General features: G+C 34.8%; 5 protein-coding genes and 2 long non-coding RNA genes across 8 annotated transcripts; 5 read left to right on the top strand and 2 right to left on the bottom strand.

Annotated features, from left to right (window-relative positions):
- Nucleotides 1-15,630: 15,630 nt before the first annotated feature.
- On the top strand, nucleotides 15,631-17,152 carry LOC127852627 (loricrin-like). The gene is made up of 2 exons (XM_052386579.1): nucleotides 15,631-15,933; nucleotides 16,022-17,152. The coding sequence occupies exons 1-2, from the start codon at nucleotides 15,631-15,633 to the stop codon at nucleotides 17,150-17,152; spliced, it is 1,434 nt and encodes a 477-aa protein (XP_052242539.1).
- A 115-nt stretch (nucleotides 17,153-17,267) lies between these two features.
- On the top strand, nucleotides 17,268-17,715 carry LOC127852626 (dermokine-like). Its single transcript, XM_052386578.1, has 2 exons — nucleotides 17,268-17,374; nucleotides 17,466-17,715. Exons 1-2 carry the CDS (start codon nucleotides 17,268-17,270, stop codon nucleotides 17,713-17,715), a joined length of 357 nt encoding a protein of 118 aa, XP_052242538.1.
- Nucleotides 17,716-47,067: 29,352 nt separating this feature from the next.
- LOC127852625 (uncharacterized) lies at nucleotides 47,068-48,074 on the top strand. Its single transcript, XM_052386577.1, has 2 exons — nucleotides 47,068-47,494; nucleotides 47,752-48,074. Exons 1-2 carry the CDS (start codon nucleotides 47,137-47,139, stop codon nucleotides 48,072-48,074), a joined length of 681 nt encoding a protein of 226 aa, XP_052242537.1. The 5' UTR covers nucleotides 47,068-47,136.
- Nucleotides 48,075-67,501: 19,427 nt separating this feature from the next.
- LOC127853576 (uncharacterized) lies at nucleotides 67,502-103,674 on the top strand. The gene is made up of 4 exons (XR_008036668.1): nucleotides 67,502-67,586; nucleotides 85,916-85,989; nucleotides 102,673-102,802; nucleotides 103,508-103,674. It is a non-coding gene; the product is annotated as an uncharacterized LOC127853576 (long non-coding RNA).
- LOC127853575 (uncharacterized) lies at nucleotides 69,298-70,424 on the top strand. Its single transcript, XR_008036667.1, has 2 exons — nucleotides 69,298-69,696; nucleotides 69,956-70,424. It is a non-coding gene; the product is annotated as an uncharacterized LOC127853575 (long non-coding RNA).
- Nucleotides 72,754-95,320, bottom strand: LOC127853573 (RNA-binding protein 28-like). The gene is made up of 19 exons (XM_052388225.1): nucleotides 95,135-95,320; nucleotides 93,036-93,081; nucleotides 91,926-92,164; nucleotides 91,609-91,723; nucleotides 90,686-90,804; nucleotides 88,776-88,879; nucleotides 88,338-88,413; nucleotides 87,253-87,345; nucleotides 86,724-86,789; nucleotides 85,626-85,980; nucleotides 84,248-84,357; nucleotides 83,640-83,837; nucleotides 82,865-82,929; nucleotides 81,824-81,979; nucleotides 81,209-81,358; nucleotides 77,423-77,497; nucleotides 75,732-75,879; nucleotides 74,391-74,524; nucleotides 72,754-73,542 (listed from the first exon to the last, which is right to left on the bottom strand). The coding sequence occupies exons 1-19, from the start codon at nucleotides 95,256-95,258 to the stop codon at nucleotides 73,426-73,428; spliced, it is 2,490 nt and encodes an 829-aa protein (XP_052244185.1). The 5' UTR covers nucleotides 95,259-95,320; the 3' UTR covers nucleotides 72,754-73,425.
- On the bottom strand, nucleotides 103,354-122,746 carry LOC127853574 (uncharacterized). 2 transcript variants are annotated; one of them, XM_052388227.1, is made up of 3 exons: nucleotides 122,639-122,746; nucleotides 108,873-109,067; nucleotides 103,354-105,819 (listed from the first exon to the last, which is right to left on the bottom strand). In XM_052388227.1, exons 2-3 carry the CDS (start codon nucleotides 109,044-109,046, stop codon nucleotides 104,299-104,301), a joined length of 1,695 nt encoding a protein of 564 aa, XP_052244187.1. In that variant the 5' UTR covers nucleotides 109,047-109,067; nucleotides 122,639-122,746; the 3' UTR covers nucleotides 103,354-104,298. The 2 variants fall into 2 exon arrangements, with proteins under 2 accessions (XP_052244187.1, XP_052244186.1); XM_052388226.1 differs by lacking the exon at nucleotides 122,639-122,746 and adding an exon at nucleotides 112,289-112,405.
- Nucleotides 122,747-144,179: the final 21,433 nt, after the last annotated feature.

Here is a 144,179-nt window from a genome sequence, read left to right as displayed (position 1 = left end):
TTCTTTTTTGACAAGCGTGGATTGTGAAATATTTCACGATATACTCACAATACGTTCCACAAAGTTATCTACTGAAAACGCATGCCTTAGCAATGGATTGTTAATTATTCTCTATTTGGACTGATTAAGAAGGTCCTGTTTAAGTTTCATTTCGTTATCGCAACTCTCTTCAAATGGATTCATTAATCGTCGTCAATGTAAATAAATGCTAAAAGCATTTTAACACATGTGGAGTTTTGAATATATTTACGAAATACCTACACAATGTCCAAAAAGCGTCCTGCTGCGAATGCATTCCTTACAAATATGCTGTGTATGTGTCTCCATTTGAACTTAAATAGGTTCGTGTTTAGTTTCATTTCAATTTTTTTCAAATGGATTTTATCCCATGTAAGTCCTGACAACATCACTGACACCTCTGTTGCAAACAGAACACCTCTTCGTTTCATATGCACAGGCGATACACATCAAGTGATGGGCGCAAGGCAGGAACAGAGCGTTCGAATCGTTGATTTTGCATTTTGAGCATTTCACAATACTCTTCAAACGTTGGCTTTCTTCGTATAGCGATTCTAAAGAAGAATATTGTTACGTTAACATTATTTCAGCACGTTTGTTTTATACAACAATGGCCATAATGATATTTGTAGTTTTTTTGGTTAGATTTCCTTAGTTTTAACTTTAAGTTATAAAAGTTTACACAAAATTGATCTTTTATTAGCAAAGTGTTCGTGATTGGGGAAATTTTCTCTGAATAGGGCTCAATCTAGTTCGATATTTATGTCACGTAATCGTTCATAGTTCATGGACGACACATAGTTACTAACAATGTTCAATCTCTTAAATTACCAGTGTGTAGCCTATCATTCGATATCTCGTCATGCGCATAATGCCAAGATGACGAGTTTTGCATTAACTACCATTTTCTCGTACCGCGCATGGGACAAGTCGGTCCCTCTCTATTTATGTTAATTTCTCTACATAATATAGGATAAAATATTCAACAACACCACATATCAGTTTCTAGTCCAATTTAATGTCTAACATACTTAATATTTTCAGTTATACAATACGTTGTGATTGCTACATGATTGTGTCTTTCTCGATCCGTACGTCTCCAAGTCTAAACGCTAACTCCTTGTTTCCCTCTAACATCTGGCCCGTGAAACTCAGTTATGAATCCCATTGGTCAGTGTTCTATACGTGCTTGTTCCTGATTGGCTGAATTTCAACCTACTGGAGAAGTCACTATTCAAGTATGCACACGTTAATGAGCGTTGTGGTACAAATACTAAATAATGCAAATACAGCCTAAGGCTTGTGTCAACAGCATTGTAACCCCTTTGTTGTTAAACATACACCAGATCCAAATATTTAATCTTTTGACCGTCATGCATACTCGCCACTGATATACTTGTCAATATTTCGTACATAAAGAAAACCCAAATATTTCACCCAATTTCTCATCATTATTTGACATTTATAACGCTAAAGAACACTTTAAATTTATACTTATATCGAATACATATAGGAAAGGAATAGCACGGTACTTCCTTGGCAACGTTGTAGATACGATTATCACACTTCTCGGAACGAAATATCTGCTAAAATGCAAACCCACTACATATGTCATAATAAAAATCTTTGACTAGGTTGATCGATGATCTGAGCAATTTTCGGTGCTGCGTGTGGAATTTCTGCATTGGAACGGTCATTAAATGGCAATTTAGATCGATTCAAAAGTACTAACACATCGTTTCTAAACAGTATTTGACCTTATTCACATATGCTAATATTATAAACATGCACTCTCCTTTTACTTACGAATCTTTTTTATTATTATATTAACTGCGGAATAAATGTCATGTTCATAAACAGAAAAATCTTCTGAACGGTGTCTCTATATATAAACATTAGCAAAACTGTTTAATGTTTGGTTAGACATTTCCTTTTGCGCATAGAAAATATATTACCTTATTGTTTAGCTGATGTATATTGAACGGCTGTTTCCTTTTGTATCTGATCAATACGGTTAATGATGTCCTCAATATTTGGATGGCGATAAGCTGTCAAGAGACAAAAACATTAATCAAATTAACAATGAGGTCCCATTAGTGTATGTTTAAGCGAAGTTAACTAAATTGCTCAAGGGTATTGTACAAACTATCAAGCTGTAAGTGATAAACTGCTTCGTCAAAGATCGCCGCTGTGAATCCCGTTTCGTCCATGCATATGGCCTTCATCGTCCCAAGATCCATATCAAGATCAAGGTCGTTATAGTGATGAACTTCTGCCGAAGGGTTGACAGTTGCGTCATTCTGTGTGCAATATATGCACATTGTGAAGCTAGAATAGCGCAACTCATTGAATACATGTTACTTATTTTATAAAGCTAATCGACCAGTTGAACATAGCGTTACTTCGATTAAAGAATACAATTCACAAAATTTGCACTTCTGCACTTTATGGATTTGTGTATTTACTGTATCACTTTATTATTAATCTAATGTGATTGATGAAGATATATTTGTTTGTAATGGAACATGTCATTACCAACATAGTTGTCGGCGCATTTGCACTGCGTTGTATTTGTTCAATGAATGCATCTCCTTTTGTTCCCCTTGCAAATTTACATTCGGGAAACCACTTGCAATGCTCTATCCACGGGTCATCATGTTCCACCCAGTTCCTTAAACCTCCGTTACACGAAAAACATCGAACTTCGTCTCCCACACCTGGTAAAAGTTGTAAAAAGCTTTTCCTAAAGAAATTATTACGCTTCCAATCGGCACAAAATGTTGTGTGGGGACGAATTTATTATAGCAAATTATCCTTCAAAATAAAGATATTTCCTAATGTCAAACACAGCAATCAATGAACTCCAGGAGCATTTCAGAAAGTATTACTCTTATTTGCTACGCGTATGACAGAACATAAACTATAAACGTAAAATGATCTAAAATGGGATCTCCTTATTGAAACGTTAAAGCAAAGAATTCGATTTTCAAGACACAGTTTCGTTTCGAATATAATTTCTAGTACAGAATGAATATCATACTTATTCCTTACAAATGTACAATACAATAACTAAGTGTTTTTAAAATTCCTTTTTGTGAAGCTTAAGTGTTAAACGATATACATTTTTCTTTGCTTTACTATTTTATCTATTATCATGTAAAAGACTAGTCGAACCTGTGTAGAAGAACCCTGCTTCAGTTAACTCTTCAGGACTTTTTGTGCTTCGAAAGTTATCACTCTCGTAACTTAAAATGCGAGATTCGATTATCGAATATTGAGGACTTCTGGAAGTATGGTGGCTTGCTGAAAAGTTATAAAACAGATTAACGTAACTTAAACAGGCCTCTAAAATGCAATAATAAGTACAAGTGAATTCCATGTATTGAATGATGTATGCACTAAAAGAGTTATGATGCATACATGTTGCCCCAAGGTTCCTCTGAAAATCCGTATACTGTCTTTAACGAATGTTCTCTGGGTTAGATTGATCCAGTTCTTTCTAAAAATAATGTTATGTGCAAACACTAGACGATTCTTAAGATATTGATTTCAAAATGTGTACGGCCGTGTTGGTTTAAATTTTGAGTCACATTTTTGTACCTACATACATAATGAAATTAAAATTCAAGTTCATCAATATTGTATAACTTAACTAATTACACAATCTCAACGCAAGCCTAAGTAAATACAACATGATAATACAACCATTTAACCACTGTTTAGTCAATCCTTCGAGACCAAACATAGCTTTCAAGTAAAGACATGATTCGGAACTCCGTATGTGCTCTGACATTGGATCGTCTTCGGGACTGAAATCCTTAAGACCAATGCCGCATTGGAAACATCTGATTAGATCTAATTCACCTGAAATAAAACGTGTTAAGTATTTAAAAAGAATAGTATTCATCAATTCTATTGTGTGTATGCTCATGTGGTGTTAAAGAAAATTAATCCTACAGAAATTTATTTTATTAACAATTTTATTTACAAAAAAATATGTATACCTGTATAAAAGAATCCAGCAATAACACATTTAATAACACATTCTTTTTCAGTCGGGATTTCATGAGACCAGTTGAAATATGACTGATGTCTGGATGATTCTTTAGCATAGCGAGGATATCGCGGCAAAGTTTTGCGCCGCTTAAATGGTATCTGTTCTGCTAAGATGCCTCGTTAATAGCAACAGCTGAAGCCAATCTAGAAACGTTATTAGCGACGGAGTTTTCAGTTGAAATTACTCCTTGTACCATTACATCCTCAGCATTACTGCACCTGTGTGATGATTTCTCTACTGCGTTTTGAAAAGGTGTTGACGCATTGTCGGAGGTATGAACATACTTTGAATGGGCGCTGATAGCCCCGTGTTTTGTGTTTGTAAACATTGCGTCAGATGGAGCCAGTTCCGCGTTATGTGTAGCTAATAATTCAAACGTTCAATTGAGAGAACTTAATAATTGCGTATTGATATTGATCAAGTGGACAAATGGTGTAGTTTTGCAACGATATGACTGGAGCATTCAGTTTTCTCCTAACAAACAGTTTAATGAGTTTCTCGTACCGCACATTTCTGTTGCTGTAAAGCAAATTGTTTTGTAACAAATCAGTGAACAAGAATTCGTTGTTACTTGATTTCATAACTATTAAAAACGCGTCTTTGTTACATTCCAATACAATGAACTCCGAACTTGGTATGCATTCAACATACGTTTTCTCTTCGAAACTTCCTCTGTATTTCATCGTTTTTACTAGTGTAGGTATTTCTGGTAACAAGAACACTTCCAATGTTTCATTGTTTCGAAAGTACATTCAACAATCTGGAAATATTGCCAAAAGAGTCTTTATAACACCGGTAATGTATATACAATCGCACCGGTCTACCGCCAATTGTACAAGGATTACACTTGAGTCGTCATCTTTGATATCATTATCAAGTGAATGTTACGGTTGTTTTCTTATTTGGTTTGTCCTAATTAACTTCCTTTTGATGCTTCTTTTTTCCAGTTTAATGTTTTTATTAATGACGCGCCTTGTTAATTCCATGGCCTTGGCGTGTGTAAACATCTTTAATGTTAATCAACACGCATTCAAGCGTTTACACTGGGCTAATTTTAATCTCTAACTAAAAATGTTTAATGTATGACGCAAGTTTACTCTGGTTTATAGTTGTTATATGACTTTTCTAAAAATAGATTTCTGAGCGAAGTTAACCTTTTTTATGATTGGTTGATTTGTAAACTCGAGCGCACGGGTTTTTTAAGATTGTTTCTTGATCGGAAGTTGTGTTAAATTGGAGGAACATTTCGAGACAGGAATCTTTTGTCAAGTAGAGATTTCTGACATCCTCATTTACCTAATTGTACAGTATAAAATGGACTTAAAAATCGTTTAAATCATGTAACTATCAAATAGATCGTGAAGTACGCACTGTGACTTTATTCATTGTGTAAATAATCGATTATGTTTTATAAATGTGTGTGTTTTTAAATAATGAACAATTGAGAAATGTATACAATGCGAATCGACATCGAACCTAGAACATTGCATGGTGCGGATACGACGTCCGGTTAAACTACTTTGTGGTGTGATGGGAAAATAAACCCGAAACCAAAGACGTTAAAAAGCTCGTATTGGGAATAAAGATGAGTAATCGTTCAAAGAGGGACACAAAAACGATCGACTATAAGAAATTTAACACTTCTGGGTTGGCGGACACGGGCGAACAAAGGTTAAAAATAGAAAAGTCGACCGAAGTAACCGAATTAGAGGCTACAGCAGCAGAAGTAAACAAACATGACGTCCTCCAGTTGCTAGAGGACGATGACATAGATGAAGATGAGCTTTCTTCCATGAAGGAAGAAATTAAAAACCTCAAGAAACAAGAAGAAAAACTACGCAAACAACAGGATTTCCATGAAACCTAAAAGCAATTGGAATAAAAGAAGGCGAAGATCGAATCCCTAAAGGGTAAAGTAGAAGTACTTTCTAACGATAAAACTAGCATGAAAACTAAAAGTAAAAGTAGTAAAAAGAGTGATCATGGAAATACAATTATAATTGATGACTTGAGAAAAGATAAATTGCTTAGAAATAAAGTTAAAAAGCAAATTTCAAAGCTGGGTTTAATAGATGAATCTGATCTATTAATAACTATTCAGAACTATTCAGAACAAGAGTCTGTGTATTCTGATTAAGATTCTAGCTCTAATTCAGACATATCTCTTATAAGTTCAAAACGATCAGTCAAGAAAGTTAAAAGTAAAAAGTCAGGCATTGCAATTACATCTAACGATAAAGTTAAACATTCTCAAAGATACCCACACACATATCTAAGATATGAATTTGTGAGCAAAAACATGACATTTGAAAGTTTAGATTTAAATGTATTTATAGCAGGAGAATTAGACATTATATCTGACTCTAGTACCAAATCAACAGAACGAAATGGTAGATTGGAATTGCTCAAACGCATAATGTACCTAAGTATGACATATGAGCTTGAAGGGCTGAAATGCTATTATGCAGCAGTACTAAGAGAGATTGAACTTGGGAAGAAAACATGGAATGATGAATTTCAATATTTAAAAATTGCCATTTTAAACATATTCCAAATCAAACAGTCAGGCAATATCAATGCATCAATTTCACAAACATTCAAAAGCAAGAAATCAGATTCTCTGACTGCGAGTAAAGAAGAGTCAAATGTGTGGTTTTGTTCACTTTACCAACAAACAAATGTCAACACAAGAATGATCATACAACAGTGGTTAAAGGAAAGATGCGGTACGCCCTACACATTTGTGCCACATGTTGGCAAAAAATGACAAGAAACATCAACATCCAGAGTGTAAACAAGAATGCCCCAATCGACAGATGTAACTGAACATCATTTCAAACAAATTTGAAAAAGAAGATGTGCTTATAGACAAATTTCTTCCTGTATACTGTTTTAAATCAGAATCAGATCATTTAAACTATAATTTAAGTAAACATATGCGTTCACATTCAAAATCAAGTAAACTTTGTTCAGGTACAAATAATTCACATAATGATAAACAGGAGATGTTAGGAATTCATGAACAAGTTAAAGCTTCGGCACAACTTAATTTTGTTGGTTGTAAAATCCCAGTAAATAATAGAACCAATACAGAATTTATGAAGACAATGCTTTATGATTATAATGATAAGGTAGTCTGTGAATTGTTAAAGTATGGGTTTCCTATTGGAGTAGTAGAATATAAGGATACATTAGAAACCATGCTTCCAGTGTGGAAATATTATAATCATAGAGGAGCTAATGAATATCCAGAAGCAATGTTAAATTATTTGTTGAAAGAAAAGAGTTACAATGCAGTGTTAGGTCCTTTTAAATCTAATCCTTTTACTAGTAAGTTAAAAAATCTCCCCGTTAAACTCTGTGCCAAAAAAGGATGTCACAGATAGGAGAATTATTTTGGACCTGTGGAGCAACTCATTTTTAATAATAGTACTTCAAATCAGTGCCAATTAAAAGCAAGGTGCATGTCAGAATTTGAATGGATTAAACGTTTGCAATCAGCTTACCCACTTGGATTAAATGATAATATTCTAAATGTTGGAACAATTTCTAAAAATAAATCGATTAATTCATTTTCTCTGTTTAGTAAACGTCTAAGAAATAAACGTTCACATGGCATTAGGAAAAATGGCAACTTAAGGCGTTAATTTAAACGTCTGCTTTCTTTAAATGATTGCTACACATTATTACAAAATGGGGGTAAACATAAATTACTAAGTGCGCTTATTGATAAGGAATGTAAACTTATTTTACTTCAATCTGACCCTCTATATGAATGTGCTTGTATTATTGAATGTTTCACTGACTACTATCTTAAACCTTTTATTGAAAATGTACTTAACAAAACTAGAAATCGTATCAAAATTGAGTTTTGTAACAAAGGTCTTGATTTAATTGACCTTCCTAAAATATTGAATGATAAAAATGTACGTCGGTTGATTCCCCCTTATTTCCGCAATACTGAATCACCACTTATTTGCTACAAATATAGTAAACCTTTAAGAAGTATCGTTTTTAATTATAATTCTATTTCCACAGATATAAATGTAATAAGAAATTGTCCTACATTATGTGACTGTACTAGTTCTAAATATATATATGGTCCAGTTGGACATGTTATTACTGGGGACCTTAATTTCATTCAAAATAAAACCTTTGAAATTAACTACGCAGAGGCCCTAAGTAAAGACTGCCTATTCCTGTTGATTTTGATGACTGCATGAAGAATATCGTAACATCCTTACATGATTATTGCACTAAATGGTGCAGGAAGGAAAATGCTGAAATTACTGCACTCAATGATTGGTAAACAAAAATATTTAGTATGGCCATAAATAAAATATGTTTTTATGATACACATCCTTTTGTCCTACAACATTCACCTAAATTTAATAAACAAAATCTCTGTAAATTGCTTGAAGACTTAAAATCTAAATTCGTCTTAGTTCCTGCTGATAAGGCTGCTAATAATGTTATAAAAATATGACGAGTGTTTTATGTTTAAACTATTTCACAAGAACTTTCACAAACTACATCATATTGTGAGTACAATAAGCAACCTAATGAAATTATTACCGACCATATTGCCCAATGCATAAAATTAAATGTAATAGTCAATATTACTGACAAGAAATTGCCATCATTTTACTGGATACCTAAATTACATAAGACGCCATATAAAAGTCGTTTTATCGCTAATTCAGTGGCTTGTACCACCAAACAATTATCAGTGTATCTTACATCTGCATTGAGTGCTATTAGATATCATATAGCTAATTTTTGTAATAAAGTTTATGAAAATAGTAATATTAACCTATTTTGGTCAATAAAAAACACCTTAGAAGTTATTGATAAAATTGAAAATAAAAAATATAAGGTGTCACAGGTAAGTTCTTATGATTTTTCTACACTATATACAACGCTTCCTCACGCTTTAATAAAATCCAAACTTGTTTCTTTGATTGAAAAAAACTTTTGCTAGAGAGAAGTGTTTGTATCTAGATTTAAACACTAAAACAGCTTTTTTTACTAATCATATATTAGATAATTAGATCATTTGGACTGGTCTTGACTTTTGTGCAGCACTTACTTTTCTTCTGGATAACTTGTTTGCTGAATTTAACAGTAAAATATTTAAACAAATTATTGGCGTTCCTATGGGTACAAATTGTGCGCCACTTATAGCTGTTTCTAGAAAGCTATGTCATCAAGTTAAACAAGCTTTACCCATATCTCCAGAACTTTTGCTAAAAATGTATGCGGTGCTAGATAATTCTGACATAAATTCATCAGTTTTCTGGTGTTTATTTGTTTTTGCTTTTTTTCTATTAGCTAGAAAATCTAATTTAGTTCCAACAACGTTACAAGATCTAAAAGATCCTAAATTCTTATTGATGGGTGATGTTTTGATTGAACAGCATAAGCTACTGGTTAAAATGAAATGGACTAAAACTATACAATTTGGACAATGTGTACTAAGCAGTCCATAAGTAAGAGTTAAAAGTTCACCATTATGTCCAATGGCATCCTTTAAGGATATGATAAGTAAAATTCCTGCTGGACCTGGATCTCCTCTATTTGTATTGAAGTCGGGAAAACCAGTCACATATAACATGTACTTAAAAAAAGTTGCGTGAAATTCTATCAAAATGTGATGTAGATCCAAATTCTTATTCTACTCACTCGTTTAGAAGGGGCTTTGCTTCCTTTGCATTCAGATTAAATGTATCAGCTGATAAAATGCAGCTGTTAGGTGACTGGTCTTCAGACGCTTATAAGAAATATTTGCATATGTCTTTAGAAGACAAAGTGGACATTGCTAATTTCATATCGGAAAATATATAATAAATTGTTGATAGTGTATCTATGTAAATAATTGTATTGTTTTTCACAGAAATTAGAATGGACTGATTCATTGTGCAGTGATATAAAGGCAGTAGGTAAGAAATTGCATGTTGTCATTGTTTGATTATTTATGATCATCTCTATATATTGTTTGTTATTGTTGCTTTAATTAGCACGCTTTTGCTTATTTCAGTATATGTCGCTATTACTTAATTGTGTTGCTTTTCTTGTATTGTTTGTTTTTGTGTGCTTGGCATTTTGTTGGCGTTTGCATGAATATTCTATGAATTATTAATGTGAATTATATTTGTCTTAAATGAAATTGTATGTATGATCAATTTATCTATTTGATTTACATTACTTCTTGTTCGATTTGGTAATTCAATTATGATATTATTTGAATTAATTTCGATGTGTTACAAGGCCAAATAAAATTTGACTATCATTGGAATTGTTATTTATTGTATTTATTACTATATATATAATTTATCAACGATTAAAACTTAAGGAAAGAAATTGGCTAATTTTAATCTCGAATTTAAATGTTTAATGTATGACGTAAGTTAACTCTGGTTTATAGTTGTTACATGACTTTTCTAAAAATAGATTTCTTAGCGAAGTTAACCTTTTTTATGATTGGTTGATTTGTAAACTCGAGCGCACGGGTTTTTTAAGATTGTTTCATACATGTTTTATGTAAGCGTTTAACACACAGCGTTACAAAATTTGAATTTCCTAGTCCCACCCTCCCAATTAAAAGTAGTTTTGCGTAAATCATTTTATAGAATAGGTCATTGTGAGATAAGAGAAATGATAATTTGTTATTGCTTACTAATTTGCTTTGTATATTTGTTTGTGTAGTGCTTTGCATTTATGAAATTGTCTGTTTATTTACATATTTAATATTTGTTTTCAGCTTGAATTGTTATTAACATATTGTATAATGTTTAATGCAAGGAATGCTAGAATTATGATTTGAATGTGTTTGCATGAATATTCTATGAATAAGTACATGTGAATTATATTTGTCTTAAATGAAATAGTATGTATGATCAATTTATCTATTTGATTTACATTACTTCTTGTTCGATTTGGTAATTCAATTATGATATTATTTGAATTAATTTCGCTGTGTTACAAGGCCAAATAAAATTTGACTATCATTGGAATTGTTATTTATTGTATTTATTACTATATACATAATTTATCAACGATTAAAACTTAAGGAAAGAAATTTTATTTGATATATGTTATCTAGTCGTGCGTTAAATCACAACGTTTAAGGCGGATACAACTTGTTTGACCTACTTTATTAAATACTCATTGTTAAGTCTTTGAAACGAATGCATAACGCTGACGCGTTTAGTTATCAATGAAACATAATCCATTGTTGAAGTAACCAATAAGAGATTAAAAAACGAAGTAGTGCAATCAAACTTATACGTATTTTTCAAATTGCGTAACCACTTAGAAACACGCTGCACTTTAATCAAAGGAAAGCGAAACGTGAGTCTTAATCCATTTACATCCGTGATTCATGTGGTGATGATCCACATTCAATATCGTTGCACTACAGTGCACAGTATATTGCAAACTACGCACATAATATTAAATCAATCACATGACCCAGTTTTCTCATAGTCCTCTCATAACCAAAACCTCTTTATGTGTTATTTTATCTCATATCTTCTCGCCAACAAACGTTCAACCACTTAAAGTGTTTGCAAAGTCAAATATGCTTTTGAAGGTCGTTATGTTAAAGCGAAGTATAATTATCGATCCGCGCATAAAACTGGGACGAAGTTGCTCTCGCTTCTATTTAAAATTCGAAACTGATACTTCAATGTTTTATTTAATCCACTAATGAATGCAAAATCACTTAACTATACTATATGCAATGCAGATTGCACATATTAAGTTACTCATTTAATATCCCTCATATTATTGCACAGTTACATTCAGCCAGTAATTGAAACGAACTTTTAAACAAACACAATGAGATAACAATGTGTGCTCTATATACTTCGTTCATAAGTAGTTGTATAACTGTGCATACTGCGGAAAAAATAGATTTGTTAGTTACCGGTTAGATAAAATATATAAAACGGTTTGTGTTAGTATTGTGTTTCCTTCAAGCAAGTAATTGCGTTAGTTGCAACATGATTTTGAGCGTATTACATATCGGCATTACGTAAATTAGAGTGAATATTAGCGATCAAAATGTTATATTCCACTGCAATTGACTTAAAAATTTCCAAACACTTGAGGCATGTAATATACCTTATGAACATATCATTCATTCAAAACATACGAACCATTTCGTAAGCAAATAGACAAGACCCATGCCACGAGGTACATTTGTTCTGGATAGCATAGATACCAAGAGTGTATGGTCATATTTCATATCAGATGTTTATCTCACACATAACAGTTAAATTATTGTGTCAGTTATCATTTGAGTGTGTAGTTGCCATATAGCAATATGCATTCAGTACAATACTAAGTATCGAGTAAACTCGCTACGCATTTATTCGTACAAAAATTCATTTGCCTTCGGTTGTTTATGTATTAACAACACTACAATATGCCATGGTATCAAATTTATTTACGAGTATGTGTTATTAATAACCGCGTCAGCCAGCCGGGACAGCAGAGCCAGCCGGGACAGCAGAGCCAGCCGGGACAAAATATCATGTATACCTCGCATAGGCCGATAGATATTATTTGGTGACTATAGCTGTTTGTATACATTTAAAGATTTTAGAAATCACCTTGACTTATTTTTGTTCTCAAAAGATTTATATTCTTTTAAATATCGTGTAAATGTAGATAAAACACGAAATATAAAGAAAGCTGTAAGCATGCACCCAAACGTTTTATCACCTAAATGAACTGACGAGCAAATACTGTCGGAGTGTGGGCGGAAGTCTGGAAAAGCGATGTCTCTTATGCTGTACGAATTCACTTGAAGTGCAGTCCAACCGGTTCAAGAATAAGGTCAACGTCTGTTGGAACGTTTAAATTTAATAAGAATACCGTTAATACATTTAAAATCCACTTCAAAAGTAAAAGAAATGCCTTATGCTTGAAAGCTTTAAAACATATTGCTTTTAAAAGAGAATACAAATGCTTATATCCTTCATACAATTTCAGACGTTCCGGCTATGCAATAAGCTAATTTACTATGTTTAAGTTTCTTTAAAAGTGTTGCTCTTCCAATCGGTCTGATTGAAAGAGGAGCGGACTATAAATATGTAGTTGAAAAGACCATAACGACCGGGCAATAGTCGGTGGCGGGAAGTGAGGGGACTGAATGGGATCAGTGTTGACTGTAGTAGGAGGTCAGATTTGAAGGGTGAAGTAACCATACTCTCTCGTGTTAACCTTAACCTCTTCGTTGAGTCTGGATCAGACTTTGTAAATGCAAGCGCCCTGCCTGGATACATTGTGTGAATTTTTTTAACATAGAAAGTTATTTCGCTCAAATAATATTTTTTTGTCTTTATAAATTGTCAGCATCATGACTGAAATCCTGGTCTAGAAACAATTACTATAAAACTAATCATTTAAATCTGTATTCAAGTCAATATCTTGCTTTGTAAACATTTAAGGGTACACGTTAATGGTATTGTTCACTTGAAAGATCAAAAGCTCAATTTGTAGACATATGTAGAATAACCAAGACAATTAAATAGGTCTATAACTGTTTGACAAAAAAATGTGTTTGATTACTCCTACTAAGTTGACAATTTTCAAATATTAATTTTTTTTCAAAGATGAGTAAGAATGTCCTATACAAAGTTGTATGCTTAAATATTAATATTGAGATAAGCAACGTCAGTTTCGACATTGACTAATTCTGTATTGTCGGCTTATAAAGCTGCAGCGGCATATCTTGTCATGGTATCAATAAGTAGTCAAATAGTTTTTATATGGCCTCATAAATCAGTAATGATATAAAAATAATTATTTTAATGTCTTGCATTTTTATAGATATATTTTATAATCGCAAAATACATTCAAATCTTGAAAAAATGTCATTAATTGATGTTTAAACACATTGTTTGCCATAATTTAATAAAGACTGGTGTACCGGTATTTTTATTGGTTTAGAACTAATAACATAATTGAAAAGTACATTCATGTGAATATTTTGAGGTGAAATGGTGTTTAAAATGTTGAAATAGAACAATGGAACAATTTTAATAATTTGGTTGCAATAGTAGCAAATGTACTACACAACACAAATAGTGTATATTTTCATACGTTATTTATTTATGTGTACATGTAAATGCATTTAAAAATTTAAAAATTACACAAATTACATTTACTTATAATAAATAAGGCATCATAACTCATCAGAATATTTCCTGACAAAAAAAGTAATTAAATATTAGAAAACAAATCACATGATCGCTTTTCACAATTTGAGATACAATAAAGAGAGCATTGCAAGTTTTCGGGCCTTATTTTTGACAATAGCTTAATCTCATAAATTCTATTTTGTGGTTAAAATCAAGCATGTAAAGCTTTCACTGACATAAATTTAAAAAAAATCAATCTGTGAACAAGTCCCTTAATGTTAACACCTGTAAGATGTCAGCATATTCATTTTATTCTGATTTTGATTACAACAGAACACACTTAGTTAAGGTATTTAAATAAGTCCAACATTCAACTACGTCTTTGGTTTTAGTTCACCACAATTCATTAAAAAAACATATCAAGTGCAGTTAACGTCTCGCAAAAACACGTTAAGTGTCAAATAGCGTCGACCTCAGTTGAAAGGATTTCTGCTTTACATCTTTTATTTAAAAAAGGATAAAAAAATATTATGAGTAATCTTTGACTGTTTTTTCTTGTCGACTAGGTTGCGTTGTGTTGATCGTATATAATCTGACACATGGCCAAATTATAATGTAACGTCTTTTCAAAACTTCATTTGAAGAAAGCAGACTTGTTAAACGTTCGTAAGATTTGTAAGATTTCTTAAGTTTGCGAACGCGTGTATGAAACGTTCGTATGAATTGGCGTAAGAACATTCGTTCGTAAGAATCGCAGAATTCTTTTTTTTTTAAGAACTTTTTATGAATCGGGCCCAATATGCATTCAAACTCTATATACATATTTAAAATTAAATTAAACAAAGTGGAAACACATCTCCAGGTGCAAGTATATTATACTCACCGCGACGATAACCAGAATTGAAAGCCTGCACAATTACATAACAATACGTACGCTCAATAAACACACATTTTTTGTTAAGAGAATAAACATGTAAAGATATGCATATGTCTGTTAGTGTGAAATTTTGCTCAACGTATTTTTATGTTGATATAGTCACGAAAATGACGTTACATTGTATTTGACGGGATCTTCTATGATATCCTTGCAAAAAAGCACGATTTGCTGGCTGAGCACTGTGTATGCATCACGTTCATACGTATACGAAATTATCACGAAGAATTCACTTGAAGAACGTGTCAAAGCTTGAGTTTACCCGTTATATGTTAATATATGGAGTGCAAAACAAACAACATCACTGCATAATCGAATTACTGCAAGATTTGAAACAAAAACTGCCCATATTAATAAAGACGTGACAAGAATTAATGATTGATATTTTTAGATAGTTTTACTTAAACGCAACACATTGTATCGGCAGTAGTTGTATCGGCAGTGCTGGTAGCGGCAGAGTGGTATCGGCAGTAATGGTATCGGCAGTAGTTGTATCGGCGGTACTTGTAGCGACAGTAGTGGTAGCGGCAGTTCTGGTTACGGCAGTAGTAATTGTGGCAGAAGTAATATCGGCAGTGGTTGTATCGGCAGTACTGGCAGCGGTAGCAGGGGTATCGGCAGTATTGGTAGCGGCAATAGTAATGGTGGCAGTAGTGGTATCGGCAGTAGTGGTATCGGCAGTACTGGTAGCGGCAGTAGTGATGGTGGCAGTAGTGGAAGCGGCAGTAGTGGTAGCGGCAATACTGGTAGCGGCAGTAGTCGTATCGGCAGTACTGGTAGCGGCAGTAGTGGTATCGGCAGTACTAGTTGCAGCAGTGGTGGTAGCGGCAGTGATGGTAGCGGTAATGGTGGTGGCGGCAGTAGTGGTATCGGATAACTTGTAGCGGCAGTAGTTATGGTGGCAGTAGTTGGGGCGGCAGTAATGATATCGGCAGTACTGGTGGCGGCAGTAGTGATGGTGGAAGTAGTGGTATCGGCAGTAGTGGTATCGGCAGTACTGGAAGCGGCAGTAGTGGTTTCGACAGTACTGGTAGCGGCAGAAGGGGTATCGGCAGTAGTGGTATCGGCAGTAGTGGTATCGGAAGTACTGGTAGCGGCAGTAGTGATTGTGGCAGTAGTGGTATCGGCAGTAGTGGTAGCGGCAGTACTGGTAGCGGCAGTAATGGTATCGGCAATACTGGTAGCGGCAGTAGTGGTATCGGCAGTACTGGTAGCGGCAGTAGTGGTATCGGCATTACTAGTAGCAGCAGTAGTGGTAGCGGAAGTGGTGGTAGTGGTAGTGGTGGTAGCGGTAATGGTGGTATCGGCAGTAGTGGTATCGGCAGAACCGGTAGCGGCAGTAGTGATGGTGGCAGTAGTTGGGGCGGCAGTAGTGGTATCGGCAGTACTGGTGGCGGCAGTAGTGATGGTGGAAGTAGTGGTATCGGCAGTAGTGGTATAGGCAGTACTGGAAGCGGCAGTAGTGGTTTCGACAGTTCTGGTATCGGCAGAAGTGGTATCGGCAGTAGTGGTATCGGCAGTTGTGGTATCGGCAGTACTGGTAGCGGCAGTAGTGGTATCGGCAGTACTGGTAGCGGCAGTAGTGATGGTGGCAGTAGTTGGGGCGGCAGTAGTGGTATCGGCAGTACTGGTAGCGGCAGTAGTGATATTGGCAGTAGTGGTATCTGCAGTTGTGGTATCGGCAGTACTGGTAACGGCAGTAGTGGTATCGGCAGTACTGGTAGCGGCAGTAGTGGTATCGGCAGTACTGGTAGCGGCAGTAGTGGTATCGGCAGTACTGGTAGCGGCAGTAGTGGTATCGGCAGTACTGGTAGCAGCAGTAGTGGTAGCGGCAGTGGTGGTAGCGGTAGTGATGGTAACTGCAGTGGTGATGGCGGAAGAAGTGGTGTCGGCACTACTTGTAGCGGCAGTAGTGGTATCGGCAGAACTAGTAGCAGCAGTAGTGGTAGCGGCAATTGTAATAGCGGTAGTGGAGGTAGCTGCAGTAGTGATTGAGGCAGTAGTGGTGGTGGCAGTAGTTTGGGCGGCAGCAGTGGTGGCGGCAGTAAAGTAGGCAGAAGTAGTGGTTAAGGCAGTATTGGTGGCTGCAGAACTGGTTGCAGAAGTAGTGATGGCTGCAGAAGTGGTGGTTGCAGATGTGTTGGCGGCAGTGTTGGTGGCGGCAGTAGTGATGGCGTTAAAGCGGTGGCGGCAATACTGGTGGCGACAGTATCTACGGTAACGGCAGTAGTGATGGCGGCAGTAGTAACGGTGGCGGCATTGGTCCATGCTGCAGTAGTGGTGAAGGCAGTATTGGTGGCTGTTATAGTGGTGGCGGCAATAGTGATGGCTGCAGTAGTGGTGGTGGTAGTAGTGATGGCGGCGGTATCAGTGGCGGCAATACTGGTTGCGCTAGTAGTAACGGTGGCGGCAGTAGTGATGGCGGCAGTAGTAACGGTTGCGGCAGTAGTAATGGCAGCATCAGTAACGGTGGTAGCAGTAGTGGTGGCGGCAGTTGTAACGGTGGCTACATTCGTTATGGTGGCAGTGGAAGTAGGGTTGATTTTGGTTGTCGTTGACGGTTAAGTTGTTGGTTGATTTGGAGGTGACGCCGAAGTGCATGGGCCTATGAAGTTAAATATATTATCCTATCCTATATGTGACCTGTCTAAAATCGCTTTGCCCTTCCGGAGATGCGACCCCTGTTTGTATCTCCTACAACTCTAATCTCTGTTCGCCCTTATCGGACCAATGTTTAACACACTTATGTCCCATGTTAAGGTTCATGTAGAGGCTTCAGTTTGAAAAATGTGGGACCCCTAGCATTGAACTCAAATTTGACTTAACGAAGAGTGCCACATTGAAAATGTATATATATTTGCTTAAAAGGATGGTTTTCCTTCAAACTGCTACCAATTTTGTGCAGCAACGTCTCATACCATCGACATAACCAATCAAAATACAAAGCGATTTTAACAAAAAAATAGACATTATTTTCAAAAATCTGAATGATGTTTATTCAACGTATTTCGGTGGAAAATTATATAACTAGTAAATAATATCGACATTGATGAGGGCAAGTTACGCTTAAATAGTCAAAAAAGTTTACATATCTAGAAATATAAAAACTCGAACACATGTCATTTCATGACGATGGGCGCAGCAATTTTTTAATTCATAAAATCGAAAGAAACATTCTAAAAACTCACTAATCGCCTAATTGACATTCCAAACGGTTGACGATGACAAATGCATTGAATTGTAATCTTTTCGTTGATGTGTGCAAACTGCATGATCAGACCTCATAAACACTCCAAAAAAAAATTGTAAGAAGCATTTTACCAATGTTTACAATTGTTGTCGAATCACATGCACTTGTATTACTGCGCACAAAATAGTACGCTTACAGATTGACAGAAAGATCGATACGAAACTCCGTTCAATTCATCACGGTATACTATTTTATTGATAATATATAATAATAATTCGCTTCAACAACCTAAATGTAAAAATAATTCTTTTAAATGGAGATATTTATAACGAAAGTAAAAACAACGGAAGTCGGATGGATATTCTGTGAGATGCACTTCGGCTCCAGAAAAACAATACAAATACACTGAAAAAGACGTGTGGGGGGGGGAATTTTCAGCTGGAAAATATTTGAAATGGGGTAAGTGATTATATCTCTGTGTGATCATTTCTGTTATTAAGCGCGATCTCTTCTGATTAATGTTAACAGTTGTTTTACTAGTCGCGACCCAACTGTCAAAAAAATGATGTGTTTTCTCAGGTATGTGTTTACAAATACCACGTTTTCTTACTACTTCACGTGATTTTGACCGATTTGTCATTCACGTTTTTCTACGGAGCACAGCGAGTGCCACGCTTTCAAAATGGCTAGACGGAATCGATATACAAATGTAAAGAAAGAGTCGGTTTGCCAAAAGGAACACATTTTTCAAAACGGTACAAGGACAATAGTTGTTCAGGAAGGAAGAAAGAAAAAACAATGATACCTAGATGTGTAGTTCTATGTAAAACTGTGCTTTCTAGAGTCGTCTGCACAAATCTCATAAAATCTTGTTATTGATGAGCAATATCTCCTTTTATCACAATGATTTCTACCCAGCCAAACCTATTTCTTTATATTTATTTACAATTTTATATGTCGTCTGCAATTTCTTTCAATTTGAGATGGTTTAAAATTCTCCATTTGGTTATAGCAAAATTATTAAGCCCTTGAAATAGAATGGTGACTCTTATAATCCACCATACCTGGATTTTTAAAAAGTAGTTCAGTTTAGTTATTTTTAGAACTTTGTTTAGGAAAATTATCCAAAAAATGCAGTTGAATAATAACTCATTTGTTGTTTTCCGACAATAATTTTCTGTGAAATGTTGCTAACTTGACCTCGTATATGTATATAGCTTTGTATTTATTCAACTTACGGTCGTGCATATCCTTCCTAGCTTTAGATTGAGATTTTGTAAATTAGTGTAAAAACGTATTGGTTTTAAACAAAAATGTCAATAATGTGTTTATGTTATTCTATCCGTCTTTACCTTTAAAATGATATATAGTTTGACCATATTGTACCACATTGAATGAAGAAAAGCCAAAGCAAAGTTTTAATGAATTTTATCCCACATGAACCTTAAACTCATGTTTTATTCAATTTTGGACCCATACAGAATCGATTTGTACTTCAGGAGGCTGGACAACTATTTCTATCTCATGTTTTCCCATAATGGATAATTGATGAGCCGATTTGTGCCCCATGTTGGTTGGGCCCATGTTGTAGCCTTTTAGAAACCCATATAAGTCGTATCGCACTTCCGGCTTTTGGACCATCATCGGAAGCCAAAATGAGTCACATATGTGGACACGTAAGAGACGTATATGTAAACTATGCTTGCTTTTAACGTGTTGTCGTAGTCGTCGACTTACTAGGTACACACTCCGGCGTATAGTTCCAGTTCCCGTTCAAACAAAGCATTGTGTTCTGACCGGTTCTGACCGGTTTTCTCACAGTACCCAGGGTTGCATCGGACCATTCGCCGTAAGTTAAGTTCGAAACTGTTCCCAAGTATGACACCGTTATTAACAGGCTCCACTGGTGGGCATTCTGAATTACGAATAAGTGTGCGATTCATTGTTTAAATAATACCAAAACATCGTAAGACATATTTAAGTTTTGAATCAATTGTTAAAGAAGTATACTATCTCAGCACCAGCCAACATAATAAGTTTTTTGCATTAATGTTATTCCTTTCCTTTCAACCATTAACGTGACCTTTATTTTAAGAACACAAAAGCAATACATGTTCATTTGTTGTGAACTTAAATTCCATCTTAACTTACATTGTTCGTAAGATCTTTAATAAGACAGGGCACTGATGCGTAGGAAGTTAACGGCCATGATGTTATACAAAATTGATTCATAGTCTGGATTCCGAGCGAAAAAGAGCTGTTTAATAACAGATGAAAAACGATAAATTCGAGCAATTGTTAGATTTGAACTTAATATAACAAATAGTTCGCAATTGAAATGAGATCTCTGTTTTGCAATACTGTACTCAGGTACTAAGCGTCTTTCCGAGTTGCTATGACTATTTTCACACCGAAAATACTAGTCTAGCCTGTTCATGTAGAGAATAAACGAAATGTTAAACCGTCGAATACACTGATATTTTTACTAAGAAACCGCTCTTTAGAAAGTGGTTTCGTTTCGCTTTTATTTTGATTAAAATAAATTTACCTCATTTCTCACACTGATTCGATTTGCGATTATATCGTTCATCCTTTGCGCACTTGCTCACCCCCTGTTAATACATGCAATCAATTATTTAGAACAAAAGTGTAGTTATTCGGCTTATGACAAAACCGGATATTCTGTGTGCGTGATTTAAGACTCTAAGGATAAAGCATATGCCATGTAATCCATGCAAAACATTTCTCTGCTAATAATGTCTTGTTAAAGTAAGCAATATTTAATTATATGAAAGAAACACTTTAATAAACAAGTACATACCATAATAATATATCTAGTTATACTAATAACAATTGATTGATTGAGTCGGAATCGTACAAAGGAGTAGTATATATACAGCTTCATTATAAATTATCATAAACTGATAAACAGACGTCTTAAATCTTGAAATTGTTTTAATATTTGCTTACATATTGCACACTAAAAACTCAAATATTTATTTGTATATTTTGCATACTAATTTTTTAATTTGTTCCATATTTTGTTTTCAACATGTATTTATAATTAATTGCATAATTATTTCTAATTTGGTTTGGGAAAAGTACTAATAAAAGCATGTATTCATGCACGGCAATGACAAGTCGATGATAGTACGTGTGTCTGCCTTATTATCTATCATGACATTCCCATTTGCAAATACTTTACAAGCGTCTGGGACTTTAACTGTTTTTTTTAATAAATATATATTAATATATTTGTTTACTTTCTCAGATTACAGATAACGAATGTCCTCTTCAGGTTTAACTATTTCAATTCTAAGGAGGGTGCAAAATTAATTTAAAAAATGAGCTATGAGAAATGTTTTGAAAGCGTCCGCAATTTTCTTTTATATTATAATCTCAATTGGCAAGATTTTGTCAATTATTTGTAACGTGTTTACCTCAACTGCGCTGATGTCGCTTTTCCTGATAAAGTTGCATCGTCGATCATCGCTGTTATTCGATTTCACCTCGTCCACATCAAATATTTCTCAGCATTTAAAACCCGGGCTATACCCGGCCCCTTTGCACAAAGCCCGCGCGGCGCATTCGTATGCGCACTGTCTTGTGTACGGTCAAAAAGTAGGTGTATTCTCAAACTTGCCAAGGGGCATTGGTTAAATCGGAACGCGTTGATGTCCGCTTCTTCTAAACCCTTGCATTCCACTTCAGTCGTATTTAAGACCGTTGCTATGAAAATCGCTGTCAAAACCCTCATCATTATGTTCCTTTTGGTTTTAAAGGCAATTGAATTTTCCAATAATATTGTAGTACTTGTCACTGTTTACTAAATCCAAGAAATTATTAAACAATAAACATATCCGCGTCAATTTCGAATGTTATATTCCAATAACTGCTCAGTTTTAATAATCGCGCTCAGTTACCCAATATTATCTGAGAACAACTGAATGAATGAATGACATACGTTTGTACCTTTTAAAGCTGCATTTAAGCTTTTGACAGATAATCAAAGCCCCAAAGTGCATGCATATATATATGAAATATCGAGTACTAATACTAGTTGGGTATACACCAACTTATTATAGTGATGTTCTTGTTATATGTTATATCGTATGAATGATCACACACATATATACAATTAAGTGTGTTTGTGTTCATGGGAAAGCAATATATATTAATTAACTATCGCGACAGTTTCCCATTCGATAGATAATGGTAACTGTATAACCAAAAATATAACTTCGTTAAGCTATTAAGCATGTTTTTGCAATTATTACAATTCTGTAATCTTCCAGCACGGTTGTGTTGATAACGAAAGATCTACCTTCTCACTCCTTTCCTCTTGAAAGTTCACAAACCAATTCATACATGTGTACTTTTGGATGGAAGGTATACATACTTTGTTCTATTTCATGGAAGATATGAATAATGTCTCTACAGGCATGGAGGCATGGAAACTAATTAAAACATGGAATTGAATACAACCTTGCGATGCTATATACAAATTGTATAGCATAATAAGGAAGTTGGTTTAACTTTTGATAGACGAGCATTGTGTATATTATATATGAGCAAACATCTTGATGAATGTTCTAAAATGGAACCAAAATTTAAAATATCTCCATTTTATAAGTTATATTCGGACTCTGTTTCAGCTAGGTTAGCAAAAGAACAATTTTTTATTGATTTATATAAGCCCCTGTTAAATTTATTGTTATAAGTTGACGTTTGACGTCATAATATAAGTAATGTGATCTGACGTTGTTACTTTGACAATTTGACGTTATTGTTGTATATTTTATATGCCCTGATGAGCTGTGCGAAACCGGTCGGCATATATTAATACAATTTTGTATACCCATGCGACGTGTGTTTATTTTTTCAATATTTATATATATATATATATATATATATATATATATATATATATTATATAGAATTCGCATGTTTAGAAAACAATGTGTCAGTGAATAAGTAAGACTTTATAAACACATTATTTCAGTTCAACTTTGAACTAAAGAAATAGCAGTATAAACAAAGAATTTTTTTTTAAGTTTGCCCCAAAAGTGTCTACATGCATGAGAGTGGCGCAAGGAAACCCACAGTAGAGCAATACACTAGATTTCTGAGCAGAACAGATATAAAAAAAAATGCCCGAACAGTTGTTGCATGTTAATGATCAGACAAGAAACAATGGACTACCGAAAATACATTTTCACTGTGTTTTCAGACCAGTAACATTAAATGATGAACCAGACAATGTTTAATGTGTTAATATCAGATTATTTACATTAATTAATATGTTGTCTGCCATAGAAATGTAATATGTTACCATTCAGACCAGAATAGTATTCTACCTGCAAAGAAACTTTAAAATGGCTTCACTATCTGGACCCGGTTGCTCAAAATTGTAACGGACTGTAACGCTTACAGCCTGTAACTGTTAGAGGAAAGTAAAATTAATATGACAAGCTTATTGAGCCCTTGTTCGCAGATGTATTGACCCATGCGTGCGTTGAATGTAGAATAAATATTATTTAGAATATCATTCGTCTATGTGTCGTACTTTGATCTTTCAAACCGCATAACCGAAATCATTAATAAATTAAACATCATATTTGTTAATTTTATTAGCGAGGCTGTTTTCGGAGAAAACCTGAGCTATTGTCATAACCAGCTCGTCGTCCGCCGTCCGCCGTAGGCGTCGTGCTAAAACCTTAACATTGGCCATAACTTTTGCAATATTGAAGATAGCAACTTGATAAATGACATGCATGTGTATCTCATGGAGCTGCACATTTTGAGTGGTAAAATTCCAAGGTGAACATCATCCTTCAAGGTCCAGGGTGAAAAAAACAAAGTAAAGGGAAGTTATAAGCTTTAAATGGACATATTTATCTGACCTGCCCACGTATATATTTTTGTTAAATAAATCAAAGCGGCGCAGTAGGCGGCATTGTGTTTCTGACACACACATTTTGGTAAAAGGTCAAGGTCAAGGGCATTCTTTACGGTCTACGATAAAAATACAGATTTAAGGGAAGTAATAAGCTTTAAAAAGGGAGAAAATTATTCAATATTGAACATAGCCACTTTATATATTTGGCATGCATGTGTGTCTCATGGAGCTGCACATTTTGAGTGGTGAATCTACAATCACGGCAGTGGCTTTTAATTATTTGCTACTAAAAATAGAGATTTGTTACAGACAATTATTTTCAAGGGAAGTAATTTATAAAATTATAAATCTCATATTATATATTTCCTTACCAAGAATTGAAGTTCTTTTCACAGTTACTGTACAGATTTATTATTTTGATTATTTATAACCGTAATGATTGATTTGTCAAAGTTTTTTTTAATGATATAATAATAATTTCTTTGATATTCATTACATATCTTTATGGAAATGATATAATAATAATTTCTTTGATATTCATTACATATCTTTATGGAAAAGAAAAAAAACTCTGGCTATGATCTCTTTTCAACCACAGGCATTGGTTGTCAGTGATGTCTGACACGGTCATAATTGACTGTGAGACCCTCCCCACGCCACCCTCCCCCCAGTTGGATTGGACAAAATGTATAAGGGAAGTAATTTTATTTTATTTCAATGCGGCGCAGTAGGGGGGGAGGCATTGTGTTATGACAAACACAGTTCTTGTTGGGTCACTTGATCAAATGTCAAGGTCACTGTGACCTCTAAAAAAAATCTGACAAGCTTTCGCAGCCGAGCGTAGCACCCGTTATGCGGTGCTCTTGTCATAAAATGCAATATTAACGTTGCGGTTAAATTTTACTTTTCTGTTCGATTAATGAAGGTAAATTATGTGTTCATATTTCGATGTAGATGTGGTTGGTTAATGTGAAAAGCAGTTCAATTGTATCATAATTGAAGATTTTTCAAGAAAAACACCTAGAGCATTAACCATGACCATTCTATTAATGAAAGCTTACTCGGTATTTAAAACGTTAAGGCACTAACTTATATGTAACAATATAAACACTAGTAGGTAACAAATAAATTGTAACGAGAGAGATAAAAGCAAATAATTCATTTCCATTTGACACAGTAATAAGTGTTTGTTTTGTATTCATGACCACATATGCAAATGTAAATGCCTGCGTACGGCGATTATAGGTAGCCGCCAATCTCCACGCAGAGTTGTCGTTCCTTGCTCTCACATACAACTCTGCAAAATGCTCAGCTTGCCATTTTGCCTATAAAATAGGTAAAACCGAACAAACGCATTCAATGTATATTTGATTGGATATTTAAGATCGCATGCATTAAATTAAGAAATATGACTTTTAAATGTACGATAAATCGTGCAAAATCTTGCGAGTTTTAATGCAACTCTTTGGAACTATTTCATTGCCCATTTACGCAGATGGAATCATTCCACGCACTTCACTAATGTAAACAATTGAACATATTTTTTATTGAATGACGTAAGGAATTGCTTCGACTTGTGTATGAATGTTGGTTTCTTAACATCAAAAAAACATATCAATTTTATAATAATGAATTAAGACTAATATAAGATATCATGGAATGAGATGGTTTTCTTTAATGCAGTGAATGCAATGTAACCGTCGTGCATGAGATTGTTTAGTATACTGTAACCTCAATGATGAACGCTTGGAAGGATCATGACATGAATGAGACGCTTTCATAACAATAGTCCGTTCTGAGCCCAACACAGAGGTGAATATAATGTTACCGTCATGCAAGAGATTGAGTAGCCGCGGCGTAGTGGATATGGTGTCTGGTTAGTGACTGGGAGTGCGTTTCACTAAGCTGCGTACGCAAATAATTTCCGTAAATATTTGCGTACGCAAATCTTGTTCTCAAAAACGCGTTTCACAAAACAGCGTAAATTAACGCAGTGCGTAAATTCTGTCGTAAAACACCAGATATGTACTTCGCGTAAATCAGAAAAATTGGCATAACGCCGATCTGTCTTGGTTGCCGTTGCTGAAGCGTTAGCAGTACGCGAGATTCGTCCTCAAATATTCCGAGCACGAATCGACCCCTTAAGTTATCTAATGCCCCATTAAAAAATAATCCGGCGTTTTTTCCGATTTTCCCATCGGGCTGGCGCAGGCCGATAATCGCACGCACATCGGGTCATTTTGTAGCATCGGGCGGCGTCCGAATTAATTTTTATATCACAGTTTGTTTTTACCCGACATCGGGTCCGGGAAGGAATCGAGTTGAGATCGAAAAAAGATCGGACGAGCAACGAACGGTTATTGCCCGTCGTGCGCTCGACATCGGATTCATTGTACGTGTATCAGAACGAGCATCGCCTGGCGTCTGTCGGGCATCGTGCGGAGGCAATCCGGCAATCAGACGGTCGCCGGCCGATGTATATGCCTCTGGAAAATACCTTTACCTTTGCCGATACACGTTCAATGAATCCGATGTCGGGCGATCGCCGGGCAATACCCGTGCGTTGATCGTCCGATCTTGTTTCGATCTCAACTCCATTCCTTCCCGGGCCCGACGTCGGGTAAAATTTTTTGTGAGACTTAAAATTAATCCGGACGCCGCCCGATGCTACAAATTGGTCCGGTTTTCGTGCGATCATCGGCCGGTCGCAAGCACGATGAGCGGAAAAATACGTCGGTCGCTGATCGGACGGTGATCGGTGTCAATTTGTGACTGGGTATAAGCGAAAAGGAAATCGTTGAAAGGTATCGTCGTGTGTGTATGTGTATTTGCGATTTATTTACAGGTCGTCCGGCTTCTTCGCGACTACAGATGTATCGACCTGCCCCTGTGACCCTTCAGGGGAGAAAATAAGGTCATATTATACATCAGAGCACGATGGCCAATGAGACCTTTATGTGACTAGATTTTATTTTTTTATTATTTTTTTTACTGGATTATGTAGTGGTTTGCCTTTTATCGAAACGGTTTTTGCAGTATTCCTATAATCTCTAGATTAGCATTATCCTTATTGGCATTAATGTTTATTCCTTATAGTTTGTGTGTGGTTTTTGTGCTCTCCGCCCCAAGAGGTGTTAGTGGGGGTTCGAGCGGGATACAGAGGGCGCCCCGATTCCAGAGGCGCCCCTGGTTCGGAAAAGCACACAGACAACATTCTTCCACGCAGGATCGAAAGACGCAGTAAGTGCGCACGTGGGGTAAATATTGTTGTAATTAAATGTGATGAGTAAACTTTTTTATCCCATCATCAGACGTGCATTGTCAAAATAAACCACTGTGGAATAAATTTTCCTCTATTTCGGCAGTGCTGAAATATAGCTGTCACGCGCGGTAGAGAATGGTATATTACTCGGAATCAACTATAAAGTAATCATTTTTAGTAAAATCGAATCGGATTCAACAAAACAAACAATTTGATACCAAGATGTAATATATTTTTAACAAAGAAAGCAACTCAAAAAGCAAAAAAAAAACATTATTTACAAATATTAAGTGCGCGTACCCGTGACGTGATTATTAACATGTCATACGACACAATGCATGTTCTTTCACGCTCAAGCTGCAGTTATTTAGTGTGTGTTTTTTCATTATTTCTTAAAAATCGGGGACGTAGAGGTATGATAAACAGAAAAACAGGTTAGTTACTGATCTTTTTGTAATGTATTAGGCTCGGCACGATTAAAATAATGAAACAATGTTTGCTTAAAATAACTTTGGGATTTTCCATGTAGTTCAATTTTCCTATTCTATTTTTAAAGAAATAATTTACGACTAAGAAAATTGATGGGATAAATCGAATACTATGTCGGTGCCGAATACTATGTCGGTGCACGAAAATCTGAACCACTCGCCAAGGCGCGTGGTTCAGATTTTCTAAGCTTCGCAAAATAAACTTTGCTTTATTCGGCACCGACCTAGTATTCTTAATTTTTCCCATATGTACAAAACTTAAACATGTTGAGTAGAGCGTGTCGGCTGGGCTAGAGGGCGCGCCTGAAGAAATATCTCTCGCCCGTGCACTCTGGCTCCGTTGACATGACATAACCAACATGACAAAAATAAAAAGAGAATGGTGACGGTATTTGTTGTTGTTGTTTCCCCTACTGTAGCGTAGGTGATGTTTTCTTGTAGTGTAGTGTAAGTTTTTTCCTTGCATGCCTGTGCCTGTGCCTTGGTAACGAAAGGTATCGTCTGTGTGTATTTCAGAGTTTATTTACAGGTCCTACTGGCCTCTTCACGAGGTTATGGTAGCCCGACCTGCCCCTGTGACCTTTCAGGGGAGAAAGATTAATTTAAAGCAAAAGTAGGTCAAATTTACCCCGGCTTCCCGGGTATTCGCCAAAGAAATAATTTAGATCCAAATAGACCAGTGCACGGTGGCCAATGAGACCTTAATGTGCACTGGTAGTTAGACAATCTCAAAAGACAAATTCATGTCTGAACGCAGCACCGCTGCAGCACACAGCTCCGCATTTATGGCCCACTTGTTGTCATCAGCCGTCGTCTTCATCCCCGAGACGGTTTCCCCAGCGCGTTGAGCGCACTAGGTACCGCCGCCCCGGGGTCCCTCTTTAAAGCCACCCCCTCGATGTTCTTGGGTTCCCCCCGCGCAAAGCACAGACCCAGGTCCGTCCCGTATGTCCCCCACACTGGTGGTCTTGCTGTCCCGCCGTCCCCGGCCCTGTTCAGACGGGACCTCTGGCAGGTCCGGGCCGGCGAACTCTCGAAGATAAACAGCGGGTGACAAGTCCGCTGCATCTTGGAGAAGACAGCAATCCCAGCAGTGTGGAAGACGTTCGGCTCGAGGGTGACGGACTCTGCTGGATTAGCAGAGCCACCCGCAGAAGTTTCCCTCTATAAGGAAATATGTACAGGTGAGAAAATCTTCTGCGGGCGACTCTCGCCTTGGTCGCGACGCGCACGCTCCAGAAGCTGACCGAGAAAGGTATCGTCTGTCGCCGGAGGGTATAATATAGGAGATTTTGGCGTGACGTCACAAGAGGGGTTCTCCGTTACTAAAAATAGATTGGCCATCACACCTCTCGGTCGCGGCCATTTACATATTATCAGAGGAAAGGTCGTCGGTAGACTAAATACTGACAATATTTCACAAAACACAACTATAAATACCCGTTTTGTTTCTAAAAGTAAGACTTTAATAAATGATATTTCAAAAATTATAAAACATATAACAATTTGATTATAATTATAAGTGGTGTGGATGCGATAGTGTTATTTTTTTCAGCGATCAAAATTTAGTGTAAGAGGTGCATTAAATCAGTTATAAAACAAAGCCCTAAAAAAGCGCAATACAATAAATCTTCAAATATAGTTTTTATTGTATTTTACATTGAATGAATTTTCGTTTCGTTTACATTGAATGAAAATAATAATAAATTTGAACATTCAAATAAAAAAACGTGCATCCGGGACCTGCATATTTTGCAAATTGAACTGTCTTTGCATGTACATGAATATTGGAAACTCTTTACTAGTGATAATGATCGTTACAAATCTAGCATTTTATGATACCATAAATCTATACATTTAATTTATTTTACGCAAGTATTTTATATCCCTATTATGATCAAACGTGATTGCTTGTTTTCATGATGATGTTTCAAAACTGCAGTATACAGAATTGTATTGATACGCAGATTTTTGAGTTGCAAATATATGTTCACTAAAAAATGCAATATCAGTCTAGCAAAAATTCATCACATGTTATACTTTTACCACCAGCACCAGTTATAAGCTCCGAAAATGAAAAAATACAAACGATAAAGAATAAATACATGCTTTCAGATTTAACACTGTAACTCAAATTTAGCAATGACACTACATGCTTAAATTGTATCATTTTTATTTCAAAAAGTGGCTTCAGAAAAATTGATCGATCATCAGTTACTAAAAAGTTAATATATAAATTATTGTCTGAATTTTCTTTTGTGTCTTGATTTTTTGTGTTGATATGATTAATTCTGAGGCTTTGCATGTTCAGCCACTTACGTGTTTATTCCATAACGCTTTGCCAGGCTTTTCGTTTGTCCGAGCCAGTGAGGGAAACGGACAGATCACCCTCGAGCACGACAAACTTGTTTTAATACTCGGAAACGAGCGTTTCAAACTCGTTTTTTGACCAATTCGTTTTCTTTTTCTTCGTTGTCACGTCCATTATAACGATTGTTTACAGCGAGTTTATACGATCTTGTCAAATATTTATTTATTAATTTAAAATGTGTAAAAAAACTTATTAAACATTATTATATAAATTAAAATAAAAGTAGAAGAAATAGAAGAACATATGTCGAAAAATGCTAAATAAACCCAGAGACGTAGATAACATGTTATCTACGTCTCTGATAAACCTGATATTTAATAATAATAGTAATAATAAAACCAGATAATTAATAATAAATCGAAAAAGGCTGTACAAACGAATTCGCCAGAATGTAAATCATGCATGTACGATGTGAATCTAAATTTAGTTTAACGGTTTATTTTAAATTATTGCAACGATATCTTTACATACAACACACGGAAACTAACTAAAAAGACGAATGCTTCGGTTATTATATATGTACGAAATACATCCGTCACAATCGGCTCGGGGCGCTAATTTGTCTTTGCTGCATGTTATGAAATTCGTCTTCAATGTATAATTTTTATTGCCTATGTTGTGTTATTGTGACATATTTTATCAATATATCACAATTCAACACATGTAAAAATCGTATAATCTCGCTTTACAGTAGATACTATTGCAGACGATTATTTTCTTAAGCGTCCGCGCGCACCTGACAGTCTAAACAACACTTACACGCAGCGTAAATTTTGCGCACATTTTAGTGAAACGGCGTACGCATTAATTTACGTTCGGCGTAAATTCTGTGCTTAAACATTAAGTTGCGTAAATATACGCTATGTTAGTGAAACGCACTCTGGGAGGTCACGGGTTCGATCCCAAATGTGGAAGCATTCTTAAGAACGGATTTGAGAGCGTTGCAAATAAGCCTAACGCTCTCTATGCAATCGAGCTAAAATAATTAGGTTTAAACTAACCAAGACATGCTATATTCATACACGATAAATGAAAATGTTTACATAAAACAAACTTACCTGCACGCTTACCTGGTCATTTGGAAAACTGCCTCATCGCTACTGTCGCATGGATGAATAAGAACCCCAAATACTACCATTTCCTTATTAAGGATTTTCTCTTACTCCGCATTTCGAGCAAATATAATTTTCGCAATATACTTGTCCTTTTTGCGCTGTTTTTTTCTACCGGTAAATTCGTTCAATTTAATTTCTTGTTCTTTTTAACTTCATTTTGTTTATGGATATGTTCTAGACTTACGTTACATAAAATAAAGACATTTTTCATACGTTCTCTAGTGTGTTTATATCTATGAGCAACTTTAGGTTATACTGCTTTTTTCAATGCGTCTAGCTTATACGTAAGCTCAATGTAGAGAGCACTAATGTCTGCCTCACAATCTGCTATAATCTCAGCAAAATACGAGTGTTTAAGCTCACCTGAGCACAACGTGCTCATGGTGAGCTTTTGTAATCGCCTTTTGTCCGTCGTCCGTCTTTCGTCGTGCTTTGTGCGTTGTGCGGCGTCAACATTTGCCTTGTTAACTCTCTAGAGGCCACATTTATTGTCCAATCTACATGAAATTTGGTCAGATGATTGGTCTACATGATATCTTGGATGAGATCGAAAATGCTTAAGTTTGCTGGAAAAACATGGCTGCCAAGGGGCGGGGCTTTTTTCCTTATATGTCCATATCATCCCAATAATATCTTGGACGAGTTCGAAAATGATGCGGGTTGGTTGAAAAATATGGCCGCCAGTGTTGTAAAGCCTTGTTAACACTCCAGAGGTCACATTAATTTTCCGATCTTCATGAAACTTGCTCAGAAGATTTGTCCCAATGATATCTTGGATGAGTTCAAAAATGGTAACCTTTCGTTGAAAAACATGGCTGTTAAAAGGCGGGGCATTTGACCTTATATGGCTATATATGGCTATAGCAAAATCTTGTTAACACTCTAGAGGCCACATTTATTGTCCAATCTTCATGAAACTTGGTCAGAAGATTCATCCTAATAATATCTTGGACGCGTTCGAAAATTATGCCGTTTGGTTGAAAAACATAGCCGCCAGGGGGCGGGGCATTTTTTCTTATATGGCTAAAGTAAAACCTTGTTAACCATCTAGAGGTCACATTTATTGTCCGATCTTCATGAAACTTGGTTAGAAGATTTTTCCCAACGATATCTTGGATGAGTTTGAAAATGGTAACCTTTGCTTGAAAAACAGTTTTCCTTATATGACTATATATGGATAAAGCAAAATCGTGTTAACACTCTAGAGACCACATTTATTGTCCAATCTTCATAAAGCTTGGTCAAAAGATTCATCCCAATAATATCTTGGATGAGTTTGAAAAAGATGCCGGTTGATTGAAAAACATTGCCATCACGGGGGCGGGGCATTTCTCCTTATATGGCTATAGAAAAACCTTGTTAACACTCTAGATGTCGCATTCATTTTCCGATCATCATGGAACTTGGTCAGAAGATTTGTCCCAACGATATCTTGGATGAGTTTGATAATGGTTTTGGTTGCTTTTAAAACATGGCCACCAGGGGCGGGGCATTTTCCCTTATTTGGCTATATATGGCTTTAGTAAAACTTTGTTAACACTGTAGAGACCACGTGTATAGTCCAAACTTCATGAAATTTGGTCAGAAGATTGATCTTAATGATATTTTGGATGAGTTCGAAAATAATTATGTTTGCTTAAAAAACATGGCTTCCAAGGGGCGGGACATTTTTCCTTATGTGGCTTTTGTAAAATCTTGTTAACACTATAGAGGCCACATTTACTGTCCGATCTTCATGAAACTTGGTCAGAAGATTCATCCCAATAATATCTTGGGTGAGTTTTAAATTGATGCCGGTTGGTTGAAAAACATGGCTGCCAGGGGGCGGGGCATTTTTCCTTATATAGCTATAGTAAAACCGTGTTAACACTCTAGAGGCCACATTTATTTTCCGATCTTCATGAAACTTGGTCAGAAAATTTTTCCCAATAATATCTTGTTATCTCAGGTAAGCGACTGTGGGCCTTTTAGGCCCTCTTGTTTTGTTATCTATTCGCAGAAGCGATTTTACGTGTTTTTAGTTCTATTTCGTTTAATTTTAAGACATCCAAGTTGACTCTGTCGGGATGGTAGCTTACAGTGCTTAAATAAATTACGGAACCGGTGCACGTTGTGTGTTCTAAGGCAGAAAGCAAACACAAATGCATGCATTTTGTTGCTAATAGTATATCTTTATGCCATGTAGATGTAACTCAATTGCTCTTTAATGTCATAATGAGCGATTTCTCCTCTGTATTTTTTGAAGGATGTATGATTGCGTATAATTCAGATATTTCTAAACACGTGTTCGTTTGTGTGATTTTTAAATCATGTCTCCCACATGCTATAGTCATTGATTTCGCTGTTACCCAAAAGTTGTATTCTTTAATCGGTGAAGCTATGTCTCACCACGGTTTAGCTGAACGATATTAATGTTGTAGCTAAATACAAAAGTCATAACCGTGAAACTCAATATGCATGATAATTGGTTCATGTTTTATGTATATAATCTTATGTAAAGTAAACATATGAAGGTTCAAACTACTTGTCTCATAAAAGAATACGGTACTTTTGACCGTACATATGCTCTGTCCAAGACCAAATACGTTCAGTGTTAGGAGAACCTTACCCATCAAACAACCTACTATAATCAGTGTTACGAAGACGTTAACAGCGAGTGAACGTATGTTAAGCCATCAATGGTCCACAACTGTTTTACCAACAACAAACAGAGCAAGCATCCGTCATTTTCGATAACTATAAATGTTACATGAGTTGGCACTCATTGGTCAACGTAAAAAATTAGTCGTTCCACTCAGTCAATGAAAAATGTTCATTTGCTCGTTTCAAGCGGTAATAGTGCTATGTTTATGTTTATTAAACAATACATTCAGAAGGCCAAAAGCCAAAGTGGACACAGCGAGCATACAGTGTTTATAAATAACAAAGTTTACGATTATGAAAAAAAAAAGTTATTTACAGTAGTAAAAGGTTTTATTACAATAATGCGTACATGTATTTTTATATACTGTACTAGTATATCAATAATTATCGAAAGTATATAGGTAATTAAATGTGTCTAAATGACGTAAAATTGTAGTGTGGTTAATTAACTTAAATAACAGCAATATACCAAATATACTGTAATGTACATTTATATGACATCTTCATATGGCAGGTGTAATAATAATAATAATAGTTTGTACTAACCCCGAGTAACAAAAGTCGTTTAATGAGGAACATTCTAATGATATCATTATTATATCATTTTAAGGGCCTGGATGTAGTTTGATTCTAATGTGTATAACCTAATACGATAATTCGCTTTTTTGACCTAAACTTAAGTGGTCTTACGAAGTCTAGATTTGAAATACATGTACAGCTTTCAAAGAAGCATTGCTTCAAATCAATACTACAAAAATGTGTAAATTCTTACTGTGATAGTGTTCCTGTTTTGTTCCATTTATCCAATTTAAAAGATGTAACGGGAACAATATGGGCAAGATGTGTAACGCTTGGTTAAACGTAAAGATTTGGAACGAAACATACGTCAAACCGGTTATCACAACCTTTAAATTTCAGTTTATGTTAAATTGCAATAGCGTCATTATAAAAACGTTTTATCTCCAAATACATGGGATGGAATCATTGATCAAGTTCAAACGAAATGGGACTTAATATGTTTCTTATCGTTTATATTTATAAACAGAGTCAATTCGATCGTCAAATGTTGAGGTTATAAAGAGGTAGACAATAGCTTCATCCAAAAAATCAACACATTTATTTCAATCTTGCACAATTGGAGCTGAACTTGAAAAGGAACTTAAAGCAGAAAAAGAAGGTAGAAATAATTCAGAACTTCAGTTTCTTGACAGACAAAGATAGGAAAACAAGTTTTTCCTCTACTTCATAAGAAGGTCATTAAATTACCACACGCTTGACGTATTCTTAAGCCTAATGTATGTGTTGCTTAATTATTGAATTTGAAAATAAATTATACGTTAATTCACTTATTCAAACACAAATGTACAAATATACGCGCGACACATACGCAATCGGGTTATATAAACGTGTGTATTATGAGGATGCGAATAAGGCCAGAAAAAAACGCAACAACTTATAAATTCGAAATCGTATTAGGATGGGAAACTGTCTCAGAGATACGTTATCAAAACTTAACATATTGTTTAAGTAGATTCAGAAAAGTCTTGCATATTTCAATCTTTACATATTACGGTACCCTGCTGTATTCAGTACCTGTCTGATTACCCCGAGTCCACAAATGGGACATCGCCACTCTGTTTTGTTCTTCCTGGTCATAATTTATGTATATATATATATATATATATATATATATATATATATATATATATATATATATTTATTTATATATATATATATATATATATATATATATATATATATATATATATATATATATATATATATATATATATATATATATATATATATATATGTCTATCTACGTTTCCCACACTAATGAACTACACAGAACGGCGGAATTCTGACGTCTTGGACTCAATGTGAGTTAACACGTGCCGCTATGAGCATCCCGGGCGGGGTATCGCATGCATGGCTGCTGAAAAAACATGTTTTCATGGTGTTTCGTGTTCGAAATTGTTCAGTTCCAGCAACTGATTAGAACAAAATACTCTCACACAAATAGCTTACTTGACAAGAGAGCCTTACACGACGTTTGGCGCAGGAAAAAGGATGACAAAAAAGGTCACCGTGAACACTTCGTGCCCAGTTGAGCTAAAACGAATCTGCATAATTGTAATCCAATTTTTTACATCTGTAGAAATACCCACTCATCCGAAGGCTGACATCGTGTTTGTGTAATTGTATTTTGTATTTCTGATCCAATAATACGGGTGCTTTTGTTTTTATTGTGGTGTTATTGGTTCTGGCTGGAAATGAACGAATGCATTTACGATCGGTACGTTTGAATCTATAGCTTAATATATTTAAACTGCAATTTAAGTGCCTGTGTGAATGAACTTAACTGAGCTGTACACAATTATTTGACGTCTGGCATGGAACCAAATTCTGTCCTTGTGTAATTCTGTACCACATTTATCTTAACATTATGTAAGTTTTGCTGTTTCTCATGTGACAGTGTATCTGATTATTATTGTATTAAAGGCACGAAGAAACAGAAGCATGTTTGATTATTTTTTTATAAAACTGAATTGCTTTGATGTTGTCTCAATTAATAATTAACTCAAAAGGGCGGTATCAAACATAATGGAAGATTTTACTAGTTGCATTAACTATCTAGATCAAAGCATGATAGTTTATTAATTGTAACCGTCCTTTGTAAATCTCCGGTGTAAAAAACTACATCAATTCACACGGTTTATATGAAACACTTAAATTGGGGAATGGGCAGAAAAAAACACATGCAGTAATAGTACTTAAAACAAGAGATGTGTTCGTCAGAAACACAATGCCCCTATTGCGCCGCTTTGAAAATATTTTGTTGACCTTTGACCTTGAAGGATGACCTTGACCTTAAACTTCCACCACTCAAAATGTGCAGCTTTATGAGAACGCCGCTTTAAATTATTTTTTTTTTGGGGGGGGGTTTACCTTTGATCTTAAAGGATGACCTTGACCCCAAAGGATGACCTTGACCTTGAACTTCCACCACTCAAAATGTGCAGCTTCATGATAATGCCGCTTTGAAATTTTTATTTTTATTATCTTTGACCTTGAAGAATGACCTTGACATTGAAAGATGCCCTTGACCTTGAACTTCCACCACTATAAATGTGCAGCTTCATGATAATGCCGCTTTGAAACTATTTTTTGTATTACCTTTGACCTTGAAGGATGACCTTGATCTTGAAGGTGACCTTGACCTTAAATTTCCACCACTCAAAATGTGCAGCTTAATGATAATGCCGCTTTGAAACTATTTTTTGTATTACCTTTGACCTTGAAGGATGACCTTGACCTTGAAGGATGACCTTGACCTTGAACTTCCACCACTCAAAATGTGCAGCTTCATGAGAACGCCGCTTTGAATTTAAAAAAAAATACCTTTGATCTTGAAGGTGACCTTGACCTTAAATTTCCACCACTCAAAATGTGCAGCTTCATGAGATACACATGCATGCCAAATATCAAGTTGCTATCTTTAATATTAAAAAAGTTATGGCCAATGTAAAAGATTTCGGACGGACAGACGCCATATATTTGACATTTGACCTTGAAGGATAACCTTGACCTTCACCTTTCACCACGCAAAATGTTCAGCTCCATGAGATACACATGCATGCCAAATATCAAGTTGCTATCTTCAATATTGAAAAAGTTATGGCCAATGTTAAAGTTTTCGGACGGACAGACGCCATGAATTTGATATTTGACCTTGAATGATGACCTTTATCTTGACCTTTCACCACTCAAAATGTGCAGCCCCATGAGATACACATGCATTCCAAATATCAAGTTGCTATCTTCAATAGTGAAAAGTTATGACCAATGTTAAAGTTTTTTTCGGACGGCCGGACAGACTGACTGACATACTGACATACTGACACACTGACACACTAACACTGACATACTGACATACTGACGGACAGTTCAACTGCTATATGCCACCCTACCGGGGGCATAATAAGACACAAGACATATTATCATGTAAGAAACTATCGTTATGTAACCTGATATACTTTTATGAAAGGCAGAATTCAAATGGCATAAAAATTACTGAACAATCCATGCATACACCATAACACTTAACATACACACTGGACACTTGTTAATCATTGTGTCAAGAGTAGTACGAATTATGCATGTATCACGAATGTTTAAATAGCAAACATGTTCGTGATAGCATTTTGAACGTTTTATTTCTACAGTTCATTTGTTTTAACAATCAACATTTAAATGAATATGGTACAAGTTGTCACTTCATTAAAAATAAAATATTAAAACTCTTCAAGGAAATTCGTAAGCTAAAGATTTCCTGAACATGGTTGTTTCAATGAATAGTGATATTTAGTGTTGAATGCGTTTATATTTAATATATCAGTGTCATTCTTTAAATAAAAATAGGGTTATGACCATCACCTGAAGTACATTTAAAGTTTTATTTAATTTCTGTAGCCTATAGTCGGATTTATTTACTGTCTATGCTCAGTTTTTTGTGATAGCATTTACATTCATACTGTTTGATTTATTGTTGTCTTAATAAAATAAATCAGTTGTAGTTATTATGCTTAATTTACATCTGAAATAATGTTCATATCATTATTTGTTTTGTAAGTTATTACAAACACAATTAAATAACTTCTTTTTCCAATAATTGAAACTCAAATTACCATAGATTAGTTAGGTATTTAAAAATGCTAATTTCTGTGGAATTTCTTTACGGTATGGATCTTTTTCTAATTTTGATTCGATCACTTATGTTTTGACAAAGTATAATATTCTTGAGGACATGAATATGAACATAAGAATCACTTAAGCAGGTTTACACAAAGGAAAATATACGTAACACAACAATTAGATACACATCATTTAAACAAAAAGAAACACATAAACTTGAAACTGAAACCATCAAAACCATTGAAACACTTGAAAAACAATTGCATCATACAAACACAAATGATACCACCGACATTGAAAATGAAATAACATTTAAAAAAAACAAATATTAGATGGAATCTATCATACACAACTCAATGGAATACTACTAAGAGCGCGTGTACAGCATGTTGAACACAATGAAAAAAACACAAAATACTTCGCAAACATTGAAAAACGTAGAAGTGAACAAAAAACTGTACACAAATTAGTAGTCAATGGCAAAGATATAACAAACAGAACTGAACTACTAGAAGAACAACGTTTATTTTTCGAAACCCTCTATAAACGAAAAAATGTTGAAAATAACACCCTTTTTAAAAATACACAACACGCTTTTAATCAAGAAGAAAAACTATTGTGTGACGGATTACTAAATGAATATGAATGTGGATTAGCACTAAAAGAAATGCAAAATAACAAAAGTCCAGGTTCTGATGGTATCACCATTGAGTTTTATAAAATATTTTGGAATGATATCAAAACACATTTAATTAATTCACTAAACTATTCATATAATAATGAAAACTTAACTACGCTTCAAAAACAAGGTATAATATCACTCATTCCAAAACCTGGAAAAAACTTAGAATCCTTATCGAACTGGCGCCCAATTAGTTTACTAAACAATGATTATAAAATTGCAACTAAAAGTATAGCAAACAGAGTTTAAAAAATATTACCATCAATCATTTCAAAATCTCAATCTGGTTTCATAAAAGGACGTTACATTGGTGAAAACGTTCGTCTTATCCAAGAATGCATAAACTATTTCAACAATTCAAATAATCCTGGTCTAATATTCTTTGCAGACTTTGAAAAGGCATTCGATTCGCTTGATCACTCATTTATGTTCTCTTGCTTAGAAAATATGAACTTTGGTGAAAGTCTCATTCAATGGGTCAAACTATTCTATACCGATATTAACAGTATAATCATTAACAATGGCTTCTTTTCAAACAGTTTTAACATCGAACGAGGGGTTCGACAAGGATGTCCACTCTCATCATCGCTATTTATTATTTGCATCGAGTATCTATCACATCACATTCAATCAAATAAAAACATAAAAGGCATATCACTAGAACCTGACGAAGAAATCAAACAGTCCCTATTTGCTGACGATGCAACTTATTTTTTAAACGACAATTACGATTCTTTCCATAACCTAATAGAGTCGCTAACCCTTTACGGAATGACATCAGGTCTTAAACTAAACAAAAGTAAATGTACTGTGCTACGAGTAGGTAAATTAAAACAAAGTAATGTCCAATATAAAAAAGAAATGAAATTTAATTGGACATCCGATGAAGCCACAACGTTAGGAATTACTTTCACAAATAATGAAAAGGATACAGTTCTTAAAAACATACTTCCAAAATTACAGAATTTTAAAAACTGCTTAAAATCATGGCATCACCGTAAACTTACACTAATCGGAAAAAACACAGTATTAAAAACGTTTGCACTTCCTAAATTAATTTATGTATTAACAGTTCTCCCAAATCCACCAAATGAGGTTATTAACGATATAAAATCAGCAATATTTAATTTCATATGGGACGGTAAGCCTGACAAAATAAAACGAACTCAGTTAATTCAATCCGTAGAAAATGGAGGTATCCAATTAACGAACATTGACACATTCTTGAAGGCAATCAAATGCAGCTGGGTCAAAAGATACCTAGATAATACCAATACGAGTAAATGGAAATTATTCTACCAGAAAATCCTAAAAAATATGGTGACTCCTTACTCTTTGAATGTAACATCAGCAATACTATCTTACATGAAATTGCAAACGAAAACATATTTCTGTCTGATGTTCTATCAGCATGGAGTGATGTCACTCATAACCTAGAAACCAAAACCAGCAGTAAAACTATTTTATGGAACAATAAAGACATAACTTCAAACAATAAGACGTTTTTCTATAAAGATTGGTTTGAACGAAGCATTAAATATGTCGACCAATTATATGACTTCAGAATTAAGGATTTTTACTCATTTGATGATATATGCTACATATACGGAATACCTTCAAATAATTTCCTGAAGTATTACACACTAATCAAAAGCATACCCATACATATTAAATCTGAAATCAATACAAATAATACACCATGTACCCAAACAAAATTCGTAGAAAACATACTTGGAAGAAAAAACAAAAATAAAATATTTTACACACTACAAATTAAAAACCCTACAGAAAACTCCAAAACCCAAAATAAATGGCAAGTCATTTTCGGAGAACATGAACTTAATTGGAAACACATATTTACCATGCCATATAAAGCAACTGTTGAAAGCACACTGAGAAATTTTCAATATAAATACATCCATAGAATTATAGCTACAAATAAATATCTCTTTAAATGCAAATTATCTAATTCAAATCTGTGTGACTTCTGCAGTGAAAACATCGAAACTATAGAACATCTTTTTTGGGAGTGCAAACACATCCAGCCTATTTGGAATCAATTAGCAATTTTTCTTGAACAACAGCAACTAAACGTTAAACTATCTTTCTTAAATGTAAGTTTCGGAATTAACTCATTGAAATCAATAGACTGTAATAATATTGTTAATTTTATTCTTATAATGATGAAATATTTTATCTTTATTATGAAGTACAAAAAACAAGTACCAAATTTTAATTGTTTTGTCCGTAGTCTTAAACTAAAAATCCAGATTGAGAAAGAAATAGCCCTCAGTAATGACAGATTACAAATCTTTGAACAAAAATGGAATCGGATTAAATTCTCATAATGTTTGTCCACTTATATACATTTCACTCTTATGTTAGTTTATCTTTCTAATATATATATATATATATATATATATATATATATATATATATATATATATATATATATATATATATATATATATATTTCAATCTTATAAGATCATTGTGAATGTACAACAAAACACACAAGTCCAGTATGCTTTCTTCCGACTTTATACAACTCATCATTTTTCATAACTATTCTTCTGTTGTTCTTTCATTTTCTCTTTGAAAAAAATATATTCATATTAGCATATCTTGTATAACATGTCTGAATTTATTGCTTTGTACAATCACTATACTATGCTGTATGATCATATACATGTATACATTGTATGTATTATATTGAATAAAAAAAAAAAAAAGGTTTACACAAGTCTTTAAAAGGTCAAATTTTGAAATTTGTACATGGATATCTTTGGACATGCTAGGTACATACGCCTAGCTGGAAGTCTTCCACCCTTTATTACTACTCAATGAGAGATGAATACGACGATTATCAAGTTGAGCAGATTTTGTGTCGTAAACCAGCGTTGCAGTATGAAAGTTTTTCGCGTACACAAGAACCCGATAATTTGATTCGAAATCATGCATCGAAATCGCGTTAGTAACATTAGATTCTCTCATTCTTATCTCTCAAAATAGATCTCGAGATTGTGAACTAAGCTCATGCGCAATTGCGCAACATGATGCGTGAAAACTACAGAAATCGCCAAATCTGTCAATGTATTATCGAAATCTCGCATCGAGTTTGGAGGCTTTTAAACACGACATGAGCGCCCGATAAAACGACGCGAGATCACGAGATTAATTTCACAATTTGCATCGTCTTTTTGCATTCATTTGTTACCATAAACAAACAGATACTACATATATATTGAATCAATTTATTATTTTTCAGATAATTGTTTTGACGGTTGCGCTTTTACCCCTTGTCAACAAACCGCTACGAACGAAAATTTACGCCAGGAACAAACAGTTGTATATGAACATGTCATCACCAACGTAGGCAATTGGTATAATCCAAATAACGGACAGTTTACAGCACCAATGAACGATGATTTCGCGTTCCACGTTACGCTGGTTACTGAGTTGCGGGTGCAAAAAAATCGATATACAGAAATACGGCTGATATGAGGCTCCTTCAATTGAACAAAGGGTCAAAGGTGTGGATTCGAACGTCTTCGGCTGGATACTGTATCCATTGGAACTGTAACGCAATGTTCTCCGGCTGTTGCTTGTTCGACACGTAATGATGAGTAGTGCGTAAGCTAAAGGAACTTGTTAAACGACTCTGTCATCCTTACAGCATATATGTTCACCTTTTAGGATTAATATGTAGACACCAAACTGCATAACATGATATTAATTTTAACAATAAATGTGTACAAATTAATTTTTAATTACAAACGCCATTAAATACTCTTTGTCAATCTGGTGAATATTGTGAACGAATGTAAATATTATTTTATTGTGAGTAAACAATAAAGACTCCTTTAACCTAATGTATTGAATGCTTGTTTTTGCATTTCCTGCGAAGAGGTGGCAATAAATCCGTTACCTGAATACACGTACCTAGTCATGTAATTCATTTGAATTTATGAATCTGAGTACTTTACTGCATAGACACAGTTTTTGCCATAAAAATAAGCAACTTATAAACACATTTGTACCTAAGCTTAGATGCATAATATTTTAGTATTTATTTCAGTCAAAATATCTATAGATATGTCGTTACACAGTCGAACTACCAATGTTCTTAAAAATATTAACAACCTCACTATTTTAACAAACGTCCTTAATATTTCATAAAACTTCTCAATAATAATTACCAATTGATGTAAGAAACACTAAATGAATTCGTAGAAAAAGGTGCCAACATCAATGCCATGTCAACACGTCGACGTTATTGAACAGAGCTTTTACGTTTGAAAAGAATATTGTGACATTAATGGAGTCAGTTTTATTTAAAGGGGCCTTTTCACAGATTTTGGCATTGTTTAACTTATTCATTAAATGCTTTATAACGATAAATGTAAACATTGGATCGTAAAGGCTCCGGTAAAAAATCAAGAATAAAATTAAAAAAAGGAAAAGAACATTGCCCGGACCAGGTTTCGAACCAGTGACCCCTGGAGTCCTGCCAGAGTCCTGAAGTAAAAACGCTTTATCCTGCTGAGCTATTCCGCCGTGTACACATACTGAGCGTATTTTATACCTTATATAAGCAATCTTCGTAGTTTCACAAAATTTAACGACAAAAACAGAACTCTCCAAATTATTCAATCGTTTCGCGTTGCAACGCTTTATAATTTTTAGGTTTTCAAATCGTCAAAAGATGCATATAATGGCTATATTAGACCATGGTAAATGTTCATTATTACTGTTTCCTCACAAATATCATAACTAAAACGAAAATTTGCGAATCTGAAACAACTTTTTTCAATTTTGTCAATTTACCAAAGCGTGAAAAGATCCCTTTTATTTAATGTATTCCATGTATTTATTAACAAATTATGACATTTTATATTACTCATCAAATCTTACATTAAACGACCAGTGAATTAAAATCGTAAAACATTCCTTAATGTAAAATTAGTTGAACAAATTCTTACTTTGTTCGTTTACACAAACATTTAACTGAATCGTTTACTTAAATAGTAACATATTTTAATCGGGATTTCGGATGTTTACCGACAAATATGTTGACATGTTAAAGGTTAATATTACACATAATAATCATAAAGCATTTACTGTATTAAAAGGCAATTATGGACCGTCTGTCGAATGATAATAACACTTTAGTGAAGACGCGTCTGTCGCCCCGTGAATCCTATGTCGAGCCGCTTGCAGGGTGTGAAATTGAAGGAGTACGAAAATGACCTTGATATCACTCATTTGTTACTTGTAATTTCCAAGCATGCTAACGACTTGTAATTGAAGCTCGTCTTCGACTTTTAAATAATCGATTAATAAACTAAGAATGCACAACCCGGTCACAACGCGCATTGAAATAGCTTTTAAGGGTCAGCACGAGTAATCTGTTTACCCAATACGTTTCGCAATCGTTAAAAGGCTCGGTTAAACGTGGGAGCTTGATTTGAAGCCCTCCTGTCGAACGCGCGATACTTGACAGGTCTGTATAATTTGCGAGTGAATGTCTTTAGGCCTATTGAATGATTCTGAAGAAAGTCTTAACCCCACGTCCGTTTGTCTGATATAATATAAACCCAATACTAGTTTTCCTATACTAAGCAATTCTATATCCATTGGTAAATTTGACATCTAAAAATAAGATAAGGCATATGTTTATTCATATTGGCTTTCTTATAGACTGTCAGTCCATTTACTATTTATGCATGCAGATACGACGGCTTTGATACTTATTGTATGCATAAAATAAGTAGAACGTGTATTTGAATTTCAAACTATTCGTATAATTTACGAGCATGAAAGGTAACAAATAAATACTAACAGTCTTTAAGCATTCTCACATAACAAGTCGGGGAAACTGATTATGCACGTCAGTTAAGAAACGGCACATTTTGAAATGGAATCGTTTGTGCATTTCCAGGAGGCATTTAATCTAGAAGGTTTTGTCAAAATAATCTATGACTAACACTAACAGGCCCTATAAAGGTGACAAATCCAATTATTATGCATATAAACTAGTATAATTTTTACCGGATTTCCGTTACTCTTGCATAAAAAATTATTATAACACAGCTTAGGTGCAACGTTGTGAAGAATTATGGAAGATATACCCGTTTCATAATTTGAAGAAATGTTTACAACTTTGTAACTAACGTGATGTGTAGCCTCAAGGCGGTGACGTATGCTAAAAATAACCGAAAGAAAATTCAATTTTAATTCTATTTTAAACAACTTTTTATCAGCAGAAAGTAACTTATTAGATCACTACAAACATTTTAACCATTTTGAAGAGACCTACTTTGTGAGTGATACCGGAAAACGTTGAAAATCAACGATATATTTTTGGTGACCAGAGTCACTTTCACTTTCTCCTTCCCAAGTAAACAGCGATGTAAATAAACTGATAGTTTGTAAACACAATTGACTTGGAGGACACTGTATTTTGAGCTTAAAACAAGTTGTATTGCTCATTTTTGTATGGTTATGTCCAATAGCATATATATATTGTTTTTTGATAACCTATATAAATAAAATATGAAAAAAAATATTTAAAAATCGGTATATAATTACGGATCGTCACCTTTATAGAGCCTTTAAAATTGGGAACACTTGTAACATACGTTTCTTTATTTTAAGTATTTCCCTCATGTGTTCAAGTCTGTCCTACAAGTGAGGTCGGCATTCACCGCTTTTCTTTATGGGTTGATTGACCCTCTTTATAATCGTTGTCGTTATAATAATTTATGGTTACGTTATTGTTTAAGATGATGGCCAATCGGCCCACAAATATTTGTATTACAAATCGTGAGGCACACTTGGAGAAACAGAACATATAACAGGCTAACAGTTAGTTCTAAAAGATTCTTGCAAAATCTGACACTAAGTATTTCACCTATTTGATGTAGTTCATAAAATAGTTTATATCAAAGGATTAATGGGATCTTTTCACGGTTTGGTAAATTGACAAAATTGAAAAAAGTTGTTTCAGATTCGCAAATTTTCGTTTTAGTTACGATATTTGTGAGGAAACAGTATTACTGAACATTTACCATAGTCCAATATAGCCATTATATGTATCTTTTGACGATTTGAAAACCTAAAAATTATAAAGCGTTGCAACGCGAAACGATTGAATGATTTGGAGAGTTCTGTTGTTGTCGTTTAAATTTACGAAACTACGAAGATTGCTTATATAAGGTATAAAATACTTCAACTGTGTATACCCGGCGGAATAGCCGAGAGGGCCAATGCGTTTTTACTTCAGACTAACTCCAGGACTCCGGGGGTCACTGGTTCGAGCCCGGGTACCGGCTTTTTTTTCCTTTTATAAATTATATTCTTCATTTTTTACTGGAGCTTTTAATATCCAATGTTTACATTTATCAATATAAAGCATTTAATGACAAACTTCAAAATATGCCAAATCTGTGAAAAGGCCCCTTTAAAGATTACAGTTTAAGTGTTTAAATTTTGAAACTTTCCTTCAACTGGTTGCTAGATTTTATTCCAAATGTGTACTGACCTAACCTTGTTATCAGCCTATTGTTAAGACCGAAGTCAAGATAACGCAAGTCATTGCTGAAAACACTCTTGATGACAACAACTTTTTAAACATGAAGACGCATGCTGTCATTATACTGTTACTTACGCTGCTATGTGCCATCGCCGTGCGATCCACCGTGGATGTTGAAAGTAAACTAGCTGATCTGGATGCCAAAATGTTACAGTTTGAAGCTAAAACTGTACAGCTTGAGGACAAGAATACAAAGCTTGATTCCAAAAATGTCCAGCTTGAGGCGACAATTGGGAAGCTTGCGGCAAAAATTGAACAGCTTGAAAAAGAACGTAATGCAGACAAAGAAATAAGAAAGGAGAAAGATGTGACATCTGCATTACGGCTTAACAATCATAACGGGACAGGTGCTATGCAGAAAATTCCATTTGGCTTCATTAAGTCACCGCACACAAGAGGTAAAGCCCCATTTCTTTACTCATTTAACATGATGTTCGAAGAGTCTTTCCATGACCAAATCATCATACAATATCCGTTGTAAAACTTCTTAGAAACAAAATAATAATAATATGTCCCGATCTGAATTGATTACTCAATACCATTTAAACAATAGTTAACATCGAAATGATTCTGATCTGTGATCGGCTAAATATAACCTTTGTGTTGTTTTAATATACTATCTCGCATCATTCATTACAACTTAATTGTTTTAAAGTACCTGGGACTGTCCCCGCTGCCTTTACTGCGTGTCTAACAACGCCAACTCTTGGGAGTCCACCAAACAACGTGGGAGTCCACAACACCATACAGTTTGATAAAGTTGTCACCAACTTCGGTAACGCTTACAATCAGTACACCGGGGTGTTTACAGCGCCGGCGAATGGTGTGTACGGGTTCCACGTAACCCTTATGACAGAAGGAAATAATATCGCCTACTTCCAAATCGTGATTGATGGTCAAGCTGTTGACGACATGTACGTGGACGCTTCCCACACGAACGAACTGAAGAGTACCGCGGAATTTGGCTCCTCCAGCTGAATGCTGGCTCACAAGTGTGGATACGGACGTCTTGGGATGGATACCGTATCCACGGGGCATGCCACACGATGTTCTCCGGATATTTCGTGTTCGAAACATAATGCACAAGTACAATTTGACTTTGAAAAACAAGTCTTATTGTAATTTTTACTTGTTCTAAACCAAACAATAAATATTTACATATCCAGGGCTTTTTTATTATTTCCTGTTAATAAGCACATTTGAAAATGATTTTCGCAATAAGTATGATTATTTTTAAAAGTAGCTATTCTCATCATAACTTTCCTTCTTTAATTTTCAAAACAAGAATTTTAAAAAGATATTTGAGTTCAAAGCGTTTTCCTTACTAATCTGTTATACGAAGGCTGACACTTAATGGATGAACATTACCCAGATTCAAGTTCGGCCTTGATATTGTCAAGACAAACATTCTGACTGAGTTTTATTAAGATTGAGTCATAAATATGGCCGCTTAAAAATAGTAAAATGGTTTTACAAATATCGGACACAGTGACCTAGTATTTTGACGAACGTGACCTTGATCCAAACTATGGCTAGATATTTTCAATATAAATATTCTGACGGAGATTCTTCAAGATTTGATGAAAACGTGATCTCTAGATATATAAAGAGCCAAAAATTAATACATGATTCAAGACGTAGGATGCAGACAGGATGACAAAAAGGTCACCGTGACCACTTCGTGCTCAGTTGAGCTAAAAGCAACTCTGCTTAGTTGTAATCGAATCTTCAGATCTGTAGAAAAGCCCAACTAATCCGATTGTACAAACAACGCTGATCCATTGTATTTACCAATTGTATTTTCAAATAAACCGTTAAGGTTATAACGGAATTTGATTTCAAAAGGATTGAAATTTATCAGCTTGTTTTGTTTAAAATATAAGAGTAAGTTTTTTGCTGGTGGTTTTGTAATCAAGCCTATTTCGGACTTCCTCAATGATGATTGAGGTCATTCTATTCACAGGTGTAACCCAGCAAACATATGACGTTGAATAGACGTTGAAAAGACGTTGTACCATGACGTTGAATGACCGTTGAATTTTGGTTGTAAATGAAAGTTTTTTTAGACGTCATTTTATGACGTTGATTCAACGTCATGTTACAACCAAAATTCAACCATTTTTCACACAGGAGGGAAGCCCATAGTATTTTTTTTTCATATATATGCTATAATAGAAACAAGGAGTGCAACTTCATTTGCCGAAAAACTACACCATCTTTACTGTAAACCATGTTACTCGAACAATTTTTAACAAATCAACTACACACAGGTTGTTTTCGAAAGCTAATAAAATAATTTATCAGGAAAAATTAACATCAGTATCATTGATCCAGCAGTATTTCGATACCAGCCCTTAATTGTTGACCCATTTAGACAATCGTGTTTGGTCGGACACCGTAGTGTCCACATAGAGATTTTCAATGTCGAGCACTTAAAAGAGCTAAAACTCAATAACCAAGTTATTAAACGGTAGATAAACAGCACCTGTATGCACATTAAACATTTTTCAATCGGTAACAATACCCATTGTTATCGAAAAAGTATGGTAAACACCATTTCATTGCGTCTTTCGATCCGCGAGTACAAAATATAAACAGAAAAATTCTATTTTGACTCTGGGAAACCCTTTGATGACGTCAGAGATTTTGTAAACACAAAATAAGATTGGTCGGTTTTCATAAATTTCTCACTCACCTTTTTACGGAGATCCTCGGGAATTTCCGTCAAGCTAATAAAAAGAACGCATGCGAACACATTGCTTTATCGAATGACGTCAGAGGATTCCCAAACTTCCTTCACAAATTAAACCTCTTGCTTGTTAACCTACACATTGGAGTGAAAAACACTTTTGATGATGTGCGAATGACTATAAAATGTATTGTTATCGATTCATTAATGTTTATTGAACGGGAAATAACCGTTTAAATGACGAATAGCCAGGTTATCTTTGAGTTTCTGCTGTTTGAAACAATCGGAAAATAAAGCTTTATTGGACACTACGGTGTTCGACCAAAATGTTTTCCGTGAGTATCAACTTCCGAGGGCTGGTATCGAAATACTGCTGGATCAATGGTACTGATATTAATTTTTCCTGATGAATTATTTTATTAGCTTTCGAAAACAACTGGTGTGTAGTTGATTCGTTAAAAATTGTTCGAGTTACATGGTTTACAGTAAAGATGGTCTTGTTTTTCGGTGACTGAAGTTGCACTCCTTGTTTCTTTTATAGCATATATATGGAAAAAAAATACTATGGGCTTCCCTCCTGTGATTTTTCAACCCAAATCCAACCAATATACAACCACTTTGCAACCAAAATTCAACCACTTTGCAATCAAAATTGAACCACTGTGCAATGTAATTATTAAATGTATGGTTCGCTAAACGTTCCCGAAACGTTGCGGAATAACGTTATCATTTAACCTAAAACGAACCTAAATCTAATTTTCATATTGAGATTTAAAACCAACACATCTTTATTCTACACAAGTTTATTGCATGTGGATGTAATTTATAAAAATACATATCATCGCATTTTTGTTCTTTTTTGTCTTGAATCCGGATCTGTTCGGGTGTCTTCCCAGTTGTCCTGGAAATATAAAAAAAAATCAGAATGACCAACTTTTCTTTTAAAAAAAACCGCGAAAAAAAGACAAGACATACATGTACCGCATGAATAACACCAAGAAAACACACATATATGCGTCATCTTGAACATACACATATATAAAACCGAATTTATTTAATAATGTATTTTATGTCTGTATCAATTCATCACTAAATTTGAAATAAACCTACAAGATCAATATTTTAATCATGTCATTACGAACAAACACTTTTTATAAACTACATTTTACATAATAATATATATCAATTTTAGAATTTAATAAAATTAATAATTGAAGGTAAGATACAATTTTGAATTTTATTTCTTTTTCAATTAACGGTGAATTTGAATTATCGGTGTTCGAAATCACGGTGTTAGAGTGTACATATTTATTTTTCACGTAATTACATGTGTTTTCAAGAATGTTTTCAACAACAAATTGCTACCAAAAAATGACTTTAAGTGAACGTTAATATATTCAAAAGAGGAACGAAGTCTCCAGTGTACGAGTTTCCCCATAATTCTAAATTTAAATTTAAAGCAAGTGCAAAATGATATCAATTTTAATATTACAAATTGAAATAGCAATAAAAACCTACCTCGCAAACTGTTGCTTATCGTCGATTGTAGGTTCCAACTTCTCTTATTATTGAACAAAAAGGTGTACATTCAATAACAGCACAGTTTGAAAATCCAATTAGCCAATAGCACGGTGCCTATACCACGTGACTTTTTAAGATCTGCGTGGGGAGTAAAATATCAACAAAAGCGCGACGCAGGTAACATTTTTAATGATTACTTTTTAAATATATCACCATTTTTAATGGGATAAAGTGGAGAGCCCGCTCATTCATGACAGTTTTCTATAGGTATCATGATTTTATAAAACAAACAAGTATTCTTTCAGTTAAGTGCAACCGCGCGTTTGAACGGTTAGAAAAAGGTAGGATAAGTGTGGGGACATTATTTTATTTTGACACAGAAACATCACCTCTGGTGAAATTTAGCAATAAACTTTGTAGGCGGGGCTTACAATATATCATTTTGCATTCATTTTCATGTTTCTGTTATATATTTACGAAAAGAAGTTCAAGAAAACTATTCTTACAGTAATATGATCTGTGTGGTATACGTTTTTAGAAGGATCTGTGTGGTATATTGTTTTTTTTAGTTTTTCAGTTCTATGCAGTTGTTTCAAAAAAATGCTTGTTAATAATGTATTTGAAACTGGATTTTTAAATGCGATAGCTTGTATTACACATAATGGCTTAACACTACGCTTTTACCGCTTGTTGAACTTATACATATACAGACATGCTATACAATCTTCATTATTATATTAAAATCTTACGCTCTAGATAGCATCTAAAATCGATGACAATTCAATGCTTACCTTAAATAAGTGTACACTTTATGTTATTGTATTAAATTCCCTTGATATTTTTTCGCCTAATACTACTGTCACGTGAAGTAATGTATCGTATATTATTTTAAATATTATATTTGCTTAAAGGTATGGCTCAATGCTCCGAATGCGGAAAAATGTTGAAGACCAGAGCTGGGTTTTTGCGCCACATTAGGAGACACGCTAACTCTGGAAACTATTACTGCTGTGGGAAAGCATTTCAGGTAAGATAAAAAACCGTAAAAATAGTTACATTTTTATACAGTTATACTAACAAACAGATGAAAGGATTTTCTTGAAACAACACAAATATACAATATATCTCATCTATCAGGTTATCATATATTTTGAAATATCTTAATAATCGTCAAATCGTTGGTAATTAAAAAATACCGAACGCGTGTCCTCTGATACTAACATTATTGAAAAAGCGTGTTTACGCATTGAAATGTCACGTGAATAAAATAGTGTTTTTTTTCTCAGGATGCCTACCCTCTTAGAAGGCATAGGGCCTCAAAGCATGAAGGAACCAAATGTCACGTGTGTGTACAGTGCGGCAGGAACTTTGCGGACAAGTACCTACTCGCGGCTCACGAGAAAAGTGTAAAAAAAGAGGGATTGGTGAAATGTGATTAGTGTGCACTGGGTTGGCAGTTAGGAGTGAGAATGACCTCAAACAGCACGTCATGGCCCACATGCCTGACAAGTGTTACAGGTGTGATGAGAGTTTCAAAACGTACAAACGCAAAACAAACCTTTCTCGACACGTGAGGACTTCACATAAATCCTTGAAAATTAATTAAATATCATAATAGTTTACAGTTTCTCTGTGTAACTTGATTATCGTTTTACGCAATTTTATTCGTTGTTTTATTTTAACTTTACTTTTCAAAATGATTCTAAAGTTATCCGAATTTGATTAGCTTTTATGTTTCGTTTAGTTCGTTTGTGTGTTTCTTTTGAAATCATTCTCAAATAACTGTGCAATAATTTGGATTTACGTTATTCATAAATACATTGCATCTGTGATTTGTGTTTTCGAATCTGTGATTCTTTTTTAATTATAACTTGATTAAAGTTTTGTGATGTTTTTTTTTTGTTGATTTCAATTTTATATACCGCTGTCACGAGTTAGTTTGATTATCATAAGCAGCCAGGTTTCCTATTAGTAGTGAATTTTCACGATTGAGTTACATAATTAACTGCCTGCTTATACTTATTCTAGTCCGTGGCAAATTACAGTAAACAACGTGTGCAATGAGGTTGTGTATACAATACAATACTCCTTCATTCGAAATATGTCTTGACATTCTTCACAGCTGCATCCCACAACAACACAAGAGGAGAACTGTACATATATAATCATTTAATATAATATTTCTACATTTACTTTGTATATTCTGTTCAAAATAATTAACACTAAAGATACGCATACACTTGTTACACTGTATAAAACGACATAATTTATAACATGACATTAACACCAACACATGGCGAATGATTGTCAAGATCTATACTATGTAATAAACTAATAAAACAATATGAATTCCATATATGAAAATAACACACACACGCATATGTTTCTACTATGACCATTATTTTATTTTTAGTAAATCATACCGGTTACCTTCAAGTTTAAATAACAACAAAATATAAATTAATGTCGACAATGTAACATTTTTTGTCGTTTAAAGTTTCTTCACAATGATGCAAGGTACTTTGAATCCATGACAAACCAATACGTCTGGTGGATTCTGTTTTATCAGTTTTTATTTCAACTTTGAGATTAAAACGTACATATTACTCACGAAAGAACATGCCTTTGCATTTTGTCAACCTATGTAATACTTGACACAATTTCTATTACAGAATTTGTGTCCGAATAAAAAAACAAACCATTGTATACAGTATCCGAAGAAATATAATAGAGGCATGGATGTGTACCATATGATAAAGCACGCTCGTGCATCCTTTTAACATAACATATGTTACAATTTCAATTGTGTTCGTCTATCCCCATTCTTATTGTTGGCAACAGTTTGCTATCGTTTCGTCTCGCCCGCTCACACCTTACTCCTAGTGTCCCCTTTTGTATAGCATTCCTGTATCGTGAAACTTTGTCTTCTTTTTTTCTTCCGTTTACTCTTTTCCTCTCACTAGTGTCAAATAGGTGGTTACTGAAATGGAACAATTTTTACATAATAATAATATATGTACTACTACTACTTCTTCTACTATTACTACTACTATTACTACTACTACTACTACTACTACTACTACTACTACTACTTCTACTACTACTACTACTTCTACTACTGCTACTACTACTACTACAACAACTACTACTACTACTACTACTACTACTACTTTTTTTCTTCCGTTTACTCTTTTCCTCTCACTAGTGTCAAATAGGTGGTTACTGAAATGGAACAATTTTTACATAATAATAATATATGTACTACTACTACTTCTTCTACTATTACTACTACTATTACTACTACTACTACTACTACTACTACTACTACTACTACTACTACTACTACTACTACTACTACTACTACTACTAGTACTGCTACTACTACTACTACTACAACAACTACTACTACTACTACTACTACTACTACTACTACTACTACTACTTCTACAACTACTACTACTACTACAACTGCTACTTGTAGTAGTAGTTACTGTAGTAGTAATAGTAATAGTAGTAGTAGTAGTAGTAGTAGTAGTAGTAGTAGTAGTAGTAGTAGTAGTAGTAGTAGTAGTAGTAGCAGTAGTAGTAGTAGTAGTAGTAGTAGTAGTAGTAGTAGTAGTAGTAGTAGTAGTAGTAGTAGTAGTAATAGCAGTAGTAGTAGTAGTAGTAGTAGTTGTTGTTGTTGTTGTTGTATTGAAATAATTGAAATTAAATACAAAAAATATATATTGTTGTTATTATTTCAATTTATCCGTAAATTGTAGAACCACGGATACCACACAGATCCTTCTAAACACGTATACCACACAGATAATATTACTGTAAGAATATTTTTCTTGTTTTTGTTTTCATAAATATATATCAAAAACCTGAAAATGCATGCAAAATGATATAGTGTAAGCTCCGCTCATAAAGTTTATTGCTTAATTTCACCAGAGGTGATGTTTCTGTGTTAAAATAAAATAATGTCCCCACACTGATCCTAGCTTTTTCTAACCGTTCAAAAGCGCGGTTGCACTTTACTAAAAAAATACTTATTTGTTTTATAAAATCAGAAAACTCCCATGAATGAGCGGGCTCTCCACTATATCCCATAAAAATGGTGAAATATTAAAAAAGTAATCCTTAAAAAATGTTACCTGCGTCGCGCTTTTGTTGATATTTTACTCCCCACACAGATCTTGAAAAGTCACGTGGTATAGGCACCGTGACTAGGTCAGTGAACAAAGGAATCGAGTGGCGCGCATGCAAGAGATCTGCTGGCTTAGATAACAACAGAATCGCGCTTGCAAACATTCGAAAATACACAAACGGGTCAAAAATGCAAATTAACTTATAGGCGTATTTAAAAAAAAAACACAAGAAACAAACAAACGTCAATTTCTTTATGAAAACATATTTAATGTTCATGTTTATATTGTGTGATTTTTTCTTATAACGTTCTGCGCACGTTAGGAATGTAACGTTGAAATTTGGTTTCCCGTAAACGATCCGACAAAAACGTTGTAAGAACGTTACAGGATTGTTACACTTTTAACACCAATACATCCTAGGATCGTAGACATATATTGTTCAAATGTGACTTTCATAACATATATTTCATATAACTAAAATAAGTTACGAATAATGATAGTTTGATTTTTGTTACAACGGTCTGAAAACGTTATGGGAACGTTCTGTGTGATCATCACCTAAATAGAACTTAAGTTTAACGTTATTTGAACGTTACGTGCTAGCTGGGTAGACATTTCTTCAAACATAGTTATTTTATTACCAAAATACAACGTCGTATAGACGTCTTTCCCGACGTTGTTTAAATGTCGCCATTCTAACGTTGAATCAACGTTGTATCTTGGTTGCCGACGTCGCGACCGAAATTCAATCAATATTCGACGTCTATTCAACGTCAGGTGTTTGCTGGGAAGTAACGTACCCTGGATAGTATATGGGCTCAGTAGCCCAATATACTCAAATAAATATATAAAGTCATGTTTAATGAGAGAAAAATTGACAAAGGACCATGAATTAAAAAATACCCACCCTTTGATATTGGAATCATAACTTGAATTTATCATAGACCTGTCTTCGCGGGCCGCAAAACTGTCTAAAATAGCTTGATTCCAAAGCATTCCTTGGTTCTCTTTACTTTCACCTGTGATTCTATTATAATAAAGATACACGTGCCGCATTAAAATGGAATTGATGTTGTTAAAAAGTTGCTATATATAATTATTGTTCAAGTGACAAAAATCATTTACTGGAGGTAAACAATTATCAGTCAAGCATTTCCCGTCATGAGATATGTATCAAGGGTTAAGAGGCAGATAACAGAAGACTTAGCACAGTTTTAGGGTTCGATAAAATTAAAATCCATTATTGTAAACATGCAACATGACCACCGATTTGAATCGTCTTTCAAATGACACGTTGTGCACAATATGTAAACTGCTGATGGCAATCAATGCATTATTTATATATGTCACGTGAAATACAAGATACAAGATACAAGAAACTTTATTTAAAGTCGGTTTTTATAAACAGTTAACATAAGCTATCAAAGCTATTTTCCGACAAAAAGTGCGCATGCGTGGAAGTGATAAGTCGCGTTTTTTAAAGCTTATAAAATATACGAAATTTAGTGATTTATAGAATACATTAATAGTGGAAATTGGATTGTACTGGGCTACAAATATACCGGTAACACCTTACTCATCTTATACAGTACAGAAAACATGAAAATGACATTAAAGTCAGCATAAACAAACGATGGTCGGAAAACGTAGGTTGTATATGGATAGCCATTTGTAATTTTGTAAACAGCATTGCTCAGTGAAAACTCGAAGTGCACGAGATATTCATGCTCTAGTACTCTATGACACTCAATCCACGCACAATAAATTTTCAGTTATACTGAGCAAAATTAAAATGTAAACACATGTAGAGAGATGTCAGATATATCCAAAAGAAAGCATAGTGATTCCAGTGGAAGTGAATTAGACACAAGTATACAACAACAAAAAGACAAACAAACAATTAAACAAAAGAAAAAGAAAGGTAAAACACAAGAAATCATTAAAGAAGAAATTGAAGTGACCATGGCAGAAACAGACATAAAAAAGGAATTAGCAGCAATAAACGAAAAGATTACAAACCTTTGTTCAGGAACAAACTCAGTCCTTAAACAAGTCATTGTGGATACAATTACCCTCATGAAAGACGATATTTTAAAATCTGTAATGCACAAGCTTGATATTCGTGAAGGCAAACTCTTCGAAAAGGAGAAAGAGAATGACAACCTCAAAAGTATAATAAACCAGCTAGAAAAACAATTAGTGACAACTAAAGAAGATGAAGCCCAAAACATCACAAACTTAAAGAAAATCCTGCATGATAAAACTGGTCAGTTAAACGATCTCGAACAATACGGGCGTAGAAACAACATACGCATCTCTGGTATCTCTGAAAGTTTAGAGAAAAACACAAATGAATCTGCTGAAACAACCACCAATAAGATTTTACATATATTGAACGAAAAATTCCCAAAGATAAACTTTCAAGAATCAGACATTGATATCGCCCACAGATTAGGAAAACCCAAAGACGGTCATTCACGTCCTATTATAGTAAAATTCGTATCAAGGCTGAAACGAAATACCATCATGTCAAACAGACGAGAATTTAAAGGGACTGACATCTTCTTAAATGAGGATTTGACTCAAATCAACCAGAAAGTTCTCATGGCAATAAAGAGGACCAAATCTGACCAAAAAGCAGTCTGGTCGTGGGACGGGAAAGTACACCATAAAAGTGCAAGTGGGGACATACGAGTGATCCAGTTTGCAGAGTACAGAAACCTCATTGATATGAACATGTAAACATAACCTTATCTTTGTGCCTAAGTATACAGATGAACCGAGATGACATTGCAGAGCGTTGAACAGACACACAAGTCAAGCGTAGATAATATCCGCTGCACTTTGGCTGATTATATCCAGCATATAGTTCATACACATATTTTGTAACCCCAGTTCAAACGGATGCCAGTTTGTAAAAATATCATAATCATGTATATACATTGACAAATTAGTGAATATAATCGATAATAAAACTTCTTCAAAGTATGACATATCTCATAACGCTATAATAATATTGTTAACAATAGCATTAGAATGGTATTGATGAATTAATATCAAAATGGAAACAAATATTAAATGTAGCTCAAAAATCGTGTATAAACGTGTATGTGCGTTAATGTGTACAGACATGCTTAGTGTAAAACAAGTGGGCATGGCTATATATTAAGTTTTAGTCTCAATAATTATAATTTTAATAATTAATTAAAATTGATATATTAAACATTTAACGTAACTTAATTTAAACGCATGCGTGTTAAAACGTGTATGAGTGTTAAGATATATATACATGAATAGTTGTAAAAAAAGTAGGTAAGGTTAAATATATACATGTAGTATGGGCGTAAACGTATATATAAATGTTTAGTTGTAAACGAGTAGATAACGTTTTATACAAATGTGTATATACTCGGTTCATATAAACACATATTGTGTAGTAAAACATATTTTACTGTCATTGGTTAAACCTATCACGTAGAAAGTTAACAGTCCGTGAGAAATTTCACCAATGTTTATACTCTGGTTGTAAGTTGTTGTCTGAACCAAATTAAAGCACGCTGTATCGAACATGTTTTAAATTGATCATGCACGTATATTATACGAATACAAATAATACGAACTGAGAGTTTGAAATTACTTAAAAATTATCGAAAAACGCTTTTTAAAAAAAGTGCATGCTGTATACACTTAATTATTTAAAAAAAAGAAGCGCGAATATAATAGTATGATGTGGCACTTTGATAAGGTAACACTTTTTTTCACAGCGCATCAGTTATTTTGTGTTTTTGCATTGTTTTACTCTTAAGCATATTCAAAATTGTCGTCCAATGTTGTTTTGCTTTTTTACAACTTGTTTGCGACATCCACGTAGTATTGTAAATAAATCTACTATTTTTGAAATTTGTCAGAGGATACAGACATACTGCTGTTGTTGTTGTTTTGTTGCTGTATTTTTTTAAGGATATAAAAAAATGCATGCTGTTGTATGTTTTATAATATTTCTGTAACAGTAAATATTCAAAATGCTACAATAAGAAACTAAAAATGTTTTAATTTGTGTATACTTTAAATTTAAATGCAATTAGGCTTAAATATAAATAAATTGTTTACTTATACGAAAAACTCAAATTAACTACCCTTTAATTACATTGATACTAATGCAACACAATAATTAATTTAAATCAAAAGCATAAAGTAAAATATATAAAATATAACAGATACATGCCTAAATTATCATTACACAGCTGGTACAACTATTTTATCTCTATAAATAAGGTGATACTTTACATGCGGCGTAGCCATAATGTAACATTTATTGTTAGAAACTTATGTTATGTATTAAAAACATCAAGCGCTCTAAAAAAATGAGCACTAATATACCATTGTAATAAAATGCACTAAAATATATGATAAAGTTTATCAAGAACAACGATGTTAAAAAACCTGATGTTGTATGTTTATAATATGTCTGTAACAGCAAATATTCAAAGTACTTTCATATTTTTATATTAATTAAATTTAATTTGAAATCTAGATTTAATTATAAATAAATTGTTTACATATACGAACATTCAAATTAACTACCTTTCTTTTACATGATTATTAGTGCAACAATACATGTAATTTACGTTATGTAAATTAAAACATTGCATAGCGTTAAATGAGGCTTATAAAACATAAAATTTACATGCCTTAATTATAAACTATCAAGAAAACTCTAACTACCTATACATTTTTTTCTTGGAATAAAACAATTAGAGCAAACAATTGTTACAAAAATCCCTACCAACAAAATGGTGTGAAAATAGGTAAAGATAGGCATGCATTTTAGCAGAACACGTTATGATCTCTTTGTCCACTTTTGTTTTTCGCATTTTGTCATGGACAAAGGGATACTTAAAACGTGTATGCATAGTCGTTTTCTATTGTTGTTCTATTTGTCACATTTATCGTGTTTATTTTGTGTATTAACGTTCCTTTTCTACGTTATCATTTTGTTTTGTTTTTGTTTTTTACCTTTTGATACAAATCTTTTCTACATCCATCTCATATTAATATTGAACTACCTCAAATAATTTGCAAACATTTCATGTGTAATTTTAAACATGACATTTTGCACTAGTAAATAATGTTTTTACACAATAAGACGATCTACGTTTTTACGACCACAATACAAAATGATTTCTTTCTATCTCAATATAAAAACGCAATATGCGTTCACACAACAATTGTTTTGCCATAAAAACTATGCACACTATATAAACAATCACCGATGGAATCCTTAATATCAACAGTTAATGTTCGCGGTTTAAGCAATAAAAACAAAAGATTACACATTTTTGAATGGCTTAAAGGTTTAAATCACTCAATATACATGCTACAGGAGACCCACTTATCGAAAGATAATTTTGAAAAATGGAAACAGGATTGGCCCGGGAAATTCGTTTATAGTGGAAATAAAACAAACAGCGAAGGGGTTGGGATTTTTATTCATCCTAAAAGCAATATAGAAATTATCCAAAGCACAGAAATTATAGTGGGTCGATTACTTTCTGCCGATATTAAAATTCAAAATAAAATTATCACATTAATTAACGTTTACGGACCAAATTCTGACGACATAACACTTTTTAATACACTTCAAAATTACCTGCTCAAGCATAATGAAAAATCATACATCGTAGGTGGAGACTTTAATACTGTCTTGAACACAAATATAGATAAGAAGAATGGAAGTAATAAAACACACTCAAAATGCAGAAATATTCTTCTAAATATAATATCGACATGCGAACTAACAGATATTTGGAGAACTAAACACCCAGAAAAATTACAATATACCTGGCATTCAAATACAAAACCACCAATACCTTGTAGACTTGATTATTTCCTGATATCTGAAAACTTATGTAACTTAATCAATATATGTAGCATAAAACCTGGATATAAAACCGACCATTCTCTAGTATATTTATCAATCAACGAATCTCTTTTAGGAAAAGGCCCAGGTTATTTCAAATTAAACAACTCTATTTTATTAGATATTGAATATCAAGAAAAGATTAAGATAAGTATAAACGATGTGGTAAATGCTAACCCAGACTCAAATCCAAATACAATTTGGGAAATAATAAAAGGTACTGTACGAAATAAAACTATTAAATATACGTCCTACAAAAAGAAACAAACCCAAATAGAAGAAAACACATTGGAAGAGGAGATTCGCCTGATCGAAAAACAAATGGTTTGCAATAATAACAATACTAATAATAATAATAATAATAATATAAATAACACTAACGACGAGCTTTTAGAATTAATCAAACAAAAACAACTGAAACTAGAACAAATTTATGAAACAAAAATAAATGGTTCAATACTTAGAGCTAAAGCTATCAAAATAGAAAACAATGAACATAATACAGCCTATTTTGCAAACCTAGAGAAGAGAAATGCCGAAAGAAAAGCAATTAATACACTTCTCGAAAATGGTAAAACACTTAAAACAAAAGATGAAATCATGAAAGCCGAAGTAAGATACTATAAAAACCTGTTTAAAAATGATTTACCAGAAGAAAAAGATGATAACAACATTTTTTTCAGCACTGAAATTAAAACATTAACCAACGAAAGCAAACAATTGTGTGAAGGAAAACTTAACGAATATGAATGCGGAATTGCACTGTTAGAAATGAGTAACAACAAAAGCCCAGGTTCAGATGGCCTAACAGTCGAGTTTTATAAAATGTTTTGGAACACGCTGAAGCCCTATTTTATAAATTCAATAAATTATTCGTTTGGTAAAGGCGAACTTACTGAGTTGCAAAAACAAAGTATTATCACACCTCTACCTAAACCAGAAAAAAATTTAGATTATCTCGCAAACTGGACACCTATAAGTTTATTAAATACAGACTATAAAATTGCTACAAAAACCATCGCAAACCGAATTAAAAAATGCCTACCTGAAATAATATCCTTTGACCAAACCGGATTTATGAAAAATCGATACATTGGAGAAAATGTCCGTTTGATATTTGATGTAATAGAACACTTAAATGTAAAACAAAAACCTGGACTGTTATTTTTTGCAGATTTTGAAAAAGCTTTTGATAGCCTTAACCATTCATTTATACTAAAATGTCTTAAGAAATTGAATTTTGGGTCAAGCCTGATTAAATGGGTCGAAGTATTTTACATTAACATAAAAAGTCTAATCATAAACAATGGGCATCTTTCAGATAGTTTTGAAATAAAAAAAGGAGTCAGACAAGGCTGTCCATTATCATCCACATTATTTATTATATGCTTGCAACTATTGTCAAACTATATTGAGCAAAATAGCAAAATTAAAGGCATAAATGTATTGGGAAAAGAAATAAAACAAACCTTCTTCGCCGATGACGCAACTTTTTTCATCAATGGATGCGAGCAATCATTTAGAGCATTGGTGGAAACCCTAAATGAATTCAAAAAGATATCAGGCCTAAACCTTAATACCGCGAAATCAACGATATTACGAATTGGATCCTTGAACAAAACCAACATCAAATTCTGCAATGAAAGACCTTTTATTTGGACATCTCAAGAAGCAAAAACTTTAGGAATTACTTTTTGTAACCAAAGTGAGTTGAATATACAAAATAATCTAATTCCAAAGCTAAATGAGTTTAACACATGTTTAAAACAATGGCAACACAGGAAACTTACCTTAATGGGCAAAATTACTGTCATTAAAACTTTTGCGTTGCCAAAATTAATCTACCCATTTTCAGTTTTACCGAACCCATCGAGCTCAATACTGAATAGTATAACAAACAGTATATTTAACTTTATATGGGACAACAAGCCGGACAAAATTAAAAGAAAAACTTTATATAAAAAGTATGAAAGTGGTGGTTTAAACCTTACAAACATTAATAAATTCTTAAATTCAATAAAAAGTAGCTGGATAAAAAGATATTAAGACTCAGAAACTGTGGTAAATGGAAACTTTTATGGGACTTGATATTAAATAAATATGGAAACGAACTAATTTTTGAAAGCGAACTTAGTGAAAAAACTATAACAGAAATAAGCGGAGGTAACACTTTTTTCCACGACGTCATTACGTCGTGGTCTGCAGCAAATACAATATACAAGTCACGACATTCACAAAAACGCATCAAAAAGGAAATAATATGGAATAACAAGTCAATAACAGCAAACGGAAAAACATTATTTTATCGCAATTGGTATGACAGAGGGATAAAATACATATATCAACTTTTTGACTTTAGAAATAAAACCATGTATAATTTTGAAATCATTAAATACCTCTACGACATCAATAACAATGACTTTATGAAATTCAATACCCTAATCACATCAATTCCAACAGAATATAAAACTGAAGAAAGCATTCATGGCCTCGATATCAATCAACCAGACGAAACGTTGTCAAAAGCAATAATCAAAACAAAATACCCTAATAAATTCATATACAATATTCAGTTACAAAACGAGGACAATGACATTCTTGAAAACAAATGGAACACGAATTTTACCGATATAGACTCAACCACTTGGAAAAAAATCCATATTGTTCCCCACATTTCAACCATCGACATGTCTTTAAGCTTTCAATATAAATTTATAATGCGAATCGTTCCCACAAACACATATCTTTTTAAATGCAAACTTAGCAACAGCACATTATGTGATTTCTGTCAATCACATATTGAAACAATAGACCACTTATTTTGGGAGTGCCAACACATTCAAATAATATGGAAAAAGATGGAAACGTTTCTTGCCAGTAAAAACATATTAATTGAAATAAATAAAACTCATGCTTTCTTTGGATGCACTGAGAAAAAACTACACTCTGATGTATTTAACTTTATTGTGATACTATTAAAATCTTTTATATTTAAAATGAAATACAAAAAATGCATACCAACCTTTCCTCACTTTATTGAATACCTAAATACGAGAATAAAAATTGAATCTGAGATTGCCCTTGTAAAAAATAAATATGAACACCACCAAAAAAAATGGATTCAATTTAGGTGAATCATACATTCTACAAACCGCAAATAATGCTACCCAGACAAATTTTATGGCAAAACAATTTAATTTAAAAAAAATCCTTCTAAAAACAAAAACAAAGTCTTAACAACAACATAAAACAAACACCTAGATAAAAAGAAATGCAGATTATCACATATAATTTAAAGACATATAAAAATGAATGCTAAAAAACAAAATCCTTATTAAAAGTAATTGACCAGAGTATTTAAATAGATACATGAGACTTTTTAAAATATTTACTTAAGCATACTAATATATATACACAGACATGCAGAATAAAAAACACATGGAAATTCACTGTCAGTTTTGCAGGGCAATACTGGATGTATAGATACATACACCAGAGTTGATCTGTTAAAAACTTCAATAAGAGAGAAAATATTTTAATTAACTGAAACGGGAAAAGAAGGCGCAAAAACCTACGGTTAAACTATTTATAGAAAACACCTATCACTTTATACCAGGTCTGTGGTAACTGACTGACATTGCATTAATGCGGACAAGGAATGTTTACAATGGAAAATGAAATCAAAGCATATGATTATAGGATGCATGGGCTGCAACATAAAGGAGCAAAGTTAGCATTTACAAAGCATTAAGAACAAAGGGAGCATTTACAACTGGGACCACACCAAGTCCTGATCAGTCTCACAAACTTCTTTGTAGTTTTCCGCGCAGCGGATATTGTTTGGGAGGCTGTTCCAAACTTGGGCGGCCTCGAAACTGAAGCTTTTCCTGCCGTTCGATTCTGTTCGAATATGGGGGACTTCAGCTGTGTTACTGTATCGGAAAGAATATGATGAGTGTTTAATTTTCGGGAGGTTGTGTAAGTATGGTGGAGATAATTTGAATATGATTTTATATGCTTCTATTGCCATAGATCTTAATCTGCTTAGGTGTAGTGGGCATGTTTGCCCTATCAAGCAAGGTTTCAAGCCTTGTGGAACCCCTTTTTTGGTTTCTAACCAAGGACTATGGTTAGAGCCAAGTTTGACTCTTTATTTGCGTTCAGATAGGTAACTGTGTATGAGGGTGCAAGCACTGTCAGACAATTTTGCAATAATTAGGTCATGTGGAAGGCAGTCAAATGCCTTAGATAGGTCCATTAGGATTGCGGCTATGTATTCATTTTTGTCGAGTGATTGTTTCCAGTCTTCACAAAGACGGAGGAGTCTAGTTTGACATTCATAGTTAGGTCTAAAAGCTGCCAAATAATTGCTGAAAATGTTTTCAAAATGGGTGGACAGTTGGTTATTATTTATTTTTTCAAAGATTTTTGACATAGACGGCAAAATGCTAACAGGCCTATAATTCATTTTGACAAAGGGGTCCTCTTTTTTATAGATTGGTGTGAGCTGTGCAAGTTTGAGGTTGTTTGGGAATTGACTGTTTTTATCATATGGTTTGCAATGTTAGAAATAGGTTGTGAAATGATATTTGAAGCTGCTTTTAGAATTTTGGGTAGCAGTGCATCAAAGCCTGTGGCTCTCTTTGGATCCAAGGAGTTTAAGTGTGATTTAACCTCTGCACATGTTGTAAATTTAAAATCAAATATAGAGTTGTCAGTGTGATGAAATGAAATTTTGCTGATGCTTGGATGATCCTTGTTTACTGGGGTGTTATTGTTAATGCCTATATTATTTGCAATATTTACATAGAAATCATTCAAGATAGTACTGACTTGTGATTGATCTGACACTAAGTTATCATTTTCTTTCAAGATAATTTCGTTTGCGTTTTTGATTTCAGTATGTTTTGATAAAAAAAGGTTTTATAGTAGGCCAGAAGTCTTTTGATTTTGGACCGCCACTACATCTCTCCATGAAATAAGTATCAATAGAGTTTCTTTTTATTTTGGTCTTTTGGTTTCTTAATTTTTTGTAGGCTTCCCAATTCTTCGTTCTTCTATTATTTAAGTATGTATTATGAGCCTGTCTAGTTTTGTAAATAACTTTTCTATATTCAGAATTCATATATGGAGGTGGATTTGTCCTTGGATTTTTCTGTTTAATAGGAGCGTGTTCTTCAACTATTTCTCTAAATAAAGTTTCAGTTGCCCAGTAAATATCATCAACATCATCAAAAATATGAGCAATATCAAAAGGTACTTTTGTCAGATCATCTTCAAAGGATTCTTCATTAAAAATTTTGTAACTTCTAAATAAGACTTTTTTCCGATCAATTGTGTTCATATGTTCCTTAAGTGTTGTAAAAATCATACTATGACAATCACTAATGCTGCAGTTAACAACTTTAGTATTACAAAGTAAATTACTAGAGTTTGTTAAAATAACATCGATTAGTGACGGCGTAGAGTTTCTGGTAAAACAGGTTGGATTTTGCACAAGATTTGTCAGGTTGAAAGTTTCGATTAGACTTTCAATATGTTTTCTTTTATCACAATTTAACATATCATAGTTTAAATCTCCAATTACAATTATATGATAAAAATGTATGTACATCTGATCTAGCACCGTGGATATTTCGGTACAAATAGACTGTCCGGTGTAGAGAGAGGTCTGTAGGAGCAGAGTATACCCCACCTCCGTTTGTTTAGTTCATGCTGGTAGCAAATTGTTTCAATGGTGGGGCATTCCAAGTCCAGTCGCCTTTTAATGGGTAGATCGGCTCGAACGAATGTCATTATGCCACCGCCGTACTTATTTCTATCTCTTCTGTCAAGTTTGTAACCCTCTGTGGAGAAGATGTTGTCGTTAAAGGAGCTGTCAATTTTTGTTTCTGCAATTGTAAAAATGTCTACAAGTTTATCATCAAAAATTTGTTTAAGTTCTTGAAAACAAAATACGTAAGAGCGTCACTTTAGAATTTCATTTTATGATGGATAAGCATTTACAATATCGTTTCAGCACAAGACAGACTGTGCTTGTTAAGTTGGGAGATAACACAATTATTTGTCAAAATATAAACCTTATTTAACCAAATTCGCTTTATATATTACCTTGCACACTCTACTTACATGTATACATCTCATGGACATTGCGATAACATTAGACTGAGTACAACACACCATAATTATACGCATCACAGGACGTTTTTAGAACGTAAATTGTTACGGTAAAACAAAAGTTCGTTATCAAACGTGAAATATAAGTTCACACACTTAAAATCATTTGTATTCGTCGCCTAAAAAATAAGCTATGTGTTAGAAAGTGGCGTAGTTTGTGTGAAAAGGGGTTTAGGCACATGTAAAATAATTTACAATATAACGCTGTGGTGGACAATTTTCATACAGAAACAAATCGACGCAGATTAAATTAATATATTTTCGTTTCTGACAAAACATAATCGTTAACAATTTCATAAGCGACAGTCCACTTCGAACCACGAACGTCTGCATGGTAGCAACGTTCTTGACCAATGCACCACTGCTCTTTCAATGTTTAATGCCACGCAAACATGGTGTGACGTTCACAATTCATCATTTAAAACTAAGCTTAGCCCCGATTTTACAAAAGTAAATTATTGAGCTGTGATACTCATTTTTTTTTATTAAATATATATTAAATATTATTTAATGAACCCAATATATTATTTACTGAAATATACATTGAATAAATATGAAATTGACTCGTCAAAACTAAGATTAGACCAAGCAAATGAAGATTCACACTACACATCAGCCCTCCCGTTTTCATCGGATTCTTTCATCCCTGGAATCTCTTCTATAACTATAGTGGTCATATTTCTGTTAGACGCTTTTAAGTGATTTCTTACCAGACTTTGGCATTTTTTAAAAAATGCAATGTAATATTTGTACTCACAAAATTTTTTTTTTTTTGAATAGTGTGAAATTATGTGTCTAGAATAAACATGTATACTTTTTTAACCAAAATGTATCCGAAGAGTTAGAAATGCGCAATTTAGCCGTGGAGCATGAAAGCATGATTCTCACTCCAACGACGCGAGACTTTACAGGTCTGTCGAATTTCAAACTGAATAAACTTATGCATATTAAATGTTTATGAAGTTAAAGTTAACTCCAAGTTGGTTTGTCTGACATAAGAAAGAAGGTATATTTTTGTCTATGATATCCATTCAATATGGCCATATGTAATTTCCATTATACATCTGATATCACGTCTTTGGCAGGCATCATTACAAAAACATTCAAAAAAGGTGAAAACTTAGAGCAAGCAAATGCACGTTTTGTAATTAAATCATGTAACTTTACAGACACGTTTTCTCAACATTTTCAATACAAGACATTAACAATTTGGAACACAAGTCGCCTAAGTTTCTTTAGTGTAATTATTTTCCTTATGTAATCAGGTCTGTCTTTCAACTGAGGACGGTTTTTATCGCATTTCTGTTTCAGCTATATTGCCCTCTTGTTATACATTATCCGTTGCGGCTAATCGGTCCACCGATACATGTAAAAGACGCAAGCATCACTGTGAGCACATATTCGAACAAAAGTGAGACACACTAGCAAACACAGAATATATAGGCTGCGTACATGAAGTTCTGAAAGATAAAATGTATCTTTTCTGCAAGCATAAATATGATGCGATGTCGAAACAAGACTGAAATGCCATGTATTGCCCAGGTTTTCAAATGTGCTAAAGTTCGTATTTTTAAAGCAGTTTCAACCAAATCTAGTAAAATCTTTCCACTAATCTATGGCAGGCTGGCGGTAACATCGGTGAAGCAAAACTGTCATTTGATATCATGATCAGCTTCGTCAAAATGTGTACTGACGAGGACTTGTTATCTGTCTAGTGTTAAGACACGGGGCAAGATAACGCCATTCCTTGTTGGAAATTTTTCAGAGCAGACCAACTTTTAAATATGAAGATACATACCGGCATTATATTGGTATTAACGTTGTTATGTGCAAACTCCGTGCGGTCTGACGTGGATGTTGCAAGTACACTTGCTGATCTCGCGGCTAGAATAGTACAGCTTGAGGCAATAACTGTACAGCTTGGGGCCAAAACTGTAAAACTGGAGGCCCGAAATGAACAGCTCGAGACAAAAATTGGCGAGCTTCAAAACTAACGAAATGCAGACAACGAAATACGGAAGGGTGCACGTAAACATGAATACAACCAGCTGAAAGATTTAAAACTTGAATTACGAAAGCATGAACGGGTTCACTTTCATAACGGGACAGATGCTACGCAGCAAATTCCAATGAGTTTCATAAAGTCACCGCACACAAGAGGTAAGTTCCAATTTCATTAATCATTTTAACATGATCCTAGCAGATTCTTCCAGGGGCAAATCATCACGCAATATCAGTTGTTAAACTTCTAAGAAAAAAATGCACACAGAAGTCCAATATTCCAATTAATTACTAAATACCATAGGAAAAAGTCGACATCAAAATTATTGTGATGCAAGTTATTTTTTATCGGCTAATTACAAACTCTTTGTCGTTCTGATACCTGACAACGCATCATTCATTACAATGTGTTTTAAAGAGCCTGGGACTGTCCCTACTGCCTTTACTGCGTGTCTCACAACGCCCACTCTTGAAAACGTGGGAGACCATCAAACCGTACATTTCGATAGTGATCACCAACGTCGGTAACGCATAGTCAGTACTCCGGAATATTTAGAGCGCCGGTGAATGGAGTGTACGCGTTCCACGTAAGCCTTATGACGGAAGCAAACAATGTTGCATACTTTGAACTCGTGATAGACGGTAAAATTGTTGACGACGTGTTCGTAGACGCCTCCCACACAGCCGAACTAAGGACATCCGCGGAGTTTTGGCTTCTTCATCTGAATGCTGGCTCAGAAGTGTGGATACAGACATTGGCTGGAAACTGTATCCACGGGCGATGCCACACGATGTTTTCCGGATATTCGTGTTCGAAACATAACGCAACATTGATTGTTATTTCTTGTTTGAAAGTTTACAATTTAAACTGGGCTTTTGAAAACAAATCTTATTGTTCTTGCTCGAAAGAAAGCATTTACCAGTAAAACTAAACTTTGCAAGTTGTTATGATTAGTGTACGTTTATTAAGCAGCCATTACACATGGCTATTTGTGTTTAGAGCGTTTTGCTAACTTGTTTGTAATAAGAAGTATGAAGTTTGCAAACAAATACGTGTTATATTTTTTAAGAACTAATAATATTAAACTGAAAAAAAAGAAATACACATATATGTTTACCGTTGAGCCGAGATACCACTGTGACAAATATTCAGGTCAAAGAGCATGATGATTTTGCAACAAATGTGGTCTCAATTGTTTTTTAAAAAACATTTCATTTGGCCTAATGACAAATTTTTTGACCCCACGTCACCAAGAGTCGAACGATGATGAGAAATCACTTGGACTAATAGTCGCAGTGTCATAAAGATTGAAAATCAATATAGCCTCAATGTAGAGTGTTCACACGTATTTTCTTTGATGCAACATTGTGGCCTAGATTTTAATCCCACGTGATTACATTTGAACACAGTTGACAAATGTATGGACCAAGCTTAATGACGATTGTGCAATACATGTGGCTTATGGAGTATAGGATGTTCACAAAATAAGTCTTTACCATGCAAACTGCGAACTACACAAAACTCAAAGTGGCATATTTGCTCAAATTAGCTAAATATATTCAAGATCCCGCAAATTAATTTACTGCCATCAAGGCAGAACCTTGTTCATCACTAACCACACATACACATTAATAAACATAACCACAAATGATACATAGTATTGCAACAACAACATAATAAAGTTGCCCGCATATTCGCTTATATTTTTATAACTGTTCGCAACCAGCTGATTTATTTAATTCATGCTTATTTGCATGTTGACTGACAGAAAGTAATAATCATATACAGGTAAAAACCGTCCATGCAATCAAAAAATGGGTTGGACTCGATTCATTTTTGACGAGCGTGACCACAGCTCATGTATTTCAGAGAATATATATACTTGCTAAAATTAAGCAGACGGCAGTCCAGCACACCTCAGAGAGTAGAGTAATTTGGTGTATTATTAACAATTACAGGGCCTCCCTCCTGTCCTGTTTGTATCAACGTCGACTAGAAAAGGTTGAGGACTTGAAAGCATTGTGTAAATGAACATAAACGTCTAAAATGTTATTGGTGTTGTTTGCGTCTTTCTTAATGAATTAATATGCTTCAAAACCACAAACACACATAGTATGCATAATGCAACATTTTTTTTCCATATTAAAATACATTGATATATGAATAATTATTTCAAACAGAAATCCATCAAACAAACCATAATCAAAGACATACAAAATAGTATTCCAATAAAATAATAACTATCACTACATGGTTTTGCGCATGGAAATGTTGTGTTTTTGTTTTAGTAGTTTAACTCATGTTCTTATTGAACAAGATATGTGTTTGTCAGAAGCACAATGCCCCCTAATGCGCCGCTTTTACTTTATTTTTTAACCTTTGACCTTGAAGGATGACCTTGACCTTTATCCACTCAAAATAAGCAGCTTCATGAGATACACATGCATGCCAAATATCAAGTTGCTATCATCAATATTGCAAAAGTTATAACCAAGGTTAAAGTGTTGGGACACACACAATGAATAACTTGACTGACTGACTGACACAGTGACAGACAGACAGACAGACAGGCCAAAATCAATATATACCCCCAATCTTTTGATCCGGGGACATAAAAACAAGAGCTGTCTCCATCGGAAGACATAATAATTATGCCCTCTAAAAAACGCTTTTTCGAAACCTTAACGCAGATTTTGAAACCTAAAAACCCTAAGTTCAAGGTGAAGGTCAAAGGGGTCAAAAATGTTGTGTGTATGGAAAGGCCTTGTCCATATACACATGCATACCAAATATGCATACCAAATATGAAGGGACATGAGTTATGAGCATTTATCGAAACCTAAATGCAAAAGTGTGACGGAAAGAAAGACAGACTGACAAATGGACAGACAGACAGACGGACAGTGCGATCACTATATGCCCTCCTTCGGGGGCATAAATAGGTTTGTTGTTGTTTTTTAATTAATGTTTAACATGTTTTCATTACCTACGTGTATGTCATTATCATGTGCACAAAATTATACACATTCCCATCGATAAAATCATCAAATGTAGCATGTCAATGTTACATCTTATATTCAGACTGCAGTTATTTGGTAAAAACGTTTTTAATATAATAAGCAAAAAAGCAAACCTAACCTTTAACCAGCAAAATCTGCGGACTATAAAGCTTTAAGAAACAATACTTTTACATGAAACGTTTGAAAATAGTAATAAATATTTCTTAATCTTTATTATGTAACATATCCAATAAAAAAGCTTCTTACAGAAAGAAAAAACAGACAGGAAATGTCCAGTAACACAAAACATCTATTTCTCAGATGATTAAATAAGGATAACATGCCCGAAAGATTTCAAAGCATTTCAACACAAAAGTCCAATTTCTATTATTTTAAAGAAGTGTCATCAATTAAAAGCCAGTCTTTGTCATCTATGCTGACAGGTTGTTGTCAAGAAAAGCAGTAACTCAAATCGTTGACGGTCACCTTTATGTTGTAAGGTCAGTTGTAATGTCTCTTAAAGTTCTAGTAATATTGACAGCGTGACTGATCCGGATAAAAGAATAACTGATCCTTGGAATGTCACTCAAACCACCTTGACAGAGAAACTGATCAAATAAGTCATTCAATCCGCTCTGACAGAGAAACTGATCCTTGCAAAGTCACTCATAATACTTCGACAAAGCAACTTATCCCAAAAAGTCACTCAAACCACTTTGACAAAGCAACTGATCCTAAATAGTCACTCAAATCACTTTGACAAACAACTGATCAGGAAAAGTCAGTAAAAGCATTTGGACAAAACAACTGATCTCGAAGTCACTCATGAAAAGAGCAGCTGATCCTGAAACTCAAACCACTTGCAAATATCAATTGATTTTGTGTAATTCACTCAAACCACTTAGACGATGCTGATTTCTTTGCCATAAAACTATTCTTGTACTTGTTGACCATCTTGTCGAAATCATCATAAACCTCACGTCTTTGTTTCTTTTGCTTTGGTCCCTGTAAACAAAAATACATGTTAACGGACGGCCTTGTTACTTACTGGGGATACTTTAAAATACTAGCAGTAGCACAAAAGCCTTTTCAGTTATTTTTGTGATGAGTAAGGGTTCACTGCATCCATCAAAAGTTACCCTACATGAAAACACTATAATAGCTGTGTTACTCAACCTGTTTGGCTCACATTCTTCAAAAAAAGATAGCAATACAATTAAATTCCAAATTAACAGGGGTGGCAAAATCTATTCAAGGTATTGTTGGCGTTATCCCAGAGCATAAATGGACAAGTTTAAGAATTTAGTTATTTACTATATTAATCGTGTTCTGAGAAAACTGGGCATAATGCATGTGCGTTAAGTGTCGTCCCAGATTAGCCTGTGCAGTCCGCACAGGCTAATCAGGACAACACTTTTGGCTTTTATGACATTTTTCGTTTAAATGAAGTCTCTTCTTTGCAAAAATCTTATTAAGGCGGAGTGTTGTCCCTGATTAGCCTGTGCAGACTGCACAGGCTAATCTGGGATGACACTTTACGCACATGCATTAAGCCCCATTTTCACAGAACAAGACACTTTTTGTCTCCAAACTTCACTAATGTCAGAGGAAAGTTACCCATAATTCAAAGGTTTGCAAAAAGACAATTAATTCATCAAGCAGAAATACTTTTTTTGTTAAATGCAAAACAAAACAAGATGCACGGTAGGATACAAAGAAAAAGGCTAATCAAAATGCCTCCCTATATGAAAGTGAGGGCTTACAAATGGACAAGCAAGGCACTATGCCACATCAGCATACCTGCTCATAAAGAACTATGAATATAAAGTGCTATACTGGAATGCAGACCCCACCTGTTCGTGTGATTGGGCAGGTCGCTTCAGTTGCTGGCCCTTTTTAAACCCCTTATCCTTGGCCTTTTTCCCCTGTGGTCCACCAGGGTTACGGGACTTGTGGCGAACCTTTGGGCCCCAGTGAGATGGCAGACCTACCATAATCACATAACAACAATCACTCTGTTTCATGCTTAACGCATTTATGCCTAGTGGACTCTCCCATCATTCTAAATTGGATCAATTTATTTCCAAAATTAGGGATGTCTAGTATATTTATTTCTATATTTAGAATATTTCTTACAGAAATTCCTTTAAGCAAACAGCGTAGAACCAGATGAGACGCCGCATCATGCAGCGTCTCATTTTGGTCTACGCTGTTTGCCAAGGCCTTTTTCTAGACGCAAAGCATATAAGGGTTAAACAATTGAAGTAAAAAATGTATTAATATTCCGTATCTTAGAAACATAAAATATTCAATTTAAGACTCTCAAAACTACACTTACTCCAAATTTACCTTTTCTACTATCATATTGCACTTTACTACTGCATGAATGTTCATTTATAACAATTTGTATTCATACTACAGATATTTCCAATATGCTCTATACACTACTATCGTATTTCCAAGTTTCCCTTCACTGTCATTGCAGGGGCTTACACTAATATATTCATTTCCTTAAGGAGACTTACACCAATATAATTGTTTCCTTAGGAGCATTACACCAATATATATATAACCATAAGAAATCTACACCAATATATTCCTTTTCTCAAGAAGCCTTTCATCAATATATTCCTTTCCTCAAGAAACCTTACACCAATATATTCCTTTCCTCAAGAAGCCTTTCACCAATATATTCATTAATATATTCATTATCTGCAGTTCTTACAAAAATGCTCTATAGACCACTTTTCCTAACTTTCCCTTCACTGTTATTTCACGAGCCTAATACATAGAGGATATTTGTTGGATTCGGTGGATTATCGATTTTAATTCATGGACGAGTGGCGTAGCCACGAATGAAAATATATTTTTTCTATGATCACGAGTGAATTAAATTCGATATTCCACTGAATCCAACAAACTTTCTTTTTATTTTATGCTTTTTATTCACAGTTTATATACATTGTTAAAGAGTTTAACCAAAGAATTTCGCTGGGATAATGACGTCATTTCATCAAAAAAATGACGTCATTTCACAGTAAACAGTGAAACAGTGAAATTATCAGTTTTAATTCACTGATATTTCTCTATAAACCACCGGAAAGCATAAAATAAATAAATATATAAGTTAACTATGGTTCTTACAAACATGCTCTATACACTATTCTTGCCAAAAACATTTCCCTTCACTGTACCTTTTGGTGCCTTATTTGGCCTCATCTGCTTGTCTTTCTCCGACAGTTGAATCAGTGGAAGGCTAGGAGACTTCTTGGAGTTCCCAAACTGTTTCTTCGCTGGCTGTTGTTGAGCTGATTTAACCGCCTCTTGGTATTGTTGCTTTGACTGAAAATGGTTATAATGCAAATTATTTATTTATTTCTGAACAAATATAACAAAAGCAAACGGCAAACACTTCATCAGAATACAATATACTTGTTTCCTGTTGCAATTGTTTACACAATGATTTATGGATTCATTTATGTATTCACCAAAATGATTGTATAACTATGCAGGGCTCAACATTAACCTAAAAACCAAATTGCCCTGAACATAAATGCCACTTGCCCAAACATGAAATATCACATTAACTGTAAACGTCATATTTTTTTAATAAAGATCAAAATGATACACCACAAAACCTTTTTTACTTTTGCACATTTAACAAAATGATTACAGCAATTTAAGTCTAATAAAATTTAAGGTAGCGCACCTCTAACGGGCACATATCCAAATATAATCTAATTAATTATTTTCTTAATCAGCATCATTTCACTAAACTACATGCAAATTTGTAGGTAGGCTTTCCATGCTTTTTAAAAAAACATACCGTTTATTTCAAAACCACCCCCACGCTCGGCTTTTGTCCAATTTATTTTCACCGCTGGGGTATATAAAAGTTCCATAATTCATTCAAATTTCCAAATATGGGCATGCAGTTGGTGTGTACAGATGCTGTAAAGGTGTTTAAAGTTTAAACAAGATGAAATAAGTATTCTTTTACAGATATTTATTTTTTACAATTTTTTATCTATGGAAGAGCGCCATAAAATGTAAGTGATTTCAGCCAAGTAAAAATTGGGTCGGTTAAAAACAAAGTGTCATAAAATTCAAAATAGTATCATTTAAGTCATATTTTAAACTTAGTTTTTATAGAAACACTAAAAAATACCAAGAAATAGACAGATTTACCGTTTACTTTTTGAAATAAAAATAAAAATGCTACATGCATGGTTCGTATTTTCAACAGTAAATCACCCAATTTCGCCATAACGTTTTAATTTTAATAATTGAAAAATGTGCATAAAAATTGCAACATATTTAACAATAAATATAGCTTATATGCCATATTAAATCAAATTACGTTAGAAAATAAATAAAACGCGTCGCAAAAAAAGTATACGTCGTCGGCAGAATTCGAACCTGCGCGGGAATATCCCAACAGATTTCTAGTCTATCGCCTTAACCACTAGGCTATGGCACCTAATAGTAGGCTCTTCAACCTTCGAAGAAATCGCGGGAAATCATTAGAGGTGCGCTACCTTAATGCTCTTTGTGTTTTTTTGCACTTGCCTGGGCGGACAACTAGATTATAAAATGACTTGCCCAGAGCCAGGGGCAATAGAACAACTGTTAATGTTTAGCCCTGCTATGAAAACTTCTTATTTTGAAACTTGATCTTAGTTAAAGCTAAAAGCTAGAAATGGAATAAACATACCCTATGTGACTATTTTAAGCTTGTTAGACTCAATTTGAAATCGCACAATTCTTAGTATATAACTTCATAAGACATCTACACTTTGACAACCATTAGTCATATATGTTTGTTTTGGAAAAGTCCTTTCACAATAAGGATTAAAATAAAAATAAAATGCTAGTGGCACACTACCTGGATCTTTTCTTTCCTTTTGGCCTGAACTTCAAGAGCCTTCCTGTTTTCTAATGAGAACTCCACAATCAGACGCTGCAAAGAATTCAAATAATGTATTAAACTATTTGAAAATGCAGTGAAGTTAAATCAATAATGTTTTATCATATTTTACAAGACAATGAACTCAATTAACACATATTTCAATAAGACAATTAAATGGACTAAAATAATTCAATTTCCACTTTATTGAATGTAATTAAATAATGAGCATCCACTAAAATATCTGAAATATTTTTTATGCTTATGAAAGCCTTGATTATCCCCACATTTTTCAGAGAAAAAGTGGGGATATTGTGGTGATGTGCGTCTGTCCGTACGGCGTGGCCACCTGCTCCTCCTACATTATTAGCACTAGAACCTTGAAACTTACTTACATGGTAGCTATGAGCATATGTGCTACGGTGACAGTGACGGAATTTTGATCTGACCCCTGGGTAAAAAGTTATGGGGGTTGGGGCGGGACCGGGTCAGAGATTTTCACTCATTTTTTTATGTTATTTTACATTAACTTCTTCATATCTGCACGGATTCACTTCAAATTGATACTGAGCCTCTCTTATGACAATACGGTCAACCTCAACTATGCATTGCCCCATTACCAACCCTGGGGCGCCCCGGCCACATAGGCCACGCCCTCCCAAAATTGCCTTTTACTATAATTTCTTCATTTCTACACCGATTCACTTCAAATTGATACTGAACCTCTCTTATGACAATACGGTCAATCTCAGCTATGCATGGCCCCATTACCAACCCTAGGGCACCCCGCCCACCTAGGCCACGCCCACATAGGCCACGCCCTCCCAAAATTTCCTTTTACTATAATTTCTTCATTTCTACACCGATTCACTTCAAATTGATACTGAACCTCTCTTATGACAATACAGTCAATCTCAGCTATGCATGGCCCCATTACCAACCCTGGGTTGCCCCGCCCACATAGGCCATGCCCGCATAGGCCATGCCCACATAGGCCACGCCCACCTAAAATTGACTTTTAATATAATTTCTTCATTTCTACACCGATTAACTTCAAATTGATACTGAACATCTCTTATGACAATACGGTCAATCTTAACTATGTATGGCCCCATTACCAACCCTGGGGCGCCCCGCCCATAATAGGCCACACCCACCCAAAATTGTCTTTATCCCCACGCTTTTTGAAAAGTGTGTGGATATTGTGGTTATCTCTGCCGTCCGTCCGTCCGTCCGTCCGTCTGTCAGTCCGTCCTGGCCACTATCTCCTCCTACACTATTAGCACTAGAACCTTGAAACTTACACACATGGTAGCTATGAGCATATGAGCGACCCTGCACTATTTGGAATTTTGATCTGACCCCTGGGTCAAAAGTTATGGGGGTTGGGGTGGGGCCGGGTCAGAGATTTTTACTCATTTTTTAAGGTTATTTTACTATAATTTCTTCATTTCTACACCGATTGTCTTCAAATTGATACTGAGCCTCTCTTATGACAATATGGTCAATCTCAACTATGCATGGCCCCATTACCAACCCTAGGGCGCCCCGCCCACATAGGCCATGCCCACCCAAAATTGCCTTTTACTATAATTTCTTCATTTCTACACCGATTCACTTCAAATTGATACTGAACCTCTCTTATGACAATACGGTCAATCTCAGCTATGCATGGCCCCATTTCCAACCCTGAGGCGCCCCGCCCACATAGGCCATGCCCACCCAAAATTGACTTTTACTATAACTTCTTCATTTCTACACCGATTCACTTCAAATTGAAACTGAACCTCACTTATGACAATACGGTTAATCTCAACTATGCATGGCCCCATAACCAACCCTGGGGCGCCCCGGCCACATAGGCCATGCCCACCCAAAATTGCCTTTTACTATAATTTCCTTATTTCTACACCAATTCACTTCAAATTGATACTGAACCTCTCTTATTACAATACAGTCAATCTTAACTATGCATGGCCCCATAACCAACCCTGGGGCGCCCCGCCCACATAGGCCACGCCCACCCAAAATTGCCTTTTACTATAATTTCTTCATTTCTACACCGATTCACTTCTAATTGATACTGAACTTCTCTTATGACAATACGGTCAATCTCAACTATGCATGGCCCCATTACCAACCCTGGGGCGCCCCTGGGTCAAACATGAGGCGTGGGGATACGCATCGGCCTCTGCCGCGCCATTTCTAGTTATAAATAAAATAAAAACAAACACACGGGTGAGCATCAAAACATAACTGATTACCCTTCACCCCCATTAAACACTTAAACATGATGTGTTTGTGAAACACTAAGTCCCCCATATATTTGACCTTTGACCTTGAAGTATGATCTTAACCTTTCACCACCCAAAATGTGCAGCTCTATGAGATACACATGCATGCCAAATATCAAGTTGCTATCTGCAATGTTGCAAAAGTTATGGCCAATGTTAAAGTTTGACGCAAACAAACAAAACAACAAACAAACAGACAGGGAAACAAGAGCACCGCCTTGCGGGTGCAGACCGCCCATCTATTTTTTTTTAAAAGGTGAAGGGACCTATCTCAATTTCAATCACAAAGAAGGGAGGGGTGAAGTGGAGAGGGTGTATAGTGTGGGGTGTGGTCATTTATTAAATTATCTTCCAAAAATGAAAAAAAAAATGGAAAAAAAACATGTTTCAAACAAAAAAAAATTTTAATTTTTTTTTGGGGGGGAGGGGGGGGGGGGTTGGGCCGATGTATAGTGTGAGGGTGTGGTGGTCATTTATTAGATGAACTTTAAAAAATATATATATTGGGGGGGATTGGGGGGGGCGTGGGGATGGTTTGGGTGGAGTCTATTGTGGTATGTCAGGTATGTACAGTACCCTCATGATAGCATGAAAGTATTTGAAGTTTGAAAGCAATAGCCTTGATACTATAGAAGTAAAGTGGATCTAAACACAAAATTTAACCATATATTCAAAGTTACTAAGTCAAAAAAGGGCAATAATTCTGTAAAAATGATAACCAGAGTTATGCAACTTGTCTTTTACTGTCCCCTTAGGATAGTTTGTGAGTGTTCCAAGTATGAAAGCAATATCTATGATACTTTAGGGGTTTAAGTGGACCAAAACACAAAACTTAACAAAATCTTCAATTTTCTAAGTATAAAGGGCCCATAATTCCGTCAAAATGCCAGTCAGAGTAACATTTCTTTGCCTGCACAGTCCCCTTATGATAGTTAGTGAGTGTTGCAAGTATGAAAGTAATAGCTTTGATACTTTAGGAATAAAGTGGACCTATACACAAAACTTAACCATATTTTCAATTTTCTAAGTATAAAAAGGGCACATAATTCTGTCAAAATGCCAGTCAGAGTTACATAACTTTGTCTGCACAGTCCCCTTATGATAGTTAGTAAGTGTTGTAAGTATGAAAGCAATAGCTTTGATACTGTAGGAATAAAGTGGACCTAAACACAAAACTTAACCAAATTTATCAATTTTTTTTAAGTATAAAAAGGGCACATAATTCTGTCAAAATGCTCGCCAGAGTTATCTAACTTTGCCTGCCTAGTCCCCTCATGATAGTAAGTAAGTGTACCAAGTTTGAATGCAATAGCATTGATACTTTATGAATAAAGTGGACCTAAACGCAAAACTTAACCGGACTCCGGCGCAGACGCCGACGCCAAGGTGATTTTTTCAAAAAATAGATGAGCTAAAAACAATATGTCCCCTAGTATAGACTGGGAGACATAAAAAAAGACATAATGCATACCTTTTTCTCTCCAAAAATCTCTGGATTGTTATTTGTATGTCTGAGGGCGGAGAGTGCGTGCTGATGCTCCCCAAAACTGATGAAGGCAAACCCAAGTGACTTGCCCCTGCCTTCTGAGTTCAACCTGGCTCTGTCCCTCATTATACGGCACTATAATGAAATATATCTTGGGCTATAATAAGTTTGTACATGAAGAAATGTTTGTTTTTGTTGGTTCACTCATCAAGTTAAATCAATGGTGCATGTGTGTTAGAAAAAAAATCTTTATTTATAAGGAAATATACTATTCACAAGTTTCGAAAGTCTAGGATTCAAATGAACATTAAGTACTTATATTTTCACAACTTACAAGCTTAAATGAGATAAAAACCAAACCTGATGGGACCTAATTCCATTTCTAAAGCCCTCAAACTAACTGCAGGGTTTTTCTTCAGCTTTTTGGGAAAATAGCCCATGGCTTTGAAATTGGGAATTTTATCAGCTTTTTCAAGAAAATGGGAAAATCAGTAGGGATTTTAAACTACATGAAAGAGTTCAACATCTTTAATCACAAACACTATTATGATGAACAATTTAAACTTATAGTGCACATAAACGCAAAAGTACCATTAATACCTCCAAAATAAGAGCCTTGGGGTCGCCAGCAGCGTCCTTGAAGATCTTGCGTAGTGACTGCTCGTCCACAGTTGGTGGAATGTTACGTACGCAGAGACGCAGAGGTGAGATGAAGATGTTGATGTTCTTCAATTTCTGTCTCTTCACTTCATCCACCTTTCGAGACATAAACATATTTTGATACCATTGACATTTTTTCTGCATATGTTATCATCAAGAACATGTGAATTTTTTTACTAACATTTTTTAAAATAAATATCCGTTAAATTTGAAATAACATGACAGATATGCATGTGTTTAATTACATAAAGAAAATCCCACATCTTTTATTACAAAATTGGGAAGAAGACTTGGTTTTAAGCGTGTTATTTTGAAAATTCTTTAAAATGGGTGTCTTTCAGATCATGAAAGAAGTTTGGTAAGTATTATATTCCAATTCATAAGCTAAGTTAGAAAACTGAGTTACTGTGCTTTCTACACTGTATTTTCCACCCATACTTTTTACTAGTAACAAAATGATTTTATCTGAAACAAAATAACCTTTTAATATTTCATGTTTATCTCATAACTGGCTTAATTGTCATCATGAATTGATTTAACGAGTGATAAATATTGCTGAAAAAAGTCTATGTGAAATCTGCATATTTTAAACAAAATCAACATCAAAGTTCCTCATCAAGTATGTGAGTTCAAGTACAGAGAGTTATTCAGGGGGTATTTGCCTTATTTATAACCTTCAAAGTATCTTTAATTCGTAAGAAACAACACATTAATGATTTACTCACATGTCTCAATGAAATAAATAAACCAGTAAAAAACCTGAAACAGCTAGATGGTGCCATTAAAGATTGCCTGGCAGTTGAGATATCATGGGTTCAATCCACAATTTGGGAATATGCTTTAGATCTCCTCCAAAGACATGAAGTGCTCTTACTAAGAAAACGACCCCTGAGTTTCTTTTTCAGCCTTAGACTTTTGTTGCATTTTAGCTTAAATATATAAATATATATTTAGACTAAAGATTATGTTTAACTGTGTTACCTTCATGCGTTTTTCGAGGTCCTGTTTAGTAAGCCCTTCGGCTGCCTGGGTCCCAGGTCGGATCACTAAACAGATGCAAATAAAATGTTCTCACTTGAGTGTATCATTCATAAAGCATTGCAAAGAATGTTTACCTATAATCATATTTCTTTATAACAAATACCTGTACAGATTACTGAAACCCATATCAATTGAAAATATTTGCCATCAGTTCTTAAGTAAGAAAATGACATTATTTCACTGAAAACCTTATAAATGGAAAATATTTGGCATCAGTTCTAAAGAAAGACAAAGACATTATTTCACTGAAAACTATTCAGTGAGTAAGAAATACTTTTAACATTTGAAGGTGCTTAGTGCTTATTAATATAAACTTTCCTGTACAATATTGTTATCTTTTACTTTTGTCCAAAAAGAAACCTTTTACATTTAATGAAAAAAGGTTTGACATACATGAGCATTTGTTTTGAACCTATTTATTTTAGCTTGATTGCATCAAAAGCCCTAGGCTTATATAAACGCTCTTAAGTCCGTTTCCTGGGCCTAGAACCAGTACTTGGTGTCTTTGGGTGAGATCTAAAGAACGCTCCCACGGCGGGGATCGAACCCGTGACCTCCCGGTCGCTAGGTTGACACCATATCCATTACACCACAGCGACCTTTAAGTGCATTTATGATTGATATTAGCAAGTTTAAAAGAGCACTAATGCTTTCCTGAGGCATCAATATTCCATTAAAGCCAAAAGGTTTCAAACATCTATACGGCATCACTTACTTCCTTCCCGAGCCAGGTACAAGTTTCTATTGTCTTTCTTCTCCTTATCTTTCTTCTCCTGAAAGTCGGCCGCCTTCTCCCTTGACACGGCCAGCGTGATGTTCAACTGGCGTCCGTCCAGGGTCAGGTTCCCGGCCTCTCCCTCGCGCAGGCAGTGGTCCGCTGAGTCCTTGGAGACGAACCTCACAAACCCCATACCTGGCATGTGCATTAATTTGCAGAGTTAGGTCACAACTTTTCAATGAAATACAGACAAATCTTTAAAAATATTGAGAATTTTCCTCTAGGGCCCTCCCCCTGTTTTGGGGCATGCCATCCATAGTCTTGGTTTGGCAGGATTTTTACCTCCTTTTTAATTCAAATAAGAAGTTTTCAATAATACCATAATAATTTCCAAAAGTCTGTTTCATCCAATAAACTACCGTTATTCCTGCAATGCCGTATTGTAAGTTGCTCAGGAATTACACTCATTTTCTTGAAAATATTAGAACACAGATAAAATAAATATGTTACCCTTTTCCTTAAATGTTCACATTAGGGGGCGGGGAAGATAGAATTTTTCACTTTTAACACATTTCCAGTTTAATGCTAAGGTGGTGATAATGTACCTTTGGAGAACTCTGTCTGCTGGTTGATGACCACCTTGGCATACTTGAGCTGCCCAAACTTCTCAAAGAACTCCAGCATGCCTTCCTCCATGGTATCAAAGGAAAGATTCCTAAAACAAAAGAGCTTCCTGAACTAATATATGGAAAACCCTAATGTGTGCTGCTGCAGTCCCTTTAGTTTGCACCTTTTTGTTCCAGCTCAAAAGAAGCAAAAGCATTGGGTAAAGGCCAATAGAGACGCCCTTGCTTTGTGTTTTGGTGTCTTTCTTAGGAACACTTCCTGAGTGGGATTTCAACCAAGGACCTACCAGTTGCAAGCAGGACCCCTGTCATCATATCCAATACACTGAAACACCTCTGTCTAGTGCATTTAAATACCCTGCATATATTCAGAATTTTTAATACATGTCAGTTATTATGTGTTTGCAGAATGGTTCTCAATTACGAACATTCACAAATGGTTATGTTGATTTTTTAGGACACATCACCAAATATTGCATACAGAACCATCACATTAGAAGTTACCCGGAACATTGAGTATAAGTTAACTTATTTCTATGCACCTTTCTATATTGAGGTTGATAACATGCTCATTTGAAGTAATTTTTATAACCACATTTGAGCTGCTGTTTTAATGTTTTTGTTCTATGAAATTAAATACAAGGGTCGGTGTGTGATTTTAAATAACTGAAGGGGAGGAGAACACCTTAACCCCTTAATGCGTACCAAAAAATTTTTTATATCAAAATAGAATAATTACCATTAAGAACTACTTGTAAAACTTATTTGGTGCTAAAAGAGAAAATCAGACAAAAGACGAAATCAGACCCCTGAAAATAAATAGAAAGAACTTTTAGTTGATCAGATCTAATTTTTAGTTGTACATAAAAATAAACCAACTCTGGTAACAATTGTAACAATCCCATCAACAATACATCAACTTACCAATCAGTAAATATCTAACTACTGCTGTATTAGCTGCAATTATCAACAATTTCTAAAGGAAATCTATTTACTTAACACACTGACAGCATATAAAGTATTTAATAAGATATTTTATATCAAACACAACATAAAATAAAACAACTTTTTGTAGCACTTCAGTTATCTTAAAATCAGTCCCCTTTAAAGTGCCACAACAATTACTGTCATAAGGTCAGGTATTCTTGTTGCTATTACATGCCTTAAGTCAAATATACTTGCCATTCTACTGCACAATATTGGTATAGACCTAAAACATTTAACCAGACATGATGGCCAGTATTCAGGAATTCGAACCTGGACCTCGTGCAGTGCATCTGGCCAAGTCCCAGGGTCTGCAGATTTTCTTTGAGACTGCTTTAAATGGTTGTAAAATATTTATTGTTTATAACCTTACCTTATAAAGAGGGTGCAACCATCATTGGTGTCAGTACGGCCTTGAAAAGATTGCTTCTTTATTGCTTTCTTATTGTTTTTAGTGGCATCATCTTCATCCTCTTCACTGTCTCCCTGATCATCTTCATCTTCTTCATCATCATAATCTTCATCGTCATTGTCACCTTCCTTCTTCAATTTATCATCATCTTCTTCTTCCACTCCATCATCGCTTTCTTCATCCCCTTCATTGTCGTCTGATGATACCCCCTCATCATCAGATTGCTCCATCTTTATGTGTGTATTTGTCAGCTCACTGGAAGACGAATCACTCCTTGCACTGACAGAACCCTCATCAGAGTCATTGTCACTGTCATCTAAAACAGGTACAAATAATATTAAATGCATGTAACTCAATACTATTCAGTAATGTTGTTTCCAATCTGCAGATATTCAGTAAATGTTCCTGCATGTGACCATATCCCTATAACAATTTTCTCACAATGTTGTGTACTAGAAGAAAGAAATCTGTACGTCACCTGACTATTGTGATCACTTTAATCTAGGAAAACAAAATCCTTTGAGGCGCGCTCTGTTAAAAAGAGGGATTCATGTGCGTACAGTGTAGTCTCAGATTAGCCTGTGTAGTCTGCACAGGCTGATCAGGGACGACACTTTCCGCCTAAACTGGATTTTTTCTAAGAATGGACTTTCTTTTAACGAAAAATACCATAAAGCAGAAAGTGTTGTCCCAGATTAGCCTGTGCAGACTGCACGGGCAAATCTTGAACAGCACTTTACACACATGCATTAAATCCCCTTTTCATAGAATACTGCCCATTTTGTGATGTGGTATTTATATCCTTGGTTGCTTATAACACGTGGTTACATCTACTTTTAATCTCAAGCAAAAAAGTGTATTGTTGTTTTTCAAACTGTCTGAATTCCTTTTCTACAAGATGAGTGCTTCATAACTGTTAAACCTTTCTATTTCAGGCACATAAAAACAACTTAAGATCATTGATACTTGTGGTGTTTGGGGATACTGGAGTAGGAATATGCACTAGAAATTATGAGTGCAAAAAACACATCTCTTGATCGAGAGCTATATTTCATTTACCTTGCTGCTTCTTTGCACTCTCATACTTGTCTTTCGGAAGGGCCCAGTCCACAGCAACACTACGACCTAGGAAAAAGAACAAGCACTTTGTTAATATCTAGTTATTGTCACATGAGCTACTGAACATATAAAAATATAAGATAGCAAGTCTTTCAAATGCATATAATATATGACATTACAGTTTCTTCAAGCCCTAGAGAGTTGACATTTTCATTGGAAACAAGAAAACCATTAACTCTTAATTCTGCTAAGAAATCATTTGAAATTAACTGACATTAATTTTTCTGAAGTGTCTTGAGATTATTACTTTTAATCGCCATATGCAATCTGAGCACACGTTTAATATCAGCCACATTACTTCTTGTTGTAGGTGTTAAAATAAATCAAGAAAAATCGAGCTGTTACTGTTTCCATTTTCCAACAAAACGTGATTCCCAAATATTTGGACATGTTGCCTTACATACAAAATAATTAAAATGTCATGGTAACCCTGGTCAGGTATAGCTTTTCTTTTCTACCACTGCTTTACCCATGATTTTCTGTGTATTCATTTGCTCCACAGCTTTGCTTGCCTCCTCCATAGTGTTGAATTGTACAAAGCCGAACCCCAGCAGCTTGCCCTCTGAAGGAAATTCACACTAGTTAGATACATATGATAGTGTGTGGTGAATATCCCAGATCAAGGCTCGTTAGTACTATTATTTACAGAATTTCCTGGGCAAACTTAGCAGATCTAAGCTTCTAGTAATAAGTGCACATATTTCTGCGAGTAATTGACATTCAATATAACCTAATCTCCTATTAAAAAGAGTTGTGATGTTTCACTCCATTTGAATATTGTTATTTCAAAGAAATCAAGACTAGACATGAAAGTTTCCAAATAATGATAGTAATATTGTTTTGCATGTGTAAAAGTTGCTGATATTATGGGGACAAAACTGAACTTTAATTTAATTGTATGCGGGTTTGCTCTGTTTTATCACTTACCTACTTTGTATTTTGATTGGGCTAGGACCAAAAAAGTATTCAAGCGAATAAACTTAATTTAAATAGTTTGAATTATAAAGTTTCTTTAAGTTATATAAAGAACAGAAAATAATATTGAAGAAAATATTGAAGACTTTCAATTCATTTAAAAACAAGATGTGTTTGTGAAACACTATGTTCCCCCATATATTTGACCTTTGACCTTGAAGAATGACCTTTATCTTGACCTTTCACCACTCAAAATGTGCAGCTCCATGAGATACACATGCATGCCAAATATCAAGTTGCTATCTTTAACATTGCAAAAGTGTATATTAAATGAGCAATGTGACCCATCTATTTGACCTTTGACATTGAATGATGACCTTGACCATGACCTTTCACCACTCATAATGTGCAGCTCCATGAGATACACATGCATGCCAAATATAAAGTTGACACCTTCAATATTGCAAAAGTTATGGAAAATGTTACAGTTTGATGCAAACCAACAAACCAACAGACAGGGCAAAAAAATTTATGTCCCCCACTATAATGGCGGGGGACATAAAAACCAATGTCTTTCGTTATGGAAACAAGAATTATAAGTGTTTCCTCAAAAAACTATTAACACTAAATCCATCTTACCAGCGCCCGTGGGGATGCTGATGTCCGTGATTTCCCCACACTGCTCAAATGCCTTCCTCAAACCATCCTCACCGCACTAAAATTAACACCATGATGCACCATTGTTTGTAGTATGCTTCTACATACAGCTTCTTCCTATGCAGTGATGGGAGTGACTTTTACAGAATTTTTACTTTCAAAAAAATTTATCAATGAGATGTGATCTATTTTGGTCTCAAATCATGAAGTGTTAAGGAGCCTTTATCTGTGAACGTTGTGACAAATCGAGCCTGAAAAAATTGTAAGGTAGTCCTCTTTAATTGAATAAGTCAGCAATATTTTTCATTCAGTTTTATATTTGCCAGGGGTGGGTTTAAGTAAACGCCTTGTACTCCTTTAAAACAGTGATCGTCATAAAACCCCTTATGAAATAATTATAATGTATTTCACGCAACATACTTTGAAGGAGAGATTTCGCACGATGACCCTTGACCTTCTGGTGCCTGCCTGAGGTGTCACGGCCTGTCTTTCCTGGGACATTTGCACCGCTTGCAGCATGCAGTCTAGCAACCGAGTAATATATGCACTTTAAATATAGCGAGAGTATTAATTACTTTGAGGTCGCGGTAGCGTAGTGGATGTGGTGTCCGCCTATCCACTGGGAGGTCACGTATTCGATCCCGAGAGAGCATTCTTGCTATCTCCTCCAAAGACACCAAGTACTGGTTCTCAGTCCCAGGAAATGGACTCGAGCACGTATCAATAAGCCTTAGGCTTTCGACATCATTGAGCCAAAATAAACAGGTTTAAACTATGAATTACTACTTTTGTAAGCCATGTTTCCTTTCTTACATAGGATGCACTTTTTGTACATAGTGTATATAAGGAATGTTGTTGGCCGTGTTTTCTGTCTTTCCTGGCACATTTGCACAGCTTGCAATACACAGTCTATGCATGAAAGTTAACATGATGAATATCTCTGAGCACGGGTGGCCTTGTAACGCCTTTGTATAGCACATCTTGAAACAAAATTATGGTTTGACAGGCCATGAACATGCAAAAGTAATCTTGCAAGCAGGGGTTTTAACCAAAATTAGTTAAAATACACCCTACCCTGCTCAATTTGGAAAAATGTATTTTTTCCTCAAAATTGTGAAAATTTAACATGATAGTACATAGTTAAAAACAAACTAGCACATATTATATGTAGAAACTTTTTGACCATACATTTCGCTCTACACATTCAATAAAATTGCAATTATTATAAATTATGTTTTCCAATTAGTGTGAATTGTTTTCTTAAAATTGGGAAAATTGTTACAATCTGGAATTATGAAGTAGCTGTAGATCAGTCTGTGTTATATAAGCTGAACAACTCCCTGGCTGGAATTTTAACATAATGTATAATGGGCCTTGAAAAAAATAAACGTTAAGAAACATTTTGCAAATCCAAGATTTTTTAAAACTCCAACAGACAGCATAATTGTATTATTATATTAAGGTGTAACTATGTTCATGTACATGGAGAAAGAATATTATTGTTTAACACTCCTTTGTTTAAATAATAATATAACACAACTTGCAAATGACTTGTCATAATACATTCATGTTCTCATGCAAAAACATGCAAGCCTTTTAACCCTTTACCACTCAGAAGCAAAGTAAACAAGATGTGTTTGTGAAACACTATGTCCCCGTATATGACGTTTGACCTTGAAGGATGACCTTGACCTTGACCTTTCACCACTCAAAATGTGCAGCTCCATGAGATACACATGCATGCCAAATATCAAGTTGCTATCTTTAACATTGCAAAAGTGTATATTAAATGAGCAATTTGACCCATCTATTTGACCTTTGACATTGAATGATGACCTTGACCATGACCTTTCACCACTTAAAATGTGCAGCTCCATGAGATATAAATGTGCAGCTCCATGAGATACATATGCATGCCAAATATCAAGTTGCTATCTTCAATATTGCAAAAGTTATTGCAAATGTTAAAGTTGGCGCAAACCAACAGACCAACCAACCAACAGACAGGGCAAAAACAATATGTCCCCCACTACTATAGTGGGGGACATAAAAATGGCTATGTGCTAACAGCATAAAACCAGAACAGCCTGCGAAAACAGTCTGTTCAGGCTTTATGCTGTTTGCTGCTCATCAGTATCTAAGGGTTGGAAATGAAGCCTTTAAATCTTGAATCTAGTAAGAAATGTCTTTAATTAAATGTAACTTTCTAAGGAACTACAAATGCGTCAAAATACGTATCTAAGTGGGAAAGGGTTAAAAGAGCTCCACATCCAATAAAAATACCGAAAAATTATCTGCCAGTTTACCACTGAAAACTAGACATAACTCACCTTTGTAAGGATGATTGTGCAGCTTTCTTATAGCCCGCTTGGCGTCCCGGATGCATTTGAACTTGAGATGAGCCACATTGGCACTGACCAAGTGGCTTTCTGCTAGCTGTTTAACACTCCTGAAATCATCATGTTCAACCATATAAATAACAATGCTATTGTCAAGCAATATATGTCCCCTACCTGCTCCACAATTTTTATAAATTCCACCATTGTCAGAATATTTTTTTAAATATTTGTTGCCATAGCAACCAGAATTTTTGACGTAGGAACAAAATGAAATGACGTGCCTAATCTCCATATTGCCATCTATCCATGTTTCAAGTTTCATGAAAAAATATGAAGAACTTTTTAAGTTATCGCAGGATCCAGAAAAGTGTGACAGACTAACTGATTGAATGAAGAACACACAGAGCACAAACCATAAGTCCCCTGTTTCACCGGTAGGGGATAATAAATGAGTAATCCTTCTATCATCAATTTAAATACCAGTACTTTCTACTTATATTTATGAGGATTGTGCAAATAAACATTTTGTATTTCCATAGTCTATGTCAAGTTGTATGCTACGCTTTGTTTTTATATTTTTAACAACTGCTGTTATAGTGGATTGATCTTGTGTTTGCTTGTTACATTTTGTTGAATTTGCAACAAATTTCATGTTTTAGGAAAATAAGTTAAGAAAAATGATAAAATAAATTAATTAACCCATTTATGCCAAGCGTCTAGAAAAAAGGCCTTGGCAAACAGCGTAGACCCAGATGAGGGTCTGCACTGTTTGCTTAAAGGAATTTCTGTAAGAAATATTCTAAATATAGAAATAAATATACTAGACATCCCTAATTTTGGAAATAAATTGAATCAATTTAGAAGGATGGGAGAGTCCACTAGGCATAAATGGGTTAATCTGATCTATTTCTTACATTTTCTCGAGACATTTGTTCAGCTCGTCAAGCTGCATGCCCGCTGGTAGCCCCGACAGTACAACTATCTTGGCCTTGTGATACTTGACATTCTTCATCTTTGGGGATTTCGTCCCTGCAAGAAATAGAAATAGAGTGTGTAATTTGTATGTCTTGTAATGTAATGTCCATCATTTTTTACCTCATATGCACAATAATTTTGAAATTGAGCGACAGTGGAACCGTTATGATTAAAATGCCAGGGAACAGGCCTAAACAATTTTTCCTGTGACCCACATATAACAACACTTTATTTAGCAAGGACCCAGTTCACTTACCTGGAATACCCTCCTTAGTTTCAGTCTCGTCCTCTTCATCAGTCCCTTCATCCCCCTCCACCTCCTCCTCTTGGCTTCCCTTCCCCCCAGGGTCATTGGCCACAGGTTCTGTCTTTGTCACGGGAGCCGGTCGAGGCTTTTTCTCAGATTTCTTTTTCTTTGTAATGTCTGCAAAGTCTATGAGCACCTTTCGACCTTCCAAGAGGACTTTCGCCTCCTTGGCCTTTTTAGCATCATCCCTGGTAGAACAAAAGAGCCTTGTTTTGGGAAAACAGGGCTTATTTTATGTGCGTTAAGTATTGCCCTGATTAGCCTGTGCAATCAGTCTGCACAGGCTTATCAAGGATGATACTTTCCACATAAACTGGATTTTGGTTTCAAAAAGACGTCTTGAAAACGAAAAATTCCATTAAACCAGAAAGTGTTGTCCTTGATCAGCCTGCATGGACTGCACAGGCTATTCTGGGACAACAATTTGTACACTTGCATTAAACCCAGTTTTCACAGAATAAGGCTCAAATTTACTTTAACTAAATGAAGTGTTCAGAAATGTTGCTTAAACAAGAGCTTTGTTGAGTTTAAGTATTTATATCTATTAGCAGAGTATATTGTAATGTGTTGAACAACAATCGTATAATATCTCTTTCGGAACATAAAAATAGCATTTGCCATTAATTGCTTATTCCAGAGCTCAACATAACAGTTGTCCTATTGCCCCTGGCAAGTAAAAGTTGGGTCCGGGCAAGTTATTTTATAATCTAGTTGTCCGCCCAGGCAAGACAGTGCAAAAAAGAACAAAGTTCATTTAACTTAAGACTTTAATTGCTGTAATCATTTTGTTAAATGTGCAAAAATAAAAAAGGTTTTGCGGTGTATCATTTGGATCTTTATTTTAAAATATGAGGCTAACAGTTAATGTGATATTTCATGTTTGGGCAAGTGGCTTTATGTTCAGGGCAAGTAGATTTTCTAAGAACTTGCCCGTTAGGTTAACGTTGAGCCCTGTATTCACAGCAGAAAATGCACAGAACAATTTGTAAAGACACAAAATGCTTTACAAAAATATTTTAGGAACAGAATGAGTGTTCTAGTTCAACCAAGGTTACTTACAAATCTGTAAATTTGATATAACCAAACCCCCTGCTTTTTCCAGTTTCTGCAACAAACAAATTGTTACATAAAATAACATACTCCTTAAATTCTGCATTGAACCTGTCAACAAATCAATTTAAAAAATGGTCTAAATAACTTGGTCTACCAAAATGCATGCAAGTAATACATGTATGCTGATATGTACAACGTTGCCTTATCCTCATTGGGTAACTTACTGCCTTATAAAAAATTTACAGCCAAGAGAACATCGCAATATTTAATTTTGTACAAAAGTTTCATAAAGCATAATATTAAATTAAACATCCATTTCACAAATGGGTTGTCATATGAAATATATTTCAGTTTTTGTTTACACTAACAAAGTGGACGATAAGAATTTCGCTGCTTGTTACTTAAAGTTAAAGGGGCTGTTTTAAAATACATTGTTTAATGGGTAGCACATGGTATTTTTGTTTATTTTGCAAAATTGTTATCTCTTGACTTATTGATGGGTCGCGATATTGTTTATTTGTGAATGTGATGGAGGTATACAAACTAAAACCAAATTAAAAGTTGGGCAAAATAAAAATATTTTTACAAAAAAATGGAACCAGAGACAACTCCGATATATTTGACATTGTGAAAAAGCAGGTTGCAATATAAAGGATAAGAAATTCATACCAGCATACACCTATATTACATCATTTTATACAAAACTGGCCAAAAGACCAGCCGCAAAATCACTCTGGCAGAATTTTGAAAACTTTGTATAAAGTTTATCACAATTTCAACCATGAACTAGCATTTAGTCATGCAGCATGAGACTATAATTTCCAACTTGAAAATTTGCATAAATAATGTTTGTTTGTTTTAATTTGTTACTTTGCAGGGCTTTTTTCCCATCTATGGGAAGAGAGGCCTTGGTCCCTATATTTTGTGAGTCTCAAACTTTTCAGAATTAAGAAAACATTAGTCGCGAACTGTTAAAAATTGTGAAATCATTAGTCGCAAACATTATATTCAAGGAACCTTTTCATGTTTTGGCAAATTTAGTTATTGACAAAATTGAAAAAAAAATGTTTCAGATTTGCACATTTTCGTTTTAGTTTTGATATTTTCCAGCAAACTGTAATACTGAACATTAACTATGCTCTGAAATATCCATTACATGCATTGTTTGACTATTTAAAAATCTGAAAATTATAAAGTGTTACAAATGTGAAACACTTTAATAATTTGGAGAAATCTGTTGTTAATGTTATATTTTGTGACAAAATGAGGATTGCTTATCTAAAGTATAAAAACCACCAGTCTCAATATCAGCATGGAATGCTATGTGGTTTAAATGTTAGTCTTTTACTGAAATTACTCTAAGGGTCAGTGGTGCTCGATTGGTTATTGTCAGCTCGGGTACTACTTAATTGTACCTCTTGTACTCTTGTATTCTCAAATATACCCAAAGAATGGGAAATATACTAAAACATCCCAGGACAATTTAGTCTGTAACTGAAATTTATTCCTGCCCAAAATAAGATGTGATTGTCATAATACACGCTATGCATTTAACAAAATTCTCGTTCAACAAAACCTGCCTCGACATGCTTTTTCAAGTATGTGTTTCAATAATATTTAGACCTTTTTACAAAATATTTAAATTAATATGAGCACAATAAATTTGATAAAAAAAAGATAACAATCACCAATTAAGCGTTAGAATTCTTGGGTATGTTTAAGTATATTTTCAGACGAAATTTCCGTACCTGGGATATAATTAGATCCGACAATAACTATTAAGCAAATGAGCGTCAGTGGTTCCAGCCCAGTTGAGGATTACCTTTTTTTCTTTTAGAGCTATTGTGTTCCAATGTTTACATTTATCACTTTTGAGCATTTAATGAGAAAATTCAATACATACCAAAATCTGTGAAAATGTCCCATTAAATTGTAAACATGTGAGCTTCGAATTTCTTTAAATCATGAAAATTTGAGTCGAGAACTTCTCAAATTTGTGAAAACATCCATTCTCTGAGGAAGAAAAAAGCCCTGCTCTGTCATTTTGTATAAACAAAATCTAGAAAAACACTGACGTCGCGAAAATACATAACTATGCTACATACCTTTATTGTTTACAAGGAAGCAATCTTTGATGGGACCATAATCTGAAAATTTGATTGCTAGTTGATCCTGTGTAATGGAATATGGCAGATTTCGCACGAATAGCGTCCTGCTTTCCTTCGACATTTTATACACGTGTGAGTGTTTACATTCAGTTTAAGGTGCGTCAGTAAGCCGAATATGGGATTTATTGCATGTTTTGCTAAATACCGACAACGCGTATATCTGCGTACCACAACTGGCACAAAACTAACAAGTCATCTTAATGAACTATACTAAGAAATTAAACTTATTAACTAATGCCTTACTTTCAAGGAATACAAAACTTAGAGAAAATTGTGATTAGTAAAGCTGTCAATTTGATAGATATACTTTAAAGGACTTTATCGCCTTCTTATATTTTATATACGAAATACATCAAACACTAAATCGCCATTCGTAGATTTCAGGATATCATAAGCAAGTACCAAAGTCAAAAAAGAATACAGATAAAAAAATGATATACAGATATAAAAGAATTGTATAATGCTCAATGGAAAATAACAAAACTTGTTGCATAATCTAATGAATAGTTAAGGGGACATCACTTTATTATACTTAACTATACTTAACTTTATCCGTAAGAGTTGTCTTTATTTATGAATATCCTATACAGTTTGTTGAACACTAGTAGCTTGGACATTTAAACATGTAGCCGCATACGCCTTGAGTTGTATTTTATCCCATTTTCACCGCGACATTGACGGTATAACACGTTGTGGAATATACTTGCTTGTATTCAACACTGTGGAATATACCTGTCGCGTGCACGGACTACTTTTTAAATGACGTCATGCGATATGCGCTAAAATTAGGTCGATATTGTTTGGTTCATTGATCGAATTTTAAGGTCACCCATTAAAAGAAAATGTGCATATTTTGCAGAAAAAAATATATATGACATATTCACCAAAAGAAATGTTGAAATAAAATATAAAATTACACGATTTTTGTTTTGTTATTTTTTTAATTTATATTTACTTTACCACTGAATGATTTTTCATAAGAAACAAAGTCGACAAAACTTGAGCTTCAAAATTATACGACATTATTTAGTGTAATGTGCATTGTTTATAACCAAAGCATATACTTTTGACATTTAACTTAAATATTAAGAATGTACAACAAGCCATACACATATCGCACAGTTCATGAATAATCTGCTATGTTTGCTTTCCTATTTAATTCACGTTAGGCATAGAACTGTGTAAAGTATAAGATGGTAAAAATAGCACCACACTGGAATTGGGAACGTCCCATTTTTTACACGGGTATTTTCTACTCATTTATCTGTTGTGTACTGGAATGTTGTCCATTCTTTGTGTATTTATATATTAAATTATTTTCTCGTACAATAAGTGTATTTACCATAGATAAATAAAACATTGTGCAAGTTTAAACATAATTATGTTTGTATGCAGAAATCTGCAAATGCAACCGAGTTTACCAACGGCTATTATTAGATAAACTGCTCCGGTTCATTTGAACAGCAGAAATGTAGAGTAAATGACGTAGCGTGTGACGAAGAAGAAAGTTTATCGCGTTCATAAACTCATTTGAATAAAGTGATAGAATGGCATAAGGGTCTTTATTTAACTATGCTAAAATAATTATTAATGACCCTAGATGCAAAATCGTCAATTATTGAGTTAAATGGATTATTAGATGGATTTTAAAGGATAACTAAAGGTAAGATACTAGTTCTTACGTGTTTTGATTTTTGTTTGTACTTTTGTCGTTCCCTGTTCTCGGGGAAATGATTTTAACATGGGCGCCATTGATGCATCGGATCACACACGGCATACCCATAACATTATATAAAAAACACGTTCTGCGCGTCCTTAAATTCATCGTCCGAAGTCGGAAAACGTATTGCCCTGTATATTTTGTCAAATAAAGTGTCAGTCGCTGCAATTGTCTGTTTACTGGTCAAAATTGTCAAGGTCTTCGATAGCTAAAGAAACTTCAGCGTACAGTTTATTTAGTATTGACAGACCTGTACAAAGTCGCGCCAGTCAAAAATCATAAAAAGCGACATTTAAAGTTATGGTAGCCAGAACTAGGTCGTCGATGGTGTACATGTATGTTGACATCGACAGCATTTTGTCAGGAGCAATCGCCGCCATATTGGATTTTGATCATTTTCTTTCGAAAATAAAATAAATTATAGTAAAGTAAAATCTTCTTTTCGCGGTCGTAATGTGTTAAAATTCGCATACTGCGTTAAATTGAATGTAGGCATATGGTGATATTTTAACTTGTTTTACAGTTTGTGTGTGAATTTTTTAAAGACTATTTTGCGTACCAGAACAAATACATGTATATCACTACGCATGGTTACATTTGTTAGATTTTAAGCGCTTTTATGACTGAATTAGAATTATTGTTAAGGTTATTAGATCTATTTATGTTAAATGTCACGTTGAAAAAATCAAATGGGATAAATAGAATACTAGGATTAGCGTTGAATACAGAGAAGTTTATGTTGCTCGGCTCGAACACCGAAAGCGCTCGCCAAGGCTCGCGCTTCCGGCGTTCTAAGCCTCGCAACATAAACTTCTCTGTATTCAACGCTAACCTAGTATTCTCTATAACTACACCGGCTAGACTACAACAGTTGTGATATCAAATTCAGAATGGGCGAGTTATTCAGAAAAATTAAGAATCCTTTCTCATAACATGCATCATATTGTTCACCGTATACTAGTGCTGAATTGGTCATTGTCGGCTCGGGTACTACTTAAATGTACCCCGGTGAAACTTACCCGGGAATTATAACGCTAATTTGGTCGTTGTCGGATTTTGTCAATATTCTGTTAAATGACATCTATATTATCGAAACTCCAACTCAAAAAAGTAAGGTTTTTTTCAAAAAAAAAATGTTTCGTATTCCCTAGCGCGTTTTACGAAATCGGATTTTGGGCGGGAATAAAACTTGGGTACAGTCTAAATTGGCCGGTACATTAAAGAATACCACGTACTTATAAACACCCCCACACACGTACTTACATACACCCACACACGTATTTACAAACACCCTTGACTGAGTCTTAAAACGTCATTCTTCCCAAAGTACCCATTGGGATTTAGGGGGATTTTTTTATATGTTACACACCGTTCATTTTTTTTTAATAATTCTAGAGATATTTGTAATTCATATATTGTCATACCAAAAAAGTGGCTTCCATTCAATATCGCAGCGTTAAGCGAAAACGGTGACTCAGATAGATATATAGATCTAAGTCTTTACAACAAAAATTCTTAAATTAAATCTTTCAGATTCACTCGCTTATTCACACATTGTAACTGACTGCCTGCATTGCCTTTTTAATTGAAAGCGACATGTAGACTTAACCACTGGAGTACAGATGCAACGATAAACCGGATGTTCTTTGGTAAGGCCTCCACTTTGCAGCGCATCTGGTGCAGACTCACAGCCTCCGGTCATTCGTTTTCCCTGAATTGTTGGTGGTGCCTTAGGTCTGCCCTTTCAATGATTTTGCGGGAGTTAAACTGACGACTAAATTTACCGTTTAAAATAAGACAATTATGATCCATTGATATCTGTGACGACACGGTTACCACAACACATTAAAAAGTATGTTATATGGTTAGGAATAGTATTAGTAAATCTTTGTGTATTCTGGTTTGCATTTGGTCAGTGCAAACGTTGAAAGGGACTTTTTCACGTTGTGATAAATTGACCAAATAAAAAAAATCGTACTTATGATATGTGCGAGGAAACAGTAATACTGAACGATTTTAAAACCCTGAAAATGATAAAGCGTTACAAATGCAAAACGATTGAATAATTTGTAGAGTTCTGTTGTTATCGCTATAATATGGTACACTACGAGGATTGCTTATATAAAGTATAAATACAACACTCACTCGTCTCACTGTATGAGGACGGATGGCCGAGTGGTATATGTGCTAGATTTTTACTCCAAGAGTCAGTGATCCGAGCCCATATGATTTTTTTTCTTTCTTTTATTTAATTTTTAATTTTTACTGGAGATATTGAGTTTCGCTGTTTATATTTATCCATTTTAAGCATAAAATGACAATGTTCAATGCATGCCAAAATCTGTGAAAAGGTCCCTTTAATGCACACACTAAGCTACCAGTTAGTAAACCGAATGTAATCGCATTTAAACATAATTAATACTATATTCACTGACAAATCACTCCGGAATTTCGACTACAAAGGTCCGCAGATTAATCTCAAAATAAAATTTTGTAAAAAGTCAGAGTTTATTTATTATATATCCTATTAAAGTGTAATCGCATTATGGACGAGGTCAAGTTTTTAATATTGGGAAAGTCATTGCAATGTTTTCTGAATAGCAGCTCTGTTTCATATAATGTTGTTAAATTTGTTTGACATAGAGTTGTTTATCAATAGCGGCCATTGATGAAACTAGTGAACATATAACTCGTGTAAAATATAGATAGTGAAAATTTAAATTCAAAATCAGTATTATTGTTTAAAAATATCTCGTATGATCTCTTCAAGGGGCTTTTTCACAGATTTTGGCATGCATTGAAGTTTGTCATTAGATGCTTCATATTGATAAATGTAAACACTGGATCTAAAACCAAGGTGCCTGTACCACGTGACTTTTTCGGCTATGTGTGGGACAATCGGATGTCAACAAACCATCGCTTCAGGTACGTTTCTGATAATTTCTTCATTAATTCAAAACCTTTTAAAAAAACAAAGACGAGAGCCCGGTCATTGTCAAAATACACAACTGTGTTAAGTTTGCGCAAAATTAATTAAGTATTTTTTCCAAAAAATGCAACCGCGTGTTTGAAAACACACAAAGTCAGTTTCAAAGTGAAATGCTATGTGTGGTATATTTGTTATTCAATCAACACAGACGTTCATTATAATATTGTTGAAGGTTTAAAAAATATGGCGGACATTGTAATTCTTCATAGAGAAGCTTCATATATTGTATGTTTGCGCATATACATCTGAGTCGGAGTCTGTATATAAAAATGCAATAATGCTTTGTGTGGGACACATTTTTGAAATGCTATGTGTGGTATGCAAGAATTTTCCCGTCAGTTCTGCATTTAATCTGAACACAGTTTTGTAAGAATCTAAAACATATACTTCAGTCTGTACTGAAAATATATCAAATTAACCAAATGTTACATGATGTAATACTGAAGTAATTGTGTACTGTTTAAACAATTTATGTTTAATTGAACATAAATTTTAAATAAAATACACTGCGTAATTGTTATCCAACCAATGGTCTTTTTTAACAAACACGTTATGTTGAACTATAATATTTTCTTTTTTTTTGACTTATTGTCTTTAAATAAATATCATGATTGATATTTCTGTCTGATTATTAAATTCGGTCCTTTTTTTATAAATGAATGACAAAGAAAGTAAAAGCACTTGCTTTAAAATGGGTTTTACTTCTGTTGTTTTTCAGACTTGACAAGGATTAGTCGAAGGATTTGTAACGCTTTAAGGCGCGAAGCTGTGTTAGAATTAGATGAACACCATCAAACCACACGGAAGGTGTTATGCGGCAAGTTAATTATCAAAACCACAGTGACAGAGACGGACCCAGCTTCATTCTGTGATGTTTACGGAAAGCTATTTCAACTAACTATGCAAACATACCATTTAATATGTATTTTGGAATAATCAAAACAAAGTGCAGTTTTGATATTTGTGTATATTTATGTGTTTTGTATCTATGTTATTAATGAAATTGATTAGATGAATATAAAATCTGAGTATATATGTTAATAAAACAATTGTTTCATAACAAATAACAATATAAATCCAATGATGATTGTTTGTGGTCTATTAAGTTAATTTAGTTTCCAATATCATCTCCATATGAATATCTTAAGTATATCAAAATAAACACTTCATTAATAATAACATTGCTTTATAACCAGCATGCACATGTTACAATAGAAATTAAAGCACCAAGTACATGAAGAAGTACATCAGTATTCGCAAAGTAACAAATCTTGCTATACAAACATATAAATGATCTAATTAACACGTAACAAATGATCATCGCAAACAAGTTTTTGCTTTGGGGGTTTATTATACCAACAAACATATTTAATTGTATTAATACTTCATGAACTCAATTTCAAATGAAATCTGAATAAGTGAAAATAGAGTAAGATGTTTAATGAAAATACTCATTCGACCCGGTCATGAAAGTGGCTGCAAGATCTTGTTACCACCGCACCAAGTAATAAACAATACATGTTGTTTAATTTGTTGAATTGTCAAATGTGTATTTAATGTTTACTATGATTGTTTTCTTTCACTGCAATACTTGCACCATCTGGTAACAAAATAAACAGTCTTTTAAACTTTTGAACATTAACTATATAATGACAACTTTTCATTGATCAAGATATCAGTACGTCTCTTGAAGGTGCTTCCAAAAATACTTTAATCTCCCTGAAAAGAACAAAATACACATGAAATAAACTGTAAAACTAAAAAAAAATAGTTGCCATGCGTGATATATAAGATAGCTCAATAGGATTTAGATACGAATACATGATTTTACAAAAAAATAAGTTATTGATCCTTTTGTCTATTTGTTTAAATAATGCTGTTTTATCTCTTTATGCTTATTTAATAACTCTCGATACGGTCTAATATGTTTACACATTCCTGATAAAAAGCACACAACCATAAGTTCAATAACACTTTTTGTAATTTTGTTACAATTATATTCACATGACACATGAACCACTGACCCATGGAGAAAAAGTATATCGCTTAGACCACTCGCCTTCCGTGCTAATACTATGACCGTTGTATTTAATACTTAACATAAGCAAACCTCGAAGTGTCACAAAATTAAACGACAGCAACAAAACTCTCCAAATCGTTTCGCGTTGCAACGCTTTATAATTTTCATTTTTTTAAATCGTCAAAAGATTCATATAATGGATATTTAAGAGCATGAGAAATGTTCAGTATTACTATTTCCTCACAAATATCATAACTAAGACGAAAATTTGCGAATCTGAATTAATAGTTTTTAATTTTGTCAATTTACCAAAACGTGAAAAGATCCCTTTAAAATCATTTAAACTTAAATGCAGACATCTTCTAGTACAAACGTAAACGTAATTGTTAAGTGGGAACGTTCAAGATCAATGCTGGACAAAAGCTCATTAAACTTTATATAGAGGCAAACTATTGAATATTATGTTTGATTGTATGACATAAACTAAGAAATCTTATTACGCAGCACGAACTCAATGTGATGTAATAACTGCTACACAAAATCATGCATTTTCCCTCAATAAATTTGGAACGAATACATGTACGTGAATATTTAGCTCAAAAAGGCTTAAATGGGGTTTAAATTCTGACAAATAAAGATAATAAATGCCGAGATTACAATTGTATATTTAGTTTAAACCTATTTATATTAGCTCGATTGCATCGAAAGCCTCGGGCTTATTGAAACGCTCTCGAGTCCGTTTCCAGGGTTTACCCGTATTTGGTGTCTTTGCGGGAGATCTAAAGAACGCTCCCACAGTGGGTATCGAAGCCACGACCTCCCGGTCGCTAAGCGGACACCATATCCAGTACACCACGGCGACCTCAAACATTTGTTGTAAGTACAGCCATTTCCAGTTGGTGTAAGTTATTTTCTGTGGAGTTCACATGTATTATACAACTGGCACACTTACATTAACCGACCGAAATATCGCAATTATCTTCTGTAAGTGTCATAGTGCCCTCAATACGAGCCGCATTGTTTCATTATTTACTTTTTGTTACACCAAAACGGACTAATTGTCGTCTGTTTACATTTATCAACTTGTCTTTCGAACAACTACACACTTACTCAAATACTGCGGTTTGAATTGGTTAATTTAGTATTTACTTTACTGAAAACAGTGTCTGCGTCAAACATTTCGTTAACGAGAAATAAATTGCGTTTTAACAAGTTCAAAGTGCTTTTGTTACCGGTGTAAGCTATTATAAATACAAGTAATTGCTATTTTTCTACTCTTTCAATATCGGTAAAACGACAAAGGAGTAAAGAAATTAACTTCTCGAAGGTTATTACTGCCTGGGCGAAACCCAGTATAATCCGTAGGAACGTAATTTAGCTTGAAAACTGTAAACGAAGGATTTTTTATGATAACACAAATCGTCACATCAAAAGAAGTCATTTATGTTTATTGTTTAACATATTTGTTGTGACAAAATATGTAAGGGTGCAAAACGCAGTTCAGTACCCGAAATGTTTATTCTCTATATCTTACTGTTGACCGCAAGTACCGGTAATGCACTATGTACATTTTGATTATAGGAAAACAAACGTCGAGGTAAAAGAACATACCAGATAAAGACCTGTGCAAGATTCGATTCTTCGACCCCCCCACTCCGTGGTCGAATGCGTTAACAATGTTTGTCATGGAGACGATTCATTTGAAACATGTTTGGAACAAGTAAATCCAAGAAAACGTATTTTTGAAAGTGTGCTTAATATAATAATACTATTAACAAATAACGATATATTTGGATTAATTTGCGTTTGCATATTTATGTTAATATAATTATAATAAAATTTGACTCGAATTGCAATATAATAAACAAACTACTCTGTTTTAGCTAACAAAGCGATTCATTTGAAATGTATCACTCACGAGACAACGTTTCAATAATAATTCTGAATGATCGATGAATGTGAGTTCACTTTCAATACTAAAAGATAATACACGTCTCTTTAACATTTTAAACATTTACAAGCGATATCTTAAACACCTTTAATGTGATTTTGTTCTGCTTTATTTATATTCTTTTTACTCCATTATCTTAGACGTTTCTACGATGAGTGTGATTACCAATTAATTAATATTGACATTATACAGAATTGAACAAAACGGAAAAAAAAGTTTAAATATTGGTGACGATAATGATCTATGTTTTCTAAGTGTGGGAACACATGTTTATCTATGAATGATATCCAACCACTGTACAGCGATTCACATTTTTGAGAAATAGTTGGAAAATGTGTGATTAATACATTATAAATAAAAAGGATTCTAATTGAGCATTATATAAATAAAGCAAAAACAAACAATAAGCGGAAAACACAGCTTATTCCACTTGTTCGATTTTCACGTCCGGTTTGTTGTCAAGACTCCACTGACTAGCAATGATATTTAGCACACTCTGTCTCGACTGAAGTTTTCTTATCCGCTCTTGTCTCACAATCTCGTGACTGTCAGACGAGTTTTCCTCCTGCATTTTCAACAACGCGCGTTTCCTAGCAACCCGAGAAAAGGTCATTGCTGCGCGCACAACTTTCGATATGGACACAAGTTTATTCGAGGCGAGTGGCTTCTCCGCTGTGATGCCGCTCGCGAGCTTGTCCTGATCTCGCGAAATCTCTTCGATGTCCGCGGGAATCCCGAGCGAGATGCTCGGTCGGTGATTGGAGACGATTGAACCCGTCCTTGACCTCGGAATACTTATCATACTTGAGGTGTCCGAGTTGTGTCTAGATCGACGACTGCCGTCTGCGTACGAACTGAGATCCGAGTTTGATTGCTTAAAATGCATGCGTTGGTTTTGAGTTTGGAGACTAGCATTAGCCGAGCGCGTTCGCAATAATTTGTGTTTCAGACGCTTCTGGAATTTTAGCTTCAGTGATGTTTCCAAGCTTTCTTGATGTGAGGTTAGCTGCGGTTGTTCGCGAGAATCGTCAAAAGGCTCAGGGACGCCATTACTGTCAATACTTCTGGCTTGGTTATTGTTCGTTTGGGTAGCTTCGTCAGTTTCGTCATCCTCGTCGCCCTCTTGTACCGGACACAGCGTGCTCATGGACGCAATGCTGGGCTCCTTCTCAGCAGAAACATGCGGGAACGGGGTTAAAGTATTGAGATAGTTATTCACAATCACCGGTTTGTCCACAGGACGGTTGTCAAAAAGCTTCTCAAAACTGCGACCCGTTTTGATGTACGTACTTTCTTTTGTGATTAGGAATTTTGTTTCGTTTGCAATTTGAACTTTAGCTGACACAGGTCGAGACGGTAGGGACCAGCCGCCTGAAGATGGCCTTGACCTTTCATGCGCAGTGTGTGGTCTTACTTTCTTCTCCGAATTGTTAAATTGACCTTTTCCATTCGTAAACGCCTGTGAGGATTGTGATCTTAAAGTGTGCGTAGAGTGGACAGGTTTACTACTGGAAGCGTGCTTGCAGACAGACGTTTTGTAACTTTCAATGACGTCTTTTTCCCACTGTTTAATATCAAAAACATCATTCACATTTGCGGAATCTTCACGGACACCGATAATCTCACTTATTGATGTTTTATCACTTGTAACTAAGCTGTCTAAGTCGTTATCAACAAACACATCATCTTCGAGTTCGTCTACACGCTTTGGAGGTAGGACGTCATACTCGGTCTCGCGCTTGCGCAACACCAACTTCCGGTTTCGCTTCTCTCGCTCTTTCTCGTGGTTTTCTATGAACTTGAGCAGCTGTTTTTCGCACTCCCTCCACTGCAGCAGACGCTTGTTGCTCAGCTTGAGTCCCTGTTTGTAGGAAGGACATTTCTCGTAATCCGTGTCCTTCTCGTTGCGCGGCGGGATGCCAAGGTCGCTTGCTCCGGAAGTCTTAAAGGGAGATTATGCAATCTTACAACATATATTAACACGATATAAAATAATACTGGAACACTGTATATATATATATATATATATATATATACAATGTATATATATATATATATATATATATATATAATCGGAATTCGGTCGCACGGGAGGTCTAAACGGGAATATACCGAATGTTGCAAAGTTTTACATATATTACATGAAATTCATAATAAAAAATCGGAATTTGCGAAAATTGTGGGTTTAACATAACATGCAGAAATGTGGAATCATTTTGCTCAATGCAAAAATCTTTTTGACTGTATTGCCTGCATGAATACTTACATAGACGACCGTTGATTAATGCTTTACGTAATTAAGCGATGCACAAGATAAGTATTGATGCAAAGCATCAAAGGGCGTCGGGAATTTCTGTGTAAAAGGTACTCAATGAAGTTACGTGGAACGATTTTTTTTCTACTGTAAATATTAATATACTGGCCGATTATTTTAAACAAATAGAAAAAGATACTGATATAACCATTATCTATAAGTTTGTGTTATAACCCCCAAATAACCAGTATCTATGATTTTGTGTTGTAACCCCCAAATATTTCATAGTTATTTTATTTACATTGGTTTCCTTTTTTACTGGCATCCGTGTGCAGTTTTCATTAATGGAACAGAACTGTGTAGGTTTTTAAAAATCTGCTTCATCTTGTAAGCGTAATTTCATATTTTTCTCAACTTCAAGGGGAGATGATTCTGAACTTATTCTTACGTTTCTCATTTACGATAGGGCTTGAGTACTCATTGATATGAAAACACTGTAAAAGTTTGAAAAAAAATGAATGAAAACTGTAAATTGCATAAAGAAGCTGCATTTCACAATACTTTGAAATTCAGTAAAAGATCATAATAGATTTATTGCTCCGATATTAATCATTTTCAATAGGGTTCGAGTAATACTGATATAAAAACACTTAACAAGTTTGGAAAGATTCAGACGAAAGTTGTGAAATCTTTTGAACAAGTGGAAATTGTTTATTTTGTCAAATTTAATAGAAAAAAAATCTGCACTTATTGTCCCGGTGTTTCTCATTTTAAATGAGGTAAAAAATGCTCATTGATATGAAGACACTGTAAGTTTGGAAAGAATCTGATGAAAAATGTTGACATAATCACCTAACCAAGCAGTTTTTCACTTTTATTTTTAAATTCAAAGAGACATTATTCTGGACTTATGGTCCGATATTGCTCATATAGAGTTTGGGTTGGGTCCTCATTGATAAAAAAAACTGTGCAAGTTTGGGAACAATCGGATGAAAATTTTGGACTTCGAACAACGATTTCAAAATTTCTCAAATTCTAAGGAAGATAACTATGGACGTAATGGTCGGATAATGCTTAAAGGCCCATACCACCTGGATAGTAATATGTGTCGCGCTTCGCGCTCTATATGTGGTTCTTAAAAAAAAAACTCCGAGGAGTGCTTGACTATAGGGAAACGGGTTGCTGGGACACAGCTCCTCCTTGATAAGCGGCTGCTTCCTTTATCGCAACTCATTGTTACAATCAAAAATACGTGTCGCGCTTCGCGCTCTATATGTGGTAGGGATAGTACTTAGGGCCTAAGATAGACAACCATAAATATGATTAGATGATTGTTGCGTAAACAACTTCAGTCTAACGCTCTCCCAACTGAGCAATTCCGGCTGACATCATTTATGTACTGCTATTTGGTGAAGTTGTGTAAGCGATCTTTATTATATGTATATTAATAAACTAATACATTGTACGTTTTCGTACCACTACGCGTTCCAATAAACTTGCTTGCGCGATAGGTCGTCAAATATCGTATTACATTGATTCTCCACTAAATAAGCAAATTAGAAAATCCACAAAATAAATATATTTTGATGATGTTTTGTTTTTATACAAAACCAGAAAGTTTCGCGTATTTACCCAGTCCCTGTGATCTTTCCCCTGTGATCAGTTGTGGATCAGTTATTAATTAAAACAATTAGCTTTGCATTATTGGCAATAAATGTTGTAATAAATGTAATAGGCACAAATGCAGTACTTATTTACACTAATTTACACAAAAAATCACCACTATGCAAGATATTCTTAAAACAAAAATATATACATTGATCTGTAAAATAACTCCTCCTCCCATAAGCGAAAAAAATGCATTACATACTAGTCGCCGCTCTCCAGAGCGACGCCAATCAATAATCGAAAGGAAAGATTGATTGTTCATTCGATGTTTTTAATATTCATTTTAATTATTGTTTGACTTCGAAAAAATCGCTGAGTCGTTTAACTTTTTTCCACCAACCCGACCGATCCAAGTTTTTGGTTAAGACTCTGAACTTTTTTTATCATGCGAAGTTCATTTAAAAAAAATCCTTATTAGTATTTTAAACGTTTGAAAAAGAAGATTGATGGCGCTAGACTATGGCTGATCGAAGATATTGGAAACAAACAACTTGTTTTCACTTAACAGTTCGAGTTTTCTTTGGGTGATTTACTTTAATTTATTACAAAAGCTTGTTTCTGACAAAAAGGCCAAGATATCCAAAAGTGCTCATCTGATAAATGATTGGTTGTTGTATTTCGTTATTTTTTATACGTCTTTTAGTCTTAATAAACCATGTTCCTCAGTATGGCCAGTTTTGGCCCCGTAGACATTACATGACCAAAAGTTAGATACCAAAGGCATCAATCGATGTATCCGGGTTCAGTGCAAGGTGAGCTAAAACAAGCATTAACATACAACAAAATGAGTCGTGTTTTGAGAAAACTGGGCATAATGCATGTGCGTAAAGTGACGTCCCAGATTAGCCTGTGCAGTCCGCACAGGCTAATCAGGGACGACACTTTCCGCTTTTATGACATTTTCCGTTTAAATGAAGTTTCTTCTTAGCAAAAATCCAATTTAGGCGGAAAGTGTCGTCCCTGATAAGCCTCTGCGGACTGCACAGGCTAATCTGGGACGACACTTTACGCACATGAATTATGCCCAGTTTTCTCAGAACGCGACTCAAATAAACTCGCCTCTAAATACGTACCTTAATAACACCTTTGAACGCTTTGGTGATGTGCCGCTTTTCTCGTTCGATATCGTAGTTGAAGCGTACGGTCTCCTTGTCATAGTGGCGGCACTGGAGTCCCAGCCGGTGCACCTCCAGCCGGTTCTTCCGCTCAGCCTTCATGAACTTATCTGTGCTCATTAGCGCCGGCATTTTCCCCGCCTGCTAGTGAAACTGAAAAGAGCAGGAGTGGGCTTTCTTAAGAAATATAAACAAATTGTTTTTTTTTTGGCCTTTCTTGCGTTTGCATTGCCGCTCTGAGGTGAAGCATCATCATCATCATTCTCCCCCTCCCCCCTCCATATCATTATCACCCCTTTTCGTCGTCTTCACCAGTTATACAATACGCTATTCATAATTATAACAACCACTTCGCCTCTGATTTTAAAATAATAATAAAAAAATTACTTTGATAACGATTATGATGAGATTTATTTATTTTTTTATGAAAAGGCGAAGAATTAGAAAGTAAAGAAGAAGAGGAATAGTTTTAATTTAATCAAAATGATAATGTTCATAAAATAAGAATTCGTAACAATTTAAATAAACAAACCTGCACATAAAGTTCTACTAAAAATTAAAACATTATTGTGTCGTAGTTTAAAACCTGCCAACTAAATTGAGGCAGCGTGCTTAATGGATTTGTCCGCAATGAAGTTCACTTTGTCAAGTGGAGCGGTGACATATAATTAACAAAATCGCTATACAAACATTGAAATAATCAACTGCAGTCCAACTCGCAACAGTTGAGTTTTAATTGCTATTTACCTAAAAATTAAGACGATGTCGGAACGTTTTGATAACAAAAGTTCTTAATATTCTCGCTTTCTATCCCTGATCGGATATTGGAACTTTCTTTTGACATTTAACACGCGTTTTAATCCTCAAGAAAAAGCCCTATACACGCTTCGCATTCTAACCTCGGTCCAGTTAGTTTTATTTGAACAAATAAAACATCCATGATTGTTATTCTCAAAAATCTTAGGATCAACACGTTTTACGGCATGAGTTCACAGATCAAATTCTTTTGTTGGGAGATTTCTAAAATATTTGCGGAGTTTTAAAAAGATTCGGTAATCAACCGACTTAAGACTAGAACACCAGTAGCGGCATTTGTTCCATATATACTAAACTTAATTTTCGCTAAGAAAAGCCTTCCTTCAAATAAAAATATGATAAAAGCGGAAAGGTTCGTAGCCTGTGCGGACAATTTACGCATATGCATGAAGGCCCGTTTTCCAAGAGCCATGCTATTTTTTTTACATATTACTTTACTTTTTGTACAGATCAACTTAATACTTACTTTTTACTTAATAATTTAAATAAATAAATCCCACGCGAAAAGTGTACGTTGTTGTTGTTAATGCTTTAAAATTTTAACATGCGGCTTATGTTAAAAAAGCATTAGAAGCTCGAAATAAGTAATTAAAGTGTTTTCAAACGGTGGTAAGGTGTTAGTTAAATTTAAATTATATTTGCTTGGTGCGGTACCTAACAAAAATAGAGTTTCTAGCTCTTGCTGTGCGCCTTAAATTTGTACAACTTCAGAAAAAACTCAAACAAATCATTTAATGTATATAATTCGCTAAGCACTAAAACATATGTTTCAACCCCTTAACGCCGTTTTTGCGAGCGGTTATAGGAATCATTTATAGGAATCATTTCACAACATTACGTAATGAGCTTTGCGAATACGGTCCCAGGCTACATTACGTAATGAGCTTTGCGAATACGGTCCCAGGCTACATTACTTGTGGATCTTTGCGAATACGGCAGCAGGCTATATTACTTCGATAAAAGGGAAGCACGTAACGTTAAATATGAATACAAGTTTGAGTATGTGTGACTTAACTGCAATGACTTAAGCTATAATTTATGTTGCGACAATTTTAAACTCTTTAAGATCATATTAAGATGATTTAGTTTGTGAGATAAACTGGACATAACACTTAAAATATAGGCTGTATTGTAGATATATTTCAAACACAAAAAGCAACGCCTGCATTTGACGGTGGAACATCTGCTTCAAAAATAATTACCTACTTTGAAAAAAAACAAATTATGGTTTATGTACGTTTAGTCAAACAGCTACGGTACTTTAAAGAAGAAAATCGCAGTTAATTGATAATACGTTACACTCAATGCAGTAAATCATGCATTCTTTGCAACCTTATACGAAACGGATTATTCGCCTGATAATAAAAGGGTTCTTTTGACAAACATATTCTATTATGAATAAGTTCAAAGCGTTCCGGCAATAGAAGCGTTCAGACACGTGATTCATAAATAGACTCGAAACAAAGTAATTTCCGCAACACATAAATTGTATTTTGTAAGGTTGATGCATAAACTAATAGTTGTTGTATGAGTGGATTTCGATTATGACTACCGGTGTGTATTTGAGACGTATTTTATAATTGACCACTAAAATTTGAATGCACTTCAAAAAAGTTCACTTGAAGGTACGTTTCACCGTTTTATGAGTGTTTGTATCTTAAGTATATGAAGTTTTTGAACAAAACTACACACAAATGTCCAACAGAATTATAGTTATTTAAAAGTCATTAAAGATAATAATAGAAGAAAACGTCCATCTTCCGGGACCTATTTTCGTGAATTTATTAACCACTAAATATGTTTGCTATTAGGAATATGTATTTTAATTGGTAACGTAAAGATGCATTTTTATTGGTTTTTGTTTAAATTATATTTTCTTTTCACTAATAAATTAATATTTCTTTATATCAAGTCGATGGCATAATTATTGAAATACATAACCCAGTGGTGCTGCCCATGTATATATGTATAGAAGGATAGATTTATTTCAGTATTATGATACAACATGAAAAAAACATATCTACATACATGATAAAATAGTAAAACAAAACCATGTATGAGAAATGAAACCATGCCAATAACATTATACCAAGGATTACACAAAAAAGAAAACTTAATCTCTTATTTCCATTGTGGTCCTTAATTTTAATGTATAAAAATTGTATATTTTTTATCATCAAGAAATGTATACTATTTCCTTCCTGAATATTAATGTTATTATTGTATATAGCGATTCAAGCACTGAGTTTTCATAGCTAAAACAGTAGTCAACATTCCCTCTAGGTGTATAAATTTGCCGAGATCATTAAATAAATAGACGTATCAAATTATATTTAAACACACGCTCGCTCGCACAGTCGCACACACACACACGTCAATCTATTACAGTAAATCAACCGAATAATCATTAACATCATTATACAAATACGTCGTCTTCAACAAAAAGATCGCGAAGTCAATGCAAGTAATAAATTAATACTCTCTTTAAAATCGATAAAAATTAAATGTCATATTCCCCGCAAAGAATACCAATAAAACCAACATAAATTATAACATACTTTTCATACAAACTCATTTTAAACTCCCGAAAATTCACACACACCCACGATCACAGAGGTTAAAACTGATTTTATCTCGATGACAAAAGTCCAATCGGTCTGCTAACAAACTCTGAGATCTGTGCGACGGTTAGCGAATGTTAAATCGTTTGAGATTGTCTGACAGTAATTAATCAAGGGGATTTCATTAAGACCTTTTGAGACCACGACTTGTATTTTACCCGGGAGAAGACTTAAAGGCTCTTTGTAGTGAATAGGCCTACACGATAAGAACGCGTGTATGTGGTTGGTCTATCACAGAAACAAAACTCTTGTACCAGCTATTTATGTGACCTTACTTTTAAGACCATACAAACAATTTGATGGCTGGAAGGAATAATTCGATTTCATGTCAACAACAAAAATGTAACATTCTATTTAGAGAGAATGACAAATGAATTTCACATCGCTACTGTGACATAATACGACTAAAACCCATAAACATTTAAATGAACTTAAAGCTGAAACTATACAAGAACACAGACATGGGTTCTGGGCGTTCAATTTTCTCTTATTTGATAGTCGTCAGACTCTTTTATTGGATGGAGTTATCTTTTTGTGGTGAAGTTTGTTAACTTGCATACCAATCACTTTGTGGTGAAGTTTGTTAACTTGCATACCAATCACCTTGTGGTGAAGTTTGTTAACTTGCATACCAATCACTTTGTGGTGAAGTTTGTTAACTTGCGTACCAATCACTTTGTGGTGAAGTTTGTTAACTTGCATACCAATCACCTTGTGGTGAATTTTGTTAACTTGCGTACCAATCACTTTGTGGTAAAGTTTGTTAACTTGCATACAAATCACGCTAAAATGTTTTGAGAAATTTGATTTAAAGCTTTAAGTCTCAGTTAAAAAAGGGCAATAACTCGGCCCAAATCACCGATACAGTAACCTCGTGTGTACATGAATCAAAACTGTGAATAAGGTTTTTGGAGTGGCCTTTTCCATTCTTGTTAAGAATTGGGTTAACATCACACACTGCTATAGAACACATTCGAACACGTCAATGTCCAAAATAGAAAAAAAATCTAAATAAAAGAGTATATGTCTTACCATGGACCAGGATCTTGAGTTTAGACTTAAAGTCGTTGATACTTGTTGGAAAAATATTGAAAAAATGTTAAAATTGTTAAAGTTGTTTAAAAGAGGAAATTTATATTACTCGATAATATCTACCTTGCTGTAAAAGCTTACTCTTTAGAAAGTAATACATCTGAAATGTATGCAGTGCCTTTGACATTTTTTTTCCAAATGGGCTCAGTCTTTTATAGGGACTTATTCACAGATTTCAGCATTTTTCAAAGAGTTCCCATTAATATTTGAAATTGATAAAAGTAAACTACGAAATTAAAGAGCGCCAGTATAAAACAAGAATAGAAGTAAAGAAAGAGAAAAAGTAATCCACAACTGGGCTCGAACCACCGACCCTTGGAGTAAAAGTGTAGCGCTTAAACCACTCGGCCATCCGTGCTAATATAATTACAGAGGTATTATTTACTTTATAAATTAAAAACGCACTTATTGTAATGGTACAAATACAACGATAACAAAAGATCTCTCCAAATTATTCCATCTTTTCGCGTTTGTAACGCTTTAAATTTTTCAGATTTTTAAATCGTCAAAAGATGCACATACTGGATATTTTAGAGCATTGTAAATGTTCAGTATAACTATTTACTTGCACACAAAAAATACAACGAAAATTTGCAAATCTAAACTATTATTTTTCACTTTTTTAATTTATCAAAACGCGAACAGGTCCCTTAAACTTAAACATAACGTTAGCTGAAGCAGGCGGCGAATTTAGTACGAAATCGTTAATCATTACACAATTTGGGTTATTTGTAAAAAGGATCTGACAAATTGTTATCTTATATCATATTTTATCAAAATAGTTAATGATATATGTGTAAACGATTCGCCTATCCTTGAGGAGTGTCAGGTCTTTTTAACCATGATTTTTAAATAGCAAAGAAACTTAATTTTTACGTAACGCATAAAACCGGGAAGTTGTGACGTGGCAACATCACTTCAGCAAAATAACGTAACATGATTGGTCAGTCAAATCAAGAGCAGCCAATTAAAACGATAACAAGCGATATTACACATGTTTAATAAAAAAATCGTTATGTTAATGCTATGTAGTAAACAAAGTGTATCATGTGATAACATACACTTACAAAACCATATAAAAAAACACATAGATTTTGTTCGAACTAATTATTAAAAGCAATTCTACACGCTTGTGACACATGACGTATAGTGTGTAGATATCTATAAATATATTGGTGTTTTTTTATTTTCACTCAGCGTGTCTAATTAATATGCCACGTTCAACCAATGTTAGGAAAGTGCCTTTAACATCCCAAAATAAATTAAAACGATTGTCCGAGATATACGGTACAGGCCGACCCTGTGTCTCGATGGGTTATAACAATGAATCAATACGGTTAACAACGGGTATTTAACAGAAAAAATGTCTTCGTCGGTTTGTTATTGCATTAACAATATCACAGATCTTAAGAAACACTGCTTTATTACAAATACGAAAACGCATACATCTACGAGTGTACTAATTCCACAGGGTGTGAATTAAAAATGTTTTTCTTTAATGATATACAGACCATGTCTGCTTTAAATTTATAGAAAAAATACTAGCTATTAAACCCTTTTCACTCTACCGAACCGGATACTTAATTAAAATGATGATTTTTTACTGAAAATGTTTAGCCGTAGAATGGAGCAGCTTATAACAAGAGATAATGATGTTTAAGTCGCTGATGTAGCCGTGGAGTAGGGAAATAATGATAATTACTTGTGTGATAACATCAACGCTAAAATCGATTATTTGCTTATTTTGTTATTGGTTCTACAGCTTCTACTATTGGTGGTGACGACGAGGATGAGAAAGAGTTTGTACAAACCAGATCCTCTCCAGAAGGAGACTTATGAAGAAAACACGTATTTTATTCTGCCGATGAAATTTAAAAGTAAGTCGATGATGACGATGATGGTGGTGGTGGTGATGATGATGATGATCATGCTGCTGATGCTGCTGATGCTGATATGATGATGATGATGATGATGATGATGATGATGATGATGATGATGATGATGATGATGATGATGATGATGATGATGATGATGATGATGATGATGATGATGATGATGATGATGATGATGATGATGATGATGATGATGACGACGACGACGACGACGTTGGTAGTCATCAAATATATTCCGAACATAGAGTCGTCTCTAAAACTCTTGTTCATTTTGTAACAAGGGTTAAATGGTAAGTCTTAAAGCAAACACAGGGAAAGTGGTATGTCGATAAATCGTTAAGAAAGCGACGGTAATCATGTCAGACCAGTCTTTAATCGCATCTAAACTGAAACGAGTCTTAATCTTTAAGAGTGATAAATGAAGACACCTTTTAATCGGACATTTTTCCCAAAGAATTAAATGCGGAAAATTATAACTTCGAATTTTGAAAAAAAAAATCATTTTTGCATTTTACAATATATCCGATATGTGTGGTTACTCGATTTGTTCACTTTGCAAACTGCATCGTCACGACGTCATTTATAGTGTACTCAATTCCAGTCTGCATCGTCACGACGTCATTTAAGTGTACTCAATTCCTGTCTGCATCGTCACGACGCCATTTTAGTGTACTCAATTCCAGTCTGCATCGTCGTGACGTCATTTTAGTGTTCTCAATTACAGTCTGCATCGTCACGGCGTCATTTTAATGTACTCAATTCCACTCTGCATCGCCACGACGTCATTTTAGTGTTCTCAATTCCAGTCTGCATCGTCACGACGTCAATTTGTGTGTACTCAATTCCAGTCTGCATCCTCATGACGTCAATTTTATTGTACTCAATTCCAGTCTGCATCGTCACGACGTCATTTTAGTGTTCTCAATTCCAGTCTGCATCGTCACGACGTAAATTTTAGTGTATCCAATTCCAGTCTGCATCGTCACGACGTCATTTTAATGTACTCAAGCATCGTCACGACGTAAATTTTAGTGTATCCAATTCCACTCTGCATCATCACGACGTAATTTTAATGTACTCAATTCCACTCTGCATCGTCACGACGTCATTTTAATGTACTCAATTCCACTCTGCATCGTCACGACGTCAATTTTATTGTACTCAATTCCAGTCTGCATCGTCACGACGTCATTTTAATGTACTCAATTCCACTCTGCATCGTGACGACGTCATTTTAGTGTTCTCAATTCCAGTCTGCATCGTCACGACGTTAATTTTATTGTACTCAATTCCAGTCTGCATCGTCACGACGTCATTTTAATGTGTTCTCAATTCCAATCTGCATCGTCACGACGTCAATTTTAGTGTACTCAATTCCACTCGCATCGTCACGACGTCAATTTTAGTGTACTCAATTCAAGTCTGCACCGTCACGACGTCATTTATAGTGTAGTCAATTCCACTCTTCATTGTCACGACGTCATTTTTAGTGTACTCAATTCCATTCTTACGTCTTTTATTTATAAACTCAGATTTTATGCGGAATACGACACTAAAACGATTTTAACTCTCCTACACTGGATTCAAACAGATCCGCGACCTTAAATCATTCTAGTTATGAAAAAAAAAAGAATCGACATTTTTTACAGTCGTTGTTATAGAAACAAAATAAGATATTATTATGATTTTAAACTTTTTTTCCGTATAATATAACTACATAAAACTCTAAACGTTAAACAATTAATGTACGACATATAAAAATGTTTTCGCATATATTATATAAATAAAACTTAATTAACCTTAAAATTTGTATAATAATTAAAAAAAGCATATTTGAAGCTAGTGAATATTATCAATAGCATACAAAAACTAATTTTCTTTAAAGTTTCAAAAAGTTTAACGCGTTCAAATTATTTTAAATTCACATTCATAGAATAATTAATAAAGTTATATGTATAGTTGATTAACTGCTTTGAATTCTGTTCATTTTCATGTAGTTTTCACGCTTAAATACAATATAAATAAAGTTAGTAGGTCTTGCGAATAAATTAAAAAATTACGGTACCTGATTAATTATGTCCGTCTGATATTTGTGACACATCAAGCCATCAATGAAATAGCTACGTAGTTCAATTATTCAGTAGCACATGTCATACAAATGTTGAATCAATTTTCACTCAAGGCAAGTTTTGTTTGACTAACCCATAATGCGTCCGCATTATTTGTCAAAGTGTATTTGCATTGGATATTATAACACTCATGGAATAAATTACAGCATATCGCACCCGTATTAGAGGTAGCCTCCTTGTTCATTTAATAACATGGTACCTTACATTACAAAAGAATATCGTTTATAGTATGACAAAATAAATTGCGTCTAGCGAATTTTTATATAATGGCCCACCCATTAAATATTTCATAATGGCGCAATTATAGTGTAAATGTCTCTTTATAGTCTCTTTATGTATATTGATCGTTTTTTTTTTGCAAATCGATCGGTACTGTTTCAAACGTGTCAATGCATTAAATAGTCGACTATCGGTATCGTAGATATTAATAAAGGCAAGTTAAAGACAACCCACGTTTAAATTCAAAGTAATATTTTAGAAAGATTCTACAATCTATTTTCAGTGTGCAAACATTTTGCAAACGACCTGTGTCGTTTCCATTCCAGCAAATGCCATTGATGACAATTTTATAGCATTTCTAAGACCAATATCGACACTTTTCACTCTAAAATAGTTTCAACGTCTACTTTTTGTGTTGTATTTAAGAAATCAGTGAAAGAAAATAGGGCCCCAAAGGGTACCCGAAAAGGAAACTGACTCGCGGGTCGAAAAATACCCGCGGATCCGTGGAAGTTTTTGTAATACCGGATCGGGTTGTTGGTTCAGTAAATTGTCAATGAAATAATCTTAAACATTACAAACTCTCAGTAGTTTGTGCACTTTATTTATGAATAAATAACTAATGAATGGACAGTACCCGAAGCAATAAGAGCTAGTTATCCATTGGCAGTGGGGATCAAATGTCCATTTGAAACGGTTTAACGGCGCAATATTATATCGGGACACATTGTGCTTTATTGCATTTATAAACACCGTAAAGTATTTTACGTACACAGAAACATCGTCCCGAAACGACATAATGTCTGTTGCTAAATATATAATCTTTGTATATGGTCACGTATATCGGGGATGGTTTTCAAAAGCTGCCTAAAGTACATTATTAACTTACGTTGAACTTAGAGATTGGAAATTCACTTCCAGCGAACATATGTTATGAATCTTCTGTTTGGTTTTAATAACTGTCGGTTCAAAAATCCACAAATTCAAGAAGTGAATCACATTTGTCATCTCAAATTAACTTACAACAACGTGTACTTTAGTCATAAAAAATGTTTTATGGATTTGACAAAAAAAAAACAATTTTTACCACACTACACCATTCCGTTGTTTCACTGTCATTGCCTTTTATTAACATGTGTTATAACGTCGGTGCTTGTGATAAAAACGTATGAAAACAAGGATAATTAGAAACGCTTTCACTCGATCATTACATGATAACTTTATGATAATGCAAACATACACTCGACGAGCTGTTTTTATTAGCAGTAGTTCGAGACCTCTGTGGCAATATAATTTGTTTGACAACCCATCTGGCTTGAACTTAGGGAAACATGAAACTATTTGCTTTCCCCCACCGGTAGCTGGATCAGTTCGTCAGTGATTCGAGGCGGGACTATCGAGCACAAATATTGTCACGAGACGCTTATGAAGCCCAAGGTTTTTGTTCGTGATATTTATCATTTATACGTTTTTTGCTGGCATTAAGATGGGGTTTAATACCGCCCAGACATTGATAATTATCTCGAAAACAAGAGCTGTGTTGCATTTAATACGGATATTCTTGAACAACAGCCAAGCATTTCAAAGACGAGAGGCAACCCGTGATTGTCAATTACGACAGTTACTACGAGAATTTAATTGAGCGTAAGCACCAGAATATGCTGCAAACTGGTCAGCTAAGCAGCGATTTCGTGAATGTGGGTTGCAGGCCGGTCTATTTGAGGACTCGCGAAGACGAAGAGTATTAGTGCGAATATTAGCGATCTCTTTAGGTCGCAATATAACAATATCTTTAACAACAAATACAGTCACACTTTTGCGCATAGAGACCCTCACCACTATACCATTTCTAAAAGAGCATGCCAAGCCGAATTGATTTAAACAATAAAAAAAGATAGGCCATGCGATATGTACGAAAGAACTCGACACGAATCATCGGTCACTGTTTTACGGCCATTTATTAACCGGCTTCTCTCCAGTTGATGGGGGTTTCCCACCATCTGTCAAAGTCTTATGTAGTCTCAAACCTTCAAGCAAGAGAGTGAATTTCTCGGAAACAACTGTTTTCCCTACTATGTGCACAACGAAATTTTCTTAAAAGTGACCAACACACACTCCCCCAGAGAATCGTGTCTTAAAATAAATGTGCACACCAAAACTATTTAGTATAACGTAACCTTTAGAACGTGATTGGTATTGTCGGACAGTTATTTCAGGAATGATTGAGATCGAGACGGTTGTTGCGAACATAAGACATAGCTTAAGTGAGTGATTGGGATTGCTGGGCGGTTATTTAAGTAATGATGGAGACCGATAGAATTAGTTTGCATATTGACGATAGCTTTAGTACTTGATAGGGAGTAGCAGGCTGGTCTATTTTAAGAATAATGGAGACTAAGAGGGTAAATGTGAATATTAGCGGTACCTTAAGTGAGTGATTGGGATTTACGGCCGTTTATTTGAGGTCTGATTGAGACCAAAATGGTAAGTGCGAATATTACCGATACATGGATAGTTTTAGTGCGTGCTGGCGATAAACCGAGCATTACTTGAAAAATGGGAGAGACAGAGGCAGCCAAACATGAGCGTTCGCTTTAGTGCGTTATTTGGATTGAGGGACAGCTAGTTGAGGTTTGATTGAAACCGAGAGTGATCCTGCGAAGATAATACAGAGCTTTAGTGCATTATATGGATTGGCAGAGGGTTAAGAGACTTTTAATATTGCTCTCACATTAAAATAGTAGCTCATACTAGATTTAAAAAGAACAACAGCGTGTAAAAAAGATTTTTCAATTGAGGCTACATGTTTAAAAATCATATTTGCTTATATTTAACGGTAAAAAACAATTGTTTCGGCGATTGTTTTTGATGGTGATCAAGATGATGAGGAGGAGAATGAGAAGACTGGGAAGCTGGTGTTGTTGACACTAGATCTGCTAGTGCTACGTCAATAATGGATACGTTGTTATGATTAATACTGGTCGATTGCGACGAAAGGCCGTTCCCAAACGTTAATATTAACATGAATGAGACGAACTTATACAGGTGTAGAAACATTTGAGTCGCGTTCTGAGAAAACTAGGCATAATGTATTTGCGTAAAGTGTCGTCCCAGATTAGCCTGTGCAGTACGCACAGGCTAATCAGGGACGACACTTTCCGCTTTAATGACATTTTTCGTTAAACTGAAGTCTCTTCTTTGCAAAAATCCAATTAAGGCGCAAATTGTCGTCCCTGATACAGGACTGCACAGGCTTATCTGGGACGACACTTTACGCACATTAATTATGCACAGTTTTCTCAGAACGCGACTCATTTGTATACAATTAAGATAATGAATAGTAAAGCATTATCTAGATATAAACCTTGCTTGCATAATATAAAAAAAGGATTTGAAAAAACACGATTGATTGTGGAACATTTGCTTGCAAAACAAGTAATTGAACTTATCTTTGTTGCAAGTTTATTCAAAAAGCTACGTTATTTAAAAAGATAAAAATCGCAATGTATTGACAAATGGTTTCAAATATTAACCTTCGAACGACTAAATAGCCTCGCAAATCATGTTTCCTTGTTTGTTAACGCACTGACACGTGTGTTCTTTATGAACTTATGTGCAATTGATATTCTTCGTGATAATAAGATTCGGTTTTAAATCTTATTTATTGAAATATATTGTTAACTCGGTCTAACATAAGAACCGTTTAGGCACGTGTTTCATGAATAGACGAGGTCGTGAAGTAATATCGACTTTACATAAACACATAATTAATTTGAAATTCTTTTTAAGACCGTGTTTGTGAATTATATTTATAACGTTTTAAATGACGAGTAAAGAATGCCAAAAATATCAATGCCATAAACTACAATAATTATTTACATAGAAAAAAATCCGAAACAAATGCACGCCAATATTTGTCATAAGAAATATATACAAATTCGATCTCAACGGTTCAGATCCAATCGGTCTTCTTACAAACACTGGGGTCCGAACCGCGGTTAGCGAATATTTAATCGTTTGAAATTGTCTGACAGTAATTAATCAAAGGGATTAGGCCTCTTGAAACCACGTCTAGTATTTTATCCGGGAGAAGACTTAAAGGCGCTGTGCCAACCTGGTCAGAAGTACTTGGTGAATTAATACGTTGTTACTCTATAACGGTAATGCATATCTTGTACCAGCAAATATTATGAACTGTTGAGTAATTCCAGAAATTAATGCTAATACTAACAGTATTCGCTTCGGCTTGTTACGACCAAACATGGTATACCTTAACATGAATACGTGCAACGTTTACGAATTGCAAATGTAACTCTTTATATTCTTAACAACAAGTATCGAACACGTATATCAAAATATTAAAAGTTCTATGTAAAAGCAAAACATAATCATAACTTATAATGATATCTGCGTGTACATGTATGTACAAACTTAATAAACTTTGAACAAGTTTGAAACGAATTCTGTTTATTTTACAGTTTTAAGAAATTGACTAATAAAGTCCTCGGAATATGACAATTAATAGAAAATGTGCACATAAAAGTTCTGCTTTTGCCCTGCCCATTTAAGAAGCATTCTCGGGGTGCAGAATCAACGGGGTTTTCAGGGGTTAACACACGGGCTGGGCAAAATGTAATCTCGCAAGAACTTTATTTTTGCAAATATCTCACGTTATTTAAATACATTTTTCAAAAATCTTTAGTGCATAAAAGACAGTTTTTCTTGCAGTTTGTGTCGATATCTTAAGGTATAAGAACAAATCATTGAATACGTGCATGACAAATAACCGTGAAGAACAAATCGAATTTTGAACAAGAACACAGGCTTATTTGATAAATTGATTCTGATGTATATCACATTGCCAGAAGCAGTATAAGAATCTGTCTTTGATGCACAAGTCGAAATTCTTAAGAAAAATTGCATTAAAAAGTTATTTGAAATTAAGCACCACTTACCATCGTGTTTACTTCAGTTAAAGTTAAAAAGGGGGAACGCTACAAAGTCACGTGATCCTGCACTCTGATTCTGTAACTTTTGTAAACCGAAATTTGCATTCGATTGGGAAATAAACCCCAATCATTTGATAACGTACGTGTGCACTGTGCACTAACTCACTTAGAAATTCTGAATTGCACGTTTTACCAATGCTGGGTTAGGATTTTGTCTTTGATGTCCTACAATAAATTTAAGCGAGTGTCTAAGATGAACGATACCGCCCGACCCCAAGTCTCGATGGATAACTTCATTTTTTGTTTCAGGCTGTTTAAAAATGATATGTGTTTCACCATATAGTTTAAGGGGAAAACATGTTTGCGTATGAGAAAGATGCACATAAAAAATGAAGAAACAGAAAGTAGGGCCCCTGTATATATATATATATATATATATATATATATATATATATATATATATATATATATATATATATATATATATATATATATATATATATATATATATATATATATATATATACTTGTATAAGTAGCAAATGTTTAGTATATAATACGCCTTTTATATTTACAAAATAAATAAAACTCGTTCTCTTCTAAATACCCGTATAAGTATTTGATGATTTATATAATACGTCCTATATGCTTAGAATAGATAAATTCTTTTAATGATAATTAATGATAATTAATATTCATAAATAATTCATTATCAGCAAAAGAAATTCCAGTTATCGAGTCGTCTTTCAATCTCTTTTACATATGTTCACTCTTAAGGCACATTTTAGGAATGTTACAATTGCAAGCCTTAAAGCAAACATAGGGAAAGTGGACTGCCGTGTGATTTATCTTTAACAATGTGACGATAATCATGTCAGGCCAGTTTTTAATCGCATCTAAACTGAAACGCGTTTTGAATGTGTATGAGTGATAAATTAAGATACCGTTTTATCAAAATTAAGGCGGAACAAAGGAACCCTACTAACTGAGCTAACGTTCCAATCCTATAAACTTAAATGTTTGTAATTTATCTTGTAAACACATTCTGGAATAAAATGTTGAAACCGAATTAATGCTCAAACAAGATAGTTCTAAAATTAAGGCTCCGACTCTTTAAATGATAATTTATTTGTGTATTTTACAATATTCCGATCTGTGCGGTTAATCAATTATTCAACTTTACGTTCACGTCATTCTTGTATAAAATTTAAATTAAAGATGATTGTACATTTTTTTAATTGAATGGAACAGATTCGCGGCGCATTATCAGTGTGGTTGACTTTTCAGCCAACATATGATATGAATCAATATGATGATTTACTATACACGTCATACGAGGATCTTACTGACTGTTTTAAGAATTGTCTGCTCGAAAATACTCAAATTCAAAAATGATAGCATAAAGGTCAACTCATGTCTTTTAAGACCCCTGTACTTCTGTCATATTAATCAAATCGACTTGTTTGGATTTGAACTATTTCAACATTTACCCAAACCCGGTTTACTTACAACTGTCTTTGATTAAGATTTGTTCTAACGTCAGTGTGTGTGATAAAACAAGTTTGTACACTTAATAAGAAACGCTTTAGTTCGATTATTATATGAATACTTTTTAAACATGCAAACATTCACTCGACGAGCTGTTTTCATTAGCAATACGCCGACACCTCTGTGTCAATACCGTTTGTTTGATAATCCATAAAGTTTGAAGGCTTGACAAAGGTTAGAGAAACATGGAAATATTTGCTTCCGCCCCACCGGTTGGCTAAGTACGTCAGCGGAACGCGTTGTTACAATCGAGGACAGAAATTGTCAGAAGGCATTAAGGAAACCCTAGCAATTCATATTTATACGATATTAATTATGTTTAGGCTAGAATACGATTGGAAATGAGTGTAAGCACCATAATATACTCACCATGCTTTAAACGGACGAGAATGTGAGGTGTGATGACGACTTAATGGGTTTGTACGAACGTTCATCGGCAAAAGACAGTTACAATGCGTATATGTACACATAAATTTCCGTCAGGCCCGTAGTCAGGGTTTTGAAAGGGGGGGGGGGGGGTGCGAATTTTCCCATCAACGAATGTTATTGAGCAACGAAGTGGTGTTCCCTTCCTGCAATCGGGGGTTTGAACGTCCTCCCCCTAGAAACATTTTGAAAATGTAACGTAAAACACTTCCCTCTGGTGACTTTTTATCTGTATTGAGAGACTAAAGTTATAGAGCATTTTTATATGAAATTTCCCTTTCATTGACTATACTCAGTGACTGATCGACATGTATATAATATAACATACATGTATTTCCCAATACCGTTTTTCATTTAGACCCTTTTTCGACCAGTCACGGAAATACATTATATTATACGGCGTTAAACCCAACGCTAGTATGCGCGCACATACTTTGTTTACATATGCAACAACACATTTATAAAAAGTAAAATCAACAATAACAACAGTTTTTTTATCTGATTTTGGGGAAAGGGCCTGGCCTTTTTCTAGGGGAAGAAAATCGCGCGAAACGCCGGATTTTGGGGAAAAAATCGCGCAAAACGCCGGATTATGGGGAAGATAAGTCTTAAATAATCAATTTAACATATTTTACTGTTTTTAAAACAAATTAAAGGCAACAAATAATTTAATTATGCAATATTTTTCTATTTTTCTATACTGGATCAGGTTAATGGATATATTTAAAGGTTAATTTTTTATTTTATAATTATTTTTTTTTTGGGGGGGGGGGAGATGAAATCTAGATGAAAATTAACCAGCTGAGGGGAAAAAATCCGAGGGGAAAAGGCCGTGTTTCGGCGGGTCACAAAGAAGGAAACAAAAACCTGAAGACAAATGTAAAATATCACTCTTTATTGGAATCTTTATAAAATTAGTGTATTTTACCATTTAAAAAATTTACAATTCAAGCAAGCAAACTAAAAGGAAATATTTGTTTGTCTGTTACTATGGATAGTACCAGAGGCCTAGCATTACTCAAAACGTTCTTATAGTGTATTGTACAACAAACACTGTTTAACAAAACTGGGTTATCTCTAATTTGCATCAATACCAGGATGCAGGATCACGTGACTTTGTTAATGGAAGACAACACACCGGTAAGTGCTACTTTTTTTCTAAATAACTTTGTAAAACAATTTTTCTTAAGAATTTCAAATAGTGCCTACAATATAGATTTTTAAGCTGCGTATGTCAATGTGAAATACATCAGAATTACTTTATATAATAAGCATGTGTTCTTTTTTGCAAAATTTGTATTTGTACTTATTTGTAAAAATAAAGTTTTGAACGGTGTGTTAACATTCTGTCCAGCCCGTGTGTAAATACCTGAAAACCAGGCTGATTCTGCACCCTGAATACTAAACAGAAACAAAATGGTATACATGTACCTGGTTACTTTTACTTTTGTCAACTATTTTTAACAAATTATTTATCTGTTTTCTAAACGAATTTCAGAAACATATAAAACTTAAGGCTTCATAAAGACCCTATAACCAAAAACTACTGGCCCTTTGGTCTCAAAGGCCTTAACAGTGTATACAAGGACATTGAAATAAAGGACGTATTTGCCAATTATGCTCAAGATCCGTCACAATTAATGGACATTAAACATTAACGTCCACCTCGATCAAATGTTATAACGGTTTAAATTCATTATAACACTAAACAGCATAGATCTTCTCACATTTTGCTGTCAAAACTTCTATTGATCTCAGCAATTCTGCGGTAAAAAAATGTAAATAAAAATCACGGTCTATCTTGGAAATGACTTCTTAGAGAAATTTAATTAAATGGTGACCTGTCGGTAGCCTATTGAAATCAACATTATTGTAACGCTTAAATACGAAGACTCACTGGATTCAGGGATAAGATAAATAACCGGTTTTGCGTCGAATGAAGTTGGGTGCGACTTATAGTACACATTTTTTTACTTGTTAAAAAACATTGGGTGCGAACGCACCCCCCCCCCCCCCCGGCTACGGGTATGAAAGTGTAAATCTCCGCCGTAAACTGCAATGCGCGGCTTAACAATTAACACTTACACTTGTTACAGATTTCTTCGTTTTATTTTGATTTTGATTTCATTAACTTAACTAATTTTACTATTTAAAGAGAAAGCAAACACTGTGTCTTTTTTAAAATATACGGACTCACCTGCGGAATGACTACCGGGTAACCGTATTTTATGTCATTTTTAGTACAAAGTCTATAGGATTTGTGAATTAAGTTTAAGATAATTTATAGTCGTGATTTATGTTACTGATATTACAAAATCAAACAAAAAACTAGGTTTATTTGTTTCACTTTGCTTGCGAATTAACTACTTGACATTATCGTCGCTGCACGTTCATTGAAACAGCTGCGGTATTTGAACAGAAGTGAAGCGCAGTTAATTGACAATACCTCGCAATTTATGTAATGAAGCGACTATTTAGCCTCATTAATCCATGTTTCCTTTTTTGTGAAGACATTTAAACATTTATTTTCGCGATCTTGTGTATAACGGATTTTCTGTCTGATAATAACATTCTGTAGGCAAATGTATTTTATCATAAATATTGTTAATGCGTGCCGACAATGTAACCGTTAAGGCACGTGTTTCATGAGTGGGGGAGGAGCAAATGAATTTCCGCTATACAAAAAAGAATTTTGTATTTGAAACATACATGATCAATCTTATACTTGATGTTTACGTGGATTTTGAGGATTTGTTTGGAGACGTTTTTTATCGTTGATGTCAATGTCAAAATAAGGTCACGTGATTAGAGTTTGTTGAGAGTGTGCTGAGTTTTCAATGAAGTATTATAGCTTTGTCATAAGTAGAATTGATGTAAGCGAAAAGTCAATTTATGTTTACTTAACAATTAATTTTGATCTTCTGAAAAGTCCAAAAGTACGTTAATGTCATAGTCAAAATTAGGACAAAGGATGTTGTTGTGTTGAGAGTTGTTTAGATACATCCATGCAAGTACCGAAGCTTTGTGGCCATCAGTATTGGTGCTAGATAGGACGGACATCTTGGCTTTACCGATAAAAAACTTCTGAATTAGTATCAGTCAAAAATTGGTGTCCAAACGTTGTTCAATTTCCAGTTTAAAAACAAGTAAAGCGATGTGGCTATGTTGGTAGTGTAAAACATTATCCAAGCAGTAACAAAGCTAGGTAGCAAGCGGTATTAATGTAAGACAAAACGTGCCATTCTGGGTTAACCACGAACATTAACATTGTTCCTCAAATTGGTAATAGTCCACACGAAGGTCAAGATCAAAATGAGGCCAGGTAAAGTTGTTTTATGGAAAGTTTTCACAGACATCATCCATACAAGTATCAAAGCTTAATTGGAAGCATAATTGATGTGGTTCGGAACGCGTCATTTTGGGATTACCCAAGACTTTTGATCTGACTTACACTGGTAGTCCAAGTCTTGGTCAAAGTCGATGTCACAATGGGGTAAGGGTTATGTGGTGTGTTTATAGCACCTAAGTTATTTGGAAGCAATGATGATGTTATATGATACCTGTCATTATGGTTTAACCTTGTTCGGACGGACAGATGGATTGAAGGATAGCCAGACGTACAAACGAACGGACACGTCAAGCGCTATTTGCCTTCCGAATCAATTTTTTTCAAATTAGTGTTAGAGGCGTCAAGAAATACCTGAATACATATTGTGTTTTGTTTTGTTTTTCTTATGGAAATGTGAGACAAATTAATTACGCATGCATATGTTTATGTGAAGTGAAAAAATGTATAATATCTCCAGCCATTTTCATCTTTAATGGGAGCGTTTCCGTACATGTATGTTAGTGTATACATATTTTTGTTTAATCTTAAACAAGAATTCAATATATCTCCTTTTACATTAATAAATATGAAATTGTTGAGATCATGCAATACGTTGATGTTCAACATATGCATCAAGGATATGTACATAAAATAACCATTAATATCACTATAAACTTCGACAATATTATCAATTTCATTAAAAAATATCACACAAGCTTATGCAAGAAGTACATCGACATAATCAAACGAGTAGTGTATGTGCTTTTTATAATTAAAATGTCGTATTCTCGTAAAGGATGCCAAAGCAACACAAAGTACGACATAAAAATATAAACTTATTTTTAATTCACCAAAGTTCACACACAACCAATGTCGCAGTCACAAGAAATTTGAACTGATTTGATCTCGACGATTCATGTCCAATCGTTATAAACACGATGGTCCGAACCGAGGTGAGCCAATGTTAAATCGTTTGATCGTATTTTACAGTAATTGATCAAAGGGATTACATGAATACATCATATGAGACCATGTATTGTATTTTAACCAGGAGAAGACTTAAAGGCTCTGTGTTATGATTATGCCAACCTGGTGAGACGAACTAGCCTCTTTTATATGGACAGCTTCATGAAAAAAATCAGTTTCATGCTAAATGCAGCAAGCATAGCTCCAAACCAGCCTGTACATCCGAAATATTGCGTGACTTTATAGCGGACATCTCCTGACCAGACTGCGCAATTGACGCTACGTTTTAAGACACAATTTCGCTGATATAGTGTTGTGCTATATCGTAAACATAAGGTTTGTTCCAGATGTCATTTTGTGACCTGCTAAGAAATTTCGCAGCGAGTAAACTCGAGATATAGATCGAATATTACAACGATATAAACGCTTATCACTTTCTTGTCAATATGGCTGAAACGTGAGCGGCATTTTAACATTTAATAATAGTAATAAAGGGTATAAAATTGCGAAAAATTGCTTTCTCGGCATGGACGTCGCCATCTTGTTTGTCACGTGATTACCCCCTTTTTACTCAAGCCATATCGAATTTAATCGGTCTTTCTGTTTTCAAAGATTCACCGAAAATGCACACTATCCGGGTTTTTTACCAGTGTACTTTATTTCTTAATATTTATTATAAACACGGTCTTTTGATAAAAAGGTTCGTAAACATATTGAATCAGAAACGCCTTAGTTCAATCATTACGTGAAAACGATATGGAAATGCAAACATTCGCTCAACGTGGCGTTTTCATTAGATGTACTTTGACACCTCTGCGACAATGTCAAGTGTTTGACAATCCATTTGGCTTAAAAATGGAAATATTTGTTTATCACTATCGGTAGTTGGCTATGTACGTCAGTGGAACGAGGTTGGACGACCGAGGACAAACATTGTTACGCGACGCTTAAGAAACAATGGCCGTGTATGGGTAACACTATTCTGTATTCACAAAAGTTTTTCTATATCAATCTTTTGATGGTATAAATATTGATTTTCATGGCGCTTCAAGTATAATTGTCTATAAAAACGCTTTGCAATAAGTGATGTATTTTAAAACATTAAGCAGAAATTCCAAAGACGAGATGATAAGCATGAATGATAGCGACGACTAAACTGCTATCAGCTGTTGCCTCCCATAAAAGTAACGATACAAGCCAAAAATGCTACGGGATAAGAGGCTGTTAAACTATTGATCGATAGCCAATGTGAGATAGAACGAACGTAAGACTTGATAGAAACCCTCGTTCTCTCCTTAGTGATTTCGCACCTGGACTATTGTAACGTCGTTTTGTATGGGATTTCTGACAGTGATTTAGCAAAATTACAACGAATTCAAAACATGTGCGCTAAATTAGTTTTGAATCGTAGAAGAAGAGATAGTTCGAAGCAGGCACTCTACGATTTACATTGGCTGCCGATCAAAGCAAGAATTAACTTTAAGATTCTCACTTACATGTTAAATTGTCATACTGGAAATGCGCTAACGTATTTGATTGAACTGTTAACACCAAAAGTTCAACAACGTTCCACCAGATCTTCAGAGTCCTGCATCGAGTGTTACACCGTGCCTGTTACACCGTGCCATTCAATAAACGCAAAATATTAAGCGACAGAAGTTTTAGCACAATTGGACCCAAACTGTGGTATAATCTACCATTGAGTCTGAAACTAATCTCCTCGGTTGACTGTTTTAAAAGAAATCTGAAAACGCACTTCTTTAAAGACTATTTCTCATTGTTTTAGCAAGTCTTTGAACTTTAAAAAAAGTGACATTTGTGACAGTTTACTAGAAGATTAATATTTATCTGTATTTTTAATATTATTCTATATCTTAATTGGTTTTAAGATTTGATATGAAAATTTTAGTTTTATATAATTCTTATATTCTAATTTGTGGAATTTTATTATGTATTTATTTATTTATTTTTTATTTTTCATTTATATATTTTTATTTATATAGATTATGTACAACGCCATTGAATATGTTTAAACGTAGAAATAGGCGTTTTAGCAAATAAACCAGTTTCAGTTTCAGATAGTAAGTCTTAGTAATGAGTGAGATCAAGTGTACTTAAGTAGTGAGACGAGAATAAATAAGAAGTTAGAGAAGTTGTACGTAAGGATTGACTGCCACATACTCGGACTGGGTGCCACATACTCTGACTGGGTGCTACATACTCGGACTGGGTGCCACATACTCTGACTGGATGCTACATACTCGGACTGGGTGCCACATACTCGGACTGGATGCTACATACTCTGACTGGGTGCCACATACTCTGACTGGATGCCACATACTCTGACTTGGTGCCACATACTCGGACTGGGTGCTACATACTCTGACTGGATGCTACATACTCTGACTGGGTGCCACATACTCTGACTGGATGCCACATACTCTGACTGGGTGCCACATACTCGGACTGGGTGCCACATACTCTGATTGGGTGCCACATACTCTGACTGGGTGCTACATACTCTGACTGGGTGCTACATACTCGGACTGGGTGCCACATACTCTGACTGGGTGCCTCATACTCTGACTGGATGCCACATACTCTGACTGGGTGCTACATACTCGGACTGGGTGCTACATACTCTGATTGGATGCTACATACTCTGACTGGGTGCCACATACTCTGACTGGGTGCCACATACTCGGACTGGGTGCCACATACTCTGACTGGGTGCCACATACTCTGACTGGGTGCCACATACTTGGACTGGTTGTCACATACTTAAATTGGGTGGCACATACTCGGACTGGGTGCATAGTACTCGTTCTGGATGTCACATACTCGGTCTGGATGTCACATGCTCGGACTGGATTGATTGTACTCGGACTGGGTGAATTAAACTCGGACTGGGTGCCACACACTCGGACTGGGTGGCTTATACTCGGACTTGATGCAGCATACTTGGACTGGGGGGGGGCTTATACTCGGACTATGCATTATACCCAGACTGGGTGCCACATACTCGGTCTGGATGCATCATACTCGGGCTGGATGTCACATTCTCGGACTTGATGCATCATACTCGGACTGGATGCATCATACTCGGACTGGATGTCACATGCTCGGGCTTGATGCATTATACCCGGACTGAATGCATCATACTCGGACTGGATGCATTATATTCGGACTGGGTGAATTATACTCGAACTGGGTGCCACATACTTGGACTGGGTGGCTTATACTCGGACTGAATGCATTATACTCGGAATGGGAGCATTATACTCGAACAGGGTCAATTATACTCGGACCGGGTGCCAATACTCGGACTTGCCACATATTCGGACTGGGCGCCACATACTCGGACTGGGTGCCACATACTCGGACTGGGTGCCACATACTCGGACTGGGTGCCACATACTCGGACTGGGTGCCACATACTAAATGCCATATGCTCGGACTGGATGCATTATACTCGGACTGGATGCATTATACTCGGACTGGATGCATTATACTCGGACTGGGTGCCACATACTCGGACTGGATGCATCATACTCGGACTTGGTGCAACATACTCGGACCGGTTTCCACATACTCGGACTGGGTGCCACATACTCGGACTGGGTGCTACACACTCGGACTGGATGCTACATCCTCGAATTGGGTACATCATACTCGGACTTGGTTCCACATGTACGGACTGAGTGCATTATACTCGGACTAAATGTCACATGCTCGGATTGGATGCATTAAACTCGGACTGGGTGCATTATACTCGGACTGAGTGTCACATACTTAGACTGGGTGCTTTATACTCGGACTGGATGCATTATACTTGGACTGGGTGAATTATACTTGCACTGGGTGCCACATACTCGAACAGGGTAAATTATACTCAGACCGGATGCCACATACTCGGACTGGGTGCCACATACTTGGACCGGGTGCAACATACTCGGACTGGGTGCCATATTCTAGGACTGGGTGCTTTATACTTGAACTAGGTGCAACATTCTCGGACTGGATGTCACATACTCGGACTGGGTACATTATACTTGGACTGGGTGCAACATGCTCGTACTGGATGTCGCATATTCGGACTGGGTGCAGCATGTTCGGACTGGGTGCATCATTCTCGGACTTTGTGCCACATACTCGGACTTGGTGCAACATGCTCGGACTGGATGCCACATAGTCGGACTGTTAGCCACATACTTGGACTGGGTACATAATACTCGGACTGTTTGCCACATATGCGGATCGGAAGCATTATACTCGGACTGGGTGCCACATACTCGGACTGGAAACATTATACTCGAACTGGAAACATTATACTCGGACTTGGTGCATTATACTCGGACTGGATTCCACATACTCTGACTAGGTGCATCATACTCGGACTTGGTGCAACATGCTCGGACAGGGTGCATCATATTCGGAATGTGTTAATCATACTGGGACTGGGTGCATTATACTCGGACTGGGTGCATCTTACTCGGATTGGGTGCATAATACTGGGACTTGGTGCATCATATTCGGACTGGGTGAATTATACTCGGACTGGATGCATCATACTCGGACTGGATGCAACATGCTCGGACTGGATGCCACATACTATATTACATTACATACTAAAATTACATTATTTATGGTACTAGCAGACTTTGTTTAATATCCAAGAAGAAACATTGTTTTATCAATGAATGGACAAGATTGTCCTGGTTATATTTCGTCAATAATTGTGTTAGATATCTGACATTCCCAGAAAAAATGTTGTAAAGTTTCATCACGTTGTTTGCAATAAAGAGCATAATGGATCATCAGTAATTTTTATTTCATTTAAGAGACTATTTGTTCCAATTGTTCTGTGAGTTATTCTGTATTATAAACACTGAATGTTTACATCATTTGTTATTAAAAACGGTAGCTCAAATATGCAATTCCATTCTTTTTTCATTAATTGTGGCATTAAGTTTAGTACACCATTTTGCTTTTACTGATGGTTGTTCATTATTTTTATGTATAATGGTCAATTGTGTCATCGTATTTTTTTAACATATTTGACAGGTCAACATGGAAATTTATTCCAAGCATTTTAAGGCTTTGTTGCACCGAATTTAGTTTCCATTTTGTGTTTATAGTATAGGAACTATATGTGTGCTTGCCAATCCATACAACATTTGTTTTATCAAAATTTACATTTAGGCCTGAAATATTTGCAAAATTCTGTATAACAGTAAGTGCTTCATTTAAGGATTGTTCAGTACCGTCTAATAAAATAGTTGTATCATGAGCGTACTGGGACAATGTATGCTCAGTTCCCTGAATGGTTATACCTTTTATATTCTTGTTATCTCTCAATACAAGTGACAAAACTTCGGCGCAGCCCCTTTCAGTAAGGAAAAGGTAAGATAAGAACCACACTGAGGAACGGCTGATTTAGAATCTTTACATAAAATCTCAAACCAACGTTTTATGTCTGGACCGAAATTAAAGAAGAAAATTGTATTTTGAACAACGGACCAGGCCAATGAATCGTATGCCCTTTCGAAGTCAAATAGGAGAAGTAAGCTTTGGATCTCATTTTCTTCAGTATAGTGCATAATGTCATAAATAAACCTAGTATTTTTCCCTTATCTATCTCCCATTAATAAAACCAATTTTGTCGTTATTAATTATATAATTTAAATATGTTAGCTATTACTCCAGAGGCAATTTTATAAAAAGTTTTTAAGATAGTTATTGGACGCCAGTTTTTATTATATAAAGCCTAGATTTATCACCCTTTGGAGAACAGGTTATGATACCTTGAGTTTGTGTTATAGATAAATGTCAACAATTAAAAGCTTCATTTTAGGATCTGGCAACAAATATACCATTTTGTTCCAAAATGTCTGGACATCTTTTTAAAAACTGTTGAAGCTTTTTGTTATGATACCTTCGATTGAAATGGACTCACTCTGGTTTAATTTTGGGCAATTTATGTCTTTTACATAGTTATTTAAGTCTTCGCTACTACATTCATTTTTTCGTTTATAAAGGGATTGATAATAAGATGCTATTGTATTAAGGATACCTGTTTGGTCAGTTATTTCACTATCATCTTCATTTTTAGTTTATATATTGATTTTGTAATTGCATTATTTTTTCTTGGCTACACAAATATCTACATTGTATATGGCTTTTCACCTTGTAAAGTCCACTGAAATTTGGATCTTAGCATGTATCATTTTAAATGTGTGATCTGAATATTATTTATTTCAGTATTCAAAATTTCAAGTTCATCTAAAAAGTCATCTTCCAACTGTTTAATTCTTGTTAATAATTTGCTTTCTATAAGTTGTGTTCCTTTTTTTATAAGACCCATATTAAATAGATTTGCCCCTTAATTCCATAGGCAGACTTTCTAAAAAAAGTTGATAATTTATCGTAAACTGTAATTCACTGTCAGGAATTTCGTTTATATTTTGATAATTGAAAAATGGGTAGTGCGTATTGAAGTTTAATATCATCATTTTTTGTTGTTGATTTCATGTTCATACATTATGTCTGACAGTAGAGAATGATTATGTTTCCAAAAACCTGGTGTATGAGAAAATGTTACTAAACGTTAAGTTTAAAGTAATGATTGAGTGATCCAATTGTAAACAAGGTTCAATTCCAGTGGTTTTAAAGTGTTGCATGAAATCTGATGTGATTAAAAGTAGATCCAGCGTAGCCTGTTGTATAGGATTTTTTCTACGCCAGGTAAATCTTTTTTTTTTTGACTGGTTATGTTTTTGAAAAGGGTCTACATGATTGTAGCATTTAATTAATTCTAATACTTTGTTTCGAGCATTAGGGTTATGAACCTTTTTGTAATTGAAGTTATCTAAGACAGGATCTATAACTAAGTAAATATCACCACATATAATAAAAGCTTCATTGTCAAGTCGCTCAATTACTTAAAAAATATCAGAAAAAAGGAGAAAGAGAGTCAGTATTGGGCCCTCATAAAGCAAGCAACGTAAACCGATATTCGCTAACAGAAATGTCAAGTGCAAGAAAATTACCATGCGAATCAGCAATAGACCTGTGCATTTTAAGATCCGTGTTATTATCCCCCGCCATTTTCGGAGGGATATTGTTTTGGCGTTGTCCGTCCGTCCTTCCGTCCGTCCGCCCAGCACTTCTGTGTCCGGAGCCATATCTTGGAAGTGCTTTGGCAGATTTCATTGAAACTTGGTATGAGTTTATATATGGATAAGAGGATGATGCACGCTAAATGGCATTGTAAACCATCTGTTAATAACGGAGTTATGGCACTTTGTATCTTGAACAAATGCTTTTTAATATAAGCTTAGAGCTTTATCTCCATTAACACATGAGCCCGAGCCATGAAACTTGCCAGAGTTGTTCTTAATCATCTGAGGGTGCTTCACAATCAACACCCATAATCATAGGGGCAAAGGTCAAGGTCACACATTGAGGTCAAAGGTCACAAATTTAATGAATTATTCATTATTTAGTCATTCCTTTACTATGCATCAAGGGATTCTGTAATAACTGTCCACAATTGTTCTCCATTATCTAGCTGAGTGCCAAATATAAGATCCAGGTTGCTAGGGTCATGGTCAAAGTCACACCCAAAGGTCAAAATCACACATTTTGATAAAATATGCCTTATTTGGTAAGGATTCTACCATACTAAAATGGATTCTCAAAATGTCCTGATGTAATTGTTCTCAATTATCAGGCAGTGCAAGACCTATGTGTTTTTGACCAAAGTCAAGGTCACACATCAAAGGTCACACATTTGTAGAAATATTTATTATTTGGCCATTATTTTACTATGCATCAGTGGATTCTGTAATAACCTTCCCGAATTCTTCTCCATCTTCTTCCCTGCTGTGTGTCATATGTAAGATTAATGTCGAGGATTAAGGTCAAGGTTCATGTCTAGGGTTAAGGTCAATGTAACACAATATACTTCATGTAAGTTCATACGCTTCACTTCATTCATTCTTCACTTATACCTTTTCTTTTAGTTCTACACCCATCAATAAACAAAATGTATTTGGCGGGGGATATCAATTCAACGAATTTGCTTGTTGGATATTAAAATACCCGTTCCCCTAGAATTAAAAGAACAGTAGCTTAAATAGCAGCCAGATCCCCAATCAGAATAAATTGCATAATACATATCAGGGGTGAAATATGTGTCCTGCAAACAATATATTAAAGCCTTTAATCCTTTAAGTAGTTAAAAACTTAAAGCCCCTTTAATTTCCCATTTCAACCTCTACAGTTTAAAGAGACAATGTTTAGATCGCTAGTCATTTGGTAAAAGTAAGTTTAATTAAGCGAAATTCATATCACATGCCTTTAAATTGTAATAAAAAGTAAGCAAAGTGATTTCAGTGGAAAGACATCTACAAATAAAACACACACAACCAAAAACTGGGGATACAAAAGGGTTCCAAGTAAAGATAAACGTCACGTCCGGTCAAATGGTGGAGGTTGGTTTTCAAATCTATGAAGAAAAATTTAATTAAACATCGTGTCAAAAGAGTATTTTGGTAAGGTAGTAACGAACAAGTGATGGCAACAGGGGACAGCAATGATATGGTGCGGTGTGAGACGCGATATAGATCCGTAAACGTAGAGAACTTAACATTTGCAGTACCAACGCAAAACCGGTTTGCTATACCTAGTTGGCGGGGAAATGGACAGGAAGACCGCGACTATAAACGGAAAAAAGTATGTAGCGATGGGAGTACAGGGGACGAACTCGATCGCGAAACACAACGTTTTCTTAACCAGACTACCGACGAAATACTGTTATGCTTATTTGAAGCAATTAATCGGAACTTTGAAAAATTGACAACATTAAATCTATAAATAGCCAGTGCTTAGAACAAGTCCAACAAGTAACCAGCCGTGTAGAACGAAATGAACACAATATTGATATCCATACACGAAAACTACAAATGCTTTCATACAAATCTATAGATCTAGAAGCCCGAAGCAGAAGAAATAACTTGATTTTCTAGGGAATTTCAGAAAACATACATCACGTCACCTGTAAAGACCTTATTCAAAAAATTTTACAAAACGAACTAGATATTGACCCCAGTGAAATATGCATCGAAAGAGCACACCGTCTCGGGACTACCAGAAACACACCAGTGCAATACAAAGATGACCCCAAACGCCCAATAATTGTGAGATTTCGTGTTTATTACGACATAGATACAATCATAGAACATGCGTACCGACTAAGTGGAATCAATTTCCGAATCGACAGAGATTATCCGATTGAAATAGTAGACGCCCGGAAACACCTAAACCAAATGGAACAAACGAGAACCGCCAGAGTAAACAGAGAAAAGATCCAAATAAGATACCCCGCGAAGCTCTACATAAACGGACGACCCATAAAAAACATGTTTCCGGAGTGGTTCGATATTCTCAGAGAAAGTAGAACAACGGGTTTCCAAAAATATACCACTACAAGCACCAAAAGTTACCCACTCCCGCACAATGATCAAACAGAACCCATCACTATAACAAAATATATACACCACCAAAGTGCGGACAGAGAACAGAACACGCAGAACACACCAACAATCGCAGACAATAAAGAGAGCGCCGATGGCGTTAAAAGCATAGGTGCAAGATACAGGGAAGAATGGCGCCACGTGGTATAATGTAGTTCGATATCGCCATCCGCGAATTTCTCAAATCAATAATTTCAAACAATTACCGACTATTTGAATAGATAATCTTTCCATTACATCAGTGTTTGAAACGCTTATGAAAAATAATTACCCAAGCCTTTCAAAATTTAAGCACGGACAGATCTGTATCGAACTATTCTTTTCGAAAATGAAAATAGACGCTACCCTATTCGTCTGCGTCAAGAATTTGTCGTAAAACTTGTGGTAAGCGTTAGATGCAGACGTGCACAACAGATTGAGTTCTGAATACAGATTTCTGAATGCAGATTTTTATAGAAACTCCTTATAGCAGTTACTTCCCTTGCTTCGCCCGGTCAGTAACTTCTAGTATAAGGGAGGCCACTGCGTAGGAGATTGAGATTTATAGTGCAGATAGAATTGTTTTACGAACGAAATTTGTTTTAGGTTATAAGAAGATTTTTTGACATAAAACGGTCTTAGAAAAATTCACTAAAAACGGTGTCAGCAATATTCTTGGAAGAAAATGTTAGAAAAACGTTTCCCAAAAAAAATTGTAAGAATGACCATATACTAAATTAAATAGATATTTCGTCTGATTTTTGATCAGGTAAGGCTTCATAATGGGCAACCGATCGATGTGGATTTTCGAAATGTGGTATATACCATAAGCATAGGTGCGTAAACGCACCTATGCTAAAAACGTAGATAACGAAGTCTTTCAGTCCGATACAGCTATGTGCCACGCCCCCTCGTCAAAAGGCTCAGGGACGCCATTACTGTCAATACTTCTGGCTTGGTTATTGTTCGTTTGGGTAGCTTCGTCAGTTTCGTCATCCTCGTCGCCCTCTTGTACCGGACACAGCGTGCTCATGGACGCAATGCTGGGCTCCTTCTCAGCAGAAACATGCGGGAACGGGGTTAAAGTATTGAGATAGTTATTCACAATCACCGGTTTGTCCACAGGACGGTTGTCAAAAAGCTTCTCAAAACTGCGACCCATTTTGATGTACGTACTTTCTTTTGTGATTAGGAATTTTGTTTCGTTTGCAATTTGAACTTTAGCTGACACAGGTCGAGACGGTAGGGACCAGCCGCCTGAAGATGGCCATGACCTTTTATTCGCAGTGTGTGGTCTTACTTTCTTCTCCGAATTGTTAAATTGACCTTTTCCATTCGTAAACGCCTGTGAGGATTGTGATCTTAAAGTGTGCGTAGAGTGGACAGGTTTACTACTGGAAGCGTGCTTGCAGACAGACGTTTTGTAACTTTCAATGACGTCTTTTTCCCACTGTTTAATATCAAAAACATCATTCACATTTGCGGAATCTTCACGGACACCGATAATCTCACTTATTGATGTTTTATCACTTGTAACTAAGCTGTCTAAGTCGTTATCAACAAACACATCATCTTCGAGTTCGTCTACACGCTTTGGAGGTAGGACGTCATACTCGGTCTCGCGCTTGCGCAACACCAACTTCCGGTTTCGCTTCTCTCGCTCTTTCTCGTGGTTTTCTATGAACTTGAGCAGCTGTTTTTCGCACTCCCTCCACTGCAGCAGACGCTTGTTGCTCAGCTTGAGTCCCTGTTTGTAGGAAGGACATTTCTCGTAATCCGTGTCCTTCTCGTTGCGCGGCGGGATGCCAAGGTCGCTTGCTCCGGAAGTCTTAAAGGGAGATTATGCAATCTTACAACATATATTAACACGATATAAAATAATACTGGAACATTGTATATATATATATATATATATATATATATATATATATATATATATATATATATATTTATAATGTATATATATATATATATATATATATATATATATATATATATATATATATATATATATATATATATATATATCTATATATATATATATATATATATATATATATATATATATAATCGGAATTCGGTCGCACGGGAGGTCTAAACGGGAATATACCGAATGTTGCAAAGTTTTACATATATTACATGGAATTCCTAATAAAAAATCGGAATTTGCGAAAATTGTGGGTTTAACATAACATGCAGAAATGTGGAATCATTTTGCTCAATGCAAAAATCTTTTTGACTGTATTGCCTGCATGAATACTTACATAGACGACCGTTGATTAATGCTTTACGTAATTAAGCGATGCACAAGATAAGTATTGATGCAAAGCATCAAAGGGCGTCGGGAATTTCAGTGTAAAAGGTACTCAATGAAGTTACGTGGAACGATTTTTTTCTACTGTAAATATTAATATATTGGCCGATTATTTTAAACAAATAGAAAAAGATACTGATATAACCATTATCTATAAGTTTGTGTTATAACCCCCAAATAACCATTATTTATGACTTTGTGTTATAACCCCCAAATAACCATTATCTATGATTTTGTGTTGTAACCCCCAAATATTTCATAGTTATTTTATTTACATTGGTTTCCTTTTTTACTGGCATCCGTGTGCAGTTTTCATTAATGGAACAGAACTGTGTAGGTTTTAAAAAATCTGCTTCATCTTGTAAGCGTAATTTCATATTTTTCTCAACTTCAAGGGGAGATGAATCTGAACTTATTCTTACGTTTCTCATTTACGATAGGGCTTGAGTACTCATTGATATGAAAACACTGTAAAAGTTTTAAAAAAAATGAATGAAAACTGTAAATTGCATAAAGAAGCTGCATTTCACAATACTTTGAAATTCAGTAAAAGATCATAATAGATTTATTGCTCCGATATTAATCATTTTCAATAGGGTTCGAGTAATACTGATATAAAACACTTAACAAGTTTGGAAAGATTCAGACGAAAGTTGTGAAATCTTTTAAACAAGTGGAAATTGTTTATTTTGTCAAATTTAATAGAAAAAAAATCTGCACTTATTGTCCCGGTGTTTCTCATTTTAAATGAGGTAAAAAATGCTCATTGATATGAAGACACTGTAAGTTTGGAAAGAATCTGATGAAAAATGTTGACATAATCACCTAACCAAGCAGTTTTTCACTTTTATTTTTAAATTCAAAGAGACATTATTCTGGACTTATGGTCCGATATTGCTCATATAGAGTTTGGGTTGGGTCCTCATTGATAAAAAAACTGTGCAAGTTTGGGAACAATCGGATGAAAATTTTGGACTTCGAACAACGATTTCAAAATTTCTCAAATTCTAAGGAAGATAACTATTGACGTAATGGTCGGATAATGCTTAAAGGCCCATGCCACCTGGATAGTATTACGTGTCGCGCTTCGCGCTCTATATGTGGTTCTTTAAAAAAACTCCGAGGAGTGCTTGACTCTAGGGAAACGGGTTGCTGGGACACAGCTCCTCCTTGATAAGCGGCTGCTTCCTTTATCGCAACTCATTGTTACAATCAAAAATACGTGTCGCGCTTCGCGCTCTATATGTGGTAGGGATAGTACTTAGGGCCTAAGATAGAGTAATTACGGTACATTTTATTTAAGGCACTGCAATGCCGGTAGCTGTCTAACACAATTAAAAATATATAAAGTTTTGTCTTTGAGAAATCAGCATCTTACGAATTAGATAAAATGATATATCTGAAGCGTTTGCAACGCTTCTCATCGATATTGTAATGTATGTTGAAACTCTTGTGCGTCAAAACAGTTTAATTTGCACTAAAAATGAGAGTTCAATGGAATTAATCTATAGTGATTAAAATTGAACCTATTTCGTATTAATATAATATTTATGCAAATGGAATATATACCTGGCAATTAATACGCATGTAATGTAATGACTATGAGAAAATATCAAATGAATGCATTATTATGTACCGATTTCAATGTGATAATATATGTGCATACCCGTATCCGATCGTCAATGAAATAATTTTAGAGTTTCTCTGTACTTTGCCTCTTTATTTTTGAATATCTGTATTTTTATAAATATTATTTTTTCATCTAAATTCGCATCCGAAAACGTAGCGTAATTACGGTAAACTCAATTTTAAAAACCGATAAGCTGTTTAGAAAAGTGTCATTATGAAATTTCCTTTTGTCCTTTTTAGCCAATGATGACTATAACTATATAATTACACCAACATAAAAAACGTTATAATAACATAGTAATCAAATATACGTGTGTCAGTCCTGTGTGATCGACTTCTAGTGTGATTGTATTCTGTGACATCACGCTGCCAGTAAAAGCTTGTACTTTGTCCTCGTCATAATTCCAACGCCATCCTCCATTATAAGGGCGTCAATTCTTGCTTTCGGAGTTTCGAAGTCCATGTATAGAACTAACGGATGATCGTACTCTCCAAAATTGAAACCTACGTTTACCCTGACACAAATTAAAATAAAATGAGCCGAGCTCTGTGAAAAGGGGGTCTAATGCAGATGCGTAAAGTGTCGTCCCAGATTAGCCTATGCGATCCGCACAGGCTAATCAGGGACGACATTTTTCCGCGTAAACTGTTTTTTTTTTTTGCTGAGAAGAGTCTTTCTTTAAACAGAAAATATTATAAAAGCGGAAAGTGTCGTACCAGATTAGCCTTTGCGGACTGCAAAAAATTGTATGTTCTTTTTATTAATCGACTTGAAACTAGTCGTTTGGGGGGATAAGTGGAATGGTCATAACGTTGGTGTACTTACTGTAAGCGATGCTAAATTTGCTTGTAATTGTCATCTATAGCTGGTTTTTAATTTGTACAGACAAAACAGCTATCACTCGTTGTCAAAGCGTGGTTATGCCTTGTTCAAACCAAAGAGTTGCTGATGTGTATTTTTCTTGAAGTTTCTTTTTCGTACATTTTCCTGATAGATGTAGAACGACTTTCTTTTGTTTTCCTTACGTTTAAAACTTTTTTTAGCCAGCATACTAACACAAACATGTTTTTAACGAAGCAGAAAATGTGTTTATTTAATAAGTAAAAGCAAAAACAAACGAAAAAAACAATTGCATGTACACACATAATTAAATAGTACTCATTTCATTAATAAATTGTTTTTAATGTAGACAAATACTTTATATATAATTCTTGAAACAGAATCAAAGACATGCATTAACAAGTCAACGAGGTAAACATACGAGCATTGGGCATAAGGAAGGCAAACAATGTCAAAAAAAACCAATACACACATGTACTAAAACAAAAACGTCCCGTAATGTCATCGCTTCGTTACACCACCCTGGGTACCACACGTTTCCGAAGTATTAAGGGCTTGCCCCACGAAAACTTGGTGGATTCTTCGCGAGCTTCATCTTAACGAAAATTATAAGAACATCAGCTTTTTGTTCCAATTCGGGGCAGTTAAATGGCCCTATTCCCAATTTTTAAAAAGTAAACATTTAAACACACACACACACACACGCACACACGAACGCACGCACGCAAACACGCAAGCTTGCACGCAAGCGCGCACACACGCACACGCGCACACACACGCATGCACACACAAACGCACAAGCGCACGCGCACACACACGCGCACGCACGCACACACGCTGATACATTTTACCCATACCAGCATGTAATAAGATCCATTATTAATAGACTTTGTAGTATATTATATAAATATCATGTTATGTACATGCTCTCTCAGTATAATTATGCCCCTTTTCGAAGAAGAAGGGGTATATTGTTTGCT

Source organism: Dreissena polymorpha, chromosome 12 (genome assembly GCF_020536995.1).
Source record: "Dreissena polymorpha isolate Duluth1 chromosome 12, UMN_Dpol_1.0, whole genome shotgun sequence".
NCBI classification, from domain to species: Eukaryota; Metazoa; Mollusca; class Bivalvia; order Myida; family Dreissenidae; genus Dreissena; species Dreissena polymorpha.
The sequence above is the reverse complement of the archived record's forward strand: the minus strand, read 5'-3'. Positions and strand labels throughout refer to the sequence as shown.

What these genes read in the sequence shown, in the direction of transcription:
- LOC127853574 (XM_052388227.1), bottom strand. Translation starts at nt 109,046, where the DNA reads ATGCCGGCGCTAATGAGCACAGATAAGTTCATGAAGGCTGAGCGGAAG. An exon ending in CGTTCAAAGGTGTTATTAAG is followed by an intron (nt 105,820 to 108,872) that starts GTACGTATTTAG and finishes TCTCCCTTTAAG; the next exon opens with ACTTCCGGAGCAAGCGACCT.
- LOC127852626 (XM_052386578.1), top strand. Translation starts at nt 17,268, where the DNA reads ATGGCTGCAGAAGTGGTGGTTGCAGATGTGTTGGCGGCAGTGTTGGTG. An exon ending in TGGTGGCGACAGTATCTACG is followed by an intron (nt 17,375 to 17,465) that starts GTAACGGCAGTA and finishes TGGCTGTTATAG; the next exon opens with TGGTGGCGGCAATAGTGATG.
- LOC127852625 (XM_052386577.1), top strand. Translation starts at nt 47,137, where the DNA reads ATGAAGACGCATGCTGTCATTATACTGTTACTTACGCTGCTATGTGCC. An exon ending in TAAGTCACCGCACACAAGAG is followed by an intron (nt 47,495 to 47,751) that starts GTAAAGCCCCAT and finishes ATTGTTTTAAAG; the next exon opens with TACCTGGGACTGTCCCCGCT.
- LOC127852627 (XM_052386579.1), top strand. Translation starts at nt 15,631, where the DNA reads ATGGTATCGGCAGTAGTTGTATCGGCGGTACTTGTAGCGACAGTAGTG. An exon ending in TAGTCGTATCGGCAGTACTG is followed by an intron (nt 15,934 to 16,021) that starts GTAGCGGCAGTA and finishes TGGCGGCAGTAG; the next exon opens with TGGTATCGGATAACTTGTAG.
- LOC127853573 (XM_052388225.1), bottom strand. Translation starts at nt 95,258, where the DNA reads ATGTCGAAGGAAAGCAGGACGCTATTCGTGCGAAATCTGCCATATTCC. An exon ending in TGCGAAATCTCTCCTTCAAA is followed by an intron (nt 88,414 to 88,775) that starts GTATGTTGCGTG and finishes TGTTAATTTTAG; the next exon opens with TGCGGTGAGGATGGTTTGAG. An exon ending in ACCTCGAAAAACGCATGAAG is followed by an intron (nt 81,980 to 82,864) that starts GTAACACAGTTA and finishes ATGTCTCGAAAG; the next exon opens with GTGGATGAAGTGAAGAGACA.